This window comes from Pongo pygmaeus, chromosome 5 (genome assembly GCF_028885625.2).
Source record: "Pongo pygmaeus isolate AG05252 chromosome 5, NHGRI_mPonPyg2-v2.0_pri, whole genome shotgun sequence".
In the NCBI taxonomy this organism is placed as follows: domain Eukaryota; kingdom Metazoa; phylum Chordata; class Mammalia; order Primates; family Hominidae; genus Pongo; species Pongo pygmaeus.
The window spans coordinates 53,733,786-53,877,964 of NC_072378.2; the positions used below are offsets into that span (position 1 = coordinate 53,733,786).

The 144,179-nt window shown below is 41.8% G+C and overlaps 2 protein-coding genes and 2 pseudogenes across 4 annotated transcripts; 3 read left to right on the forward strand and 1 right to left on the reverse strand.

Annotated features, from left to right (window-relative positions):
* Positions 1-21,544: 21,544 nt before the first annotated feature.
* Positions 21,545-102,274, reverse strand: ELOVL5 (ELOVL fatty acid elongase 5). 3 transcript variants are annotated; one of them, XM_054493612.2, is made up of 8 exons: positions 101,327-102,274; positions 49,815-49,880; positions 45,929-46,116; positions 30,386-30,463; positions 29,296-29,467; positions 27,418-27,542; positions 24,762-24,896; positions 21,545-23,422 (listed from the first exon to the last, which is right to left on the reverse strand). In XM_054493612.2, exons 2-8 carry the CDS (start codon positions 49,870-49,872, stop codon positions 23,279-23,281), a joined length of 900 nt encoding a protein of 299 aa, XP_054349587.1. In that variant the 5' UTR covers positions 49,873-49,880; positions 101,327-102,274; the 3' UTR covers positions 21,545-23,278. The 3 variants fall into 3 exon arrangements, with proteins under 3 accessions (XP_054349587.1, XP_054349588.1, XP_054349589.1); XM_054493613.2 differs by having other exon boundaries at positions 100,866-102,239; XM_054493614.2 differs by lacking the exon at positions 30,386-30,463 and having other exon boundaries at positions 101,327-101,508.
* A 3,166-nt stretch (positions 102,275-105,440) lies between these two features.
* Positions 105,441-107,564, forward strand: LOC134739779 (large ribosomal subunit protein eL31-like). Its single transcript, XM_063666924.1, has 3 exons — positions 105,441-105,509; positions 106,492-106,571; positions 107,153-107,564. The coding sequence occupies exons 1-3, from the start codon at positions 105,441-105,443 to the stop codon at positions 107,562-107,564; spliced, it is 561 nt and encodes a 186-aa protein (XP_063522994.1).
* Positions 107,565-136,824: 29,260 nt separating this feature from the next.
* LOC129039054 (replication protein A 14 kDa subunit-like) lies at positions 136,825-137,230 on the forward strand (annotated as a pseudogene).
* An 849-nt stretch (positions 137,231-138,079) lies between these two features.
* LOC129039055 (WW domain-binding protein 11-like) lies at positions 138,080-140,466 on the forward strand (annotated as a pseudogene).
* The last annotated feature ends 3,713 nt before the right edge of the window (positions 140,467-144,179 follow it).

A 144,179-nucleotide genomic window follows, 5' to 3' on the forward strand; every position in this document is an offset into this window, starting at 1 on the left:
CCTGACCTCAGGTGATCCGCCTGCCTTGGTCTCCCAAAGTGCTGGGAGCACAGGTGTGAGCCACCGCGCCTGGCCTGTTTCTCCCCTTTTAAGGGCTCATGCATTCTATTGAGCTCACCCAGATAATTTAGGATAATCCCCCCCATCTCATCACATCTGCAAAGTCCCCTTTGCCATATAAGGTAACATATCTACAAGTTCTAGGAATTAGGACATGGACATCTTGGGACTCATGGGTATTCTGCCTACCACGCAGATGAAATCTATTGTTTAAAGAAGTATAGACAGTGTTGGGAAACTAAAGACTATAACAAAAAATTCAAATTAGACTTAATAGTATGTGAGACAAGCAGTACAAAAAGGTAGACAAGGTTTATGTGAGAAAAGAAAAGAAAAAAAAAACCCAAGAAAGGAAATCAATTACAACACAAGCAAAAGTAGGATAACACTAGTTATGAGCTGGAAGCACGTGAATCCTTTAAGAGCCCGAGCAAAGGGCAAAGGTTTAGCATGGGATTGTTGGAGTTTCTTTCTATTATATATTGTACCTTCACCAATAGAACTAAAAGTCTAAAATCACACTATTTAAAAACCAAGAATGTATCAGCATTAACCAGATTGATCCTACAGGTGCTGCTTGACCTTCAGGTGTGGAGGTGGAAGGAAGAGCTGCAGAATGGCCTGAAATAATTGCAGAGCTCCAGTGTTTGAAGAATGTATAGGAACCTGGTGAGGTGAAGGCACCCTTGCCTTTGCTTAGTGGCTTCAGGATGTGGAATAAAAAGGAACATGACATCTACATCCAGGTGAGAATTAGGCTTGGGACAAAGGGTGGTGAAGTATTAGTCCAAGGGTCAATAGAATAGTAAGAATCACATGCAAGTAAAATGATCCAGGCAGAGGGGGTGCAATAAGAATTTCTCAGTCCTGGTCCTAGTGACACTGCGAACCATAAAATTTTTTGTTGTGTGGGTGTCCCTTGCATTGTAGGAGGGTTAGCAGCATCCCTGGACTCCACCCATCTGATGCAGTGGCACCCTTCCCCAAGATGTGACAACAAAAAATGTCTCCAGGCCTTGTCAAATGTCCCCAGGGGGAGGGGACAAAAATCACCCCAGTTGGGAACCACTGGTATAGACTGAAAGAATAGGCAAGGGGACACAACACACCAGAAAGGGGGAGCCTGCAAGCCTGGAGAGAGTCTTTGAGGCTGCAAGGACACAAAAACTGAGGGAACCTTGTAAGGGGCCTGTTGCTGGAGCTGGTGGGCTGGCTGGGAGCCACCAAGAGCATCCAGCTGGTTTGCATACTGGTCTGTAACTTGGCTGGGGCAGGATCCAGGTCAGAAGAGCTCAAGTCTAATTCGTTCAGGGGTTGCACTCTGGTTGTTTTCCATTTGTTATGCAAGCACAGGTTTCAAAAGGCAATTCACCTGGGCAGGGGATATGCTTGCTTGCAATATAAACAGCTTGGAACCTATTATCTTACATGGTTGTTTCACTTCATCTAGGTTCACTGTCTGTCCTCCTGACCCCTGATTTGTAGAGGAGGGAGGAAACAAGGATGGTGGAGAGACTTGGATGCAAGTAGTGCCACCTCCAGCCTTTACAAGTGCCTTTATGAGAATTAGAAAAGGTGCATCTCTGGCTGGATGAATTAGGAAAGAATGTCCCCTCAGGGAGGATCAGGAGTGGGGCTAGGCTAGGAGAGTGGATGGCACCTTATCTCCAACCCTAGCTGGGAGCGCAGAGCTGCGTGTCAGCGCCCCCATAGTGAGTACTTGCAGAGTTCCTATGGGAGCAAGCCTCCGCCATACACACTACATCTTACGTAGCCTGTGAGGCAGAGGCTTACTCATGTAAACCTTGGGGGGCAGAGATGACATATGGGGCCCCCGAGCTCTGAGGGGTACTAAACTTTCTTACCAGCAGGATTAGAATTTTAGTATGATACATGGTGAGAAACAAAGGCAATTGATTCTGTAGGAATGAGTGTAAGGTGGCTTAAGAATATTCTAAAGGAGAAAAAAGCAAAATGGACAGCTAGGAGAGACTGTGCAAGGTCGCTTCTGTGCATCTGGCCTGATGAGCCTATTCATTGATAAATTTAGGACCTAGGTGATCAACAAGAGCACTGCACTTTTGCAAGTGAGGGCAGACCTCTAAAATTCCTTCTAAGGTTCAAACACTAATGGCCCAAGGCTATTAAATGCATCTAGTTCAGGGGATGTGTTCTATAAAGTAAATCATGATCTGCTGCATAAATTCCTATGCACTGGATGTTGTAGAAAAATCTTCCTTTGATGACCTTGGAAGACTAGACATGTTAGCCCTCTTTCTATAAGGGCAAGGAAGGTATCATGCAGCCAAAGGACAGAGAAAGATTCTAAGTCAAGAAAACGCCCATTAAGTGCAGATGTGTCCATGTTATAGATGGAGACCTTGAACCATAGGGTCAGACTAACCCTAACATTGCAGAGTTGCAGAGGGTGAGAGTGTGAATGGAGACCTACACAACAACTGTCTAATTTTGTTTCTTTTGAGACAGGGTCTTGCTCTGTCACCCAGGCTGGAGTGCAGAGGCGCAATCACAGCTCACTGCAGCCTTGCCCTCCTGGGTTCCAACAATCCTCTCATCTTGGCCTCCCAAAATGCTGAGATTACAGGCATTAGCCACCACACCAGCAAATGTCTAATATTTAAATAAACTTTCTTCCATCTTTGTACTTTGTCAAATATACTTTCATAGCAAGAAAATGGGGGAAAAGTGAAATTTATGGTTTTTATATGACTGAAAGTTGGCAAAAACAAGAAGAAATAACTGGACTTCATTATTACATGCCTGTGGGTGTTCTGTTAATGGGCTGACATGTGTGAATGCATACTAAAGACATATACAATTCATGCATTATATATTTATCCATAAAATTAATGTTTCTTGCTTTCATTTCAGGAAAATCACAATTATGTTGTTATAACCAATATTTTCACATAATTTGTGTTCTATTGACAGTAATACCTAATTAGATTACCTTTCTTGAATCTTAGTTTTTCTTTTCATTTTTTCAAGTTTCCATTTAGAGAAACTGCTCTGCAGAGGCAGTAGCAATTGCAATTGTCATTAAAATTCTTAAAGCACCCTTCCATTTGGAAATGAATCATGAATTTTATGTCAATCGTTATAATTGGGTTGCAAACGGTATATTGCCATTACCACAGGGACTATCACAAAATAGTTTAATTTCATCCCATAAATTACTATCACTTATATAATGATTTTCAAGATTTCTTATAATAATGTCTTAAAAATCTATACCTATATAGTTTTGTGAAGGGTTGCTATCATGTTTCATGCTTACATGTGCAGACCTACATATACACACCTTTAAGACTAACATGAAGGCTGGGCACGGTGGCTCACACCTGTAATCCCAGCACTTTGGGAGGTGAATCATGAGGTCAGGAGTTTGAGACCAGCCTGGCCAACATAGTGAAACCCTGTCTCTACTAAAAATACAAAAATTAGCCAGGCATGGTGGCATGCACCTGTGGTCCCAGCTACTCGGGAGGCTGAGGCTGGAGAATCACATGAACCCAGGAGGTGGAGGTTGCAGTGAGCCGAGATCGTGCCATTGTACTCCAGCCTGGGTGACAGAGTGAGACTCTGTCAAAAAAAAAAAAAAAAAAAAAGACTAAAGACTAACATGAACTGTTGTGAATATTGTGCTAATTGATGAGTAACTCCAGAATCTTAAATTGGAACATGAAGGGAAACAAGACTCTTGCATTCAGGCTGAGAGGAAGATTTTGGAGAGCTAATTGTCTTTCTTCTTACCAAGGAGCTCCTGTTACCCCAGCTCTCCTCACTCCCCAAGGCAGTGTCTGTGTCTGATGCCAGCAGAAGTACAACCTACAAACCATCGCAGCTCTGGATGTCGTTACCTTTTGTTTGGAGAACACGGGGCAGAAGATTTAGAGATCCCCTGGGACCTAAATGATGTTAGTCATGAGTGGTGTTCAGTGTTACAAGTTGCACTGAGCTAATGGTGAATGTGAAGTGACCGAGGACCTTCTAAAGTGAGGGCCCAGGACCCCCTACCCTAGTCCTTGAAGGCCGATGCTGCACCCCTTGCTAAATAACCATACAAGTATTACTGTAGTGGATTGAATGGTGTCTCCCATTAGAATGTCCACATTCGAATCCCTGGAACTTATAAATACAACCTTTTTTTGGAAAAAGAGTCTTTGCAGATGTGTTAAATTAGAAATCTTGAGATAAGCTCATGTTGGATTATCTGTGTGGGCCCTAAATTCAATGACAAGTGATTTTATAAGAGACAGAGGGGAGACGAAGAGGAGAAGGCCATATGATTACAGGGGCAGAGACTGGAGTGATGCAGCCACAGGCCGAGAATGAGAGTCAAGTTATAGCCTTCAGAGGGAATAGGCCCTGCCCATAGCTTGATACTGGATTTCTGGCCTCTGGGACTGTGAAATAATAGATGTCTGTTTTTTTAAGCACCAAATTTGTGGCAATTTGTTACTGCAGCCACAGGCAACTAGGGCTGATGATAACAATGACTAATAACAATGAGCATTTACCATGTCATTTAACAGTGACTAATAACCATGTGCCAGGCCCTCTGTGAAGCCCCTTTTACAAGCATTATCTCACTTGAATCTCACAACAGCCTCATAAGATTGGTGTGATTATTTACCCCAATTTACAGATGAGGAAATTGAGGTTCAAACGGGGCAAGCAGCTTGCCTGAGGCCACATGGCTAGCAAGTGGCTGAGCTGGGATCTGAACCTAGATCTGTGTGACGGTAAGACCTACTTGAAGCACACGCTGAAGCCTCGCTGCCTGGTCACATATGGAGCTGTTATAGACAAGCTCTATTCTTGGTGGTTCCGGGTTGATAGTTCTGTGTTCTTTGGCCCCCTACTTAAAGGGTGGTTCAAATATTTTAGCACTTGCCCCCTCAACCTTCAGCTCTGTACCACCCCTCAGAAGTGATACATAAATTATAATCAACCATTTATCTAACTCAGAATACCAAGGGAAATCTTTCCTTGCTATAAAGAAACATTTTAGCCATGCTTAGTCACATACAGTTCTTTGCAGCTATTTCGCCTCTGGGTCATTTGGGTTTATCTGCAGATGTTGCCAAATGAATCAGAAATCTTGGGAAATGGTCTTTGGAGAAGGACAGCAATCAGAATGATTTTTTGTTAGTTTCTTCTCCCAGGAGAAACTTTTAGTCAGAAATAAGTTTGTTTTCTTAAGACTTAAAATATGTTCTCTGAGCTCATTAAACTATCAGAACATGAAGTCTAGACTCTGGTAATAATATGAGTTACACAGAATTTCTTTCCTGGTCTTTGTCCAGTCTATTGGGGACTAGAAGAGATTGTTCTCTATCTGCTGGCCAGCCCAAAGACTGTGTGTGTTTTTGTGTAAGTGTGTGTGTATGGGGGTTGTGGGTGAGGTGGTTACTTTTATTTTGTTATCCTTTATTTCTTTTCTTTCAAACAAAATCTACACCCCATTTTACAGGTGGAAACATTGAGTGTTTTGGTGACTCTAAACGATTTTCTCCATGGCGACTCAACTATGCAGGCTTATTACAAATGCTGTGCTTGTCTTCTCAAGAAATCATTCCATTTAGTGAAAATGAGAGCTGTTATACAATGAGTTTTGAGGCTAATTTTAAAGCAAGTCATGTGTCCCTCCCATTGCTCTGACCCAAATATCAGACAGGGATTCAAAGTTGCACACAAAGAAAACCAAAATCAATCAGGAGGCTCTATATGAACAATTTAGTGGGTTACGGGAATGCAAGCTTCATTTTTCAGCCACTGCAATGCTTTATCACTTGAAATTTATTTAGTGTTCTAGTTTATGCCTGGGAAACTGTTGAGAAGGAACCTTGAGTCCCAAGCTGGAACCTGAGACTGACCTTGGGTCACTTGTTCTCTCTGCACCTGGGTTTCCAGAGCAGTAAAGAGATGCTATTCTAACCTCTCTTGCAAAGATGCCACTGTAGTGTGTTAACCAACCACTGCAAACAGAGGTTTGAAGCCATGATCAGGAGCATTCTCTTGAAGGCCAATGGTGAAGGGAAAGGATAGAGACAGGGTTGCAGATAATCCTTAATGCGGCCAGGGCTGAAGAGAGTTGGTGCAGACTGAAGGTGCCAGCGTAGACAAAATGGAAGTTCACCTCTAATTTCATTTGTCTGAACCCTTTCTTTCTGTCCAAAGTTAACTTTATGCAATCACTGGGCCCTGGGGAGCTTTCCTCCTCTCTTATTTCTCCAAACCAAAACCTGCTCCCAGGAAATAATCTGATAAATTCATTTGCATCATGGAGAATGGACAAACTGTTATCTTCTGCAAGCCCTCACATTGAAAGTCTTAAAGCAAAAGTAGTGTGTCAGTGTGCAATTCCAGGCAACAGAGAAGACGGGGAAGAGAAGTGAAACCTGTGCCAGGGCAGGGAGTGTTGAGGAAAGTGTCAGGAAAGTTAGGGTCCCAGCAGGACAGGCATTGCCAGAAAGGCAGGCGGAAGTCATTAGCAAGGTATCCAGCACCTGATGAAGCAGACCATGAAGCTAAGGAGATGAAGAGCAGAAAACCTTGAACAAAAGCTCATATGGAAAGCTATTTGCTTTTTCCCTCAAGCAAAAGATTCAAGAAAAGCAAATGTGTGTATAAAACTCATTCACTCATTCATTCATTCATTCATTCATTCATTCATTCATAGAAAATCGTATTTACTATGTTCCAGGTATCAAAGAGATAGCCAGGAAAAAGATAAAATCTCTGTTTGCGTGGAACTTTCTCTCAGGCTAGTAGGTGAGGCTAACAACAAACAATTTCAGGAGGTTGTGTTTTGAAAAAAAGTAAAACAGGGAAAGGAGATGAGAGGGTGATGGAGCTGGTTAAGGGGGTCAGGAAAGGTTCTTATGTATTGCTGCCTGAGTTAGCAAATAAAAATACAGGACACCAGGTAACTTTGAGTTTTAGATAGATGACAAATGCTTTTTCTTTCTTTTTCTTTTCTTTATTTCAATAGGTTTTCGGGAACAGGTGGTGGTTGGCTACATGGGTAAGTTCTTTAGTGGTGATTTCTGAGATTTTGGTGCACCCATCACCCAAGCAGTGTACACTGTACCCAATGTGTAGTCTTTTATCTCTCACCCCCTCCCACCCTTCCCCCAGGGTCCCCAGTCCATTGTATCATCCTAATGCCTTTACCTCCTCATAGATTAGTTCCCACTTATAAGTGAGAACGTACGATGTTTGGTTTTCCATTCCTGAGGTACTTCACTTAGACTAATGGTCTCCAATTCCATCCAGGTTGCTGTGAATGACATTACTCCATTCCTTTTTATTGCTGAATAGTATTCCATGGTGTATGTATGCATATATGTATATATACATACATATATATCTCAACGTTTTCTTTTCTTTTTTTTTTGAGATGGAGTCTTGCTCTGTTGCCCAGGCTGGAGTAAGTACAGTGGTGCCATCTCAGCTTACGGCAACCTCTGCCTCCCGGGTTCAAGCCATTCTTCTGCCTCAGCCTCCTGAGTAGCTGGGACTACAGGCGCCTGCCACCAGGCCAGCTAATTTTTGTATTTTTAGTAGAGATGGGGTTTCACCATGTTGGCCAGGCTGGTCTTGAACTCCTGACCTCAAGTGATCCACCTGCCTTGGCCTCCCAAAGTGCTGGGATGATTACAGGGTTGAGCCACTGCACCCGGCCCCCTATATACCACATTTTCTTTATCCACTCATTGATTGACGGGCATTTGGGCTGGTTCCATATTTTTGCAATTGCGAATTTTGCTACTATAAACATGCGTGTACAAGTGTCTTTTTTGTATAATGATTTCTTTTCCACTGGGATACCTACTAGTGGAATTGCTGGATCAAATGGTAGTTCTACTTTTGGTTCTTTAAGGAATCTTCACACTGTTTTCCATAGTGGTTGTACTAGTTTACATTCTCACCAACAGTGTAAAAGTGTTCCCTTTATACCACATCCATGCCAACATCTATTATTTTTTGATTATGGCCATTCTTGTAGGAGTAAGGTAGTATTCCATTGTGGCTTTGATTTGTGTTTCCCTGATAATTAGTGATGTTGAGCATTTTTTCATGTTTGTGGCCACGACATTTTTTTTAGTATCAATATGTCCCATGCAATATTTGGGAAATACATGTGCAAAAATATTACTCATTTATCTGAAATTCAAATTTAACCAGATGTCTTGAATTTTATCATATAACTCTCTCTACTCCCATGAGGCCCCCATGAATGAGGTGAGGTTGTATCCCAGGAGATAAAAGTAAGCACAAAGTTTTCCAGGCAGAAATGATCCTTGTTTGCTCAGGAAGAAACCCTGTGTGGCTGAAATAGAGGGAATGGGGACGGGGAAAGGTGGGGGGTTGGGGATGGTAAAGATGACCCAGTGGGGGTGGGCAGGGGCCAGATCTTGTGGGGCTCCAGGCAAGTGTGAAGAGTTTGCATTTTATTCTGATCTTTGGAGTTTTAAAGAAAGCTCTCAGTACTGCAAAGTATTCATTTCCATGGATATTCCAATATAGTACTGTATTTCCCAAAGCAGTCGCCACTGACATTAGGAACAGACTTTATGATAGGAGAGATTAGGTGCCCCTGCCCTGGGAGAAAAAGAGTGATATCCCCTCTAACTCCACCTGACCTCCCTTCTCTCCCTCCACCCCATTCACATTTTCTTCAGTTTTCCTAACACCATTTCACAAAACCTTAATAAATAAGCTTAAAATGTTACTGGGAGAAAAGACTTAGGGACTCAAATTCTTACTAGAAGGTAAGTGACTACTAGACTGCATATAGTTTAGATTAGGTGAGGATGAGAAAATAATGAAAAAGAGAAATTTGACAGTGCTGGCCAAGTGCTGGCAGCTTGGATAGTTTGCATACCTGTGACCCTGAGAGTGAGAGTGTTTGTTGAGTAGAAAAGAAATCCAATTCTCCCATTCTCTGTGGTGAGATGGCTAAGAAGCTCTCATGGAAGGGGAATTCATTGGGAACCAGGCTGGCTGGGAACTGATACTGCCAGATGGCAGAGTAGTCAAAACAGTTAGCTATAAAGCCCACACTGTTTTGGAAAAGGCTGAACTTGCATCCCTGCCGCAGACCTCAGTGGGCTCCCATCTAATAATGTTTCCTGCCTTCTCTGCCTTTTTTGCCTCAGTTGATCATGGGTGACTCCGTGCTTATCTCTGGCAATTCACTCTTTGCAGGGATTTATCTTTCTGAACCAGCCTCCTCTCTGGCCTTCTATTAAAATATATTCTATGTCAAAAGAAGAGTCTTGACTGTATTTCTATGAGAGAGTTTCTCTATCTTACTTTTCATGCAATGTGGGATTTTTCATACCTAATAATAATCTTTTTTTTTTTTTTGAGACAGGGTCTCACTCTGTAGTCCAGGCTGGAAGTGCAGTGGTGGATCTTCGCTCACTGCAACCTCTGCCTCCCAGGCTCAGGTGATCCTCCCACCCCAGCCTCCCAAGTACTTGGGACCACAGGCACGTGCTATCACACCTGGCTAATTTTTGTGTTTTTTGTAGAGACAGGGTTTCGCCATGTTGCCCAGGCTGGTCTTAAATTCCTGACCTCAAGTAATCCACCTACTTCGGCCTCCCAAAGTGCTGGGATTACAGGCATGAGCCACTGTGCTCAGACCTAATAATAATCTTTTAGCTAAACAGAAGAGTGACCATGCTCTCCATCTTACAGATAGGGGAAGTGACTGAGAGAACTGACTTGCCTCAGGTTTCCAGAGTAGTAAGTGGCAAAGCATAAATCTGGACCTCTTATTTGTCTTTTCTAACACACTAGGGGTTGTCAATTTGTTTGAAAAATATTTAATGACTTCAGCAAGATTGCACGGCTTCATGCCTCCCTCTAAAATCAAAATGTTCTTTTTCTATAGAAACCAAGAGCAGTGTCCACAGTGGAAAGAGCTTTGCTCTCATTTTTTTATTTAAAAAAGTATTTATTTCAAATAGATTGAATCACTAGGTGATGGGCTGATTCTTTCAAAAAAATTTAATGACCTCCCCATTATACAAACAATAAATGTTCATTGCAGTAACTTTAAAAAAGTTAGAAAGCCACAAAGGGAAAAATAAAAATCATCTATAATTCGCCCACCCAGATATAATTGCTGTTGACATTTTGATATGTATTCCTCCTATCTTTTTCATACACATGTAAATGTAGTTTAACAAATTGGAAGAAATGTGCTATAAAATGGTTGATAACTTACTTTTTTATTTAATGATATTTCCATGACCATTTTCTAACATTGTTAAATTTTTTCCAAAATATGTTTGATCAGAGCATAGTGTCTAACCTATGAATGATACATCTACTGCACATAACCTATTGGTACTTTGAGATTATTACCCATTTTTTTATTATTATAAATAACACTACAGGCTGGGTACGGTGGCTCACACCTGTAATCCCAGCACTTTGGGAGGCTTGAGATGGGCAAGATCACTTAAGGTTGGGAGCTTGAGACCGGCCTGGCCAACATGGTGAAACCCCATGTCTACTAAAAATACAAAAATTAGCCAGGCATGGTGGCACACGCCTGTAATTCCAGCTACTCGGGAGGCTGAGGCAGGAGAATCACTAGAACCTGGGAGACGGAGGTTGCAGTGAGCTGAGATTGTACTACTGCACTCCAGCCTGGGCCACAGAGCAAGACTCCATCTCAAAACAAAAAACCAACAAACAAAACAAAGAAAAAAACAACCAAAGAACCACCCTGCAATGACCATCCTTGGTCTTATAAAAACTTAGTGTTGTTTCCACTCAGTGATTTGTCTAGATCTTGCTTGGAGAAAAATAAAAACTGGGTAAAAAACAGACAAAGTTAATAGACATTAGTTTGATTTTTGTCTTTTGGAGAAGGGAAAAGAGCAAGGCCACTGATTTCAAATGTCTCCTCTGTAAAGGTCATTTCCTCCCCCGTACTCTTAGTTCTATTTCCGCTAACTTGGCTCTTGCACTATCATCCCTGTAGCCTCAGCTTTCCATCCTGCCACTGCCTTCAGCTGCAATTCTTTGTTTTTGACCTACTCATCACCTTGGAACCTACCTCCCAGGTCTCACCAGCTGCTGATGGATGTTTTCTGTCTGCTCAGTGCCTGAAAACTTATTTCTCAGGGCAGGCAATGAGGGATCCTTATCACAATATCTGAAGTCATGCCCATAAAGCCCTTTGGCAAATCATTGCACTGTTTTACCTGTGGGCACATCCCCACAACCCAGCTATCGTTGACCTCGTGGGGAGGGTAATAAGCTTAGGGATTATTCCCAGTATTGTGACTTACGGATTTCTTTCATTTCTTCACTGGACTGAGCTACTATCTCTCCATTCCCTTCTTATTAGGAGCTGTTTGTTAGTTCTAATAACAACTCGAAAAATTGTGGTGATCATTAGTCCCAAGCTATAATCTGAGGAACAGTTGAGAGGTCATAAAATCAAATAAGGTTAGACTGAGTGCCTTTAAAAAAACATCTCAGTTGTTGCAGGGTTCTAAAAATAGTTTCCAACGCCATCCTTCACCTTCACAATTATTTTTGTCTTCAGTTCTAAATGTGAAAGGTACAGAGCAGCAAATTTATACATTAACTTCATAGGAGAACAAAAAGCTCATTAATTCTTAACATTGGTGGGATTTGATGGTTCACCATCATATGCTCTGTTCCGAAATACGTCTGGGTCCACTTTTCTGAGATGATTAAGATGTCCTATTGACAACCTCAGGGCTATTAAAAACACAGTGCCCTTCATATGTGAGATAAGGTTACGGCTCCCACAAGGGAGGGTTTGGGCAACATCAGCGTTAATCATCTCATGTTCATTCATTCACAGATTCATTTATCCCAATATTTGAGACTCTCTTATGTGGCAGGCAAAAGAAAAAGCCCTTGATTTCAAGGGAGACAAATAAATATAGATACAACACAATGGAAATATTACAGAGAAAAATAAAGCCAAGTCAAAGAGAGGTGTGTGTGGGGAGGGATGTGAGGGATGATATTTTAGATCTGGTAGTTGGGGAGGCCTCTCTGGGGAGGTGGCATTTAAGTGCAGGGACAAGCCATGCAAATAAATATCTGGAGGTGAGGACAAAGGCCTTGAGATGGAAGTGGCTCCTCTAGAGAACCAGGCAAGAGGTGAGGGCAGCTGAATGTGGTGAGCAAGGAAGAGGATGGGACATGTGAGAGAGGTCAGGGCCAGCTCCAGGAGCCTGTAGGCCATGGAAAGGCATAGGATTTTATTCTCTGTGAAGCAACTGCCTAGAGGTGGCAGGCAAGCTACAGGTCACAGGCAAGCTAGTGACCTCAAGGGGGCCTTGGTCCTGCTCCATCCGAAGAGCTGATTCATTAGACTTTTGCGGTCCCTGATCCCAGCAGCTACAACCTTAGATTCTCAGGGAACTGGAAGCATTTAGTTAGGGATTCTGGGGAGAACCTGTGGGTCCTGTGATAAGGTCCCTGTGGCTGCAAGACCCACCCTCCTGGAGGTTTTATGATTCAGATGAGCTGTTCTGGCACTCCGGGTCCACTAGAAGCTGATGGGATTTTTAACAGAAGCAGATGTTATTCCCACTGTGCCACCAGCAGGCTTTTATGGCCTCATGTGACCATTAACTGTTGCGTGGGGATCATAATTCTTTCTAAGAGACCCCCCTGGAGACCATATGATCTGTATCTATTTTCTTGAATCCTAGAACCATGCTGAGGTTTAGGAGGTTAGGTAACTTAACAAGGGCACATGGTTATTGAGTGATGGCAGGATTTCATCTCTGATCTAATTGGCTGGTGATATGGTTTGGCTCTGTGTTCCCACCAGAATCTCATCTTGAATTGTAATCCCCATAATACCCCATGTGTTGAGGGCGGGACCTGGTGGGAGGTGATTGGATCATGGGGTTGGTTTCCTCCATGCTGTTCTCATGATAGTGAGTAACTTCTCCCGAGATCTGATGGTTTCATAAGAGGCCCTTCCCCTTTCACTTCCTTCACACGCTCTCGTCTGCTGCCATGTAAGACATGCCTACTTCCCCTTCTGCCATGATTGTAAGTTTCCTGAGGCCTCCACAGCCATGCAGAACTGTGAGTCAATTAAACCTCTTTTGTTTATAAATTACCCAGTCTTGAGTAGTATCTTTACAGCAGTGTGAAAACGGACTGATACAGCTGGAAAGCTTGTTTTCCCTGTTATGCACCACACTAATATTTCCCAAATACTTCCATTCATTCATCAAAACATTTATTGAACATCTGCTATGTATTCAGTGCTGGGCACACTCCAGGGATGCAGAGACAAATGAGACAATTCCTGCCCTCGAATGTCTTGGAATCAAGTGGGTTGTTTAGAATATACACTCTATCTTCCAGGATGAAGTGAGATTATAACACACAGCCCCACTTTTAGACTTTCTGAATGGAGATTTGTCTTATCCTCATAAAGGAACTTTGCCAGCTGCCAGGCAGGACATGAGGTATTTGTCCATACCTGTCATTGTGCATCTGCCATTGTCATGCATGAAAATCATCCGCTGATCCATCTGTCCTTAGTTACCGTTGGCATGTACTACCATTCTGTGCATTTCACTTACATTTGGATCCTTGTAACTTTCAAAGAGATCACACTGTGATTCAGGACTAAACTGAAAAGTCATCAGTTGCCCATCACACAGGGACAATGCAGCTGAAGGCAGTGGGAATTGCTAAGTCTCTGAGTACTCACAGAATTGTTAGGGCCAAGTGTAGGCCTGACTCATGCATGATGGACTATCATTTAGGTGGAGAACAGAAGCTTCAGATAATCAGAAGCTTCCAGATGATTTTTTAGAGATGTGAAACTTCCAGGAATATCTTATTCGGTTGAGACAATGGGAACTACCCATTTAACCACATAGGTAAAACTCCAATATCTTTTGACGTGCCTCAAAATTATCTTTACAAGTACCTAAGAGATTATTCTCACATCAGAATTGATTGTTGCCGTCAGCATACTTCCTGTAATTTGTAATTGTGTCTTTGTCTTTCACCCAAAATGAGGTTATCTTTTCATTTGTTGTGTCCCCAGCACTGGCAAGATGACTGGAGCTGCGTAGGCCCTTGGTGAATGCTGCAGGATTGCAAGCAGGGGCTGGGGACAGCAGCACGCTTCTGAGATTCTGTAGGCCTAACCAAGGCCAAAATGATTTCAAACTGTCTTTAATGTCTGGCAGGAGCTTAATCTCAGAAGCTTCACTGTATTATTAAAAAAGTGCTACATAGTTGTATAAACATGATACTATTCAGTTTTTAAATACAGAATTATGAACATGTAATGTGTTATCTCAAAAAAGTTTATTAGATTTATTATTTTTTAGATGACGTCTCACTCTGTCGCCCAGGCAGGAGTGCGGTGGCGCGATCTCGGCTCATTGCAACCTCTGCCTCCCAGGTTCAAGCAATTCTCTTGCCTCAGCCTCCCAAGTAGCTGGGATTACAGGCTCCTGTCACCACACCCAGCTAATTTTTGTATTTTTAGTAGAGGTGGGGTTTCACCATGTTGGTCAGGCTGGTCTCGAACTCCTGACCTCAGGTGATCCACCTGCCCTGGCCTCCCAAAGTGCTGGGATTCCAGGTGTGAGCCACTGTGCCTGGCCGTTTATTAGATTTATAGATATTATTTGGTACTTTTAAGACTTGGCCGTTTCTTTTGCTCAATGGCATCACAGAATTAATGAAATAGTATTTGAAGGATTTTCCCTATGTCTCTTCGCTAACCCGTGAGCGGAACATCCTCACTAGATAATGCGGACTTCATAAATAATTTACAATCACACTGATGTCACCGTAGACAGACTATTGTCCTGGTTAGAAATGTCACATTGTTCTGGTTAGTTGCCAGGACAATGTGAGTCCCTGTAGCTGTAATTGTGTCTAGAGGGGCGGGTCTGAGGGGCCGCTTTCTGTACTGTCTCCTTGCCTAGTGAGCTCCAATGCCTGGCATCAGCTTTGCACCAGGAAAGCCCATTTGAACTCTGGCATCAGGCTTACCTTGGGCAGGTCATTTATCCTCTCTGGATTTCAACTTCCTCATCTGTAAAACGGGGAAGAGAGCTGCCAATACCTAGACACTGGGAGGAAGGCACCTTGGCGTCTCACACTTGAGGGGCTCTGCATCTGACTTCTAAAACACCTTCTGGAAACTGCTTTCTAGAACACCTTCTGAGCCCATAGTGAATCCCTGGTGAGCCTGCTAGTGAGTCTCAGTGATTTGGAAGGCCACTGAGAACACCATGCTATTTAATTCAGACCATGAGAAAAACTGCTATCTCTAGAAAAGTACTCCTTCTCTGGTACAGTTATTTCATCAACCTTTCATTTTTTTCCTTCTATCCAAATTTTATACTTTCATCTACTCTATTCCTACCTCAACTTCTTCAGAAACTTCAAGTCCCACCACAGGTCCTGGGACACAGTCTATTCTCACTTGGATCCTGGGCCAGTGTGGACACTTGGGAGGCTGTTTAATCCCTTGATCTCATTCCATAAAGAAACACATTTAAATCACCTCCCATCATTTTTTTCCCCAATTGAGGTAAATGTAAAATGAGTTGTAAAAAAAAATGTAACATTCTTTCTCAAATGTATTCTCCAAACATTAGGAAATAATGCAAAAGAGGCCAAATGAAAGTGTGATATAGTGAATACGGTTGCAGCGTCTCGCTTAATTTCACATTCACTTATTCACCTGCAGGCAGCTTTCCTGAGCAGCGCTGCGGTCCACACAGGAAGGTCTTACCGGCCGCAGTCCTAGACAGAAGTTCATTGTGTGCAGGCCTCCTTGCATTGACTGTACGCTGTGTGTAACGTTTAACCTTTAAGACGTATTGGAAGCAAGTTCTACTTTATGTCAATGTCCTGAAAAGGAAAGGAACTAGAAGTAAATCAGGGCTATGCTGGAGTGCTACTTTGGAATCACAGAATGTTCAAGATGGAAGGAACCAGGGCACTCCCACAACCCCCTCGTTTGTAGAGGAGACCCAGAGTCATAATGTGCCTCACCAGAATCACATGCCAGTTAGTGCCAGAACAGATAATTTTTGTTGAGTGACAACTTGTGACTAGACAATTCTCATATTAAAATCATTTTGTAAGTCAACTGAAGACATCAAATTCGTCGATTTTTTCTGAGAAATTTGAGTTATCTTATTAAATGCTAGTATTAACTGAGCTTTAACCAAGGATACTTTAGTGAAAATAATATGTTGGGTAATAAAATTTTAAATCTCATGCCAAATTGATTAACACACATCTTCCTTGCTTAGTTACCTACCTGGTAATAAACCACTCTTAATAGTATGTGCCTGTTAGGGTAAAGCCCTGTGCTAAAAGCTTTGTTTCATTTCTGCATTCAATTCCAGCCATATTAGCTAAGCATCCGTATCTCTTTTTTATAGTTGAAGAAACTGAAGTTCAGAAAAGAGATAACTTGCTTGTGGTCCCACAGTAGTAAATAGCAAAGCCTTTCTAACAGGTATGCTATGCCACCTCCAAACATACACAGAATTCTTCTAGCATGGACAGAGGTGTCCCATTTGCGCCCTAGGATATGTATCCTTCTATACTCAGTTCTAAAGTAAAGGTGTAATTTAGGTTCTAGCTTGGGGCCATCACAATTTCCCTCTCCTATTGCCCTTAAGAAAGTAGCTTTGTGTGCTTAGGATTTGGATTCTGACTGTTCCCTTGTTAAGATCATGGGGTGACATTTGGCCTTGTTGTTGTTTTTTTGAGACAGAGTCTTGCTCTGTCGCTCAGGCAGGCTGGAGTGCAGTGGCGTGATCTCAGTTCACTGCAACCTCCTCCTCCTGGGTTCAAGTGATTCTCCTGCTTCAGCCTCCCGAGTAGCTGGGATTACAGGTGTGCACCACCATACCCAGTTAATTTTTGTATTTTTAGTAGAGACGGGGTTTCACCATGTTGGCCAGTCTGGTTTCAAACTCCTGACCTCAAGTGATCCACCCGCCTCGGCCTCCCAAACTGTTTGGATTACAGGCATGAGCCACCACACCCAGCCCTGGCCTTGGTTTTAAGATACACTTAACCCAGTACTCCTACAGGGCTGGAGCTCTGCAGGAATGGCACAGGCAGCAGGCAGGTGGGACTTGGTCAATCCCTAACCTTATAGCCTTCCTGGAGGACTGAGCGCCACAGCAATTAATAAGGAAGCAGGGTGCTGGGAGCAGTGGCTCACATCTGTAATCCCAGCACTTTGGGAGGCTGAGGTGGGCAGATCACGAGGTCAGGAGATTTGAGACCATCCTGGCAAACATGGTGAAACCCTGTCTCTACTAAAAATACAAAAAAAAAAAAAAAAAAATTAGCTGGGCGTGGTGGCGGGTGCCTGTAGTCCCAGCTACTCGGGAGGCTGAGGCAGCAGAATGGCGTGAACCCGGGAGGTGGAGCTTGCAGTGAGCCGAGATTGGGCCACTGCACTCCAACCTGGGCGACAGAGTGAGACTCCATCTAAAAAAAAAAAAAAAAAAAAAAAGGGAGCAGGGAAGAGCACAAGGTTGTTGGAACCTGGTGCTGATGTTTTCCTACAAACAGGCACCTGTTTCACTGGGAACACTGTCAAGGGGAAAGCACACAGTTTGCTGAAAAGTGGTAGCTTGGTTAAAACATTGTCAAATTCATCCAAGGGAAACCTGCATCTATGCCTATTATTTGAACAAAGAACACCAGTAGGAATGTGTGGACATAAGCACTTAAGAAATATTTGTTTATGAGCCAATGTGGGATTTCAATCCCGACTCATCCCATCAGGGGTCCCGTTTTCAGATTTCAAATGCCATCTCTTTGGTGAGAAGCAATTTTCTGGCAAAGGTCTGAGGTCCCCTTTGAACCTGCCCTATCTGACAGAAGACTCCATCAGTTATGACTGAGACTAATGTGAGTCCTGGTTCTTGTTATTATCATGTTCTGGCTCCTCCCTGGCACTGCTAGTGATGGGAGCAGGAGGGCTAGGGCACAGGCCAGTGACAGGAGGCTCTGCTCAGAATGGTTCCTTTACGTATAATCACTACTTCCTCTGGGAGCTCTAAACAACATTCTACACATTTCATCAAGGAGAACACCCAGACAAATTCCACTCTCTTCCCACTTTACCTCATTTTTAAAACAAGCAGTTTCACCCACACATCCACTCAAGTGCAATGTGTCATCTCCCTCTGGGCCTTCTATGCATTTGCTCATACTGGTTCCTGTATGTGGAATGCTGTCTTCCCAGCACCTTCAGGCTCCATCTACTGAAACCCAGATGGTCTTTGAATGCTCAGATTAAAAGCCAACTCCTTTACAGTGCTTTTCTTACCCACCCTTGCTAGAAGGGTTCTCCCTCCCTGGACTCTCATGGTAGCTGGTTTATACCAATCTCACGGCAGTCACCACAAACCATTTTACACCGAAGGCACACGTGTGTATGTTTGATCCCAATTCAGTAGAGGCTCCTGCGAGGGCCGGTTGTTTTCTCACAGATCCCTGTTTGCTCAATACACCTAGCTCAGTCCTCTGTACTGAGCACTCTCCCAGTGAACAAGGTCACATTCTGCAAAGGCCTGGCCAACAGAATAACATAAATGGGGCAACAGACAGGGTGGTAGGTACTGTTCAGGAGAGTCCTGATTATGTGAGAAAGGGAAGCATTACAAGTGGGTCTCTGTCACCACTACATTAGCCATTCACTGGATCCTGCACTGCTTGTTCCTACAATTTCCACCCCAGAAGTCTTCCTTGATCTGATCAAGAGTCGAATCCAGACATCCTCTGCAAACTATGGCAAAAACTGGCCCAGGAACTTTCTTTTCATGAGCCATAAACATACCGAAGAAAGAGAGAAGATAAGGACTACAAAAATGTCAAGGATAACAAAAGCAGGTTTTAAATCTATGCCTGGAGTAAGAACTAATGGCCAATGAAGCAATGCTAAAGAGCAGAGCAAAAAACTGACAGCAACCACTATTTGGCTCCATCTGCTCCACTGAGGACAATAATTTCCAAATTAAAGGGTGCAAAGAAAAACCTGGTTGGGATTTGAAGTCCAAGAGTGATAAGGGGATAGCAGGAGACACCTGTTTTAAATAGTTCTCATGAAAGACATGTCAGTCGCTGAAACAACCTGTGGATATGACTGCAGAATTGTTGTCAGAACTCCAGAGAAATAATGAACAAAGTCCAGATACTGATAATCACTGCCCTATTTTCCAAAGTAGATTCTAAAAACTCCAGAATGGTGAATTTAATGTAAAACTCTGGCAAAATCAGGAATAATATAGATGGTGAACATTTGACTCCTAAGAATTGCTGATTTCTTTTCAACACTGATTTAACAAAGAAAATGTCATATGAAATAACTTTCTTCCCTTTTTTTGATAGGATTACTAGAGCAGCCAACCAGGGAAATAACAGTGAAACAATAGCTTACAGCTGAAAGAGACCAGTGGGGTGAGTTGAGATTACAATCCTGAAGGTAAGTTATCACTTATACTTTACTCTGAGCTAGATGGGGTTCCAAAGGCTTTATATATACAGTATCATTAGTCATTTATTTAATCCTTACAAGGACCCTGTAACATAGAAACTAACATTACTCCTATTTGGCAGATGAGAAAACTAAGGCAAAGTTTTCTTGCCAAAAGGTCATACAGGTAGGATTTCAACCCAGCCAATGTGGTCTCCAAGTTGTACTTCTCATATTAGTCTACAATGCCCTTCACATGATTAGCAAGGCTGCCAAAATTAGAGGGAGAAATGGGAATCCTTCCTTTTCCATACAGGAAAAAGGACAGCAGAACACATCTGCCCTCTCTCTCGCCTCTTATCCACTCACTTCTCTGACAGGAGGAGGGAAGACTTTGATTGCTGCTTGGGAGATGCAGCTAAGCACACTTTCTTGGCATGGTAAGGTCATCAGTGTACAATCTGCCACAAGGGGAGTTTACAATTTAAGGTAGGTAAATTCCAGGACTGATATTTAATATATTTTAATAACCACTTTATCACCAGACCAACCCTCAGAGCAACCACTGGTGTGCTACTGAGCCCTGGTAAGTTAGGTTAATAGTTATTGGCAAGGGTTAATCAGAGAGCCACACTGTGGTCTTAGTTTCACCAATCCAGCCTTCTTAGTAAGACACATGCTATTTTGATTCCTACTGGTCTAATTTCCAGTATTTTTTCAATTTGTTCTGAACTTAGAGGGGAAAGACAGGGATATAATTTATTACCATCAACTTCCCAACCATCCTCTTACACCTTCTGGATAATATCCCAAGTACTAAATGCAGTTTTAGGTGACATTTCTCTGGAGTTCTGACAATTCTGCAGTCACATCCGCAGGTAGTTTCAGCAACTAACATGTCTTTCATGTGCACTCATTTAAAACAGTATAGGCTCAGTCTTGGCTCTTAGGTGCTTTCTAGTTTAGTACCTAAGAGCCTATACTGGGGACCATATGGTATGAAGTAGATGGAAGGAAGATGGACCATCCATGTCATCTCTCCTGTTGTAGACATGAATCTATCTGTAAATTCAAAATAAGTGGGGTATGCTGGGAAGAGCCACAATCTGGGACATAAAATGATGTTTGGTAAATAAAATGATTGAGCTTTAGGTCCAAGGGGAAGGGACCTCATTACTCTAGAGTAGAGGTCAGCAAACTATAGGCACAGGCCTTCTGTTTTGTAAATTTCTTTTTTTTTTTTAAAGAGATGGGGTCTCACTCTGTTGCCCAGGCTGGAGTGCAGTCACATGACCCTAGCTCACCATGACCTCGAACTCATGGGTTCAAGCAATCTTTGGCCTCATCCTCCTGAGTAGCTGGGACTGCTGGTATGTACCACCATGCCCAGGTAATTTTTAAAATTTTTTTGTAGAGATGAGGTCTTGCTATGTTTTCCAAGCCTGTAAATAAAGTTTTATTAGAACACAGCCATGCCCATTCATTTACATATTGTCTATGGCTGTTTTTGTGCTCCACGATGGCACAGTCAAGTGGCTGCAACAGGGACTGTATGTCCTGCAAAGCCTGAAATATTTTCCAACTGGTTCTTTCCAGAAAAAAATTTTGCAGAAGACCTATGGTCTAGACCTAGGAAAGTAATTCTAACATTCTCAGGGTAAGGGGAGAGATTGGCGCCAATGGGAGGAAGGACAAAGGAGCATGTTTAGAGCTGGAACCTTTAGTGGGATTACCTGGAGGAGGCTGAGAGGACAGCATTAGGGTGGAACCACCACTATGCCTTATTATGCAGGGTCCTTCCTCATTGAGAACTAAGCAATAATATGGCCTTCCTAACTGAATTATTTACATCCATTTGTGTAAGTTCCTAGACAGTGAATTAAGTGGATTTTTCTCCAGTTCTTCAGAATTGCCAGCACAAAAAATGTAAAATGCAGGCACAGGTAATCAAAAATGTTTTAATGATTACTGTTTAGACATTTAACAATGTGGGTATATCCAGGTGAGCTAAGCACACTTTGACAGCACACTATTGAATGTTATAGTTTCTGTATTGAAATATGTAAAGACATCTGCAAATTAGTACCTAGCAATGAAGACATACATTTATAAATATACACATTCTAGGTTTGATAAGGTAAATGTAAACAGATGCCATGACTCCTTTTCAAACAGAAAACCCACAAGACTAACAGAGAACCAACAGGCTCCCTATAGTATGAATGTGCAAAATTAAAGCATGGTAAACTGATATTTACATAAATATCAAACCAACAATTAGTTTATACATTGTCAATGACCTTCTAAGATATGTCATGAGTGGTTCCAAGAATATCTTTCCCCCAATGGAGAAGGTACTCAGAGGCTAAATTCCAACACTTTAAAATGACACACATCATAGGCTTTACCTGTTTGACCACTGCCTCAAATGTGTGAGATGTGATTTTATGATAAGCAGTCTATTATTTTTAAACAAGAGGTTCTAAACAAATCTTTAGATTCTAAGCAGAAAGAAATTACAAGTACTATTAGATTTACATTAAACAAGTTACCTCTATCAAATTTCTCGATTCTCTTATGCTGTAGCTATACTTGATTTTACCTTAAAAAGTTTTAAGGTCCTTTCCCCCGCTCTTTGTTAATTTTGGTAAACTAGGCACATTTTACAAGGAAATCTGTGTCAAAACAGATAACAGTGCATAAATCAACCCAAATTTAGACCCTGGCAACCAGTTCCCCGTTGCTCATCTATGGGACTCTGTCAAATGGTAAATAGGCAATCATCTCTCTTCAAAAGTATACATCCTCTCTTGCACTGGTGGAAAGCAAAATTGACTTTTTGTTTGCTGTATAAAAACACTTAGCACTTCAGAAATTAAAAATGGCCTACTCACCCTACACCCTTCCTAAAATCTTGAGGACAAAGAATATATATTTAAGTTTCATCAAGACTGCTGTAGAGCCCCCCCCCCCCCCCACTTTTTACATTAATAGTGGCACTCAAAATAAAAAAATAAGATCTGTTAAAAAGTTAAACTGACTTCCACTAGATTTGAGCCTGCTTGATTCAAAGCCAATAGTAAAAAACTGAAGGTGCCGTGTCTGATTTCACATCAACAAGTCACTGGAAATTATGTCACATTAGTTTCATAAATCATGGTCTTTGATTTTTTCTAAACAGAGCTATTACAAATTAATACAAACTTGAAACATACCCTAATTTAAACTAATAAGCTTTGGGCCCTGCTTTTTAAATTTTAAGGCATGTGTGTTTCTCTACCATAACAACATTGTACAAATTTACATTTACAATCACATGCATGATCTACAGTTTAAAAAAAAAAAGTTTGGATTACAGTGTTTTTAAATTGTGAATCACAATTCAGCACCTATCATGTTATAACTAATAAGGCAACAGCAGTGTTGTATACTACAATAATACTCCCTTTCCACAGTCTAGCGCAGGGGTCAGAGAGCCCAGAAATGTTAGAAATCTTATCCCTACTTATATAATCTGTATACGTTTTCTAGGGGTTTTGAATTGATGAAAGAAGTCCTACATGAATCACACTATTGTAGGCCAGACTAGTTACAGCAGCTGTTAACGAGCATCGGGGCACAATTCATATTGTGCTTACAATCAGATGACGTGGTTTGGAGGGTTTCAATTCTTTGACTTCAATCCTTCCGCAGCTTCCTTGGCTTCACATTGTTTTCCAGGGGTGAAAAGCTGTTGGTGTGTCCATTCACAGCAGCCATGGACCCATTCTGGTGGTCCTTCAGGTGGTCTTTCCTTCGGGAGGCCCCTTTCTTGTTGTAGGTCTAAAATGTGTAAGGGCAGATGAGACCAAATGACCACAGACAGTTTTCTTTATAGGGGACTTTACTGAGAATTGCATCCCTAACACTAGGCCTAGTTTCCTTTTAAGATCAAATCTTATCAAGGAGAAACTCCTGAGGTCAAGTCCTCATGACTAAATCTTTTGTCACTGGTTTCAATCATTCTTCCTTTTTTTTTTTCTGAGGCTTAGCCTGAGGTAAGTTAACTGAATCACAGGCTGCAACAGAAATGCTATTTAAAATGTCACATAGAAAATTCAATTTACACTTTACTCTGCTTTGCCTTTTAGTATCTGGATGGCAGCTGACAGGGGTTATGTGGCCAAATTGGTCTTTCCCACCTGGCAGCAGCTCTCTTGACACCCACATCCCCTGTTCATCTTCAAAAGTTCCTCACTGCCTCAGCGACTATCTCAGCCTTCATGAACAAAGTGCTATGCTGCTATAAGCAGTTAGAATAAATGTGATTTCAGCTTCATCAGGTCCTATCCTTTCACCTTCCCTGTACCTGGTGTATGTCCCACAGTGCAGCCATAAACTACGAAGCCCAGAAGTATATGACTTCAACTCAAACTCAACATGCCACACACAGGTGCCTGTGGGCACAGAAGAGGATAGGACAAATGTCTGAGCCTCAGGACTTGCAGCCTCTGCCCTTGCTCCTGACCTCCGTGTTTTGCCCAGATCAGCAAGGCCTTATGGCTACCAGGCACTGGCAACAAAGGCAGGACAGATGTCATCTGGGGAGTGACGTATGGCAGGAGAATCAGCAGTGGCTGCAACGTGGTCAGGCTCCACTGGAAATGATCTGCCCTAAATGGACCTTTCTGTGAGCAAAGACCTACATCACCATATCATATGCTTAGGAATGAACCGAATCCTCACACCTGAGGACTGAATGTATAAGAAAGCCAGGACAAAAAAGCAGATCTCCGTGTCTGAGAACTGTGATAAAAATCTCTTCTGAAATTTCATTTGGCCATGACGTTCAGGGTAGTGAACTGAGAGATTTCTGATTGAAATCACCTCTCATGTCTCTGCTGCAGGTCAGAGGGAAGCAACACAGGGTCCTGCTGCACAGTTGTCCATTTCCCAGGGGAATCCCAAGACTCCCTCACCAAGGCTCTAGAACAGGGTTCTACAGTGTCTTCCAGTGAGCTGTGAGCCCCCCAGAGGCAGGGGCTGCTCTTGTCATAGTGACTCCATTAGAGGCCAGAGCCTGTCACCCAGCAAGGGCTCCACATGCCCATTAAGTGAATAGATGAGAGCCTTTGTTGGTAAAGGCCCCAGATTCCAAGTCCCAGAGAAGGGTGAGATTTACCTGAATGTAGAAGTTTGTGAAGAGAGCAATCAGGGAAATCATGTATCCAATCTGGAAATACAACCAACCAAGAGGGAATGTGCACGGCCAGACGACCCCGCAGCTGGTCTGGATGATTGTCAGCACAAACTGAAGCTAGGGGAACAGAGGGGACGCAGCTGAACAGGGACAGTGCATGGACGAGGCCCCACACCAGGCAGACTTTTTAACTAGCATCACCTAAATTTCTGAATTAACACTTACTACCCTTGCTGCAGGTACAGCAGTCACTTCATGAACACAACACATACACTATACTTATCCTAAACTCTAGGTGTGTTTGTCTTATATATATTCTTCCTCTGCCCTCCAAGCTATTTAAACTACCTTCTCCAAAATTCAAGGATACACTATAGAGACATCCAAGACTTTTTGTTTTTATTTTTTGAGAAGGAAGAGCAAGCGTGTATGTTGAAAGGGCACTGATAACATCACTGCAGGATGTGCCACCTGGCTGGACATCCTTCCAACTCCTTATCCATGGACGCTTCTGGTTTGGTGAAGGCTGATGAGTAGATTTAAACCTTTACTGGCAAACAACACTAAGTGCATTGATTAATTTTGATGAATAAACCTTGAAACGCATGTGAATTGGTTAGAGAAATGGTGGAAAGATGTTTTAAAAAGGGCTGGGCTCAGGCCGGGTGCGGTGGCTCACGCCTGTAATCCCAGCACTTTGGGAGGCCAAGGCTGGCAGATCACAAAGTCAAGAGATCAACACCATCCTGGCCAAAATGGTGAAACCCTGTCTCTACTAAAAATACAAAAATTAGCTGGGTACGGTGGCACACGCCGGTAGTCCCAGCTACTTGGGAGGCTGAGATAGGAGCATTGCTTGAACCCAGGAGGCAGAGGCTGCAGTGAACCAAGATCGCGCCACTGCACTCCAGCCTGGTGACAGAGCGAGACTCCATCTCAACCGCCCCCCACCCACAAAAAAAAGGGCTAGGCTCTGCACACTGTATTTCTAGCAGCTCCAATGTTTCTATGTAGAGTTTTTTGTTTTTAATTTTTGAGACAGGGTCTTTCTATGTTGCCCAGGGTGGCCTCAAACTCCCAGGTTCAAGAAATCCTTCTACCTCAGCCTCCCGAGTGACTGGGACTCCAAGCCATGACCCACTGTGCCTGGCTGTTTGCCTTCTCTTTTTTAAGGTTAGTACTGCAGACTGAGGAATAACTAGGAGTGGTGCTTAAAATAAATCCTGACAACCTGGGTAGGTTTAATCTTCCACCTCAAAGTACAGAGCCTAACGGGAGACCAACTTTGCCAGTCTGTTCTTTTAAATTCTGCTTCCGCCAGACCCAAAACTGTGTGGTATAAATCAATTTCTGCATCATTTCTCCTCAAGTATAACAAGGAGGTTAATCAACAATTTTCCTTTTTCACAGGTAGGTGAGAAAAAATTAAAAAGGACCGTATAGCAGCTGGCAGAGAGGTGAAAATGAAATATCAAACACTTCAGTCTCTAAGATTTTCTCAGACTTTTTTCAGATTATTATTTTTAAATATTGAAAAATCATAATTGACTTGAAGGGATCTGAATCAGCTTGGTCTGTTTAGAAAAATGTGTTAATAATGCAAGGACAGGGCAAAGGGTTTAATATCCACACCCTCAGTCAGCTAGCTTTGGCCTATTGACTCAGTGTCATCTATAAAATAGGGACAATAATATGTGTTTTTCTTTTTGGTAGAGACAGGGTCTCACTATGTTCCCCAGGCTGGTCTTAAACCCCTGGCCTCAAGTGATCCTCCTGCCTCAACCTCCCAAAATGCTGTGATTACAGGCGTGAGCCACTGTGCCTGGCTTGGGGACAATAATATGAAATCAGGCTACTGGAACAATCTAGGTAAAATCATGTACTTAGTATGAGTACCCAACATGTGCTAAACACTTAGGAAATGTCAGTGTTTAATATAAGCAGTAGTAGTATTAATTAGTTCATAGAAGAATTCATGAGAGGAGAGAAAGAGGTTACCTATAATATACTGATGAATGCAGAAGGCTTAATCAAGGATGGTGAGAAGTATCAGGCGAAGTGGCCTGGCCCTGGCAGTAAACCAGGGGAGGGAGCTGTTAACTGAAGCAAATAGCTGCCATCCTCACCAACAAACAGGTGCTCCTCTGCATGGTGGCTGAGGGGTCACCCATACCTGCCAGACAAATATCCTTGCTGCCTAGTAATGGGCTACACATACCCTGGACTCCATACTACTCTCCAGCTCCTTCTAAAACCCCCGGAAACACAATTTTCATTTTGGATTTTGGACTATAATTAGAAAACACACACACATACATACACACACACACACACATATACACACACATACATGCATATGTGCTTATGTGCAAAAACTCAGAAGAGCTGAACTTGAAGTTGGCAAATTAGATTCTAGCCCTCTTTCTACAATTCAACTAGCTGTATGCCCATGGTCACAGTTCACTATCAGTTCAAAATAAGAAAATTCCCCAATCTACCTACTTCAAGGAATTTAATTATAGCAAATGTAAAAGGGTGGAGAAGGGGCATCTTAGATGCTATTACCTAACACTAAAGCCAGGAAGAGGTCTGTATCCACCAGGAAGTAAGTCCTGGGGAAAGAGGCCAAGTCACTTACCAGCTGCCCCTGAGTGATGTACTTCTTCCACCAGAGGTATGGGCGCATGGAAGGGACCGACGACAAACCATAGTAAGAGTACATGAGGACGTGGATGAAGCTATTGAGTGTGGCACCAAAATAAGCTGCAGGAACAGAGGGATTTGGGAAGGAGAATGTATTAGTGTTTTAAACAGAACAGGTGGTAAAAAAAAAATACAAGATTCTTTTTGAATCAGAAAGAGAGATGATTTCCAACAGGGCTGACAAACACTGCAACAGCAAGCACTGCATGGATGTGTAATGAGAATTCAATTTCCACTTGGGCAGGCAGCCACCAGGAGGCTCCGAGCCCAGGGGTCAGCTGTAGCTGCTAGGGGGGCATCTGACACTGAAGCCATGACGCCATCCCGGCACCTACAGGCTTTGCTGCAGATGCCCCCCAACTCTCAGAGGCAGCTGTTTTTCTTTACATGCACAACTGCCTCAAATATGCTCTCTGAAGACTGTGGAAGACAGCTGATGGGCAACATGCTCAAAAATGGTTGTTTCTATACATTTGCTGGGGTGTGGAGAGGTCTCTGAAGCCACCTTCTAATTATTTCCCAGGACTGCAGTGCTGAGGTCATACATTTTTATTAATAATAGAGTCAAGAGTCTAGCTCCTTAGAGATAAAAGAGCCATCTTATCACATCATTTTCAATGTTCAGTAGGACCACTAGTTCTTTTTCCAGACTCTGTCCTCCTCCCCAACAGTCAGCAAACCAAACCAAGCCATCTGGCTTTTCCCTGTGCAGTTGGAGGTGCACAGCCTGGTGTTAGGGAAGTTTCTACTCCTGGCTATGATAGGAACTGGCTGTTTGACTTTGGACACATCACATCCATTCCCTGGTTCAGTTTCTCATGGGCCAAGTGGAGCTAATTAAATCTGTCCTCCTGAAAGTTCTCTGAAAATTGAAAGCACTCTTCAAATGTAGGGTGGGGCTGTTTCTATTAGAAAGTTAGGTCAGTTAATCCATCATCATGAGCTCTGACAGTGGGAGGAAGAAGGAGCAGAAAGCCCCAACTCTACCCACCTTTCTGTGGTCTTAGTTTCCTCCCAAACCCAAAGGATCTGTATTTGGAAAGGTTTTTTTTTTTTTTCCTAGCTCTGGAATTCCATGACATTGTGAATCTTAGTAGGCTCAGATAATCAAGGGCAGTGCTATCCCAGAGAAAAAATATCCATAAATAGATCCATAGGTTCTCAGTTAAATTCTTCAGTGTTCGGATGACAGGACTTTTGACTGAGACATTTGCTAAAACTCCCAGGCTGAATCTGAAGGTGGCAATCTCTGAAAATGGTAAGAAACTTTGGACTACAAGCTTTCCAAAAACCAAGTACAACCTTAGAAAATTTATATCAAGTTTTGGTGCTTGTTATAGGAAGACACCTCGATCACCATTGCTTCAGGGAATATGAGGGTTGTTAGAACATGTGGAGACTTCCTAATGCATGACAGCTAAAGCTGTATTTCAAAATGAGCCTTGCTCCCTGGTACTCATGCAACAGTGTGATCCTATTTTCCTCACCTGCCCGTCTCAAACCTTCCACACCATACAGAAGGACCAGAAATAACCTGGAAAGTTGCCCTCTAAGTCAGAGAATATTGTACCTATTCCTTAATATGTCCCCAGTGGTATCTCCCTCATCTCACCCAATCAGCACAGAAAGTTCACTTAACTAAAAAAGGGTTTTGTGTGCATAGGTACATAAACTATCATTAAAAGCAACTTGAACCCAAAGCTGAAAGCCTGACCTAGACATTTACAGAAAGAGCACCTTTTCTGAAAGCCCTTAGTTTCAACTCTCCTCCCTGCTCACACCTGTTCCCCAAGTCCCCGTCTCTAATACTTACAGTGGCCGCAGGGGACCCAGTTCATCACAAACCACCAGATGTTCAGCATCGAGGCATGGTGGTAGACGTGCAGGACCGTGATCTGGTGGTTGTTCTTGCGCAGGATGAAGAAGAAAGTGTCCATAAATTCTATGAGTTTGGAGAAGTAGTACCACCAGAGGACACGGATAATCTAAGAGGAAAGGGTCAAAGATTTAAGGCTTATCCTCACGGCTTCTCTGGAATATCACCTCTGACATGTTTCACTAATATCCAAAAATCTGATGTCAACTCAGAGAAGCCCGAGTGCCCCAAGAGCTCTTAATGTCCATCAGTGGCTGGGAGCTATAGTCACTCTCCAAGTACCTTTAACCAAAGAATGTGATTGGGTTGGGACAGCTGGAGGGGTTTGAAATGACTACAGGGAATATTTTTGAAAGGGTCCCTGACACTCTTTGAGACTAACAAAAACATGAGGCTCAAGGTTCAAAACCTTGAAGTCTGCCTATTCCCTCTGGAAGCAGCCTGCACAGCCAATTAGCAAAGGAAAACCATCTGAAAAACGCTACTGATTTCAGGGACTAGCATGGAGCAGCCGACCTGATAAGAGACACAGAAGAAAAGGAATCATAACCTGCAGTGTCAGGTCTCTGCCCAATTAAACATGTCAAACAAGTGCTCTAAGGAGATGACTGCCCATGCTGAGCCGTGACTGTTGGCCTGTGATTTAAAAGAAACCTCATGAGTGGAAGTCAGATTTTATTTTTAACACCACTACTCAGAAAAAAGTACTTGGATGAATGATTTTAAAAATTTAAGACATTGCTCTTATGATCCTGATTGTGTAAATATAACATACTGACTGCATGCGATTTTTCCTGCCAATTGTTAACCGGAGTTATTTTTACAGAGGGGGATGCTTTAGGTTTTATTTTATACCTTTCATGTTCAAATTTTAATATGATGTGTATATATTGCCTTTTTTATTCTTTTAAAAATATCAACAGGGATTGCCTGGGCAGTGAGGTTATGGGCCATTTTGTATTTTATACAATTTATTTTAAAAAACTCAACACTTATAATAATAAAGTTTCTGAAAAAGAGACAGTACCTTCATATCTGATTCTCCTGCGGTGCGTGTGCCCTGACAGAAGAAGTTGTATTTGCCTTCCCATACTCCTGTTACTAACTAAAAAAGAAGAAAAAGCCAGTCACCAACAGCATCTGGGCCATGTAAAGTCCTGATTGAACTTTATTAGTTGCAGAATCTGTGATAATTTACCTTGGGCTGTGCTGAGCCAAGTTTGCTCTGAGAAAAAACAATTGTAGGGAAGTGTAAACAAAAGGAAAGCTTTAACGACTTGAGCCTCAATTTCCTAAGGGGTGGGCTTAAAAGTCACTCCCAGGCTGCTGCCCTCAGAGACCTTCCTTTACCACGCTGCTTCTTTGCAGAACGCTCAGCCCGTCACCCCCTTGGTCCTAGCACAAGTGCCCAGACCAAGCCAATCACAGGCTCCCTGCTTTGCCCCACAGAAGCCTCTGGCTGCTTTCCCTAAGCCAGTGCTCCTCAAACTTGAGTGTGCAGCACCAGAATTACCTGAGGGGCGAGTTAGTAAAACATGGGTCCCTGGGGGTGTTTCTGTTCCAGTAGGTCTGGGGGCCTAGAATTTGTATGTCTAACAAGGTCCAGGTGATACTGATGCTGCTGATGTGGAAACCATACTTTGAGAACCATTGCTGTAGGCTCAGGGATAATTTAGTCCAACTTTATCTTCATTATTTCCTGTTGTTGTATGTACAATCCTCTGGATCCATGAATTAGGCTTCACAGACTGAAATTGTGCCCATGCCTCAGAATCACTTGCAGCACAGTAGGCACCTACGCTGTCACAGAGAGGACCCCAGAATTGGGGTACAGGCTCTACATCACAGCCCAGCAGTTATCACGGGCCCCTCCCCTCAACGGGCCCGTGATAACTGCAGGGCTGTGATGTAGAGCCTGCACCCCAATTCTTGTGTTCCCTGTCCTTGAACACAAGAGTTTAGCTTGGTGAGCAACACAGATTCCCCCCAGGGAACAAGAGGTGATTACAAGGATCTGAAGACACCTTGTGATAGTTCCACCTGGTCTGACCTCAGAAATAAATGGCAAAAATGGGTGCAGCCGCTGCACTCACGCTGGGTATCCTGCCTTCTATCTGATTTTTCTTTGGTTATCTTTCTTCTTGCCATTTTCCTTCTGCTTTGTCACCTTCTACACATAAAAAAGCACTGAGAGTTAACAGGCTTTTCATGGCCAAAGAAGAGCACAAGGATTTAGCATGGGAGCAGCATCAGCTCATGATGAAGAGCCATGGAATCAGGAGGAAGGCTTGAGTGCCAGGCCCAGCACCCGGGGCAAGCCAGCTAATTCCTGTGGGCTTTTGTTGTTTTTACTGTAAAACGATGAGGTTGGACTAAATTATCTCTAAAGGGTCTGTTCCAATTTTCTGTAGCTTCATGTTAACAGACTTTAAAAACAGACCACACAACAAACTATTCTATACTATCTTTGAAAGACCAGTACCCACATGGTAATTCATTAGATGGTGTATTAACTTTTCGGTCTTATACTACTCTCTAAAGTCATGGCTAGTCAAGCAGGATCCATGCAGGCTGATCAGAAGTCCTAAGAAGCAAGACACAAAGCCTGAATCCAAAGTGCGGTGGAGGTCGGGGGAGGAAGCTGGCATGCACTCTTGAGACCTGGGATGGAGAGGGAAGCGCCAGCTTAGCACAGTGCTCTCTTTGCTGCCCTTCTTTCTACCCCAGGAGGGAACCAAGGAACTACCTCCTGCGGCTTGAGGGTACAGAAAGGAAACTGGTGCTTCTTGATGAAATGTTCGTGGGACAACCGTGAATAAGAAAAATAAGGACAACGCAGTAAGGTTTTCATGAAGATAAATTCGTGCAATGTAAAAGATCCTCTTTTTTAAAACAGCAGCCTCTCTTGGCAAAATTAAAAACGTACTAACATATGACTGTCTTCATCAGAGATATTTTTGGAAATGTTATCATTTTATGAATCTTAAATCTGGAACCTACCATCACTGTTTTTTCCAGCGACTATTTTGGTTTATGGTGTCCTGAGACATCCTAGGTTGGTTTTGCTTTTGTCTGTTTTAAAATAGGATGGCTGGTGTGTGTGCATTTGTGGAGGTGTGGATGACTACATTCATGAATGTCTACCTTGGCAGGGGTGGGGAAAATCAAGGGAGCTCTCTGGAGAAGAGGAGGACAAATCCTCTCTTGTAATTCTGCAGGCGCCTCAATCCCAAAGATGAGAATGGGTTGAAGGGGTCTTGTTAACTCAGCAGAAGGGACTCTTGGACACACGCTTCCTTTTTAAGAAGGGATCCAGGTGGGATTGCCTTGACTCTTTAAACTAGTTAACCTAAAATTCCATTTGCCCTCTCCCCACCCATAAAGGGGGCAGGGGAATCCATGTATAAAACACCCGCTGTCTTTGGAGTTTAGTTAAAGAACTCAAACCTCGGTGTTGGGTGGTGAACTTTTCACTCCTGAAGCATAAACCAGGTATACACACAAGCAGCTACTCACTCGGTGCCACTCCACTTGACCTAGGCCCACCATTCCTCTTCCACCTGTTGAGGTTCCCTGTAGGAGCTCTGTCATGCTTCAATGCAACACTCCCTCCACTGCTACTCACACCTACCACACTTCTACTGGGGCCGCTGTGCCCCTCAAACCACTGAATTCCACATTTCCGTTATTTAAAACCCTCCAGTGAGTCATCGTTGCCTTCAGAATGAAACCGTGAATCCTAGGTGCAGTGTCCAGGTATTTAGTCTTCCACAACGTGGTCCCAAGCTTATCTTTCACTTCTCCCCTACCTGCACACAAATTAGACCTCTTCCCACTCTCCAAACATGCCCTTCCTTAACTGCTACACAGTGGCCAAGGGGAAAGAGCATGGGTTTGGGCATTAGCCCATTAAACCCTACCTTTTTCACGTTTTGCTACGTGAGCTTAGCTAAGGTATTCCAACATTTTAAACTTCAGTTTTCTCAGTCCTCAAATGGGATAAACATAAGGCTCCCGCCACGAAGTACATAATGCCTGTCTCACCCAATGTGGTTCACTGGATTAAACATAAGTCTTGGCAGTGACCACTGTTTTATTCTTTTCAACTAGAATACCCTCTGCACCCATGTACCCCATCTCCAGCTCTCAAAATCCTATCTATCCTTCAAAGTTCAGTTAAAATTCTATTTTCTTCATGATTACTCCCTTGAGCACTAGAGCCTGAGGTCTATTCTCCTTCCTCTACCCTCACCTTGCTGTTTGCTCACATGCTCCCTTTGTTAATGGGCCTGTTGTGTGCTCTTCTGTAAGATTTCGAAGGGTGGTGACTGTGGCTCCTGCATCCGCATCGACATATTCCAGCACAGGGATTAGTGTACCAGAGATGTCAAACAAATATTTGCTAAACAAATGACAAAGAGTTCAAGACTGCCAATTCTTTCCCCTAAATCTAGGCCTAATGTTTCATGTGCAGCAACAAAGAGAGCTTCATAGTATTTTAAACGAGGCTTGACTTTGTGATCATATTCATCTGAACTCTGTTCACAAGATGAAAACTCTTCATCATCAATTTCATAATGGAGTTATGGAAATTCTCAAATCTCCCTGGCTTCAGAAAGGACAGAATAATTTAACAAACCAAGACCAAGGACCTGAGTTGAAGCTTATTCACCTAAGACCCTCATCAAACCTCCATAAAATGGGCTAGCAGTAGAGGGCTCTGCTCCCTCCATCCCCCTCAGAGAATAGCAATGTGTCCATGGGTAGTGGACTACAGAGGTGCTCAAAGCAAAGGACTGACCACTGTAGCCCCACTAGGAGCACATCACAGGAGACAATCCTCAAGTCAAAGTCATATTAGCCACCCTTCCCTTTGGGACTGAGGCCTAGCTTCTTTCCAAAGAGCTGTTTTGGTCAATTTCCTGGAAATTCTTCAAGTTGCGTGTAAGTAGACACCACAGGGTGAGAGGACCCAGTAGGCTGGAGAAGGCGAAGTACTGAAAATAAGGGCAGGTGTCTGTCTACCTTGGGCTTCTGAGAATCAGATCAAAAGAGGACAGGACTATACTATAATGAAAAAGCAGGCCATCACAAACAGCTAACCATTACCTGATGAAATTTTCCATACCACTGCCAACTCCAAGAACCACCCAGGGGCATTATTTGCAGGCTTTTTTCTGAGGAACTGAGATACAAACAGTACCACTGCAAAGCTTTATACACTTCCTCCTTCCTTGGAGTAAAGCAAACTTTAATTAGGCCAAGAGGATGTGCAGAGCTATAATTAAAACCTAGCTACAAGCTCTTTTCTCCATATGAGATAAAGTCAATAACCCTAATGGTTTCATGCACCTTTTCAATGAAAGAAAAAAATTTAGATGAGTTTCACACCTGGTTCTGGATGACATAATTCATGGAGTGAATCTTTTTTCTTTGAGACAGGGCCTGGCTGTGTTGCTCAGGCTGGTGTGCAGTGGCACAATCTCAGCTTACTTCCTGGGCTCAAGCCATCCTCCTACCTCAGCCTCCCAAGTAGCTGAAACTACAGTTACACGCTGTCATGCCTGGCTAATTTTTATATTTTTGTTGTAGAGATGGGGTTTCACCATGTTGCGCAGGCTGGTCTCAAACTCCTGAGCTCCAGCAATCTGCTTGCCTTGGCCACCCAAAGTGCTGGGATTCCAGGTGTCAGCCCCCGCACCCAGCCAGGAGTGAATCACTTTTAATGGTGAGTTGACTTTTCCCATCTAATAACACATTTAACCACAAACAACTTGTAACCTTTAGCATAATAACCATTTCCATGGCACTTTCTGGAATGCTACTGTAACATCTCAGGAAACAAGGTCACTTGAAACACTTAAAGAAAAAGTAGGAAAACATCATCTTGGGTGGCCCTTATCAGCCATTAACATCAGCATCCCAAGATGTCAGAGCAACAAGATAACCCCTTTCCAAAGAAGGCTGGCTGCTTCTGGTGATAAGAGCTTGATGAAGTTGTATGTTTACTACCTCCTACACAGAAATGGGGTAAAAAGTAACGAAAAACAGACTATCCGTACTCAAGTTCAACTACATCACAGGACCTAAGGTGCTTTTCTAAGCAAAATCTCCAATACGTAGGGCTGACCCTTTTCATAGCTTTGTTTCTGTGTGAGTCCTCAAGTGTGTATTTTTTAGATCTGGTACAAGCTCGTATTTTTAATGAGAAAACGGAATGAGAAGTGATAAGGATGGCCCAGGTCTTGGTACCACTGGGATTAGCACAAAGGAATCCTGACTCTCAGTCCAAATGTACCTCAAACAGCAGTTCCAAGCATCTTTGCCCTTCTTCATCTGTTTTTGAATTCTTAGTAAGAACATGGTAGGGATACTCTGTCCATGAAGAATTCTGTGGAAAAGCAGACCTTTAGCTGCATCTTTTTCTTTCGCAGATGTTTGGTTTAAAATTAACCATGAACTACTCAAAACTGAAAGTACCTATTTCCTCTAGGGTTTAGTTGGCCAATTTTGGCAGTGCTATTAGGGAGTGCCAGGTCAAAGCATGTGGTTTTTAAATTTCAAATCTTTCATGTCCAGAGCATAAGGATGCCCATTAAGATAATTTCACACCCATGACCTCCACAGGTGTTTTTTTTTTCCTTCTCCTTGTGAACAGGAACACCCCTGGGTTACAGCTGAACGTAATACTCTTGGCTAAGTTAAAAAAGACAGGTTCTGTACACTTGAGAAGTCTTTAAAACAAAGCACAAAGAAACAGCCTGTCCTCAATCCAAGCTGAAACAGGTATGTCTGGCATTTTCCCTGAATCCTCAAGCCCTGCCCTCTTATGCTAGCAGTTCTCCCTGTTCAGGCCTCCCAGAACTTTCCCTCTGTAGAAAGCAGATGGTAAGAGTGCAATAAGCATTAGATGAGTTAGCCCAATACCTGACATAAGGTAGGCACTATCTGTCTTTGCTATGATCTTAGGCAAATGTTAAGTACTTTTGCTTCCAACTAGGGCTAAGGTGGTGCTGGATGTCCCAGCCAAAGTATAATTTGTGTCATTTAAAGGAAGGTCTCCAGCCCACCCACTGACTCCTGCTTTGCAGGGTTAAGTCCACTTTAGTTGAGGATCTGAAGAGTGATGTGCTCCTAGCTACACCAGCTGCAGAGCCAAGCTCTCCAGGTGTTGCAGGGGCAAATTTAGAGGAGTGAGGCCTGGCTCTGGACAAGCCAGAAGGCTTCCTCTCTGTAGAAAGTATTCCCTTCCCCTCCCCTGGGTGCGGGTGAGGAATGAAGGATGTCTGAGCTGCATCCTTCTCTCCATTCTCCCTACCGTGAGGCATTCTCTCAGGGCAGTGTCAGATACACTAGGGACAACTAACTGTTTCCTTTCAGGCCCTGAGAGAAGTTTCTTTCTCAGCAAGGAATTTTAGTTGTAAGGAAACTAAGAGTGAAAAGTATTTTAGGCAATGAGATCTTCTAAGTACTGATCTCACCAGATGTTTCAACTGCTCTATACCTCTGCTAAATGGGAAAAAGAACAGCAAATAGCCTTTTCAAAGTATTTTGGTAAACAAAGTAATTTTTCAAATAAAATTCAATCATCAATTGCCAGGTTGCTTAAGTGTTTTTCCAAATCCTATTTTCCCACAATAACATATCTATTTTAGGAAAGCCTGAAGGGAAAGAAAAACAACGAGACAGTTTAGAATATTATGTTTCCAAAGCAACTGCTCTGTGGTTCCATCAGATGGCCTTCAAAGCCAGAGCCTGGGGAGATGCTTTCACAGCCCACAATTACAGAGGTTAGAAAGCACAAACAAAGCATTCAGTCACCAAATGCTCAACTTCTTTCATCTTTCCAATAAAAAAGCATCACAAATTTTCAAAAGAAATTCAAAGGAAAAAAAACTGACTTCTGGTTCTAGCAACATGGCAAACTGAACAAAAGCAGAACCAACTCTCTCACTATAAACACAGGTAGAAATGTGGTATAAAACACAGCAAAAACTCCAACACAATCAATTCTTACCTATAATGTGAGGTCCCCACAACAAATTATTCTTTAGAAAAAGAGAAGTCAGCTTAAATTCAACTCCTTCCAAAATCTTTATGTGGGAAAGGCATGTTTACCTGAGACGACCCCCAACAATACGAGTTTGGGATGCTAACACAGAACACTAGGCAAACCTTTATTTCTGTTTTAGGAGGTAAAGAAATTTAACACAGACAATAATTATTCCAGAGGCATTATCTCACAGATATATCTGTAAGCAAACTTTTAATAGAATACTTAAAAAGGCAACACAGCAAATGGTTAAATTTGGAGATCACTGTCATCTAATCTATATCACTGGGGGGGACAATACTTCCATGTTATGGAATAAAAAAAGAGCAAGCAGTGAACATTCAGAAGTAAAAGATACATAGCCATTTAAACTAAAAACACAATAGATGGATGAAACAGATTAAAAACAAATGAAGGAAGTAGGAGTGAATGGAAGAACGCAAAATTTTCAAAGTGCCTAGAAAGAAAACAGATTACCCTACAAATGAGCAAAAGTGGGACCACAGCAGACTTCTCTGGAATAAATCTTCAAAGTGCTGAGGAAAAATAACTATTAATCTAGAATTCTATGCTTTGATAAAATATTATTCAAGTGTAAAGGCAAATAACATGACACTCAGACTAAGATATTGCCCTTCATAGAAAGAACTACTTAGGAAAAAAATTGAATGAAAAAGGAAAGAATAAATTTCACAGAGCAAAGAAAATCAGTAAACACTGATGGCAATAATGGTGATTATATAGGACCTTAAAAAAAGAAAAAAGTGAGGCCAGATGTGGTGGCTCACACCTGTAATCCTAGTGCTTTGGGAGGCCAGGGTGGGAGGACTGCCAGACCCCAGGAATTTGAGACCAGCTTGGGCAACAAAGTGAGACTCCATCTCTACAAAAAATAAAAATATTAGCTGGGCACAGTGGCATGCTCCTGTAGTCCCAGCTGCCTGGGAGGCTGAGGCAGGAAGATCACTTGTGCCCAGGAGTTTGAGGTTACAATGAGCTATGACCATGTCACTGCACTTCAGCCTGGGCAACAGAGCAAGACCATCTTTTTTTTTTTTTTTTTAAAAAAAGGTAGAAATAACTCCTGACAACAGTAACATGAAAGATGAGGGGTCAGAGCTAGAATCCTCTAAGGTCCCTGGTATTGTTTAGGAGAATAGAAATACTGACTCAACTGAAACTGTCGTAAGTTAAAAATGCATGGTAAACACCTATGGGTAACCACTCAACAGAATGAATAACTTTTGAATAAGTACAATAAAAAATAATGATTACAAAAATTCTACAAAGCAGTAAAGGAGAAAAGAAGGCCAAAGAAAACATATATACACAAAAAAGGTGACAGAAAGTACAGGCATACCTCATCTTTGCTTTACTGCACTTTGTATATATTACAGGTTTTCTTAACTGAGGTCTGTGGCAACTCTGCATAAAGCAACTCTATTGGTACCATTTTTACAACAGCACATGTTCACTATGTGTTACTGTGTCACATTTTTGTAATTCTCACAATTATAAAATATTTCTCAAAATATTTCAAATTTTTTCACTATTATTGTATCTGTTGTGGTGATCTGCGTGTGGTTACTGAACTTTGATGTTACCATTGTAATTGTTTTGAGGTGCCATGAACCACACCTATATAAGACAGCAAACTCAATAAATATTGTCTGTATTGTAGCTGCTCCACAGACTTGCTGTTCCCCCTAACCATCTCCTTCTTCTCTGGCCTCCTTATTTCCTGAGATACAACAATATTGAAATTGGGTTAATAATCCTACAATGGCCTCTAAGTGCTAAAGTGAAAGGAAGAGTAGCATGTCTCTCACTTTACATCAACAGCTAGAAATGATTAAGCTTAGTGAGGAAGGCAGGTGGAAAGCTGAGATAGGATGGAAGCTGGGCCTCTCTCGTACCAGGTTAGCCACGTTGTGAATGCAATGGAAAAGTTATTGAAGGAAATTAAAAGTGCCACTCGTATGAACACAAAAATGATAAGAAAGCATTAATAGCCTTATTGCTGAAAGTTTGAGTGGTCTAGGTAGAAGATAAAACCAGCCATAACATTCCCTTAAGCCAAAATCTAATCCAGAGCAAGCCACTAACTCACTTCAATTCTGTGAAGCCTGGGAGAGGTGACGAAGTTGCAGAAGAAAAGCTTGAAAATAGCAGAGGATAGCTCATAAGGTTTAAGGGAAATAGTCATCTCCATAACACAAAAGGGCAAGGTGTAGCAGCAAGTGCTGCTGTAGAAGCTGCAGCCAGTTATCTGGAAGATTTAACTAAGATCACTGATGAACATGGCTACACTAAACTGTAGCACATACCGTAGCGCCTGGGAGCATTTTTATTTTGAATTTATCTTTTTTTTCTTACAAATAGGGTTTTACTCTGTCACCTAGGCTGGAGTGCAGTGGTGTAGTCATAGCTCACTGGAACCTTGAGCTGCTGGGCACAAGCCATCCTCCCAAGTAGCTAGGACAACAAGCTCAAGCCATGCCAGGCTAGTTGTAAAATTTTTTGTAGAGATAGGATCTTGCTATGTTGCCCAGGCTGGTCTCAAACTCCTGGCCTCAAGCAATTCTCCCACCTTGGCCTCTCAAAGTGCTAGGATTACAGGTGTACAACACCACTGTGCCTGGCCAGCATTTTTAAATTTAGGTATGTCTACTGTTTTTTAAAGATTTAATGCGATTGCACACTTAATAGACTATAATGTAAACATAACTTTTATATGCACTGGGAAAGCAAAAATATTATGACTTACTTTATTGCAATACTCATTTTATTGCAATGATCTGCAACTAATGCTACAATATCTGAGGTATAAAATAACTATTAACATGCTAAATGAAAATGAATTAAATTTCCCCATTAAAAGACAAGAGACTGTCGGATTCAGTCATTAAACCCCTATGCATTTATCTGGTCAAAAAACTTACCATATTTGCATAAGGAGATATGTCTAAGAAGATTCTTGGCACACTGTTAATTGAACAACTTGCATAAACCCACATAGCTGGGCACATTGGCTCACACCTGTAATCCTAGCACTTTGGGAGGCTGATGTGGGAGGATCACTTTGAGTCCAGGAGTTTGAGATCAGTCCAGGCAACACCGTGAGACAATGTTTCTACCAAAAATAAAAAAATTAGCCGGCCATGGTGGCACATGCCTGTAGTCCCAGCTACTCAGGAGGCTGAGGTGGGAGGATTGCTTAAGGCCAGGAGTTCTAGGCTGCAGTGGGTGAGGTATGATTGTGCCACTGAACTCCAGCCCAGGTAACAGAGCTAGACTCTGTTTCAAAAAACAACAAAAAACAATCTAACAACACACATATCCATCCAAAGAAACACTTATAAAATGGTGTAATAAATTCCAACACTGAAATAATACAAAGCAACTAAAATGAATTTCTAATTAACTATAATTAACATAATTATAATTAATGAATTACATCTATACGACTCAAGATGAATTGGTCAAAAATATACTGACTGAAAAAAATCTATTTGAAAAAGAGTTTAATTAGTATACCATTCACGTATGGTTTTTAAAAACTATCTTAGAACGTACTATGTATTGTCATGTATACATATATATGTAGTAAAAATACATCCGGAGAAAAACTGTACAAACTTCCGAAGAAGTCTGGAAAGGGACTGCACTTCAGATGCATTTTTATAATGTTTTCTTATTTAAACAAACAAACAAAAATCAAGCATTTGTTAGGTGCACAGATATCATCTATATAATTTTATTTTAAATATTTTCAAATAGTTCCAAAATTACAATTTAAAATAAAAATTGAAAAGGGGAAGAAAGATAAGTTTGGATTTATGCCAAGCCAGATGCATCCATCCAGCTTTTTGAAAATTACAAAATTTTTTTTTCAAAATTACATTTTAAATGCTCTGAATATTTTAAAGCGCATTCTCTCACACTATTCACAACATGTAGTTCTAACTGCAAGGGAGGAAACATACACAGATACTCAAAAAATAATCTTGTCTGTATAACCCATGATTTATCTTTGACTACTAAATAACTTGAAAATGTGGTTCTGACATTCGCTTATTTTTGTATTCTAATACTCAGGATCCATTTGGTGGAGTAATCAGCTATAGTAACAGTGGGATGAAAAAGGTGGGGAAAACAACTTTTCATTCTAGCCTAAGCCAGTGAGTGTCAGTGGGGCAAGGATGGGATGCTAAGGGGCATATCATGAGAGTACTTTGAAAGGAATGCATCATAGTCCCTGGGAACAATGGGATAGCCAAAGAGGTTGGGGGAAAAAAAAAAATCACTCTCTAGAGTTGAGTCCTCTTCCTTAGTACGCTCATGGCTTCACAGAGGAATTGGATCCTTCCACACAGTCCTCAAAAGTGAGAGGGAGACTGCCAGGCAGAAGTGGGAGTTTTAAGGGGTAGAGCCCAGAAGAATGAAAGAGCCTGGTGTTGCTGGGGTTTGAGTAGAGCTGAGCATAACAGATGGGCTAAGAAAGGCCAGAGTGCCTCCTTCTGAGGAAAGGAGCCAGCCATCCTTTCAACACAGTGTTCCTGGGGGATTCAAAGCCATGTGCACTGCACAACACTGATCCTATTTTCTGGCAGCTGCTGCTGAGTCGAAGGATCAGTGCGTGAGGCACAAGAAGATCGACGGGGATGCTCCCTTTTGGACTGTAACAAACGCAATTAGATCCTCTCTGCTTAGGGTCTAAGAGGTCAGAGGCACAGCAGGAGAAGAGTAGACACATTAAATGGTTTCACATGAGGACAGAGCAGCTGCCTAAGAGGGAAACCACCTGTAACACTCTAACAAAGGAGTTAAAAGTGGCTTTGATAGCTCACTGGGTGGGTCAGGGGAAACCTGATCCAGTCAGGTAGATAAGGCAGAGTGAGGGAAAGCCACTGTTTGGCACCATGTATGTAGAGGTTCTCAATTTTGGGACTAGAGACAAGAGAAAAGACACATGGATAATGCGAAAAATCAGGCTTCTCTTCAGAGGACAAATGCCCTGAATCTCAGGTGGCTGAAAGGCACAAAAGATTTTTAAGTTTGCTGTAAGGGCATCATTTCACAAAGCTAAGTAACTAATGCAAACTAAGTTGTTTCTCTTCTATAACCTGGGATTTCATTTCCAAGCCTTCACCATGGACTGTGATATTAGACAACCCCTAATAAGCAAAAGCAAAAAGGATTGCTATAAAGTCCAATACTTTCAAATTAAAACATACCACTAATTCAAATATGCTCCAAATCAGGGATCTATGACCTTTTTCCTGGAAATAAACACTAAAGTTAATGAGATATAGAAGTAATACCTCTTCTCTCCTTTTAATTTTGTTTCTACCAAGTGCACAAACTATGAGCAAGTCTATATTCCTTCTACATTTTAAACTCGGTTTCACAGTTTTAAAACTGGGATTTAGTTATTTTCCTTCTAGTAAATTTAAAGTTTCAGTGACTTCCTTTCATTTCCTTCTGATCATCTCCCTTCTTTCAAGACTTCTTCCTATTGGCCAGATGTAGTGGCTCATGTCTGTAATTCCAGCACTTTGGGAGGCAGAGGCGGGTGGATTGCTTGAGCCTAAGAGTTCAAGACCAGCCTGGACAACATGATGAAACCTTGTCTTTACGAAAAATACAAAAATTAGCTAGACGTGGTGGCATGCTCCTGTAGTCCCAGCCACTTGGGAGGTTGAGGCGGGAGATCACTTGAGCCCAGGAGGCGAGAAGCAGTGAGCACCACTGCACTCCAGCCTGGGCAACAGAGTGAGACCCTGTCTCAAACAAACAAAAAAACCCTGCTTCTTCCTGTCTCCTTTAAGTGACAGTTAATTTTATTTGTATTAATCTAGAACTTGCTAAAGCAGCCGTGAATTTATGCCAAAGAATTAAATAAACAAAAATACCAAAGACTACTTATTTAAAAAATTCTTTACAGCCCCAAATATGCAGATAAGCAGGAAGGTAAATAAAAACTAAAATAATGACCATTACAGGTGTGTGACCACAGAAGAATGGCTCTAACTCCTGGGACATTTCTCTAAAATGAGGGGCCCCATGGGGCTTCATGATCTCCCCAGTTTGTTCCATTGTAAAACTCCATGACTGCTCTTCTGTGTCTTAGCATTCAATGGAGTAGAAATGCTAAGTATAAAAAGAAAAATGGCCAGGTGCAGTGGCTTACGCCTGTAATCCCCGCACTTTGGGAGGCCGAGGCGGGTGGATCACCTGAGGTCAGGAGTTCAAGACCAGCCTGGCCAACATGGTGAAACCCTGTCTCTACTAAAAATACAAAAAATTAGACAGGAGTGGTGGCCCATGCCTGTAGTTCCAGCTACTAGGGAGGGTGAGGCAAGAGAATCGCTTGAACCTGGGAAGCGGAGGTTGCAGTGAGCCGAGATGGTGCCACTGCACTCCAGCCTGGGCGACAAGAGTGAAACTCTGTCTCAAAACAAACAAACAGAAAAACGTGTAGCTAAAATGATATTCAAAGTTTGAAAAAGGACACATGATAACGGAATTATTGATGGGTTTTATATATGTACAGGAGAAAACTCGGACAAAAACCAAATGTGAATACCATCAACTTGGAGCACTAGAGCTTATTTTCACCTTGGGCATATCTGACCTGGATGGCTTTTTGTAAACTTGATTTAATTTAAGGAAACATTGCCTCTTTGTCTATTACCTCTCTATGTACTCTAAACTGTGAGTTAAAAATGTAGTTTCCCTATTCTGTGTATTTCTTAAATTTCTGTATTCAGTGCTTAGTCACTGCTCAAAGTCTTCCCTTCTCACCAAGCTATCAGAGGAAAATCTGTACCTTCTATTACAATGTGTTCAGAACCCCCCACATCCACTCAGATGCACACAGCTGTACTTTATACAGCGTTTTTCTTCTCCTCTTTACCAGGGAATCATCTGTTTAAGAGAGGATAAATAATGAAATTATAGCTATATTTCTAGGGCTTAAGAAACATTTAAGGCAAATGCTTAAGTTCTCTAAGAATCATATGAAATATTTTTCTCTATAATATTGCCATGTATAATAATAAACTCTGTAAGAGTTCTCTTAAAGACATGGCTGTATTATCTATCAATTATGGAAAAGTAAGCAGTTCACTCAGAAACCTGACAGCTTGCTGTGGTTTTGTCCCTTGAACACAGAAATGTGCATAGTGCTGGGGCCAGGAATCACTCCTGTGCATTTCCCCTGGCTCCAGTCCTGAACTCTCCATCTTGGAGGCTAATTAAACTGACTTCATTCTAGAATAGGACAGAAAAAAAAAGCAAAAAAAGGAGTTGTAAGCATTTCTTGGCATGTCAAGCATAAAAGTAATGCTAGGAGCATCTACCATTCTAGTCAGAATATCTGTACCTTGGCTTATGAAACATACATGGGAGAACAAGACACAGATATCCCACAGCTGCAACACCTCTGATAATCAAATATGCCTGCACATGCCCACACTCCTGCACACCACCACACGTGGACAGGGAGACACCATCATGGCCTGAGGCTGATGGAGAATTCATTTTGTCCCCTGAACACTAACTTTAAGATTCATGTTTCTATCTCTCCTTTTCCTCCCACCTCTACCTTCTTCTTTACTACTCCTTGAAGAACTAAAACCAAAATGAAACACTGAAAACCTATACAGGAGTGCCTGAACACTTGTTTTATCCAGGGCTTAATTCTCCAGAAGAGTTAGAAATAGGTTTGTGTTGCAAGAATGAAAAGTGGGTAGGCTTTCCCGGAAAAATGTACCCAAACTGCCTACCACCGGAGGGAAGCTTTCCTCCCCCTTTTAGCTTTAAAGGCTATAGTGTTACCCCTTCAAAATAGGGAGAAGGGTTGATTCTGATTTTTCTTTCATTTTTAAGCTATAACATTTGCCTTTGAGATCATCAAATGTGATTTTCAACATTGCAGTGATATAAAAGAAATAACTGGGCCTGAACTCAGACAGACAATTCAAAACCTAAATGCAGATCTCACCAGTCACACTCCTCTTAGCTTTTAGAAAACAACTGAGTTTTGCCAGGTTATCCAATCAGAGAGGGTGATGTGCCACAAAACATACCAAACACAAGTACCACCCACTTCCTTCCTCCCCTACCTTCAAACAAGAAGCAGGCACTTATTAGATGCTTAATAATAAAATGCTTTCACATGTGTTTTTCACATTTTGTTCATTTTCTACTCTGTATTTTGCTTCCATGAGAGTATTTCTGAAAGTATTTTAATTTTGAGTATCATATGAAACATAATAGAAGAATCAATAACAAAGGCTTCTATTTTAAATATTCTAGAAGGCATACTTGTACAAACAACTCTGACATTTTGAAAAATCGATTTTAAAACACACTCAAAATGCATTAAGATACTTCCTTGCCCAGTTGTCTCTACACCCCAAGCGGCCACCTTTCCTCATTTAGGAATACAATTTAGGACAGCAATATGAGTGCATTTACGTGAAAGGAAGACTGTGTTAACCTTTGACTTACCTCACAGAACATATACAGAGACAGCAGTGTGAGTCCAAGGTTATACACCACTAAAATCCCCCGGCAAGAGAATGGCTGTTTATTCCTCATGTATTTTGGTCCCAGCCATACAATTAGTAAATATATGACAGAGCAGATAAATGTGGGTATATAATTGTCCAGAAGAAACCATCCTTTTACTCTAGTATCTGAAAAATTAAACAAAATTAATGATATATAAAAACATTCAAAACTTTTCAAACGTCGAAAAAATTTCTCTAACCATGATGATATAAAAGTCACCTGGTATTCACGTTCCTAATTCCAATAAAGCAATCAGGAGAGGAGGCATAGATTTTCAATACATATCAAACAAGGTGAAGCTCCTTGTTACATGCTCTGAATAACAATGTATTATTCATGATTTTTGCTAAGTAAAATCATAATAAAAATATTCTTTCCAAAGAATTTAAGAAGAAAACAAGGAGAAGGCTACATTTCCCATTAATTGGATTTATTAACCAGGTTTACCAGATTACACATAGGGTGATAAAACCCAAGAAATGGCAGTCATTGAACTCTGAAGTCCTCCATCTCAGCTGTGTGTCAGTCGGCAAGTGTGGCCAGCACACGCAGACTCAGAAAACGTGCTGCTTAGCCAGGTTAGTGAAACTGGCACTCATTAGACAGGCAGCCTTTGCTATGAGTGTAATGGTCAACAGCAGAGAGGACAATGATTTAAAAACAAAATAAGGGCTGGGTGTGGTGGCTCATGCCTGTAAAACCAGCACTTTGGGATGCCGAGGCGGGTGGATCACCTGAAGTCAGGAGTTCAAGACCAGCCTGGCCAACATGGCAAAATACTATCTCTACTAAAAATATAAAAATTGGCCCGGCATGGTGGTACACACCTGTAATCCCAGCTACTTGGGAGGCTGAGGTGGGAGAATCGCTGGAAATTGGGAGGCAGAGGCTACAGTGAGCTGAGATCGTATCACTGCACCCCAGCCTGGGCAACAGAGTGAGACTCCGTCTCAAAAATGAAAATAAAAACAAAACAAAACCTGAAGGTAAAGCAGCAATGATCAGATAAGTGCCTATTTAAAGTGCAGTATTTAACAAACTGAGGAGTAGTAGCGTGAGAGCAAAGACCTAGGCAGATCCAGAGGAGATACTGGTATAGGAAGGGCCTCTCATGCCCCCATTCCTTTTCTTAGGCAGGGAGGAGGGAGAGGGAAACAGGTCAGCTGCCAGCAGCAAACTGACAACCTCTTCTTGGAATGCAGGAAACTCCTTGGCAGCCAGAGCCCCTAAGTGTTATGTGTCCCCTGAAAGATTCAGCTACATACTCTGGCTGACCCCAGGAAGCTACCTCTGAAAAGCATGCTCCCCTTTGAACCCTGCTATGATGATCCCCGAAAACCTGTGGCTCCTCAATCTTAACTACCCACCAAGGCTCACAACTCCAGAACATGAGGCACATGCAGCATTCACCTACCGCGTCTTCAGAGAAGTAGCAGTTGGGAGGACAGCCTCTGCCATTTCTTTAATTTTTTTTATTATTCATTTATTTACTTATTCTGAGACGGAGTCTAACTCTGTCGCCCAGGCTGAAGTGCAGTGGCGTGATCTCGGCTCACTGCAACGTCTGCCTCTAGGGTTCAAGCGATTCTCCTGCCTTAGCCTCCAGAGTAGCTGGGACTATAGGCACACACCACCACGCCCCGCTGATTTTTGTAATTTTAGTAGAGACCAGGTTTCACCATATTGGTCAGGCTGGTCTCGAACTCCTGACCTCAGGGGACCCACCTGCCTTGGCCTCCCAAAGTACTGGGATTACAGGAGTGAGCCACCACACCCGGCTCTGCCCTTTCTTTGACCCCTCCCAGGCTGGACCATCTTGCTACTCTCTCCAGTCATTTTCACCTTGATTTCATAGAACAAGAACAGGCTTAATAAAGCATATGTCCACGTGGGGAACTGACTGTCAGTCTTCCTTTCTTGCACTGTACACATTAAACTTTCCCAGCACTTCTCTCTTTGCTTTGGCTTGCTTTGGCTTTAGAGGGACATGCCCTCCACACCCTCCCCACTGGTTATGCTATGGTCAGCGAGGTTGTTACTGTCAGTATGGTCACGGAGGGTGTTACTGTCAGTCCGGCAGAACTGGTTGTGCTTAGAAGTCATTCAGGGAAATGGCTGGCCTCAGGGACTTTAAGGGGATGCTTAACACCTTTTGTTCTCAGCTTTGGGCCTTGGCTGTCAATTTTAAGAAAACCAGTTCCCACTTAGCAACTAACATCAGACTGTTATTTTGTATGAACATATATATCACAAACAATAAATACACACAAATCTCCCTCTTTTTTTTAACTTAAACCTCTGATTTACCCTTTGCTTTATTCATTTTCCCACAAATATTCATCTTTCCAAATTGGCACGTATTCATCCTCCCACACCGCAGAGTGCTTCCCGGGCACCTGACCCAAACTGCAGCCCCAGGTAGAGAATCCTTAGGATCTAGTCAATCTGTGGTGGTCTTAACCCCCTCTCTGGTGGCTGGCTCAGGCAGGGGCATGTGAAGCAATTGTGGCCAGTGAGTTTTGAGGGATGACAGCTGGCAAAGAGCTCTGGGAAATGGCTTCCTTATGCTTAAAACCACACAAATGAAACATTTTTTCTTCTTCCTCTGAATGTGCTGCTTGGAGCTGCTGTAGCCATCCTACAACTGTGTGAAGTGGGGGACCCATTCTGAGGACAGAGCTGCTAATACCTGGGAGTGGCAAAGTAGAAAATGACAAGAACAAGGATCCTTGGTTACATCATACAGTCCCTGAAATAACTATGGAATTGCCCCACCTGGTAATGCAAGCTAATAATAATTATTATTATTTTAGCCATTTAGAGTTGGATTTTTTGTCCCTTACAGCTAAAGTAAGGCACTATCCCAACCCAAGCACATACAGATGGATCTAACTTATTCTTTTTTGTTCTTTTTACAGAACCTGTCCCCTACTGACAGGCATCCAGATGATTCCTTGAAAAACAATGCTGTAATGAGCATCCTGGTATGTATCATTGCATAACTGATCAAGGCTAGCCACAGGATAAAGTATTAGGAGTAGAATGGCTAGGTAAAAGGGCATGTGCATTTTAATTCCAACAGAAGGCAAAACAGCCTTTCAGAGAGGTTGTACTCTTTCTCCATGCCTTCACTATTATCACTATTATCGCAGGTGACATGAAACCTATTATTTCATCTCTGCCATGCTAATAAACTAAGTCCTTTTGTTATTTCTTTTGTATTTTAAAAATCACGAGAAACTGAGATTCTTTCTGTCTGTTTAAAAGCCATTTCTAGTTTTTCTGTGAGCCTAAGAAGTTCTTTCTTTATAGAAAAGACTTTAAAAGACTTTTACAGATAACATCAAAAGAAGGCAATATGGAGCTGATTTACTTTCTAAAAGATACAACAAGTAAGGTTCAGGTGCATATTTACCAGTGAGTTAACATGATACAAAATGAGAAGACCTTAAAAAGCCCTTAAAACTGTAAAAGGGGAAGAGTTTTAAACTCCTATTGCAACCCTGCATTTTGGAAACTAGTTTTTCTTAGAGACTGCCAAGAATTGAGAAAAACACGCCACTGATAACGGTGAAATCTATAGTATTCTCAGGCTACAAGCTTTACGGCATATTTTTAAACTCCAGTTAACGTCAACAGAGGACCACCCACAGCAGGTGTCTCTGTCAGAGACTTCTCCAAATCTCTTGTTATCCAGGATAATGTTTTAGACTTATCATAGAAAATGCTAACATTTTCTACTATCTCCTCATGCAATATTTACAAGTGACTATAGGCAGGGAGTGATGCTGCAGAAGGCAAGCAAAACCAAAAACCACCTTACCTCGGGGGCCTAGCCATGCCTTGAAATAGGTACTAAGTGATGCATCAAAATGTTCCATTTGAAAACCTATTAAGAAAAAAAAAGATACTGATTAATCTCTACTCAAAATGTTTTTTATACAGTATTTTTTCATAAAAATAAATTCTTTTCAAAGAATATGCTACAGACAAGGTTAAGTTCAGTTCCTTACGTTAAAAGAATTTTTTTAATTCACAAAAGTGACTTCTGTGCTAGATCTAACTTGAAGATCAAAAGGAAAGACACAATTCTGTGAGTTCACTTTATAAATGAAGTGCCAGTTTTCTGAACTTTTCTCAGTTCCATAAAAACTCTTTCCGTGAAGCTGAAATCTCAGTGGGGAAAAAAGTGGAACTAACTGGAATGAGAGGTGGCAGACAGGAAGAGATCCTGTCTGGGCAACAACTGAGGACTTGAGGTAAGACAAGGAAGAGCCATATCAGGGAACAGAATGCCACAGTGACAAGACAGTTTTTTCCACTTGTTACTTTTATCAATTATTATTTTACAGTACTTCATGTCTACAGTAAAAAAAATTCAAGTATTAAAAATTTTTAAAAAGGGGCAAAAATCTCATTACTTCCCTCAACCACAATCCCCAAGGCACGCATCACAAGGAACCTAATGGTAACATTTCTTCAGTATACTTCCAGAGATTTCTCCTCTTTTGAGCACAAAGAGGTCATGCTAAATGGATGTTTTCACAATTGTGGGTGAAATCTACCATTAGTAGATGATCATGTCAACTTAGCATTAAAAATAATAATTGATCATAATAGAGAATCAGAATGCTTTGCTCTCAGTGAGAATGAATATAGTTTCATAAAACTTTAGTTTTATTATATCATATTTATAAGTATAATGTACTTAGCTATGATGTAAAATATATTCTTACTGTAGGGATCACAGTTAAACTAAAAAAACACTATTATATATAGAAGTGTGTATGTATTACTTGCTTATTTTCACTTAATAAAACATCTAGAGATACCAGTTAAAGATTTACCTCCATCTTCTAAGATTCTATAGCTCCCTACCTTCTCCAATTTAAGATTTACATTTAGAGGGTAGCTAATCAACTTTTCATATGCATACTGACTAGATTTTCTATTAAAGACATACATTTCCAACTTTCCTGGCCATTCTTCTTACAGGAATAATCATCAATATTATAACGTCCAAGGGCAAAGGCAGAACTGATTTTATTAACTAAGCTGTTAATCATTTAGCAATACTTCTCTTCCTTGGCTTGCCACACTGAAGTGTTATGTATTCTCTAGCTAATTTTAAGATAAACTACTTTATCCACGAAATTATCTAATGGTTGTAGTAGTTACAATTAAGTCAATCCAGATGAGATGGGACGTAGAGATAGGAGGAGCCATCAATGACACTTTCAAAGTAGTTAACAGGGTTCTGTCCTGACAGCTTTCCTGCCCAAGGGGGACTGGGGAGGGTGCTGACACCAATTCATAGCTGGAAATGAAGGCACCAGCTCCCCGTACCCATCTGCCAATAACCAGGTCAGCCACCTTTGCCCCTCAATAGTTATACAACCTTAGCACAAGGTCACTTCTGCAATCCAACAATTAAGATTTTAACATACAGTAGTACCCTCTTAATCCACAGTTTTGCTTTCTGAGATTTCAATTACCTGAAATCAACCACAGTCTGAAAATACGAGGTGGGAAATTCCAGAAATAAACAATTCAGAAGTTGTAGATTGCACACCGTTCTGAGTAGCGTGATGAAATCTCCCGCAGTCCCACTCCATCCTGCCTGTGATGGGAATCATCTCTTTGTCCAGCATATCCTCACTGTAGACACTTCTTCACCCTTGAGTCACTTTGTAATCTTCTGGGTTATCAGATCAACTGCCTCAGGATCGCAGTGCTCATGTTCAGATAACTTTTATTTTACTTAATTGTTTTATTTAATTATTAGTTATTGTTGTTAATCTCTTACTTTGCCTAATTTATAAAGTACACTTTATTATAGGTATGTACGCATAGGAAAAAAACCCACTATATATAATATAGTGTTTGGTACTATCTGCAGATTTAGGCTTCCATTCTAGGGGCCTTAGAATGTACTCCTTGACGATGAGGGGGTATTAATGTACTATATTCCTAAGAAAGGCCATTTTGGTCCTAAGCCACTTTCCTGCCCTAGATTGAACCACTTCAGGAGAGACAAGAAATTATAGAAAATCCTGGTGCTGAAGAGAATAGGTTTAGCCTTATGTTTTGTAAAGAGAATTCCTCTTTAAAACACAGTTAAATAAGAAATGTTTTATCTATTAAAGGCTATTAAAAGTTCTGCCCGAGGTGGGTTCAGGAAGGGCACTGGCTAAAAGACAATTTGGCTGTGTCTATTTTTTCAACATCTACTGAAAATCATCTAGAAAATCCAAGTTTTGAAAGACAACCATCATGATTTTGTGACATGGAAATCATACTAACACAATTTAATTTCATCTATGATGTATGGTGGGCCATGTATATGGAGGTCACAGGGTTCCCTGCTCCCCACTAGGCTGCATCCCAAACAGCCAAATGAAAGGAAATAAGGAGGAACAAGGTCATAAAGGCTATGACTAATGGACTGAATAACTGATGGACAAGCTGCTCACTGGGGACAGACACCTTCCTCCAAGGCATTTTAAAACCTAGATTCTATTACCTAATGGGTAATATTAACTTACTTACTTATGGGTCACATTAAATGTACAATAATCAGGTATTAAGCATGAAGGGACTTTTGCTAGACTATAAGAAACTAGGGTTTGAAACCCCCATTTTTTTTCACTTATTAGCAATGTGACCTTGGACAAGTTATTTAATCTTTCTGAAAAATGGGGAAAAGACCAAAGTAACTGCCTTTAAAAAGATTAAATAAGGTAATATAAATAAGGCCCTTAGAGCAGTGTCTGGCATGTAGGAAGCCCCCAATAGATGTTTCTGAATGTATGTCTGCCACAGGATTGGCTCCATGATGAATACTGTCAACCACCCACGGCTGTCTGTGCTTCTCAGCAGGGGCACTGCTGGCATTCCAGTGGAAACAATGTCCTGTGCATTGTGGATCATTAATTGTCCTTGGTCCCTGTCCACTAAATGCCATCAGTGAGCTCCAATCATTCTGACAACCCACAATGTCCACTTGTAAGCCCTAACACACCCCTAGAGAGACAGCAAGAGAAGGTGGGGGCAAGGCGGGGGGGAGTTGATAATATATCAGGAGAGGAACTTGTCAGAAACAGATATTACCCAAACATGAAAGACAAAACTAAAAGGAATGTACTAATTAAATACACAAATATCTAGCACCTACTGTATATTCATACAAAGGATTGCCAAAATACAGATGAACATAAAGGAGCATACCTGGTGACCTAGAAAAAATGAGACATTCATAATGGGGAAAAGAAGCCAGATATAGTAAAGCAAAAACAAAATCCAGTTTGCAAATTAGCAGACAGTAGAATGATGATACGAATATAAGCTGAATATATGTTCAAAACTACGCTGTAACAAAATTCAAACAACAGTATTCTGAGATCAAACAGGAGGAATATGTCTAACAAAAATAAGGGAATCAATCATTTCACTTTTTAATTAAGAGATCTTTCAGAGGGCTGTAGTCAGGGTCAGTTTCTATGTAAGGAGGAAATAGAGAAGCTGGAAACAAGAGTGAAGAAATATTTCAAAGTGAAAATACAGATTGGTGGGGCAGGAGTGGAGAGGGACAACAGTTGTGGCCCCAGAAAAATATGAAGCCCAGGAATTGTGATAAATGACCTATTACTATAAGGACAAATGCCTAGGACATAGTCCAATTTGAGAATCTAGGCTAACATCACGGCAACAGAAAAGCAGCTTGATTAAACATAAGGTAAAATTTCAGTCCAAGAGTACTGAACCAGCAGCAAGCTACCAAAAGAGACTGTGGAATTTAGTATTTGGAGATATTGAAGAATCCTGTTGCAAGCCATCTGTCCCAAATAATCTGAGTCTAAACCATCTTGAACAGAGGCCCTGCAGAAGCTGGCAGGCACAGGAGCACTCTTTCATCTTTATAAAATGAAATGTGTTCTCTACAAAAGCACACACAAGAAACGATTTTTGTCAAAAACGGTACATCTGTTCTTAGACTGCATTTCTTCTCGGCTTGAGAATTTTTCTCCTAGGTTTGCAGAACTTTTCACAATCAAACAGGAATATACTGAAAGAGCCAGCAAAACATTCTCTAAAAGAACAGATACATGGGGGGAAATAATAATAATTTTCAAATTATTATTCCTGCTTATTGTTTCTGAAATGACTACAGTGAAAAGGGAGACGGGGTAGGTAGAGGTAGGCCCTGGACAACAGGCCCTAATCAGGAGAGTCCTGATCCGTGGATCCCAAGCTTGATTCTGGGCTGGACTCTGGCATGTTCAATATTTCCCCCAAACTCTCCCCTACCACACCCACAATTGGATATATACTGTAATCTTCTCAGGCAAGACTGTTTCTGCACAGGTTACTAAGAGACACCTTCACCAAAAGCTTCATCATTTATTCAATACAACGTCATGTTTGTCAAGGCAGCCCCATAACTAGTGTCCCTCAATACCATGTACTCATTTTTCATTCATACCACACACCAAGTGCCTACCACGTGCTAGGCACGGAGACCTGAAGGCCCTGGGATTGCAGGCTGGTGAGAAAGACCATAAACATATATTAATTACAGACAGAAACACACGTACAATATGATATGCAAAATAACTGTTAGCAAAAAAAAAAAAAGCAGAATAAAGGGGCTGGAATCATGGAGTGGGAATTTATTTTTGAAAACATAGAGAAGGCAGCCTGAGAAGGCGGCAACAGAGCAGAGCCTGAATGGTGACAGCAAGCCACACATCTACCAAGGGAAAGGGTGTTCCATTTAGAGGCACAAATGAGCACAATGGCCCTGGGGTCAGGGCTAGGCTGGCATGCACAAGGACCAGAAGCCACGACAGTAGTGGGCAGCACAATGGGAGGCCTTCTGTCCTCCACTCCCTGTCTGGTGCCCAGGCCTTGCTCAGCAGTAGACAGAGGTCAGTCACGAGATACACCGTGCAGAGAGCATGTGGCCAATGGGCTAGGAACAGAAGAGGGTGCCAATCCTTATCTGCTCACACTGCTACCATCTCCTAACCCTCCTTCCTGCAGCCCTCCTGCTAGCAACGTGCCCTTTTCATTCCCATCTTCCTTGCTGAGCCTCATCTGCTATGCCACATGAACAGTACAAAGGTCTCAGCAAATGAATTCTTCATCACCAGGCTAGGCTGGCCTGCCCTGTTAAGTAAATTGGGCACTTGCTGAGTGGTCTGTGGGCTGAGCTATACTCTTTTGTACCAAAGGAATGGGAGGCACAGGGCTATGCGAAAGTCTTGACACTTTGCCTAGTAATCTGGATTTATGGGAACGGCATGACCTACTTTGCACAAGATGCCCAATCACACTGCCAGGTCTGTGGTTGGCCTCACTGGTGCGGTTTCCCATTTTCTGAGCTACGGTGGGCCAATGACATAACTTCTCAATAACCCGAATCACACTACAGGCAGCCTGGGTGAGCTGGGTCAAGTGGGAACACAGCTGCTCTGTACAATTGTACTAGCAGGGACCAAGCCCAGGCACTAGGCTCCATGGAAAAGGAGCTTTAGTCCTACATGCATCAAAAGAATAAGCTATTCTTTGATCTGGCTGGTTCCCCACACACTGACAGGAAAATGGACAGGGCCGGGAGTGGCCAGCACGTCCCAGGAAAAAGACCACGCTGACACCAAGCCAAAGCATCAATTCCCATCCTCTTTAACCAGGAGTCTCTGACCTGCACTCAACCTAGGGGGCTTCCCAGAATTACAGGTTACAACAGGGAGTAGTAACAGGGCTGAGTGAAAAAAAGTCCCAATGAAAACAGTCTCCCAAAGCTATTCACTAGTTCAAGAGCCACACACAGAAAATAATGACAGTAAAAATGGATTACGGGCAGGTAAATTAGAACCAATTTTAAAGAATTCCTTTTTAACGCACATTTTCCAAAAGACACTCCTAATTTAAAAAGCTGCTTCCATTATAAAATTCTGGAATATTTTTGGTAACCATGCAACTATATTATAATTGTGTCTCATTTTAAGTATCTCACTACAAAAAACTGACTGGAGCTGATCATTCTCTTTATAAACTACCCTATATTTAAAGATACAGCTGAAAGGAGCATGAGAGTGTGAGGGAGTTCAGCACACCTTCGTCTGTCTCACCCCCACCACCATGGATCAGTTCTGCGCTCCTGGCTAGTTCCTTCCCCATGCACTATACTAAGTGTTGTAGAATTTTAGGATCCTTGGGCCTGAATTCGAGAGAAAGACTGGAACTACCACAGCCTGGAATACAAAAACCTGGAAATACTAACACGAGCAGAACAAAGAACAAAACCCAAAGCCCTAAAGAGAGTCCTGCTCATGTGGAAAATCCATCTGTCCACTGTTCAACTCCCTCCAGGGGCAAGTATATGTCCAGGTGAATCATGTGTGGGAGGTTAAGTCAACATCAGTGCTCACTTTGAACTAATAATCAAACTAGTTGCTAGAAGCATGTTTGAAAAAAGACACTACAATAAGCTTTACAGCAAATCAGTCTCCCTCCTCCTCCTTTCCACTTGGCTCCCAAGGACAACAGAATATGAGGGAATGGGGGTAGGTGGCAACAACGGAAGGAGGTGGTTGGGGTTAATGAGGAAAAGGCACAGTCACAATTCTCAAGATGAAGTACGTCTCAAGGAGAATGCAAATATTAAGCATCTTGGCCATTTCTATCTGGAGTAGGAGAGAGTGACAAAGCTGCCCAGAAAAGGAAAAGTACTGGGATCTTAAGGCAAATCTGTTTTAAAAGGTATCAAGATTTTTAAAAATATATATTAAAGAGTTGGTATAAGAATTATATTAAAGAAAAGTTTATTTCCTAAACCCACAACCAGGCTGTTTGCTGACTCTAAAACAGTAAAGATCTTTGTAGGGCCAAGTCTTGGTTTGTCTGGCTTCTAAGGCAGCAGTCAGCTTGCTTTGAAAGCTCCCTTTCCTGTGGTATCAGTCAAGTCACATTCCTTTTGATTTAAAAACGTTCAGCTATTGTCTAGCTTAACTTCATCATATCCTGCTTTACTTTTTTTTAACGGTTATTGTTCACCTAAAAATGAGTCAGCTGAGTTTACAAACCCATGTGCTGCAAGGGATCAGACTGAGATTTCCTTGCATTTTCTCTTCTCTCATTCCCATCCATCACTTTTATCAGTCAACTCGTGTTAGGCAGGCATGGGAACATTCTTCAAGTTGGCTGCCAGTTACACAAAATGAAAAATTAAATGGTGCTTTAATTTGGTAGTCACAACCCTGATTCTAGAATTTAAAAAGATTTTTCTAGGTTGGGAAAATCAGTTCCCAAATAAAACCACACCTTGCTGAGGAATGTTAAAATACAAAATGTCGTGAAGACCATAAAGGAAAGAAGATCCAAGTACTAACAAGCTTTAGAAATGAAAGTAACTTGACAACAGAATTCATGTTAAAGTGTTGGCATTTAAATAAATGATAACTCTGGATTAAATCTTGGCTCAAAAATATCTACCGCACCAACAGTGGTACATCTGATTGTGTACTGTCATCCTAACACTCTGAATCTATGCTTATTCTCTTTCTTCCCCCTGCAGAATTCCTATACTTTCTAACCTCCATTCTAAGGAAGTGACAAACTCTTGTAATTCTCTGATAAAGTTATTTTTCCTGCCATATATCATACATGAAGGCAAAAAACACAGTTCTATTTGGGGTTTTAGATGAGTAACTGCAAAACTGGGGCACTGATAGGTTCTACAAAGCACTGCCACAGGTTAGCTCCACGGCTGAAGAAGGCAGAACAACCTCATTCTGGTATAATGGATAATTGGAGGGGAAATTTTTAAATGTTGCAACAATCAAATTGTTGTACAAAAATAAGTTTAGGGTCAAAACAGAAGCCTCTACTTCCTGCTCCTTGGCTGCTACTAGTTAATTAAAAAGCACTTTTTAACCATCGCTGGAGAAGGACATCCTTCTAACACCTTCTAACATCCTTCTAACAAGTGGAGAGTCACACCAGTGGCTGTTATCTGTGGTCCTTCCTCCCTGTCCTCTTGCCTTCATTTCCAACCCTTTCTCCAAGGCCCAGATTAGGTGTTACAAAGCCTACCTCCACTCCACTGCCCCTCTTGTTGCTGTCTAGACAACTTATTTAGTATACAGCAACTTCAACTTTTATATGAGCTAGATACTTCTGTGTTCAGGTATTATGGGAACAAACTCTGCAACTCCTTAGAGTCCAGATCTGTCCTATGAGTATAATAATTACCTATTGGTGATACTATAAATGAGGAGATACACCTGTTACTACAAAATAAAAAGAAAAGAAAATGGCACACCTGACTCCACAATGGCAGCATCCTAAAACATGGACTAAATCCTAGTTACAGATGGCATTTCCTCGGGGAAAACTTTCTCAGTGCTAGTTATCTGGAACTCTAACAGACATGCTCTCTTCTCATCTACTACATGATCAGTAAAGACAATTTGTAAAGTGTGAGCCCATAAAAAACAAAAACAAAAAATGCATGTACACACACACACACACACACACACACACACACACACACCTCTTAAACATTCAAGGGAATTTCTTCCCCACTGGGAGACAAAGATGTATTCTAGTCTTGAAAGGCAATACACAAATACACTTGATCTTAAAAAACTCAGATATAGAACATTTTTTCAGCAGTTGGTGAGGGGAGGGCAACATGAGTTTAGAACTTTATTCTAGGGGAATTCTTATTCACAGCTAAAGACGGAATGTACAGTCAAGTTCAAAGTTCTTCCCCCAGTTCTCAGCAGAGTCAAGACAAGGACCACTTACAACAATCCACACAACAAACGAGCATTCAGAAAAGGGTTCACCACTGTAGAAAATTACTCTTGTAGAGTTTTATCATCTTAAAGCTGCCAACTTAATTTTCTTTTGAAACTAGAAGACGAAGTGGTGATAACTTTTAATTGAGTGAAGCACACTGTTACTTGGAAAAAGACAACGGTAATTCACACACAGAATGCTCCTTGCTGGTGGGTGAAGGCCAGATTGCTGCATTTGGACTTAGAACTCCACTTTCACATAGAACTTTGCTGACAGTAACTAATTAATGCCCACAAGGCTGCAATGAAGCAAGGTAAAAAATCCATCAGGTGCAGGAGTCAGTCATCCTCCTGACTGGTTTTATTTCTGTGTGTTCAGTGATTCTCAGAATGACTGCTTTTCAGGCTACCAGCCATTTGAAAGGCAGTTGACTCACTGAGTTAAAAACTACTTAATGAGTGTCTACTTTGTGTCAAGCAGTATTGCCTGTGAGGAACAGGAAAGTGACAGAGACAGACATGACCTCTGCCACAGTACAAATTAGTAAGCAGTGTGCAAAGACATCTGTGGCTCAACCACTTTTGGGTGGTAGTGGTTAGGAACACACACTCTGGAGCCAGAGAGCCTGGGTTCAAATCCCTGCTTCACCACTTACTAGCTGTGTAACCTTGGGCAAGTTACTTAACATTCTGTGCCTTAGTTTATCAGACTGTAAAATGAGGGTAATTACATTAACTTCCTCATGTGATTAAATGAGTTAAGATATGTGAAATGCTTAGAATAGTGTGTGGCACAGAAAGTACCATAAAAATGTTTCTATTATTATCATCATTACACAGACCTTTGACAATGATCAATTTCATATTCAATGTTTATGGAAGAGTTTTGCTAAGGCATAAACTGGAGTTCCCTGCAAGGTCCATGGCAGTGAAACGTGCTCACATCCATGCCTCACAGCTCTGTTATTCTCTATTTGGCATGGACTCACAAATGATACTTGTGAATCTGGGGATTTGTAAAAGACTCTAGACAAATTCCTCTGAAATGTCAAGGAGATGCTGGTCACTGACTTCTCTGTGAGTAGAAGAGCAGGCCAGTGTCTATCCCAACCTTAGTACAGAGCAGAAATAAATCTGCATCTGATAAGCCTTTTTTTTGTACTCCTGGCAACTAGCATATAATAGATGGCCAATAAACTTATTCATTTACCATAACTGAAAAGGGGGCTGAGTTGCCAAAGGTCACAGAGGTTGGGTGGAGCCAGAATTTGAACCACATCTCCAACTCTATTGCCTACCATTCTTAAAATACCCCATGCAGTCTCTCAAGAGGACATCTTCATGTATTTACATAAAAGATGGTGACAACATGTGTTAGTATGCCTGAATTCATATCGTTTTACGAGAAAAAGATACAGAACTATGTAGTTTTAAAATAACATTATCAAGTTAAAAAAAAAAGTTGTTTGGAAGATGTTTGGTAACAGAGCTCTTTAAGATCTCTGTATTTACGACCTAGATGGGAAGTAAAGGGGCAGCAATCCTCCCTGACCTCATTTTCATACTCTTCATCATCATTTCTACTGTATCTCAATCAGTGACAAAATTACAGGCTTATTTTTTAAGTGCTGTGATTATCAGTTATACTGTAATTATCCGTTTATCTGTCCACATCCTATTAGGCTCTAAGCTCTTCAACGGCAGAACCTCTGGTGTTCACATTTTATCGCTAGAATGTCTGGATCTGTGCCTGACCAATTATTGATTGCTCATTGAAACTATGAGTGAATGAATGAATAATCAGTGGATCAATGAATGAATGACTTTCTAGAGTTTCATATCAATGGACTCTCAAATCTGGCTGCATCTTAAAATCACCTAACAGCTTTAAAATCAGGTTTTTGGGATCCACTCCTAGAAATTCTAATTCAATAGATGCTAGGAAATATCTTTTTGAAAAGATTCTTAGGTAATTCTGGGAAACAGCCTGCTTTGGGAACCACTGCTATATATATATAAATTAAGCTTTTAGACTCTTACTAAAATCCCCTGCCATCCTTTAATTTTTATCACCCAGATGGTATCCATACACTGTATTACAGAGACAGAGCCTAGACTAGGATGACGGTCTCGAGGACAAGTTATTTTTTATTCCAACAAATTCTACAGCAATTCCCTGTTTCCTCTAATTCCACCAGCTGGGGGGAGGGGATGCGCAGGTGGGGCGGTGGAGGGGGGGGGTAATCATATTTTTTCAAACCATCTCTCAAGCTGAAATAAAACCTCGTATCAAGATAGAGATCAGTTCTCATATTTTTCAAACACTGTGTGACATGGTACACATCACACATAACAAGCATGCATTAATCCATCCTCCACCTCATGGATTTTTTATCGGTAAGCTCTTTTTTGGGGGATGCTGTTGCAGAAATATTACTATCAGTAGAGGAGATCCATAACACCATTACTACCAGGAGTCAACAGTGGCCAAGTCTATAAAGATCTGTGAGAACAAGGAACATATCTGTCTTGCCCCTTGTAATCCCTAGTAGCTGTTCTTGGGACACAGAAAGGAATTTAGTAACTCCCTGTTTCATCATACTGAACTGGGGCAGTATGGAACACTGCTGACAGGCTGCTGCTGCTGCTGCCAAATCAAATGTTTGGCCAAGGACAATTCCATACATTCCTTGGAAGGAGGCAAGATGGGTGATAGGAAGAACCTGAACACTGGTTGGGAAATGTGGGCTCTGGCTCTATTATCATCAATCCTAAACTGAGCTGCTTCCTATTATATGCGTTTCATTACCTAGACTACAGGACCTCAAGCTTTCTTCAAGTAAATACGGTATCTATGGGAGGCAGAGTCTAAGACGCCCCCAAAGATCCTGGTACACCTGATACACCCTTATGTAGTGCCCTTCCCCGATGAACCAGGGTTGTGTGTGTGACCAACAGAATAAAGCAAAAGGGATGGTATGTCGCTTCTAGGATTAGGTGATAACAGATGTTGTGGCTTCTATCTTGGTCAGCTGGCATGTTTCCGTCTGTGTTTCTAGGACCACTAGCTCTGGGGGAAGCCAGCTGCTATGCTGTGAACAGTCCTAGGGAGAGGACAATGTGGCAGGAAATAGGCCGCCTGCCAACAGCTACCTGAATGAGCTCAGAAGCAGATCCTCTGGCCTGGTCAGCTTCAGATGAATGCAGCCTCATGAAAGACACTGACACAAAACCACCCAGCTAGGCCTTGCTGGGACTTCTGACCCTCAGAAAACGTATGTGACAGTAAATGTTTCTGCATTTTAAGGTGGCAAATTTGGGGGTAATTTGTTAACAATAGATAAAAACCTTAGAAATTAACAAGGTCAGTGGGGTTGGAAGAAGAGGTTCTTACAAGACAACTCTACTTCCCCTTGCTAGCCTTCCTTTTGGTTACCACACATAATTAAGACACCAATTACAAGCACGGCCTAATAAAATATAAACCCTCCCCCTTGATTTAACTGGAACTGGGAAGAGACATGAAAAGGCTTATTATCTAAAGTATAGAATTTGGTTATGAAAACAATACACTTTTTTTACTAGCCTGAGACAAGGGATCTAACATTTACTAAGAGCCTACTATGTAGCCGGCTTTTCAAAGACTCACTAAGGAAATATCCCTATTTTCTAGACGAGGAAACTAAAGTTCAGAGATCTTAAGTAGTTAACTCTAGGTTTATATGGCTTAGGGTAGGCAACTGTCCTGTTTTTCTTGGGGGATTTCCCGGGATGTAAGGCTTTCAGGGCTAAAATCAAAAAATTTTGGGGCACACCGGAAGAGTTAATCACATTACTTACTGTTAAGTAGCTCACAAAGTTAAGTTACTTAAATTTGTAGTTGGTCCAAAACTTGTGCTCTTTACAATGATCACAAGTTGATTTTTTTGTTGATGTTGTTAATTTGGAGACAGGGTCTCGCTCTGTTCCCAGGCTGGTCTGGTTTTCAACTCCAGGGCTCAAGCAATCTGCCTGCCTTGGCCTCCCAAAGCGCTAGGATTACAGGAGTGAGCCACTGCACCCAGCCAATCACACAGTTGATTTTTAAAAGTACATCTTAAAGCTATTATTTGGCAGCTTATGATCTGCAACAAATTTCGAACTGTTACCTATTAAAAAGAAAACCACAAACCCCTCCAGACTTTATCTCACAATACACACAGAAAAGACTGTTGGGTTTTTTTCTGTGAAAGGGTAAATAATTGCTATTCATATGATACATACTAGCATGGAAATTTTTCAGCTTAAAGGATTCTGCAAATTTCTGTTCCAAAATAGCAACTGAGTCCACAAACGACACTGGTGACTCCTCTCTGTACCTCAACAGACTCTCCAGTGTGGCTAAATGAGCTGACAGGTGACTGGGTGGGCTCTTCACAGAACTTCACATCAAGTCTGGTGCTCTGGCAGGAGAGGTAGGCAGTTACACAATTTTCTCTTCCACAAAAGCCTAGAGACAGCCAACTGACACCACTGGAAACTTCAACATAAACAGCGCTCCTGTGGCTGTCATACCTGGTAGGTAAAGCAAGGCAGTGTTGCCAAAACAGCTCTTTTTAAAAAAAGACCCATGTAATAACCACTGGGGTAGCTATAATCATAAAAACGGAAAATAACAAATACTGGCGAGTATATGGAGAAAGCGAAATACTCAGGTGCTTGCTGTTGGCGGGACTGTCAAATGGTACATCTGCTGTGGAAAATAGTTTGGCAAGTCTTCAAAAAGTGAAACACAGAATTACCATATGACCCAGCAATTCCACTCCTAGGTATATACCCAAAGAAATGAAAACATACATTCACTCTAAAACCTGTACACAAATATTCATAGTAACATTATAATAGTCAAGAAGTAAAAACAACCCAAAAGTCGATCAACTGATTAATTAATAAACAAAATGTAGTACATTCATACAATGGAATGTTATTCGGCCATTAAAAGGAATACAGTACTGACATTTGGTATATCATGAATGAATCTGGAAAACATTATGCAAAGTGGAAGATGCCAGACACAAAAGACCACATATGATTCAATTTATATGAAATGTCCAGAATAGGCAGATCCATCAGTGGTTGCCAGGGGCTGGGGAAACAAAGGAATGGGAAGTGACTGATACTGTTTATGATGTTTCTTTCTAAGGTAATGACATTGCTCTGCAATTAGATATACTTAAAAATTAAAAATAACTTTAAGGAGAGGTACTTTAAAAAAAGGTTTAATATTTTACACACTCAAGCCCACTTCTAGCAATCTACACTAAGGAAATAAAAGCAGATGTGCACTAAGATTGACTTATGATTGTCGTCAGTGACATTTGTAACAAAAACTGAAAGGTGGTTAGCCTTCAAGTATCCATCTAGAAGTAACCTTCTAGATGAAACCTTCGGTAACCTAGAAGTAGCCTTCTACTACAGAAATTATAGTATAGGAATATAATTAAATATCGTGCCACAATTCAAATGAAGCTATTGGGCATTTATTTATTTTAGAGAAATGAAAACTTTATGTTCACATAAAAACCTGTACGAATATTCACAGCAGCTTTATTCATAATAGCTGAAAACTAGAAACAAAGAAGATACTCTCCAACAGGTGAACTGTTAAAACAAACCATGGTATATCCACACCACGGAACATTACTCAGCAATAAAGAACAAACCTGATACATTCAACAACCTGAATGAATCTCTAAAGAATTAAGCTAAGTGAAAAGGGCCATCCATTTATAAAACACTTTTGAAATGACAGAACTATAAAGATGGAAAAGAGATTAACAAATTGCCTGGGGTTACAGAAGGTGTGAAGGCAGGATGGAAGAGGATGTGGTTATGAAGGCCACATGTGCTGATAGAAATGTTGTGTATCTGGACTATACTAATGTCAGCATGCTGGTTGTGATACTGTGCTGCAGTCCTGTACAACGTTACCACTGGGGGAAACAGGGTAAAGAGTACTTGGGATCTCTGTATTATTTCTTACAACTGCATATGAATCTACAATTCTCTCAAAAAGTTCAATTTTTTAAAAAAACTACGACCATGAGAAAAACCAACAAGGCTGAGCATTTGATTTTTTAAAAATTCAATCAACTTCCCCAACCCAATCAAATGTGGTGGTGACTTTTTTGGCACCTGTAACTGTAAAGGAAGGTTTATGTTGGAAAGGAATAGTCTGAACTATGACTCCATTCACAAAAGTTTAAGACTTTACCTAAATACGGGTGTTTCAACTACTCATTTTCACAGTGGTCTGATGAAGCTTCCCAGTAAACATTTTCTTATCCAGACTACTCAGGTGATGGGGATACTGTTTTGATCAACCCAATGATCTAATTAACTTCGAGGAATCATACATCTCACAAAGAGGCCCACTGTCAAACAGTAAGAAAATCATGAAAGATACCAAATAAAATCCTCCTGATTAAAATGTAATCTTTGATTATTCAGAGGCATTTTGTGATCTTGAGGTATCTCAGAGTCAGAATTATAAATGCCAAATCTCACTTTACAGTACTGTAGATGAGCAGGCACAGATAATTGGGAGAAAAGTTTATAAATTTATTATGACTCTACTGCTTTATATAAGTTCCTGCAATTAGTTTCCTTGCCATTTTCCTTTCTAATACATGGTACATAGAAAACTTAGTTTTATTCCATTTCTAAGATATGACATCACTCTGTCTCCCAGGCTAGAGTGCAGTGGCACAATGATGGCTCACTGCAGCCTCGACCTCCCGGGCTCTTGCAATCCTCCCACCTCAGCCTCCTGAGTAGCTTGGGACTACAGGCATGTGCCATCACTCCCAGCTAATTAAAAAAAAAAAATGTAGAGAAGGAGTCTTGCTATGTTGCCCAGGCTGGTCTTGAACTCCTGGGCTCAAGCAATCCTCTCGCCTCAGCCTCCCAAAGCGCTGGGATTACAGGCATGAGCCACCATGCCTGGCTAAAAACTTAGTTTTAGACTGTCAGATTCCAGATGTTTTTGAAAGTGAAAAATAATAAAAGTTTACCATATTATAAAAACAAAAAAACTGTGCTTTCTTCCATCTTTTGGATCATTTTCTTGTCAATGCACTGAGAAGCAAAAAAGGGTTAAGCAGCACTTTTACAATGTGCAGTCACTATGTGACTATAGCTTACTGAAGAGTGATGCCACCACGTTTGTGCTCTGCTCTGGGCTTTTTGCTGCCTGCCATCAGCAAAGAGCTGTTCAACCCCCACAGCTCTTCAGAGCACAGTGGATGTTTCCCAGAAAAGGCTGAGGTGACGTCTTCTGTAACCCTCCTTGGAAATTATCCAGCAAGATTAGATCTCTTCTTGGCAATGCTTTTCTTCTTTTCACCAAGTGCTACATTCAACAAATGAGCCACTGTGTTTAAAACCTCCTTGATAATCACTAAAGGTGAAATATTGAGAATTGGGTCCTAAGGTGATTACATTTTAGTGGAACTGCAAGGATTTTAGCAAGTCACGTTAATGTAACTGAATATTCCGACTGGCTAATATGATTTTTCCTTCATTTCAATTCTCTGCAAGTACCAAAATTCAACTCTAGGCTGTCATAGAGCCAGTTAGCTGTAACAAAACGAAGGAAAGCCAGTGATCAAATTAACATGAAGTCAGTTCCCACCTACAGCCAGAACACCAAGGGAGAGACACCAACAGGTTCCAAAATGAAAATTAAGGACAGAGTGAAGGAGAAACAAATACCTATTCCTGTATGGAAATTATAGAAATGCATTCCTGGAGAAGTCAATCATGTGAAAATTTTAGGAAAAGAACTGAGATTGTAAAATGGCATATATAATCGTTTAACAATATGCCTTTACTGAGCACCAAATGTGTAAGGCACTGTGGCAAGTGGTAGGGACAGAGAACCTGGTCCCTTCCCTTCAGCTCAGAAATCTAGCTATTCCTCCAGTCATGACCCATATTTTCAGTTCATTTCAAAACACAGAAATTGATGTCTTATGTCATAATTTGAGTGAAAAAAATAAAATTAAAAAAAAAAATCACAAATTAACAACAGCTTAACACACACCCACCCTTGAAAGGCAAGAACATTTTACTGGTCAGGAGCTAGGGGATAGATATAAAATAGTACATAATATCCTACTTTGATTTGGAAAAGCTATCACATATTTCCTATGCAAAATCCAATGAAAACAATTATTTGAAGAAAATTAATGTAACTACAGAAGCAGTGACATGTTTAAAATGTATTATGTTTTTCTCCAATGATTTTTTTCATATACCTGAACAATTTAACAAATTGCAACTGGGTTGGAGAAGAAAAGGAGAGGGTCTTGGCCAGCTTGTGCTGCTATAAAGAAAATACCACATGCTGCTAGATTAAACAACATTTACTTCCCAGGGTTCTGGAGGCTAGGAAGTCCATGATCAAGGTGCCAGCAAATTAGGCTCCCGGTAAGGGTCCTCTTCCTGGCTTCAGATGGCTGTATCCTCCTGGGGACTTGGGGACATGGCGACGGGTAGAGAGAGTACTGGTCCCTCTTCCTCCTATAAAAATACTAATCCCGTCATAGGGACTCCACCCTCATGACCTCATTTAAACTTAATTACCTCCCAAAGGCCCCACCCTTCTAATAGCATCACTTTGGGGGTTAGGGTTTCAAAATATGAATTGAGAGTGGGGGGACACAAACCTTCGGTCCGTAACAGAGAAGCAGTTTTCCATTTAAGAGATAAACGAATGACTGTTTACAGAGTCTAAAGAAAATTGACACTTTTAAAAAACCTAGTCTCTAAGGTGAATCATTTTCATTTATATAGTCAAGTTATCAAAACACATAATCTCCACTTTATGAAAGGGTTGTACTATTGCAAATTAGTCATCTGGCCTTTGGAAAATAATTTTTTGGAGAAATGTTATATTAGTTGTTCTTAAACTTCCGGGGGTTCCATATCAATTGTGAAAATCTGATTAAAGCAAAAGGGAAATTCTCTCCATCTCAAAATGACAGAGAGTTTGGATTAAACTGACTGACATTTACAGGGTCCCCCAAATCCCAGTAGTCCCCAAGTTAAAAACCCTAGCTGTCAGTGGACAGATCTCCAGACCAGCCCTAAACTACTTAACTCATAATGAAGTGGCAGCAATAGGACTAGATTTTCACCATTTCTATGAGAAAAATGTAATCTGTAATATGCATAATTTCAGTTAGAGTTCTCTAGGCTCTGAAACTATACTGTAATAGCATACGCTGTAATATTACCTTGGGCAAGCAGCTAAAACTATATAGACCTCAGTTTCCCAACTCATAAACATGGGGACAATAATGCTTATACCTCATGGAGTTGCTGTGAGGATTAAATGAGATAATAAAATTGTATGAAGTACTTGGCATAATGCACAAACACCTCAATTCGTGGCTGCTATTTTTATCATCATCAGAAGCACACATTCATCAAACATACATTTAACACACTGTCACAGGCACTGGAGACACAGAAATCCACAAGACCACAAATCTGCCAGAGAGGTCAAAAGTCTCTAGCAAGGGAAGGAGAAACAGTAAATAACTGTAATAAAGTGATCTATGTGCCATGACAAAGTATGTACAGGAGAAAAGGATGGGTAGGGGTGGGGGGATTAATACAGAGCAGTCAATTCTGTATGGGGACCACTGGGTCAGGTGAAGCTCTGCGAAGACAGTACTATTTAAGGCTTGCTAGTGGGGATCAGACAGAAGGCAGAGGTGAAAAAGTGAAAAACGATGTTGGAGAAGGAGGTAAGAGCTCCAGAGTTTGTTTTTAAACTGGGGGGGTTGGTAAAGAAGGGGTGACAGTGGGGGCGAGAGGCTGAAAAGAGGGTGACATCAGCATCAAGTTGGTTAAAAAAGGACTGCAAGAGTCCAGATGAGAGATGGGGGCCCTCCAAAGGCACGGCAGGAGAGGGAATGCAGGGGTCACATGGGAGAGATGTCCAGGGTGGGCAAGGTGAGGGAGAGGGGGGAGTCCAAGCTCTTGGCTTCTCACGCTGGAGGGGGATGCCATGTAGTGAGTGAGGAAGCATGGGGGCTGCGGGTGTGTGGAGGGGTGGCAAGCAGACTGCAAGAAGAGAATATGGAAAGTTCTGTTCACCTAGAACTTCACCACTTTACTAATTTTATTAATAAATTGATTATAGTCTCATGTGTATGTTTCATAACCTGTTCGATTAGGAGGCGTGTCATATAGTTTGAATTAGTGGAGTGCAAGTTAGTGGAAATTCACTGTACTGACATGTTCTCTTACAGGGAAAAATAAGAAAGATAAATTGTACATTAAGTTCATAGTGTTAAATGTAAGAAGTTCATCCTTAAGCTAGGACCTAACCCACACATTTGTTTAGGGACTCATGTATTCCTGCTGTCCTAAGAAAACATTAAGCCAGCTATGCTCAAACATGAATTACACACTTCAGGAGGTTGAATTATTTAGCAAATTGCTATTTCCTTCACTAAATGGTCTGCTAATGACTGAATGCTTATAAGGAAGCTTTCCAAAGTGATTTCTCTCATCCCATTAACGTCTCTCCAAGAGAACCAGATAACCATTTAAAAACCTAATCCAGTTATAAATCATGCTGCTATAAAGACACATGCACACGTATGTTTATTGCGGCACTATTCACGATAGCAAAGACTTGGAACCAACCCAAATGTCCAACAACAATAGACTGGATTAAGAAAATGTGGCACATATACACCATGGAATACTATGCAGCCATAAAAAATGATGAGTTCATGTCCTTTGTAGGGACATGGATGAAACTGGAAACCATCATTCTCAGCAAACTATCACAAGGACAAAAAACGAAACACTGCATGTTCTCACTCATGGGTGGGAATTGAAGAACGAGAACACATGGACACAGGAAGGGGAGTGTCACACTCCGGGGACTGTTGTGGGGTCGGGGGAGGGGGGAGGAATAGCATTAGGAGATATGCCTGATGCTAGATGATGGGTTAATGGGTGCAGCATACCAGCATGGCACGTGTATATATATGTAACAAGCCTGCACATTGTGCACATGTACCCTAAAACTTAAAGTATAATAATAACAAAATTTTTAAAAAAAGGATGAGAACAACAACAACAAAAATAAAATAAATAAAATAAAATAAAAACCTAATCCAGCCCACTATTTCAAATGATGGGCTTTTTTCCCCCTTATTTTCAAGTCCTTTTCTTTTCAGAACATAATGATAATAGCAACTAACACTCACTCCATCCTTACCATGTGCCAGTCTTTCTGCTGTATATTTACAAGGATAATCTCAGTCTTCATGCTAGTCCTCTCACAGATGAGTACACCCAGGCAGACAGCCACTGTCACTTGTCCAAGGTTACACTGAGAGGAGGCCAACTGACTCCAGAGCCTACTCTTTGAACCACTACATTCTACTGCCTCCCCACGTTACAATAAATTTTTTTCTATAGTAAAATGATGTTTACTATAGAAAATATGGAAAGTAGAGAAAAAATATTTGTTTCATTTTGAAGTAAAAACAAAAAGCTACCAAGAGTGTAGCTGAATCCACATTAACCCTTCTACCATCTATGATTAAGTGGAGTAATCTTGGGCGAGTACATGTCTGAAAACCTCAATCTCCTCACCTGGAATATTCTCTTCAAATGGGAATAACATGAATACCTAATCAGATGAGACGGTTCATGTACAGCATTTAGTATGGAGCTTTGCTATTAGCATATATAAATTTACATAAATATATTTACATAAGTAAACATAATTTTATTTCTTCTACCTTTTTCTACACTTTAAAAAAGCACATACTTCCAGCCTGGGCAAAATGGTGAGACCCCGCCCCATCTCTACAAAAACTACAAAAAATTAGCTGGGAGTGGTGGTGCACAGCTGTGGCTGCAGCTACTCAGGAGGCTGAGGTGAGAGGATGGCTTGAGCCCAGGCAGTGTTGGCTGCAGTGAGCTGTGACTGCACCACTGCACTCCAGCCTGGGCAAAAAATCGAGACCCTGTCTCAAAAAGATAAAAATAAAATAAAACAAAAAAGCACATACTCGTAAGCTTAAATTTCAACACTAAAGCAGTCATTTTCCTTTTTTTCAACTTTAATAGTATATTTGATTTAACCCAATACATCTAAAATACTATCATTTCAACATGTAAGCAACATAAAAATACTTTATATTCCTTTTGTACTATGTCTTTAAAATCTAATATTTTACATTTATAGTCCACTCATGTGGACACTCAATTTTCATTGGAAATATCTGATCTGCAGGCCAGGCGCAGTGGCTCACGCCTGTAATCCCAGCACTCTGGGAGGCAGAGGCGGGCGGATCACGAGGTCAGGAGATCGAGACCACGGTGAAACCCCGTCTCTACTAAAAATACAAAAAATTAGCTGGGCGCAGTGGCGGGCGCCTGTAGTCCCAGCTACTTGGGAGGCTGAGGCAGGAGAATGGCATGAACCCGGAAGGCGGAGCTTGCAGTGAGCCGAGATCCCGCCACTGCACTCCAGCCTGGGCGACAGAGCGAGACTCCATCTCAAAAAAAAAAAAAAAAAAAGAAAGAAAAAGGAAATATCTGATCTGCATTTAGAGCTCATATGATTTGCACCTGTGAAAGTGGATTCACATACTCAAGTTGTTTCAAATACTTAAAAGTTTTCTAATAGTTGAAAATCAATAAAAAATTAGAAACTTTCCCAGTCATTCTAGCCACATTTCAAGTGCTCAGGAGCAACATGTGGCTACTAGGTACCATAACTGAGAATGCAGCTCTAAAATGCTCTTCTCCTTAGGGTTACTCTAGACATTCAGTTTTAAAAAATGTATATGGATGTTGGCTTTATTTCTCATTTAGAATATAATTAATATTCCCTATTTCCTTCTTGATTGGTCCCAAATTCCTTTCTTCCATCCAACTTCCTTTTCTTTCCACAACATGCCTGTTCATTTGGTTCATCTGGAGTTCTCATTTAGTTCACTGCACTGTGCTGGTTAGGTATAATGAGATCAGTTCAGGGCTAGGGCCCTCTCTTGAACTTCTATTTCAATATATTACTCAAACCCTGCTCTCCTCTATTTTAGTTGTGTGCAGCCCTTTGTCATCTTTGTAAACACTTTTTATTTTCAGAGTACTCTCATATTATCTGGTTTGATCCTTGGAAATGTGTAAGTAAGACGAAGGTTTGGTTTGAATCCTATGTATCTACCAGGTTTATATATTTGCCCAAGTCACATAGAGATGAAGCTGGATTGATTACAACTCATATTTCTGGCCAGATGCAGTGGCTCATGCCTGTAATCCCACCACTTTGGGAGGCTGAGGCAGTCTGAATCCCTTGAGCCCAGAAGTTTGAGACCAGCCTGACCAACGTGGCAAAACCCTGTCTCTACTAAAAATAAAAAAAATTAGCTGGGTGTGGTGGTGCACACCTGTAATTCCTGCTACTCGGGAGCCTGAGGCACAAGAATCACCTGAACCCAGGAGGCAGAGGTTGCAGTGAGCCAAGATCGCACCACTGCACTCCAGCCTAGGTGACAGAATGAGTCTCTGTCTCAAAAACAAAACAAAACAAAACAACCCCACATTTTTTTTTTTTTTGAGACATAGTTGTGCTCTGTTGCCAGGCTGGAGTGCAGTGGCGCGATCCTGGCTCACTGCAAGCTCCTCCTCCCGGGTTCACGCCATTCTCCTGCCTCAGCCTCCAAGTAGCTGGGACTACAAGCGCCCACCACCGCGCCCGGCTAATTTTTTGTATTTTTAGTAGAGACGGGGTTTCACCATGGTCTCGATCTCCTGACCTCATGATCCACCCACCTTGGCCTCCCAAAGTGCTGGGATTACAGGCGTGAGCCACCACGCCCGGCCAAAACCCCACATTTCTTAACTTTTGTTCTAGTGTCTTTTCTACTATGCTAGGACATAGCAGAGTAGAAAAGGCTTCCTTCCACAGAATATCAGGCCCCACCTCTTACTAGTCCCACCCAATCGTATATTGAATTGCAGGCAGCCTTAAAAAGTTCTTAGGACTGAAAAAACAAACCATCTCTAGTATTCGCTGTAATTACCAGAAATTAACTCCTTAGAAACCGGCTTATTATCCCAATGTTTATTTTTTTTAAATGACTGAAAATATTCACTTTAAAAAACAGGATTCTTGAATTCATTTAAACTACTGTCTTGCAGTAAGGTGGCCAGAAGGATCACCTCTCCTTATTTATGTATATGGAGACCCATGAGAAAAATAGGGAAGAGCAAATTACAATGGCAATAGCCAACTGAATCCTTCCACCAACTGGATTCTTTGATGAACTGCTGCAGAAGCTCATCCATGCTTGTGATAATCACCAGACAAGAGACCCCTGCCTTCTTCCTTATGTAAGATGTTCTGTTGGGTATGAAGCAAGAGGTCATACTCGGAATTGACAGTCCATGCCATACCAAAGAGTATGTGTACTGCAGAGACATTTCCAAATAACGTTACCTGTGACAAGAGGGTTAAATCACACAAGCAGGGTCAGTCCTGCAGAAATCATGCGCATCACCATCCACGGTTCTGCATTTGGATCATTTACCTGCACGAAGGCTGCCAGCAATCATTTTCATGAACCTAATTTGACTTCTGAAGCAACATTTATATAAATACTTTTATTTATTCCTCCAATATTAGACATTTAATGTTTCCAAGGTTTCACTATTTTCAAATAATATTGCAATAAACATCTTTACACATAAAACTTTAGCTGTATATTAAAGTATTTCCATGGGTGAGACTCCCAGAAATTGGCCAATTAGGTCGAAGAGTCTTAGAACGCATTGCAAAATTCCTTTTCAAACATTTTTATGTATTAATGTTCCTACTTGCAAGGTCTATGTAAACAGCCTTTATAACTGCAACCATTGCCATAACTGGACAATCTCATGAAGAAAAAAATTCTTCATTAATTTAGTCTAATGTAAAACACTATACTAGTATGTCAGAAATATAAATCATACAGAAATTCCAACAGCTGAATAAATAAACACTAAATATATACATTGAAAATTTGTGTAAAGAGCCATTTCGGCTAACACTGGTAAGAGAAAAGTGAAATGGCAAATTCTGTATGTGCTCTGCTTGCCTAAGGATTAATTTGTGAACATAAGCTGGTATTTGTTAACAGGTCACCTATGTTAGGAGCCTTTCTCTCAGGTTATTAGTACATAGTAAATAGAACTGTCTGCATTCCACAAAAACTCCCCCTCAAACCAAGGAGCTAAATCTAGTTACCAATTTTTAAAACCTCTAATAAGTATTATGCTTCACATAAACAACAGCAATCCTTCAGAAGAAGTATGGATTTTAAAAAGCACAGTTCAAGCATTTGTTAAATATCTATTCTGTCTGGGGACATGGACTGTCATTTAAAAAACTGAATCTACAAACCCATCCACAGCTTTACAGGAACCCTGTAAACAACAGAAAATTCACTTCTGGTGAGAGAGGCACAAAACCACCTTTAAAAAAGCCAAATTTTTAAAGTATTTAAGAACTTGAAGTAAGAAGACTCTTCCAGTTTTTTTTTAATTATATATACAACATTTCACAGAAGACAGGCTATTTTTGCTAATCAGTAGCTGAGTCAGCCAAATTTGGTTTATGTTATTAGTATTATTGTCAATAAAGCAGCATAAAACCGCTTGATTTTTCCAATCCCATGTGGAGACACTAAGTGAGCAGTTGGAAAAATATTTTTACTTGCTCACAGAGAGATTTCATACTCATGTCACAGGACACAAATGAGAAACCCCAGAGTCCTCTTGCCTGCACTTTTCGGCTCAATCACCACACCTAGAATAAACAAACAGCATAAAACACAACAGCTTCCATTTAGAATCAACCAATTCCTACCTGGGCATTAAAATCCTCACGAGGACAACCAGCCCACTATCTGGGAATTATGTCACACTGAAAAAGAAGACTCCACCAGCAAAACATCAGTCAAGTACTAAGATAAGCTATCCAAGGTTTAACAGGAAATGGCATTAACTCTGGCCTAATTTGTTACAGCATCAAACAAAGCTTGCATCATTACAGATTGTAATGCTTCACTAATGAGTTAAGAGCATTTCATTATGAAACCATAATGTTCTTCCTTTATTGAGTCCCTTGCTTCAGGACCATAACACCATTAAAAACAGAAAACACACCAAGGATAATAATCATAGTAGCTAACACTGAACACTTAATGTGTGCTAAGCATCGTACCACGCACTTCACATGCGCTATTTAATATAATCTTCTCAGTAAGCTCAGTTACCGAGCCTGCACTTGCTCAGTTGGAAAATGGGATTCAAACCCTGGATGTTGGCTCCACAACCTGCACTTTTAACTGTCAATCATATTGAGATTAAATTTAACTGTTAGGAAAATACAAAAATGCATCAAACTAGCAACCTACAGATACCTGTAACACACTACTGGGTCCCAAGTAGTAGTCTAAGATTTAGGTGAGGAACAGTTTATGTCCAAGACAATCTAACACCGAGACAATGGTGTAAAATATAGAATGTCAGTGAGTCAATGGTTACATTAATTACAATGTTTATGTGACACTTAATTTGGTTTTTATTCCCCATTCAAATGAATCATCAGATTTTGGCATCCTAGAAACAGGATAAACGAGGTCATGTTAATTCTCAGGTAAGTAGGCCTGCCTAGACATGACATAAAAACAAATACAGTGATAACATGATCTCAGTGAAGCTATGACTAAAAAAGCCTCAAATAGAAACTTCATAGAATGAGAAATGGCTCTACCATGTTCAATACTACCCAGCTTTTTTTTTTTTTTTGAGACGGAGTTTTGCTCTTGTTGCCCAGGCTGAAATGCAGTGGCGTGATCTTCGCTCACCGCAACCTCCGCCTCCCGAGTTCAAGCGATTCTCCTGCCTCAGCCTCCCCAGTAGCTGGGATTACAGGTGCCCGCCACCACACCTGGTTAATTTTTGTATTTTTAGTACAGACAGGGTTTCTCCATGTTGGTCAGGCTGGTCTCGAACTCCCGACCTCAGGTGATCCACCCGCCTCAGCCTCCCAAAGTACTGGGATTACAGGCATGGGCCACCGCGCCCGGCCCAGTATTAGTCAGTTTCTAAAGCCAGGATAAGTAACAAGCTCTTCCCATATCCCTTTTAAAATATGGATATGCAGAATTTAAGAAAATCAGTTATGGGTCGTGTGCAGTGGCTCATGCCTGTTAATCCTAGCACTTTGGGAGACTGAGGCAGGCTGATCACTTGAGGTCAGGAGTTCAAGACCAGCCTGGTCAACATAGTGAAACCTTGTCTCTATTAAAAACACAAAAACTAGCCTGGCATGGTGGCACACGCTTGTAATCCCAGCTACTCAGGAGGCTGAAGCAGGAGAATTGCTTTAACTTGGAAGGAAGGCAGAGGTTGCAGTAAGCTGAGACTGTGCTACTGCACTCCAGCCTGGGAGACAGAACGAGACTCTGCCTCAGAAAAAAAAAAAAAGAAAAAAAAAAGAAAAACAGTTACAGATCTCTATGGATATTGACTGAGTAAGTTTATATAACTAAAAATAACATTTAAAAACATGGATTAAGTAGAGTTAAAAGAATTGGGGACCGGGCACAGTGGCTCACAGCTATAATCCCAACACTTTGGGAGGCCGAGGCAGGCAGATCGTTTGAGCCCAGGAGTTTGAGACCAGCCTGGGCAACATGGAGAAACCCCACCTCTACAAAAAATAGGCAAATTAGCTGGGTGTGGTGGTGTGTGCCTGTGGTCCCAGCTACTCTGGAGGCTGAGGCAGGAGGATGGCTTGAGCCTATGAGGTGAGGATGCAGTGAGCCAAGATGGCACCACTGCATTCCAGCCTGGTGACAAGAGGGAGATCCTGTCTCAAAAAAAAAAAGGAAAAGAAATAGAATCAGGAAGGAGGACAGAACACTGGTCTATAGCAACGACTCTAGGATAACTACTTAGTCTTAGTTTGGAGAGAAAGTAGAGGAATGGGCTATCATACCAAAAAAAATCAGAATTTCTTCACCTCCGAAGTGTATCAAAAAGGAAAAGAATTAGCTTGAGGTTTGACAGAAGAATTAGCTTGAGGTTTGACAGAAGAAACTTGTAGAGAGATGATATGCAAACACTAGAAAAGGCCTAGGGTGATATTGCATAAATAAGTACCCCACTCTCTTCAATGGCTGGGGCGTACAAATTAACCCGAAGCCAAAGACTTTTTTCCTGGACACTGATAACCCTGTTCCATCTAGACAGAAACAAGGTAGAAAAAGCACTGTGCTAAAAGTCACCTGGTCTCCCTGACTCTGCCCAACATCCTAGGTCCACTCGCTAACATGAATGTCCTATCCTACTGGTAAGTTTTCAGGGAGGTTGCTTCACAATTTATTCTCCAAAATGCCACGTTTCACACTCAATTTACTAATGACCACTTCACATGTGTCTAGATATCCTATCCAAGGACAGGACAATTTATGGATAAATAACAGCCAAAGAGAATCATGTATGATTCTTCAATCTAAAACACAACTTCTAGGCTTAAGATACCCATTACTGTGTCGTAAGCCAAATATCTGATACTTATGTCCAAATGTTGTTTATTTAAAAAGTGCCCGTATCTTACCTATCATTTATGGAACACCATGAAGGTGATGTGATACCGCACCCTGTAGATATTTATGCCTGTCAAGTATTCATAAGCACTCTTCTGGATGGAGTGAGCCTGAGAGAGTTTCTGAACGACTGAAAGAACCAGACTCACATGAAAAGTTAATTTCCCACTAGCACCCAGTCAGAGATAGAGAGTCACAGGGCTGAGGGCTTTGCTCAGGAGGGAGATCCAGGCTTGGGACAAAGGGAGAGGCTTCACCAGAGGAAGGGGACTTCCACTGTCACTTAAGAGACTGGTAGGTTTGGGTAGGCCAAGGAGCAGGGGAAAGAAATAAGGAAATTGCTACTCAAGAAGTGGAGGCAGGAGTGGGCTGCCACAATCTGGGAAAAATTGTGATACTTGGTAGGCCTGAAAAGTGTCTCAAATTTTACCTCAACTTTATTAAGCAGACATGTTAATTGGCTGGCATGTGTTAAACATTCCACTCGACCAGAAAACCAAGTCAGCAATGATTTAAGGCACATTAAAACGTGGATGCTCCATAAATATTTGTTAAATGAATTAACTCTGGACAAAGCATCAGGGAAGACTTCATGCAAGTGGCATTTGGCCAGGTTATTAAGGACTTTGCAGGGTGGAACGCCTAGGAGGCAGAATGCTTGGTGGATATTTCAAGCAGAAGGCACAGCATGAAGAGATACAGAGGTGTGAAAGGACACAGTAGACAGAAAGGGTAGGATATCAGAATAACTCAGTCATCTCTTAGCCTGTTGAAGCCATCGTCTTGAGCATCTTATAAATATCCACGTCTTCCTAGCTGCACCATCAAGGCCCATTTTCTTTCCTGTGGACTCCCAGCTGGCTTTCAGGCACTCATTCTTGCCTCCTTCTATCCACCTCCACGTTGCACCTGAGTTCTTTTTAACCACCAAAATCAGTGGGGCCACTCTTGCCTGAAGCTTTTTGTCACCTTGCTCTTTGGAAACAGCCTACAATCCCTCACTTGGCTTAGAGGCCCTTTCACACCCAGGCCCATACCTGCTTTCCCTAGCCCAACTTCTGCCCTCCCCTCTTGCTCACTGCCCCCAACCCCACCCGTTTCCTTTTCAAGTTCTGCAGTGTGTCCTTGACTCCAGCAGCTCCCAAGCAGGGAAAGCTCCCTTACCCACCTGTCCTACTTCCCCTCTATCTGTGCACACCAGAGTAATCTTCCCTGATTCCTCCCGCAGAGCTCCAGACTAGGTTAGGTCCCTCTGTGTACATTCTAATCATACCCCAAATACAAATTATTTAACCTGTGGTTAACATCTAAGTCCTTGAGGCGTTATGTATCTGTGGGATGACTGTGAGGCTGGAAAGCAGCCTGGAAAGCAGTTTTGCCCTAGGCACCAGCAAGTACGGTGACTCAGCCATACTGGCCTTCACGAGAAAGCAGAAAAAACCCAAGGTCTGCTTTCCCTCACCTTGCTTCCAGCAGAGCAGGAGGCACTCATAACAAGCGCTTGGCACCATTACCCAATCAGGGCAAGATTACAGAACTTTTCATCTTGCTTGCAACTTTAGAAACTGTGTGTCCACCACTACTGCAGCAGACAGTTATGGGTGACGCTGACCTACAAACAGATAAGATGACCCTACTTTAGATGAGCTCATGTTTCCACATGCATTCTCTAACTTAGGACTCCAAATGGACCCAAATCCTTTGAAACAGGATATTCTGCTCCCTCTTCTGACAAGTTTCTATCCACTCACTCCTCCTGTCTGCCTTCCCTAGCAGGCAATCTGCCATCACCAAAGCAGATCTTTGTCCCCACCCTCCTTACTCAGGCTGGAAGCTACAGTCACAAATACTCCTGATGCCCAACCTACCCCTGTGGCGCCTCACTGCTAGGTAAATCCAGCAAGCAGAATTGACGGTTTTGCTGAGATCTGGACAGTCCCTATGAATCCCTTAAAAGTCCCCCTCCTTCAATGGTCACTCTTCACACGCTACAACAGGGGTGGATGAAACTTTAAAATATTATGCTAAGTGAGAGAGGCCAGATACAAGAGGTCACATATTGTATGATTCCATTTATAGGAAATATTCAGAATAGGCAAATCTACAGAGACAGAAAGCAGATGGGTGGCTGTCAGGGGCTCAGGAGAGGGGAGAATGGCAAGTGGCTGCTGCTAACTGGCAGTGGTCTCCTTTGGGGATGTGAAAATGTTTTGGAATTAGAGGTGACTGTGGCAAACAACACTGTGGATGTATTAAATGCCACTGAGTTGAACATTTAAAAATGGCTTATATTATGTAAATTACACTTCAATTGAAAAGTTTCAAATAACTTTTTTAAAAGTCCCTCTTCACCCTCCCAATTCATAGAGTATCTTTCCATCGCTCCGCTTATACTCTGGATCTTTTCCCATTTCTTTCAAGAATTTATTCATCTCCCATTTGCCTTTTACCTTCCATCTCCTCTCTCGATTGGATCCTTTTCTTCTGCTGACAAATCAGCTCCAGTGTTCAACCTAAAAGTCCTTCCCTGAACTTTATTTTCCCCTCAAATCTCATCTACAATGATCCCAAGACCCCATAAAAGTCAGCCAATTATCAATAGCCTCCACTTTTCCACCTCCTGTATCCCTCTAGTTCCGTTTCCAGCAATAAGACAACCACAGATAGTAAAAAACCTACTGGCTACCACACATATAAAAAAACACTCGTTAAAATGAATGAATGAACCCACAAATTTAAAAAGAAACTGCCAGATACCTTTGGCACTGCACTGCCCAATGAGACAGACAAGGGCACAAATAGCTATTTAAGTAAACTGAAATGAAAAACTAAAAATTCTGTTTCTCAATTGTATTAACCACATTTCAAATGCTCAAAAACTAGTAGTAGTTAGTGACTACTATATTGGATAGTGCAAAATATATCCCATTAAAAAAAATCTGAGCATCTGGAAATACAGTAGCTCAATTGTACTGGTACCTGATTCAGGTATCAAAGAATCTGAGGTTATAAAAATCTTAAAAGAATTCCTTAGAGTAAAATCAAGAGGAAGCTAATGCTCTATTTACAGTCCCCAAAGCAGATCTCTAGTTGATCTGACATTATACAAAAAAGGCCAGAGGAAATCTTTTTGTAACACATAGAATTAAAGGTTAAATGGTTACATAAAACAAGATGGAGATGTGGGACATGATGCAGCAATTTTTTATTAAAACAAAGGCATATCCAAAATCAACAGTTAAAAAAAGGTCAAGCAGTATCTATCCAAGAGACGGGAACAAAAAAGAAATCAGCTATTTTAAAACTATTCCAAAAGGTTGCTAGTCTGGAAGCCTAAATACTGTAATGTATAGATAACAAAGAGAAAAGGATGAATTAAAAAAATAAAATGAACATCTAAAAAGCTATTAATGCTACACTGAGACCTTAATCTCTTCGTTTACTCCTTGCTGTTTTGGGTTTTTATTTTAAAAACTGACCACTACAGCCTTCCCATAGAACACTAAAGCAAGCAACCAGTGTTGTTAAGAGAACATAAGCTTGCTTTTAAATACTGTCCTATCTACAAAAAGTACCTTACAGATATGTTCATTTGATAAAAAGACCAAAACCAGCCCACCTGCTGAAGTTCACATGTGAAGGTGACACACATAGAGCCTGTGGCATAAAACACGAAATTTATTTAGGCAGAAGGAAACAGGAGGCAATGGCTGCTGAAGCAAGAAGGAAAAATGTTTTTATAACTAAGCAGAAGGGTGGTCCTTTAAAAATGCAATAAATGGCCAGGCGCAGTGGCTTATGCCTGTAATCTCAGCGCTTTGGGAGGCCAAGGCGGGCAGATCATGAGGTCAGGAGATCCATCCTGGCTAACATGGTGAAACCCCATCTCTACTAAAACAATACAAAAAAATTAGCCGGGCATGGTGGCGGGCACCTGTAGTCCCAGCTACTCCGGAGGCTGAGGCCGGAGAATGGCGTGAACCTGGGAGACGGAGCTTGCAGGGAGCCAAGATCACGCCACTGCACACCAGCCTGGGTGACAGAGTGAGACTCTATCTCAAAAAAAAAAAGGCAATAAACAGGACCTATTACATGGATTCCCAAAGAGTAGTCCAAACATCTCTGAAAGTCCCCAGGCCATTTTCAGGAGTTCTGTAAGATGGAAACTATTTTCATACTACTATTACTCCTCCTCCCCCTCCCCCTCCCCCTCCTCCTCCTACTAGATTACTTCCTCCTACTAGATTACTTTTTCACTGTCACCAAAAGTTTTGAAAAATACATTTTTATATTTTGAAATATATTTTGAAAAATATATACTTTATTATCATACAATAGGTTATTTTTACATGTTTTCATAATTGTTTTAAACCTGTATTTTAAAACAATTTAAAATGGATTTCTAATAAGGTAAACACTAATAGATATAATCCACACAAACAAAAGCTCTTTGAGTTTCTCAGTAACATTTAATAGCACAAATCTTATCTTTTTTTCCTTTTGCTTTTTAAAATGTTTTTCTCTCAGGCCACTTTGTCTAAGAATAGTATGTTGGCCAGGTGCAGTGGCTCATGCCTGTAATCCCGGGACTTTGGGAGGCTGAGGCAGGTGGATCACCTGAGGTCAGGAGTTCGAGACCAGCCTGGCCAACACAGTGAAACCCTGTCTCTACTAAAAATAGAAAAATTAGCCAGGCGTGGTAGTAGGCACCTGTAATCCCAGCTACTGGGGAGGCTGAGGCAGGAGAATTGCTGGAACCCAGAAGGCAGAGGTTGCAGTGAGTCGAAATCATGCCATCGCACTCAGCCTGGGGGACAAGAGCAAGACTTTGTCTCAGAAAAAAATAAAAAATAAAAAAGAGAGAATAGTGTGTCTTCAGACCAAAAAGTTTGAGAGCTGTTGTATTAAAAACTGCACGTAGAATTTTCCTCTTCTGTAAGATTTTATTTCTAAAAAGACATTATATATTTAGCTTCTTATCTTAATGGCAAATAACCCAAATACACTTTAAAAATAAAGAGCTTCTACAGACGCGTCACTTAACAATGGCAATACATTGTTAGAAATGTATCACTGGGCGATTTCATCGTGAGAACATCATAGAGTGTATTTACACAAACCTAGATGTACGGCCTACTACACATGCAGGCTATATGGTAAAACCTACTGCTCCTAGGCTACAATTAACCTGTTCGGCATGTTACTATACTGAATACTGCAGGCAACCATAACACAGTGGCAAGTATTTGTATAGCTCAACAAAGAAAAGGCATAATAAAAATAGAATATAAAAAATAAAAACCGATACACCTGTACAGGGCACTTACCATGAACAGACATTGCTCTGGATGAGTCAGTGAGTGGTGAATGACTGTGAAGGCCTAGGACATTACTGCACACTGTAGACATTATAAATACTACACTGAGGCTAAACACTACGCTGAGGCTACACTAAATTTATTTTAACATTTTTTCTTCCTCAATAATAAATTAACCTTAGCTTATGGTAACATTTTTTTCTTTATAAACTTTTTTTTTTTTAGGGACAGAGTCTATGTTGCCCAGTGGGGCTATCCACAGGTGTAATCATAGCTCACTGCAGCCTCGAACTCCTGACCTCAAGTGATCCCGCCTCTTCAGCCTCCGAGTAGCTGGGACTACAGGTGCATGCCACTGTTCATGAGTTTTACAGACTTTTACATTTTAACTTTTGACTCTTTTGTAATAACACAACACAAATACATAGTCCAGCTGCACAAAAATTATTTTCTTTATACTCATTCTGTAAGCTTTTTTCTACTAATTTTTCTTTTAAAACTTTTTTTTTTTCCTTAAAAACTAAGACAGAAACACATACATTAGCCTAGGCCTACTCAGGATCTTCAATATCACTGTCTTCCCTTCTACATCTTGTCCCACTGGAAAGCCTTCAGGGGGAATAACGTGATAACAATGTTTTCTTCAGGAATACCACCTGAAAGACCTGCCGGAAGCTGTTTCACCATTAACTTTATTTTTTGGTAAGTAGAAGAAGTACTCTTTAAAATAATGACAGGCAGTGGCTCATGCCTGTAATACCAACATTTTGGGAGACCGAGGTGGAAGGACTGCTGGAGCCCAGGAGTTGAAGATCTGCCTGGGCAACACAGTGGGACCCCATCTCAACAAAAAATTTAAAAAGCCAGGTATGGTGGTACATACCTGTGGTCCCAGCTACTTGGAAGCTGAGGTGGGAGGACTGCATGAGCCCAGGAAATCAAGCCTGCAGCGAGCTGTGATTACACCACTGCACTCCAGCATGAATGACAAGAGCGAGACCCCATTTCCAAAATAAATAAATAAAAATTTTTAAAATGATAAAAAGTACAGTAAATACGTAAACCAGTAACATAGTTGTTTATTATCCCTATCAAGCACTGTATATGGTACGTAATTGTATGTGTGATACTTTTATAGAATTAGCAGTGCAGTAGGTTTACACCAACATCTCCACAAACACATGAGTAATACACTGCCCTAGGACATTAAGATAACCCCTACTTCACCAGGCAAGAGGAATTTTTCAGTTCCATTATAATCTTATGGGACCACCATTATATAGGCAGTTCATCACTGACCAAAATATGGTTATACAGTGTATGACTAAACTTGTCCTTTAGCAGTTAAATGAAACTTGGAGTACACCAAGTTTAAAAATCTAACACTCAAATATTTGAAGTTTGTTAAAATGGTCATTTTGGAAATAAGCTAATTATAATGAATAAATCTTACACTAAATATATTGTAACTGTATTAGTCCGTTTGGTGTTGCTATAAAGGAATATCTGAGACAGGGTAATTTATAAAGAGGTTTATTTTAGCTCACAGTTCTGCAGACTGCACAGGCAGCAGAGTGCCAGCATCTGCTTCTGGTGGGGCCTCAGGAAGCTTTTACTCACTGTGAAAGGTGAAGGGGGACCAAGAGTGTCACATGGTGAGAGAGGAAGCAAGACAAAGAAGAGCAAGAGAGAGATGCCAGGCTCTTTTACACAAACAGATCTCACATGAACTCTTTACCATGAGAGGGCACCAAGTCACTCATGAGGGATTCATCTCCACGACCCAAACACCTCCAAGTAGGCCCCACCTCAAACATTGGGGATGAAATTTTAACATGAGATTTGGAGGGAACAAACACCCAAACTACATCAATAACTAGAAATACTCTGTGAAATAAGTTGTTAACAGTTCCCTACTAACTCGTCAAGTTACATTCAGTATGGTATTAACAGAAATTCAACCCAATCGGCCAAACAGGAGTGAGGTGATTTTCACATTATTGGTAGGCATAAAAACTGAGTTTCTTTAGCCACAGCATGATACTAACTCTCCTTCCAAATGAGGATGCTCCTCATGGAGACTTAATCACCAAAAACTAAAATTTAAAATCATAAATAATGAGAGAAGCAAGTTTCCTGTGGTTAAATCACATTAGGTAGTACTGCAAATAGAATGTATTCAATTATCAACCACTACATAAATGCTGAAGTGTTGTTATACATACAAACACACACACAGAAAGGAAGAGGAGGAGGAGGGAAAAGAGGTGGAGAGAGAATGGAGAGGGAGTGAAATGGAGAGGGCAAGGAGAGAAAGAGAAAGGGGAGTGTGTAGAGGAGTGATCACTCAGAATCAAAGTCAAAAATTCATTTTTCTGACTTCAACTTGCCACAACACACACTTTTTGGAAACCAAACTTTCCATTTGCCTACCATGTCAGTCAGTTTTCATCAGGTACTAGTTTCTTTGGCTCTGTTTGCTAATCAGTTCAAACTGTATCATGTAAGAGGTTCTTCAAAACTTTACAAAAACACGAAAGCCCTTTACAAAAACCCTCCCCAAAAGGGTACAGCTACAGGGTGGCTTGGGCCACTATGTGCCCCCAGCATCAGTGGCTGAAGCTCAGCTGACTCCTTAAAGCGAAGACCTGGCTGAAGGAAGAAAAGCAGGTCAGCAAGGGGGAGAGGGGAGAGAATGAATAAATAAGGTAGGGAGAAAATTACATGACACTCCCTTCTCTAAAATAAGAATCTGGGAGTGACATTCCACCTCTCCAAGCATGCCTTTCAGGGTTGGGAAGAGTATCCCTTTGCAAGAGAATGGTGTTAAAGAGAGTGTTAATCCTGTGTGAACCTCAACACTTACCTGCTATAAAGGTGTATTACATATTCTCATGGGTCATGAAGAAACTCAGTGCTTTTAAACTAGACCTCTGAAAGATCATTAGTTCACAGCCACAGAAGGGACACTTGCAGGTTTCTCCCAACAAAATGCTTGCTGTTTGCTTTATTCATTTGGAAAACATTACAGAGAAATGCCTTCTCATTAGAGGAAACCGACTTGATCTGAAGAATGGGGAAAAAAATCATGACTGTTTATAGTGGACAGTACAACTGAGACATTAGTAATGGGCAGAGCACCAAGAACAGGACCAAGACTGTCTCCTCCCTCTCTGTTTTAAATCGTGCTGCACTCAGTTTATGTTTGCAGGGGTTCTGTCTTATAGGGATACTGATTAATGTAAATGAATACTCACAATTTAGCATACAAAAATCTTATTTTTATCAAATCAAAGGACAAAGGGAAGGGAGAACAAGAAATTTAACTGGTCAACTTAGAATGAATAGGCTCTCTTGTTTTAACTGTATTTCCCTTTCTGGGGAATAAAAGTAATGATAATTATAATTAAAGCAGTTTTCATGTGTGGTTTATGGAAGTCATTACTCTATTAGTCATGCCCCATATCTATATAGGATTTAAAATGTTTAAATTATACTTGGTGCAGTATTCATTGAAAGTCTTTTTCACCTGTAAGCTCAAATTCCATGGTGAAACAACATTAGGTAGAAGGACAGTGACCAGGGAGAGATAAAACAACTATGATACCACGTTGCCTGTCTATTGACCTCCCTGTCTATGGTATCCTAGAAAACAATCTCTAATGTCAATATGGTCTACAGTGGCTCTGAAATTGTTTCTCTCCCATTTCCCAGGAAATAGGCTATACTTTAATCACTGCAACCAAGTTAATTGTGAAGGACAAAAAACTTCTGAAACCAAAAACTCTTAGGATGTAAACATGTCCAAAAAAGTGTTTGATGCCAAACTGACATTTTAAAAACAGAATTTAACACGTTATAGCAAGCAGAACCCATTTCCCCTTTTTCAGCACAAGCCATCAAGTTCTGTTTGGGGCTTCAGCCTCCCAAACTCAGTTGGAGAAATCTTACAGTATGAAATCCCAGGAGACAGAGGCCACAGCCTGGACCAAGAGACCAACCAGAGCCAGAGAGGCTCCTGAGAAGACCTGCAGCACAGGGTAAAATATGCAAGGGAGGGCCATATAACTTTTATCTTTACTTAATTTATTTTAATTTACTAATTTTTAAGTATTAACCTATTTTATTTTTATTAAATTTTTGTGGTTACACAGAATTCAAATTGCAGCAAAAATTATTCAGGGCTAAACACTGGAAAAATCTCTAAGGTACATGGACTCAAAAATGGACTCAAAAACAGTTGCTGCATCCCTTTCACTGGAGAGATTTAAAGAAAGGGTATAGAAAAGTTTTGACCAATTCCACCCAATCCTGCATCCCCAATTCCAATCTCAAGGACCAGTTTCCATCTGATCTCTCTCCACCTACAGATGGTGGTCCTGAATCTCAAAATCAACAAACCAAAAACTGAATCCATCATCTTCTCACACCTGGTTTTTCCTTCCAACTCCCTCATTTCTGTGACCTGCCCCATAACCTTACCAGGAATCCAGCCCCGAAAGCAGGGTGGACTCCTCCCTCTGCAATGGACACCAGGATTCAGGTCCTGTTGCTGGCTCCAAAATGCCCACAATGCCCTGTTCTCCCAAATCAGCACATTCAACAGTGACATAAAGGAAAGAGATAGATAGAGAAATTATATCCGGTGATGCTCCACAGCTAGCTGTGTGATTCTGGGCAGCCATTTAAATTCTCATTCTTGGTTTCATCACCTATTATGTGAAAAGGCCAAATTATTTCTAAATTCCAAGCTCTATGGGATTTACAGGATTTGCATCCACTTCTCTTGATCCCCAAAGCCACTACGTAGTTGAAGCCACCATCATTTCCCAACCAGATTAGTACACTCTCTCCTAGTGGATATTTCCTGCCTGTAGTCTTGTGCTGCTCCTCACCCCCTGAAAGCACCTGTCTAGGTTACTCACCTCCAGAAACCAGTTAAAGGCTCCAGGGAAAATGACCAAACCCATCCCTGTGGCCCCAGGGTCCATGTGATCAGAACCCTGTCTCCCTCTGGCTTCCCTGGTCTACTTTCTGTTCCTCATATGCTCCTCCATCACCCAACTACCTGCCCCCTTTGCCTCCCAGCCTTTGCTTCAATACTCTGCCCATTTCCTCAGTCCAGAGAGATTCTTGCTTAGTCTCCAGGCAACGTTTCCTGATCCCCTCCCCCACCCCACCAGTCTGATTTAGGTGTCCTTCCTGTTTACTCGCAGGGCACGCCTTCGCAGACCTCTCAGAGGCCTTGTCACTGTAAGTATCTGTTTATTTTGTCACTATCCTTCCCCCGGACTCTCAGTTCCAAGTGAGTGGGGACTGCTGGTCTCGTCTACCACTCATGGCACAGACAGCCGGTTCTTGCCCAAACTCTACAAACACTAGCAGTACTTTTAGCTGCACATGGCCACCCAGAATAAAGATGAGATTTTCCAGTCACCTGCAGCCATGGGGTGATGTTCTAGCCAATGAGACGTAAGCAAAGTTATCAGGAGGCTGTTTCTGGGAACTTCCCGTAAAAGAAAGCACCATCCGCGCTTCTACTTTCCGTTTCTTCTTCCATCCTGCTGCTTGGAAGACTGAGGCCACACTAAGCCTGACAGACGTATGATGAGCAAGGAATTTACGCAGGGTCATACTAGCCCTGAACAATCCACCCTGCCTTTCATGAGAGATATACACTTCTACTTTGTTTTGGGATACCATTATTCAAACCACTACTATTTTGGCATGTCCATCACTGCAGATGAACCTAACTGCAACATACACAGCCATACCCGTAGTATAATAATAAACTACCTGTTGATTCGAGTATATACCTCATAATTCCTACTGAGTCTTTTTACTGGTAACTGTATTGTCACGTGTAGGGTCCACATTCCTTAGCAGAGGCTAACACAGACAAATGACCAACACTGAGTGGGTTTAAGTGATCAACAAATACTGACCAAGTGGCTACTGAGGCAGATAAGCTCTGTCCGACATGTATGATGTACTTTAGCCTGGGCTCAATGTTGCTGCCAACCAAAACAAGGTTAAATAAGAGGGCCAGGCCAGGCACAATGGCTCACACCTGTAATCTCAGGATTTTGGGAGGCTGAAGCAGGCAGATTGCTTGAGCCTAGGAATTCAAGACCAGCCTGGGCAACACGGTGAAACCCTGTCTCTACCAAAAATATAAAAAATCAGCTGGGCATGGTGGTGCTTGCCTGTAGTCCCAGCTATTCAGGAGGCTGAGGTAGGAGGGATACCTGGGCCTGGGAAATTTGAGGCTGCAATGAGCTGAGATGGTGCCACTGCACTCCATCCTGGGCAATGGGAGTAAGAGTGCCAGTTTCCACGATCATTTTATTATGGAGCATTTGAGTGCCTAGGCATCAAAGTTCACCCTATTCTGTTCTTGGGAACAGTGCCACCAGACTGGTCTATCATTGATATATTCTACCTGAAAGCCCTAACGGGTAATATGCAGGTAAGCAAGGCCCTTTAAAATAACAGCACATGTCATCTCTGCTTCTAGGGCAGCTGGGATGTCTAGCAATTTTTTTAACCTTAAAGACCTTCAACCATTGTTTACTATAAAGGTAAACCTTGATCTTTGTGATGGGCTTACTTGTATGATTTCTGGTAGTGAGCACAGGCACCAGGGCCTGCAAATTTCTTGGATTCATAGCAACAGGGGTGAACCACCAGCAAGGCCTGGTGAGGGTGTCTTTGATCTCCTCGGAAGCCTCATCTACACATTTTGGGTAACAGGGCACCAGGGCTTTGGAGATGTACTGAAGGACAGCATAAATCTGAACCATATGACCACTACCCTTCGCACGAACATGGATGTCCATTCCAGCAAGCTGTTCCTTGTCCAGAAGCAGACCTAATTCCAGTAGCAGCTTGTATTGCAGTGTGAGCAGCTTGATCATCTCCAGGGGCCCCTTGTTCATCTTGATGAAGCCACTGCCACATCTGCAGAGCACCACAGCTATGGCCATCTCCTTGTATCTGAAGATCTGCACAGACTGCAGCCAACAAGTCCTTAGATGGCATGTCTCCAGACATAGGTAAGAGCTCCTCATTGCACCATGCCACAACAGGAAAAGGTGTCTAGCAATTTGTATGGTCTGAGAGCTGTTGGTGTTCTACTCCTTCAGCTGGAAGCAAGGCAACTGGCCTTCTAAAGTCTCCTGCCCAGGTAAGCTCTTCGTTTGTGAAACATTATGTATTCTCAGGCTATCAAGGCATACTCAGCTTCACACAGCCATTAGCACATATCATAGGACTGATTATATTTGAAAGGTACATATGCATTTAGAGAAACATTCAGGCAAATAATTGCTAGATACCTACACTACGTGCCAGATAAACATGCCAGACACTATGCAAAGCACTATACAGGTACAACCTCATCTAATTTTTAGGAATCAAGAAAACAGAGGCAAGGAGCCAAGGAGAAATTGTAGTTGTCCAGGAAGGATCTGACGTGCTATGGAAGGCTGGGGCAATGTGGGGAAAGGGAATAAGCTTAAAAGGACAGAGAGTATGAATGAGTAATACTTGGTGACCGACAGTTGAGCAAAGTTTGGTAAGAGCATGGTTGATGACAGAGGAGAACACAAGCATTGCTTCCAGCTTAATGGCTTGGGCAAATTGGTGGAGGATGGTGCTCCTGACTACGCTGGCCAACAGGGGAGGTATGTGGGGCACCCAATGATGAAAAGTTATGAGTCTGGAGCTCAAAAGAAATAGATGGGCTAGAAATAAATATCTAAGGGTGGATGGTGGGTGGGTGGATGGATATTTGAATCCATGGGACAAGTAGATCATGCAATGAGATTTAGTCTTCTGACAGTACTTTGCAACTGTTTGCCTACATTTTAAATTTAATACGCCAGTCCCATTTCTTAAAAAGAAGGTAAGTTCAAGCCTGAACTCTGTACCAGGGGGTCAACGAAAAGTACTTACCTTACTGTCATTAGTCACATCCAACTTCCCGTGGGTCACACTGAGCCTATTCTAAGCCCTTGCAAAGGGAACAAAGGAAACAAAAAGGAGCTGCTTTTTGTTCCTACTCCTTGCAAAAGGAGGAAAAGGGAGCTGCTCTGAAAATGAAACCATCACAATATTTATCACATTCTCCTAGAAACATGAGGTCCCGGGATAATGTCTTTATGGGTCTCTCTGGAGAAGCTCAAAGGGCACCTGTTTCAAAGGGCAACTTCCTTCTTGGATGAAGCATCTTGTAGAGAAGACAATCAATGGCCAAGGCAGGTAACAGACACCAAGATACTACACACGCCTCTAATGGTTCCCTTAAAGCCTGAGCTTAAGCAGTCTGGGCTCTACTTCAATCATATTCTAAACATCTAAACCAAAAGACTGCAATTGCAAATAACAGGGAGACAAATATTCAAAAGGCTTTTAAGCAACATTTTCTGCTATGGGCAACTGCTGATGATTCTTATCTGAGTGCAGTCTCTTAACTGATGTGATTACTTGAATATTCAAAATAAATTATCATTTGAGGAAATTATCGAGTTCTCCAACCTAATTTGTGCAAAGTATACAAAGGCAGTGATACCTTAAGCTGAAATTAAAAGACGGTGGAGAAACATAATAAAGATTAGTTATGCAACCCCCCAAACGAAAATGTCTTAAAAGATTTTAATTCAAGCCTATGTAACATAAATAAGGCATATAACACAAAAACACATTTCTTTTTTAAAACTTAATCTACACGCCCACATTTTATAACTGTTGTTTGGGTGTGAGGGTGAATGAGGAGAGGGAGAAGCAAAGTTAAATGTGTAAAAAATGGGGGAAAATCCTGCTACAATACAGCATTTTTTAAAGGGACACACAGTCTAGCAATTGTGTATTCATCTCCTCTATAGCATGTCTCTGAAACCAACAGTTGTTTTATCACCTGTTCAGATTCCATGTGAATATATAAGCCACCCCATGAATTTTGTGATTCTCTTATTTTAGGAATGCTGATACTTATAGACATTACAATGTCGCCAAACCTAGTGTCCCACACCCAGAAAGAAAACTCAGTTCTGAAAGAGTCTAAGGATCCTAAGAGAACTGAAGGTGGTGGCAGACTTGTCTATAGCCTGAACACCATGGCCCAGCACAGTGGCCCTTAATGGGGCCTTGTATCAAAATTACTTAATATCATTCTCTATCAGAATGTTTTCAAAATATAGTCACACATCGCATAATGACCTTTAAATCAACAATGGACCACATATACAAAGATACTCCCATAAGATTATAATGGAGCTGAAAAATTCCTATTGCCTAGTGACATCATAGCACAATAACACATTTGTGGTGATGCTGGTGTAAATAAACCTACTGCATAGCTAGACCTGTAACAGTATCACACATAAAATTATGGACAGTACATAACGCTTGATGCTGATGATAAACAACTATGTCATTGGTTTATGTATTTAGTATACTATACTTTTTTATCATTAATTTAGAGTGTACGCCTTCTAATTACGTATTTTAAAAAGTTAACTATGAAACAGCTTCAGATAGGTCCTTCAGGAGGTATTCCAGAAGAAGGCATTGTTGTCATAGGAAATGACAGCTCCATGCGTGTTACTGCCCCTACAGACCTTTCAGTGGGACAAGATGTGGAGATGGAAGACGGTGACATTGATGATCCTGCCCCTGTACAGGCCTAGGCTAATGTGTATGTTTTAGTTTTTAACAAAAAAGTTTTAAAAACTTTAAAAGGAGAAAAAAAGCTCGAAGAATAAGGATACGAAGAAAGAAAATATTTTTTATACAGCCATACAGCCTGTGTTTTAAGCTAAGTATTATTACAAAACAGTCAAAAAGTTTAAAAAATGTAAGTTTGTAAAATAGAAATGTAAAATAGAAATGTAAAACAATAAGCTACAGTTTATGTATTAAGGAAGAAAAATATATATTAAAATAATACATATTTTTAAAAAAACTTTTATTATAAATAAGTAGAGATGGGGTCTTGTGATATTGCCCAGGCTGGTCTTAAATGCCTGGTCCCACCTCAGCCTCACGAAGTGCTGCGATTACAGACATGAGCCACCACACCTAATCGAAAAATATTTTTTATAAACCTAATGTAGCCTAAGTATACAGTGTTTATAAAGTCTAGAGTGTACAGTAAAGTCCTAGGCCTTCACATTCACTCCCCACTCACTGACTTACCCAGAGCAACTTTCAGTCCTGCAAGCTCCATTCACGGCAAGTGCCCTACATAGTTGTACCATTTTTTATCTTTTATATTTTTACTATATCTTTTCTTCATTTAGATATACAGATACTTGCCACTGTGTTACAGCTGGCTACAGTATTCAGTACAGTAACTTGCTGTACAGGTTTGTAGCCTAGGAGCAATGTGGTATATCATATGCCCTATGTATGTGGTAACCATCTAGGTTTGTGTAAGAACACTCTATGATGACCACACAACAACAAAATTGCCTAAGAATACATTTCTCAAAAAGTATTCCCATTGTCAAGCTATACACAACTTGTACGACTTGTACACCTGACTTACATTTTCACCCAACGGAGATCAGGCGATCTGGAGATAGAGGCTCCCTAGAGAATTTGGGTGTCTTTCCCTCCCGTCTGCATTTCTCTGAGCATATATACCTTGTAAATTAAACCAGATGGGGCTAGGACCCGGTAAGGAAACCAATGCTGGATGCCCTTGACCAGTCATACTAATCCAGCCACACTAGACCAGTCAGGCTAGTGAACACTGACTGATTCAACTGGGCTTTTGAACACTGATTTCTTACACTAACAATTATAACCTATTCAGTGTGTACACTTCTGATTTTCCCCAAAAAAGAAGTTTAAGTTCAAAATATCTAAAATAAGGAATAATGGAAGAAACAAACGGTCACTCTTTCAAGTATTGATCATAAATGTTATTCCCTATTAGCTTTCTTTATCTAAACCTTTATTTAGTTACTGTCAACAGAAGCTGTATGTTGATTATACCGTCAGCCTCCCAGAATGTAACGGTGAATAAGAAATTCAACCTTGTTTCCTCTCATGTATCTAAAGCTGCAAATACAAAGATCACTACTTAGGTCTGACAGGTGTACAGCATAGCAGGGTGGCCAAGATTAGAGTCTTTAAGCCAGTCTGCCTGGGTTTGAACCCTGCCTCTGCCACCCACTAGCTGTGGATATTTGGACAAGTGACTTAACCTTTATCTTAGTTTCCTCATCTGTAAAACTGGGGTCCCTACCTCGTAGGCTTTTGTGAAGCCACAGTGAATTAATATATGTTGAACACTTCAGAAAAGCGCCTACTATGTGGTACCAAGCAGCTATATTCAGTACCCATAGAACAGCTTTGTTCTCTTTAAAATTTGCAGAATATTCCGTTGCCCAGCTGTAGCATGATTTATTCTTTTCAAGGACATTTAGTCTACTAACTCTTCCAATCTTTTGCTATTAGAAACAACGCTTCAATAAACATCCTGTATAACAGAGAGATGTTTTTACTGTGCTAATCAAATTAAGTCAGTGCCCCACCTAACTTTCATGTACAATACTGATAGTTTTAACACCCTCCAAAGTAGGCACAGGATTATCACCTTCCAAGTTCTAGACAGATTCTAGGGTCTCAAGGAGGTAGAGTGACTTACCTGCTGAAGCCCACACAGCTGTTAAGTGGCAGAGGTGGAACCCCGCATAGGTGCATGGCTGCCATCCCAATCTGCTTCCTACAGCTGTCCTTACTTAAAAGAAGTACAGGAGGTATTCTTTTAAATGCACCTCAGATCCATAACAGAGATTAATATGCAGAAGTGCGGACAGAAGCAAACTCAAATTTTCACACAGATGCTTCTAACAAATACAGCTGATGGAGGCGTCAACAACTTCTGTAAATATTGAAGTATTATTTCTTCTGCCAAAGACTGAAGCAGAAGTACCCTGAATACTACCCCTAGGGAGATACACCACATTTTCAAACTCCCCTGGAAGCAAATGAATAATTACTGAATTTGGTATCATGAATACCATTCTTCGGGGAAGGAGAAATTCACAACACTCACTTTGTTGTAGCATTTGCTGTGCCAAGACCAAAGAGGAACAAGTACTACTTTGGGGTTCAGAAACTCATAAAACACAGACCTGAGTGGCCAATTCGCCAGCATGGCTTCAATTACGTCTGTTCAGCATGGGCTTATAAGAGATTAATTCTGACAGGATGAAATTGTTGACATGAGGAAAAGGATGGGGTAAATATGGAACTTAACAGAGATGGAACCTGTGCTCGCAAGAGGGTGCCTACCTAATATAACCATAAAGATTACAGTTTAAAATCACAGGTATATTTCAATAAAATTGTTATTCTCCCAATTAGAGAAAGCATGCCACTATCAGCACTAAAAATCTTAAAATAAATCAGAAATTTTTCCCTAAATCCCAGTCAGCCAGCAGACATCAAATAAAAGGTACAAAAGTCCAATCTAATAATAAAGAATACTAAGACATACTCATGCCTGAATGCAATTACAACTGTACTTCACACAGAACTGGCAGAAGAGGATGGAGGGGCAAGAGTGGGAATTTAGTCTTTCTAGAAGGTCACCAAGTATGAATATTTTAAATCCAGAGACTACACAATTCTAAAAATGAATGCCTACAAGTCAACTAAAAATGTTACCATGGAGCAAACATGCCAGTGGGAACCAAAAAGGCTGGTAATAACATTTATGGGTTGAAATTGGGGTTGGCGGTGAGGGTTCCTATTGCAGAAACTGAAAATCAGGTCAGGATAGGCCAGAACATCTCCAGCAGTGATGTTTTAATCTCATAAAGAGAAAGCCAGCAGCTGGCTGCTGCTGCAATCTCCATCACCTGTTCTGACATTTTCCCTCCCTCCCTCCTTTCCTTCTTTCTTTATTTATTTTGGGACAGAGTCTGGCTCTGTCACCCAGGCTGGAGTGCAGTGGTGTAATCATGGCTCACTGTAACCTCCGCCTCCTGGACTCAAGTCATCCTCCCACCTCAGCCTCCCAAGGCGCTGGGACTACAGGCATGTACCACCACATCCAGCTAATTTTTGTATTTTTTGTACAGATGGGGTCTTGCCATATTTGCCCAGGCTGGTTGCAAACTCCTGAGCTCAAATGATCTGCCCACCATGGCTTCCCAAAGTGCTGGGATTACAGGTGCGAGCAACCGTGCCCAGCCAACATCTACCTTTCTAAGATCTAAATGATCTCACTTTCATTCTCTATCCCTGGCCAAACAGAAACAAAGCAAAAATAAAAAATAAAATTTGCTCTAGGCAAAAATGAAAATAAAATTTAATCTTTCACTTTAAAGGAAAAGAGACCAATGCTCAGAGTTGATTTTCTTCAAGTTAGGACAAGAAACCAAGGCAGCCAGATTCTATACAAGAATGAGGCACCCTACTTAAACAATCATGCCTTCCAATCTTCTTAAATTACTTCAGTTTTAATAAACACACAAACATGTATGTACCTTACTATAAACCTACAACGTGAAGCTACATGTGTTTTAATAACTATCATGGGAGCGGAGGTAACCCAGCTGGTGGAAGAAGCCCAGAAGCCTGGCTCTGCCAGCATCTGGCTGCACCACCTTTGGTAACATTGAGGCTTTCCTTTTCTCACCAGGGACAAGTGTAGGAGGCATCTCAATTCTGTAATATTAAAATGAGGAAAGTTACCTGCAGTGATTTGAAGATGCCACCGATTATAAGCTCCATCTCTACCCAGATGTGAAATGTGAAAAGCTGACAATAGATGAAATGTGGTAGAAACATGTTCTTGCAGAAAGGCAACCAAAAAAATAGCTAAGACAAAGGCTGGCCGTGAAGAGGAGGAATTGGAAGAAATGGCTAGTCTGAATATCTATCTAGGCTGTGGGGCTATTTTCATCTGATCACAAAGCTCCCTCTTCTCTTTGGAAAAGTACCCCTCCTCTTGCTGGCCCTCAAATCCAACTGATCTTCAAGTCTTATCCTGGACACAGTCTCCCACAATTACCTCTCTCAAGTCTGTGCTCATGGCTGTGGCTTCAGGTCAGGCCTTTTCACTGCCCTGGCCATCTCTAACAAACCCACAACAATCCACCCTACACTCTAACAAGACTGTCTTTCTGGAGCACAGCACTCATAATGTCCTCATTCTTATTCAAAAGCTTATCGGTGGTATTCTACCAAACACCTTAGGAGAGGGAGCAGGCCAGGGTGTCAAGGTGATCTGAGCTGGAATGCTTTGTGACCTCAAATCAAGTGTCTAAACTCTGGGCCTTTTTCCACCTGTAAAATGGGAATGCTGTAGCATCCATTAATAATAGAAATAAGTCCTTGTGAGGGGCTCAGTGCAAGGTCTGACATACAATAGCTCAATAAAAGTTAGCCATTATTATTACATCAATAACTTGCCTTTCTCACCTTTTCTTCCACTCCTGCCTTCTAAACCAGCTTCTGCCAATTGTGCTATTTGCTTTTTGCCCAATGATTCCACACTCGCTTACTCTCCAAACTCCCTCTTGCCTAGAACGCATGTCCTCCTATTCCTGTCTATCAACTAAGAGTCCTTTACGAAATGTAAGGCTAAATTCTAATTCAAGTCAATTTAGTTTAATCCAATCATCCATTCGGTCCTTACAATAGACACTGTAGCTGACTTCCTGTGTTCTGCAGGTCCTTCTTAAAGGTGAAGCAGCTAGCTGAGGAGATTTAACTCCACTTCCCTGGTTCTGGGATGGGCCCCCAGCTTATCAAATGTCCATTGTTCCCGTTATTGCTTCAAGTAACCAAGGCCTAAGTCAATCACCTTAAGGCAAAGGACTCTTTGGAGGGTGGCAGGAAGTCAGGGAATCCCCATGTGAGATTATGGTGGCAGTTGCTGTCAGTCATCTTGGAAAATCAGCCTAGGACATAACAGACATCTGAGGGGACTTCAGAGAAATGGAGCAAAAGTCCTGCCCTCAGGACTTTTCAGGTCAGATGCACAGGTAAGTCTCAGTTGGGTTTTCTGTTTCTTGCACCAAAAGCATCCTGACCAATTCAGGAGTGCTAGGCCCTGATACTTAGGTCTAACATGGATAGCTCTGCCATAAAGCTTTCTCAGATATAAAGATACAAGTGTCCCAGAAATTTGCTTCTGACTCTCTTTTGGTCCAAGGTGTAGATTAAGTATGTGTATAGAGGCTTAAAATATATACTAAATCAGGAAACCCTCTGGAATCAGGAACTGTTGTAATTCATCTTTGTATCCAGCCCCTAACACCCAAAATCAGTAACTGAGAAGTCAATGAATTAATTTAAAAAATGAGAATCAAGTGTGGGCTACAAGGAAGGGAACAGATTTTAGATAGATTTAAGAGACAATAAATTGTCAGTCTTGGATGGATTAACAAGAACCTTTAAACACAAGGTTAGATTTTTAAGTTACGGAGTAATAGTGTTATACAATGGCACAGAGCCCACTGGACAAATAATCCTGGCAGCACAGGGATATATGAAGGAGCAGAGATGTTGCAGGAGACAGAGCTATAGGAATTTGGACAGGTCACTTGTCATCTCTAGGCCTTAATCCTAGAGAATTTTTTTTTCTTCCACTTTAAGTTCTGCGATACATGTGCTGAACGTGCACGTTTGTTACATAGGTATACGTGTGCCATGGTGGTTTTCTGCACCTATCAACCCATCATCTAGGTTTTAAGCCCTGCGTGCATTAGGTATTTGTCCTAATGCTCTCCCTCCCCTTGCCCCCCACCCCCCGATAGGCCCAGGTGTGTGATGTTCCCCTCCCTGTGTCCATGTGTTCTCACTGTCCACCTCCCACTTATGAGTGAAAACATGCAGTGTTTGGTTTTCTGGTCCTGTGTTAGTCCGCTGAGGATGATGGTTTCCAGCTTCATCCATGTCCCTGCAAAAGACATGAACTCATCTTTTTTATGGCTGCATAGTATTCCATGGTGTATATGTGCCACATTTTCTTTATCCAGTCTATCATTGATGGGCATTTGAGTTGGTTCCAAGTCTTTGCTATTGCAAATGGTGCTGCAATAAACACACGTGTGCACGTGTCTTCATAGTGCTCTTCAATTCTTAAAAAACAACTGGGGAATAAAACCTCACAGAGGTGTTATAAGAATTATGTGTGGAAAGCAACCGTTTATGTATATGTGCGTATTAATAAGTACCTGACACAGAAAGCATTCAAGGAAAGACTTATTTACAGGTAACTAATGAGAGGATTATCCTTTTGATAACAGAAGAGCTGGTAGGCAAAGAGGAGGAATTAAAAAAAAAATTACAAAATGTTTTAGGAGAGAAGAATCTAGCCAGGAAAGAAAGAGGTAAAACTCTCTCTTCACACTCTCTAACTACCCACATAGGCACCAAAGTTACCCTCAAGAAAAGTAAACAGTTTTGCTTTGATTTGTGTAATTCAAGCTGGAAATAAGACACCAAGGATGGATGCTCACCTCTAGAAGCAGGAAGACAAGCAACAATTATGCAGGGAGCAAAAGAGGAGGTAGTGGAAAAAAAGATTCTTGCAAACAGAACATCCAAAAATTAAGGTCTGTAACCAAGAAGCAGCTCTGTTGATTTCAGGGAATGAAAAGGAAACATTTTCAAACCACCATTTGGCAGATCTAATGCTGGGCTCTCATTTGCATTATCTCTTGAAATCCACAATGATCCTGCCACATAAAATCCCCATTTATAGACAAGGAAATTGAGTCAAGGAGGTGAGGTCAATATCTGAAGTTACAAGATATTTTTCTTGAGAAACATCAAATTTTAGTAAACCTTCTACTGTCACTTTTCAGCAAAGTTCTGCACTACATTCTGTAACATTACCTATCTATAACTATCAATAAAAATTTCCCCTTTGTCTTCAATTAGAAATAGAAACGAAAATGCAAAAAGAGAAACAGTACAGAAAAAGTTCCCGGCAATAAGAAGTTAGAATCTAGGGTAAAAATCTAAAAGGAAAATGAGTAACATTTCCCTTTCAAGTGCAGAGCTTTCCTGGAGAATCCCAGGCAGTGTCTGAGCTACTAGAAAAGTAACCCACTTGTCCCCAAACACAGATGGAAGGCTAAAATGTTTGTCCACGGCCATCTAATGCAAAACCGCCTGTTTCTATCTGTAGATTCTGCACGAAATGCTTTTGGCTGAGACATGCAAGCAAAACAAGTGCAGACCAACAGGTTATCTGCCAAGCGGTTAGGAGAATGAGTTACAAAACCTGACAAGCAACATTAGCTCTTCCGTACAATTCTATGAAGCACTTCCTGCCACGGGTCCCGCTATTTAAAACAAATTAGGCTGCTCGCTCCCCACAAATCCCGTCTAGCACCTCTCGGTTCCTCAGTCTAGCTAATAAACCATGCACTGGATTCTTCCGAAAGAGACCTCCCCCCTCCACCCCCCTCCCCCCCGCCACCCCGCCACCTCCGCCACTTTGCATAACTTGGCCAAATGCATTCTCCAAATTTGCAATCAAGGAGCTTAATTCACAATTGTGGATGGGGCGGGGGGAACTGCCAAGTGCAAGAACACGGAACGGTTGCGAGACACAGTTCAGCAAGAACAACTCTTGCTCTAGGCATTGCTCCGTCGACCCGAGGTGGTGGAGTGGGAGAGTCTTACCGGCGTGGAAACAGTAAAAAGGCACTTTTCCTTACAACTCGCAAGACAACACACCCTCCAGCTCCCCCGGCGCAGAGCACAACCGCCCCTGCGCCGCGCGCCTCCCTCGCAGCCAACCGCTCCCGCCTCTCCAGGGATCAGGCTCCCAGAAAGGGCCGCCCCGGTCGCCCCCGAGTCCCCGCCCTCTCGCTTTCCCACCAGCCTCATCCCTCCCTGAGTACCGAGGACTGCCGTTGTCTGGTTTCAATAAAAACTGAAGTGGTCCCGAGCTAGCAGGCTTCCCTCCGAGGGGCGGAGGAAAGGTCCGCAGGGTTAACGGAGGCGGAGAGAACAGGAGAAAAAGAAAAGGCCGGAGGGTCCCCCCAGCGGCGCCCGGTGCCCGCGGACCCTCGCACAGGCTCTTCGAACTCACCCGGGTTTCGCCGCCTCCAAAGAAAGCGCGCTCCCTCCGAGAGCGTTCCCTCGGCTCTTCCGCCGCGCGCTCCGGCCGGCAGGGCGGGAGGACCCAGGCGGACAGACCCATCCCTCCGCGTCTGGTCTGGCCACGGTGTCGTGCCCCGCGGCGCCTGTCAGCGCGCACAGGTGCGACCGCAGCACAGAGAACGCTCCCGAGCGCCCTGCCTCAGCCTCGGCGTGGGGCGAGCCGCCAGCGCCCGCACACCTTTCCCCGCGCCCGAGGAGCCGGGCTGTACCCCGGAGCCGGCGGAGCTGGAGGCCGCGGGCGGAGCGCGGGCTGCCCCGGCAGCTCTTTCTCGGCACCAGGTCGGAGACCTAACGGCAGTTCTCTCTGACCGCTTCCTGGCCGCGCGCTCGCGCGGGTGTCATGGCCGAGCGGCGGCCCCCGGCGAAGTTTCCCGGAGCTGATGGCTTTACCTTTTAGCCCAGGGGGCGGCAGCAGCTTTGAGCAGCAGCAAGGCAGCGGCGGCGGGAGCGCGGGTGGCAGCCGGAGCAGAGGAGGATGTAGAAGGAGACGCCGGTGGCCAGGACCCGCCGCGATGGGAAGAGGAAGGCGCCGGCTATCTACAATCAGAACGTGGGCTGACCGTGACGTCACAATGGCGCGGCCAGCCAATCGGGACCCGAGGGATGAATCAAGCGCTATGATGTCATGCGGCCCGGGAGCCAATCGCGGGACAATAGAACTTTCGTGATTGTAAATTCCAGAATCCGATGCTGTGGAGAGCCTAGGCCGGGGTTGGCCCCCTCCGTTTCACGTGTCTCTGGGAAATTTTTTTCCCGTTTCTTCCTAATAAGCCTGCGTGGAACGCAGAGCCTGCGCAATAGCCCCGGTGAAGTTCTCGATGCCCCAAACTCTGGTTTTTTTTTACTGCCAGGCGTGGCAGGAGTCTGTGGCCGCATTTGGGTGGCAGAAGCCCACCCTCGTTACGGTCTCCTCTATGAGTTATGTCATTCTGAAGGGGATCCACTTCATCGTTAAAGCTGAAAGGATTAAATGCCCACGGAGACCGCCGGAGCTTGAAGGTCTGCAGTTGAACAAGATAAAACAACAAGAACAAAACGACTCAAAATTGTTGTAACCATAACTCCTTTGCAAAGGATTTACCGTGTATTTTTCTTAGGGATTCTGATTTTTCTTTGGAAGCCACTATCAACTCCATTTCTGCTCTAGAAATTATTCTAAAGGATTGTTAAATGAGGAAAGATGGAATAAGTGTCTTTTCAGCTAAGCATATTTAAGCACTTAAGACAAAGGGGGTTCAGGGCATAAACGGAAGATCCTTGCTGTTTTTCACTGATATTTGGATAATTAAAGACCTTCATTAGCCTTGTATCCTACTGTTTCCCCATTCAAACCCCAGAGATTTAGCCTTTCTTCGTGTGCCCCTCTTGCTGTATTCTTACTCCTCTATGTCCATCCACCTAACAGTCGGCTATTTAATGTAGGCAAATTTATTCTTTTTTTTTCTTTTTTTTTTCTTTTTTGAGACGGAGTCTCGCTCTGTTGCCCAGGCTGGAGTGCAGTGGCGTGATCTCAGCTCACTGCAACCTCCACCTTCTGGGTTCAAGCGATTCTCCTGCCTCAGCCTCCCAAGTAGCTGGAATTACAGGCACGCGTCACCAAACCCGGCTAATTTTTGTATTTTTAGTAGAGATGAGGTTTCGCCATGTTGGCCAGGCTGGTCTCGAACTCCTGACCTCAGGTAATCTGCTCGCCTCGGCTTCCCAAAGTGCTGGGATTACAGACGTGAGCCACCGAGCCTGGCCGGCAAATTTATTCTTTTACATATTTACAATGTAATGTTTATCACGTGCCAGCTGTGTTCCAGGCAGTGGGCCATTGCAATAGGAATGCAAGTATACAAACCATGTACAAATTAAGTAAATTAAACATATACAAATAATCGAGATTGTCAGTTGCCATTGAGCTCCACAAACACTGCATGACTTCAATTTGCTAGATACTATGTTAGGTATTCAAAATTTAAAACCTTCAAGGACTTCTTGGGCCTGGAAAATGATACAGTCAGGAAGCAACTACAATGCAGAGTGGTAAATGCTGCTATGGACATCAAGGGACATGTGAAAAGCATATGCTGGTGGCATAGACTATTTTTTGAGATATCTCCTTCATTCTTCACTTTTCTGCCAGTAGTCCAAGGCCAGGGTTCATCTCTGTCATTCCATCTAAGTTTTGCCTTTCCAGGTTTTAAAAGTTTCTAATTTAATTTGAGATTCCAAAAATCTTAAGTTTTACGCCGCACTTGTTTGTATTGTGCTTACCCACCAATAAAATGTTTTAAGCCCATTTGACCAAAATATCTTTAAGTTCAAGCTTATATAACTGTCAAGCTATGCATTAAATATCAAGTGATTTTTCTTATTGTATGATTAAGTATGACGTTTTGCTATTTTTTCCCATCCCCCAAAGGCTGCCTTTTTACACAGTTCTTTACTGATGTGTGTATCTTGGTTTCCATTATAGCATCACCACCCTGTACTGTAGTTGCTTTCTGATGGCATTATCTCACTCAATCCTTGGGTTATATGTACCCCACTTTAAAGACCACTGCTTTAGTGGTCTTTAGGTAGTAAACTCCGTTGAAGGGGAAAACATGTTGAATTTTGCTCCTTATTGATCTGTGGATCTTAGTACAATCCCTGGCATATAAGGGCTCAATAAATATGTGTTAGATGAGTGAATCTGTGAACTGTTATTCCCCCTCACCATCACCATCACTTTTCAGCTCCAGAGTTCCAATCCTCTGTCAGATAGTCACATCCCAGGATTATTAGATTATTAACTCCTCTCAAACATGTTGGTAAGGTCATGTTCTCATTAGTTCTCCAGCCAGAGACTTAGAGTTCTCAGAACATATATATATGCAAATGTATTATTTTATATATTACAATGTAATGTTTATCATGTGTCATATATCTCTGGGGGAAACTTCCTCCCACCCTAACAATTACTTCGTATTTCTGCATCATTGCACTCATGAGTAAAGCTGTAAGAAAAACAGTGGAGCCGAAACGACTCCCCAACTTAACTGTGGGATTTTTTCCAAATAAATCAAAAGAATACCTAGGATCCAATGCCAGGCTTACTAAATAACAGGGCTCAAGGAACCTGTTTTAGGTAGCATCAGAATCAGATTCCTGGCCAGCTGGGTTCTGGAAACTGTGCTGAAGCCATCCTTGCCCTTCTAACCCACCTATCCAACAATGTGAGCCCAGATAAGGTACAGTTAACAAAACTCTGTAATTATTACCTGTTTGTTCATAGCATCCACATGGTAGTCCCGCAAGAAATGATTGTTAAATTATCTTCATTCAATAGCTAACTATTAGTATTTTCTTCTTTCTCCTTCATTTATTTATTTATTTATTTATTTTTGAGATGGAGTTTCGCTCTTGTTGCCCAGGCTGGGGTGCAATGGCGCGATCTTGGCTCATTGCAACCTCTGCCTCTCAGGTTCAAGTGATTCTCCTGCCTCAGCCTCCCAAGCAGCTGGGAGCGCCCGCCACCACACCTGGCTAATTTTTTTGTATTTTTAGTAGAGATGGAGTTTTGCCATGTTGGCCAGGCTGGTCTTGAACTCCCGACCTCAGGAGATCCACCCACCTCGGCCTCCCAAAGTGCTGGGATTACAGGCGTGAGCCACTGTGCCTGGCCTTCTATTTGTTTTTATATTCTGGTAGTATTTTTCCTTTTGCTCCTAGTTTTCATCATTGAGCTCAAATCTCAAACCACACACTTCTAAGTGCATTAGAAGGTTGCTTCAGTATTGCTTTTGAAAAGGAAAGTATTTAACATCCTAGGCAATTTGTTTTATTGTTATAGCAGCTGCAGTTGAATTAAAAAATACAATTGGAACTTTCATTAGAATACAATTCTGATTAGTGAAACTTGTTTCATTAGGAAGTATTTGCATGACTTAATGAAACACATCCTTCCAGAAAAGATATAAGCCAATGTTTGCCTCTGGACATATCAAAGTTGACTAAAATATAGGCCAAGTCGCAGCTATTTTATGCTAAAGATGACACTGCAGTCTCTGTTGGTTCCTACGTTCTCTGCCTCCCCCTACAATCCTTTTTTCTTCTGTTCTAATTTGTGTTTTCTATTATCTTGCTGCCCAGAATTCCCACAGGCCTGGCTTGTCTTTGTTGGAGGCAGAGGTAGAATAAAGGCAGTTTCTTGTCCTCCTCAGACCTTGGAGTCAGTTCCATACTTCCATTGTTTGCTATTCCTTCTCTTCATTGCTGTTTAACAATATGTACTGCAGTTTATCTCTATCCTTGTCCTTGAATGTTCATCTTGATGAACATGAACTACTTGAAGACACTGCCCATGCCTGGTCTGCTATATTGTTTTCTTAATGACTGGCAGAATTTCTGGCAAATCACAAATGTTCATAAATATTTGATTAATGAATGAACAATTTGTACAATTTCTGGATTCTCTAGATTTTCTTCTCCACTTCCTTGTACACTCTTTAGTACTCTCTCCAGAAGTGACTGGGCAATGAAAGAGATCTACATCCCAGTCTTCTGTATCCACATTTGCTTTGCAGGTGATATCATCCCCTTTCATGTATTTGGATTTCATCTATAGTCTGCTGACTTCCAAATGTATTTCTCCAGCCCACACATTTTCCCTGATTTCCAGACTTACGTACTTAATTACCTATTAATGACTTCTCTAAATGAGATATATTCATAAATGAGATATCCAAAAGACATCTCAAATTAAGCATAACAAAAAATGAACTCTTAACTGGCCCTCAAACCTGATCTTCCACAGTAGTCCCCAGTTTGTAAATGACAATTCTATGGACCCAGTTTCTCAGATCGGACACCTTAGAGTTACCTTTAGCTCCTCTTTTTTTCTCACCTACTACATCCAGTGCATCAGCAACACTCTACTACTTGACCTTTGAAACATATCCAGAATGTGTTTGCTTTTTACCATCTCTAACATGACCACCTGGTTTAAGTCACTATCAACCATTGCCTAGAATGTTGTAATGGTCTCCTAACCAGACCTCTACTTCTGTCTTTGCTGCCTACAGTCTATTCCCAAACCAGGTGCCAGAGTGATCCTTTTAAAACCAAAGCCAAATCACGTCACATGTCTGCTCAATGTCATCTAGCAACTTCTCATCTCCCTGAGAGTAAAAGTCAAAATCTTTACAATGGCCTATAAGATCCTTCATGATTTTGCAACTTGCCATTTCTCTGACTTTAAACAGCTACTCTGTCTTCCACCCACAATGGCCTCAAGAAATATCTTGAGCACACCAAGCACTAGACTGCCTAAGGGCCTTTGCATTTACTCTTTACCTCATGCCTAGAATGACCTAACCCAGAAATCTCCAAGACTTACATCCCTGCTTCATGCTGGTTGCTACATCACTGTCATTTTCTTAGGGAGTTCCCCTGGATCACTCCCTTTAAATTTGCAACACCTCCCTCCCTGCCTTTCACACTCTGGAACACTTTATGTTTCTCCTTAGCATTTAACATTCTGGCATAGTATAGATTTACTTTTTAATATTTGTGTATTATCCCCACAGCCCCATAAGCTCATTGAGGACACAGACTTTGTTCTCTTCACCACTGTTTCCCCAGCACTTCGAACACTGCCTGGCACTTGGTAGGAGCTCAATAAATATTTATTGATTTGGTAAAGGAACAAATGAATTGATGTAAAATTGAAATGCAAGTCAATAATATATGTTTTTACTAGGTATCATTTGACCAAAAATTTAGTCAAAGAGAAAGAAAACACTACAATAGTTTTAAAAATATTATCTGAGTATAATTTTTCTGTTCCCTGTTACAGTAGATACAACAAATTTCTCCTTTTGCCTTTCTGAAATTTTAAAATCTGAAAAGTTAACATGCTCCAAAGGAATATTTAACATTTTTAAAGTGCTATTAAAAAGACTGTAACTATACTTTTAATGAAAACAAAACATTATTTAGTCTTAAATTGCTATGAATTTGGGATATCTTACCCTTTCCATGCATGCATCAGTTACCTTGAATATCAAGCACTTTCTCTTGACATAAAAACTGTTATATTTATTTCAGTGATGAATCCAGGTTGGTAACAATTCTTTCCCTTATGCTTTCAACATTATAATGAGACAAGCAAATTGAGCCACAGAAGAGTTAAGTGACATGACCAGGGCTGCACAGCCAGTTACTGCAGAATTAGAATTTAAATTCAAGTATCAGTTCTCCCTTTCCAACTTGGACGCGGCAGAACGGCTCCCGCAAAGAAGGGTGGCGAGAAGAAAAGGGCCGTTCTGCCATCAACGAGGTGGTGATCCAAGAATACACCATCAACATTCACAAGTGCATCCATGGAGTGCGCTTCAAGAAGCGTATCCCTCGGGCACTCAAAGAGATTCCGAAATTTGCCGTGAAGGAGGTGGAAACTCTAGATGTGCGCATTGATAGCAGGCTCAACAAAGCTGTCTGCGCCAAAGGAATAAGGAATGTCCCATACCGAATCCGTGTGCGGTTGTCCAGAAAACGTAATGAGGATGAAGATTCACCAAATAAGCTCTATACTTTGGTTACCTATGTACCTGTTAGCACTTTCAAAATTGTACAGACAGTCCATGTGGATGAGAACTAATCGCTGAACCTCAAATACATCAAATAAAGTTATAAAACTGCAAAAAAAAGTCTCATTTCTCAACTTCATATGCTAAGATATGCTGAAGATAAGGTAAGATTTTAATCTAAGATAGATGGTCAATGTGTCTTTACTTTGCTGGTTATTAAAAGATATATTTCATAATTGATTTATTTTATTCTGTAACATATTAAATAGCTAAAGATTTCCAGGATGTAAACAAAAGCAGAAGATAAATAAACTTTTAGCCAAAAACCTACCTGTGAACAACTGACCAAGAACAGCGATGTGGTTTCTATTGTTAAGGAGTATGTTCTTGTTAAGCAGTATGTTCTGAAAGTGCTCTATGAGATTTTTTGGAGCCGGTGATACAGTACGGAATACGCTTTGTGCTAATTCTGTCTTTTGTAGAACAAAAGTTTTTTAAAACTTAGCCATAAGTGAATTAGTCATTCTAAGTTGTGCGATGTTTTAGTTCTCAGTATAATGTGTCATAAAAGGCCGTGCTTTTGTCCACCTGCAATATTAGACATGATTTTGCGTGTCAAAAACTGGTAGTATAATTTATTTTCACAGTCTCAAATTCACTTTTTGCCAAGAGTGAATGTGGGATGTTAAGACTCAAGTGAAATTCTACAAGTTTGTGTTGCAGTTTAATTATTTTTGAAAACTATTTCTTGGCCTTTGATTGTAAAGCACTTTTTTCTTCCCAAATTCATATATCCCTTTGTGTCAAGTTCACTTAGTCAATTCTCTTTTGAGTTAAATAGCATTGCAGTGTTGCCTTCTAATCTGAATGGTTAAATGACATGCTTTGACTGTTACAGTCTTCTCTATAAGATGTATTTCAATAGAATGAATTAGGGTATAAAATGTAAAAGTTTTCAAATACCCTATGAGCATAAAATTGGGACAATTTTAGATGGTTTAAAGTCTAGAAAATACAGAATACAATATGTTAATACTTTTGCATCTTGTTGATGCATAAGATTAACTCCTTTTTTTTTTTTTTTCTGAGACAGGATGTCATTCTGTCATCCAGACTGTGGTGCAGTGGCACCATTTTGGCTCACTATAGCCTTCACCCTCCAGGCTCAAGTGATTCTCCCACCTCAGCCTCTTGTAGAGCTGGCACCACAGGTGTATTCCACTGTGCCCAACTTTTTTTTTTTTTTTTTTTGGTATTTTTAGTAGAAAACGTTGGCAAGGCTGGTCTCAAACTCCTGAGGTCAAGGGATCCACCTGCCTTACCCTCCCAAACTGCTGGGATTACAGGCCTGAGCTACGATGCCTGGCCAACTTCTACTGAGTTTTTTTTTTGTTGTTGTTGTTGTTGTTTGTTTGTTAGTTTGGAGACTGAGTCTCGCTCTGTTGCCCAGGCTGGAGTGCAATGGTGTGATCTCAGCTCACTGCAACACACACCTCCCGGGTTCAAGTGATTCTTGTGCCTCAGCCTCCCAAGTAGCTGGGACTACAGGTGTGAGCTACCACGCCTGGCTAATTTTTGTATTTCTGGTAGTGATGGGGTTTCACCACGTTGGCCAGGCTGGTCTTGAACTCCTGACCTCAAGTAATCTGCCCGCCTCAGCCTCCAAAAGTGCTGGGATTACAGACATAAGCCACCATGCCTGGCCTTTACTGAGTCTTAATCTAAACACAATCTTTTTATTTTTCTCTTCACCTCCCCTGACCTCTTTTACTTCCTTGAATGTGACTTAGAACAATATGTTCCTTCCTTCTTTCCCCATGACCAAAGCATTCTGTGCAGGCTTTTTATCATTTATAATATTAATATTGTAATTGTTTGCTTATTACCTCTCCTCCCCAAGTCAAGTGAAGAATATGTGTCATTCGTCTTTGCACCTCTAGCATGCTGTGACAGGTACATAGTAGGCATTCAATAAATGTTTATTGAGCTAGACTCTCAGAAGACCATTTACTTTCCTCATGATAAAGATAGCAAATAAGACACAGGCTGTTTCAGGATGTGCAAGAAAAAAATGTTGGAGCCCCCAATTCATATCACAGTTTATTGTACTTTAATGACAAGATAGGCAGATTCTGACGTGGCTCCCAATAATCTTTGCCCCCTGATATTCATGCTGGTGGGTTGGACCTAGTAACTTGTTCCTAACAGATAGAACATGGCAAAAATGATGGAATGTCACCTCCTAGATTGTTAGAAAAGAAGGTGTGACCTCTATCTTATTGGCAATCCCTCTGTAACTTCTTGGCTTTGCGTACTTTGATGAAGGAAGGTGCTATGGAACTGTCTACATGTCAAGGAACTAAGGTTGGTCTCCTGTCCACAGGGAGCTGGGAACTGAGTTTCTGAATCTAACAGCCCTTGAGGAACTAATCCTGCCAATCACCACATGAGTGAACTTGGAAGTGGATCCTTCCCCAGAAAAGTCTTGCAATTACTCTGGGCCCAGTGGATATCTTGACTGCAGTCTGTGAGAAATCCTGAGGTAGAGAACCCTGCTGAGGCAAACAATGCCCCAATTCCTCATCTGCAGAATCTTTGAGGCAAAAAAATGTTGTTCCAAACCACTAGATTTTGGGATAATCTGTAATGTAGGAATAGTTAATACTTTTTAAAACAGAATCAGACACAGATGAATTGAAATAAAGTTTATTTACTTTACTTATCAAAACAATCAAGGTATGCCTAGTGTTTGATAACTATGTCAATATACCGGTCACAAGAATTTACCTTTCCCAAAATGGTTTTCTCATATCATGAAAAATATATACACATATGGGTATAGGTTGCCCAGTTTCAAAAAGAAGAGGTCAAGGCAAGCGACTTTGAAAACAAATTAAGCTGCTTCTTCATTGATTAGGGAACTTACTGGTAAGGAACCCTCATTCCTCAACCCATGTCCCCCAAATATCAGCAAACATTTTCTCAACTCGGGGGTAGTCAGGTACCTCAATTTTTCACTTCATTTATTATTTTGAATTAAGGTATTGCAGCTTACTATAACACAAACCAAAACACAGACATTATATAGGGAGGATAACATATTGAACTTTCGTTCACTAATGAGTAGACCCAATTAGTTTCTTAGATCAGCCAAGCAAGGAGTAACTAGACTGTGAAAGTCTGAAAGCCTGGAAAATTGTGTTGTGGTTAAGAAAAATTCCCACGGAGTAGGGATAAAGGGGGGCACAGTGGATGCATAGAACAGGCATAAAAAGACAGAATTACTTTTCAGAAAACATTCATTCATGAATGAATTCACTTGTTAAATTATCCTCCGCACATAGCAAGAAATCTGGAAGTCAGTGGATGCTAAGTACGTATTTACTGACTCTTCTTTGGAAACTTGGTATGTGCTAGGAATTGAGGTGATAAAACTTTTTACCGATATATATGGTAAAAAGCGATGTGCCTTAGAAAGTGCGAAAAAAGTGCTATGGGAATCCACATGTCAAAGAGGATGAGGAAAGGGCATTGTAGCAGTAGGGCCTTTGCAAAGGCTGTATACCCTCTCCTTAAAACTGCTCACCTCTCCCCTTCCCAGGTCTCAATTGAGAAGTCATCGTTTTAAAACGACAGGTCTTTCCCATACCTGGCTAAAATCAGTTTCTCCTCTACTTCCTCTCCCTCAGCCACTACTTTACTTTGTCCACAGTACTTAGCACAATCTGTAATTGTTTTGTTTACTCATTTTTACCTCCTACCTTCCCTATTACACTTCAGGATGGCAGAAACAAGTCTACCTTTTTACTGGGGTGTGCCGGGCATAAAGTGTGCGCACATTTTTTTTTCTTCCTGTTTTTCGAGATGGGGTCTCGCTCTGTCGCCCAGGCTGGAGCGCAGTGGCGCGATCGCCACTCACTGCAGCCTCGAAGTCTTGGGCTCAAGCGATTCTCTTCCTTGGCCTCCTAAAGCGCTGGAATCAGGGGTGTGAGCCACCTGGCCTGAGTGACTGAATCTAAAATATGGAGTCAAAAAGGGGTATTGGTGTAGGGACAGAAAAAAACTGGGTGTCCAGACATGAATTCCAATCAAAGGAGCCGGGCCTTCCTGGCACGTCGCGCTCCGAGCACCCGGGAGGGATCCACAGAGGCGGGGACGCCCTTTGTCGCCGGCCTGAGGGGCGGGCGTGGCTTCCCTTTGCAATCCCTTCCCCCAGTCTTGACCGCAGGCCCTTGAGGGCCACCATCACTTCTGGGTTCTCGGAACGCGGTGGGCACACTCGCGCCAGGCGCGGGTACGAGGGCCTGCCCGGGGCCCCCTCCTCCACTCGCGCGGCGTGGAGACCGTTAACTGCCCGTGGCTCAGGGCGGTGCCGCCGCCACCCCCGCTGCACTCTGCTCCTCTCGCCCGCCCCGCGCCCTCGGCGGCCCCGCCCCGCTCCCCCGCGGCGGTCACCCCATTCATCCCGCGGCCGCACCCACCAATCACCGCGCACCAACAGCGCCGCATCTGGCGATGGGGCGGGGCCTTGCGAGGCGCGCGCTCGCACCCTCCCCGCCTTGAGCTCGCGCCCGGGCCGGGTAATTCCCGGGCAATGACCAGACCTCGTCCCCGCGCTGACCCTTCCTGGGGACATCGGGTGGGGGCGGAGGAGGCGCTGAGCTAGGGAGAGGAGGGTTGTGCGGCCCGGACCACGCAACCTTGGGATCGGAAGGTGGTCGAGGCCTTGAGGGAAGAATGGAAGGCGGCCTTGACTCCTGGTGCTTCCACGCCCTTCAGATCCAGAGCCCAGAGCGTCCAGGCTGGAGTCTAGGACGTTCAGAGTCCCGAGACGCGCGAGTGGGTGGAACCGCGTGGGGCGGGAGAAGAGGGGGAGATTAGGCAGCAAGAAAACGTTCCCCGTGGGCAGTTCAGCCTAAACCTGGAGCTGGGGAAGGGCCTCTGGAGAGAAGCCTTAAATCGTTACGCATCTTTCACAGTCTTTTATAATCGTGAATAAGCCCTCCGTTGTAGACTGTTAATGCGTGTCCAGGATGCCCGAGAGTGGCGGTAAAACAATAAAAGACTCCTCCTGTTGTGATTAAAATTATACTTGCTTTTTGTATCCTCCTAAGTTTCATGATATTGAAAATGTGTCTTGTTATATTTCATAAATGAGCTTTTAAAAAAATTCTGAGATATCTTCCAAAAAGTATCACTCACCAGGGAAGAAGAGGAAATCTAGTGGCTTTTCTGTTGACGCCAAAGGTTACTCCCTCTGCCTCACCGTAAAAAAAAAACAAAAAACTAGAAAAACCCTTAAAGGCACAGAAAGAAGTTTGGCTTGCTTGTAAAGTCTTGGTAGATATTTTTGCTTAACATTTAATCCTTTTAACAAGTCTGTAGGAATAGATGGGTATTACCACCAGTTGTAGATGTTGAAACAGACTGAGATTCATCTGGCCAAGGTCATACATAGTTTGTAAGTGACAAAGTGTGGGCCTGTCACCGGTACAAGGTCGTGACCTCAATTGTCCAGGTTCTTGACATTTTGAACAAAGAATTGAACAAAACGCCCAGCAAAGCAAAGAGAGAATGAAGCAACTAGAGAACGAAAGCAGGGATTTATTGAAAACGAAAGTACACTCCACAGTGTGGGAGCTACCGGGGCAGCGGCTCAAAGACCCGGATACAGAATCTTCCTGGGTTCAAATACCCTCTAGAGGTTTGTTTCCCTTTGGCCACTTCATGCTCACCTCATGTAAACGAAGTGGTAGCCCGCAATCAGTCTGATTGGTTGTGGACAACCATTCACAGGCTGGGGTGAAATTACAAAGTTGCAAAGGAAGACTGGACCCGCAATCGGTCTGATTTGTTGCTAACTCCCAATTTTCCATCTGCCTGGCAGAAAATGTCAAGGGGAGTAGCCTCTGATCCTTTCGTTACTTCGGGGTGGAAAGTTAGGGTTTTCTTTTCTTATCTTTTTTTGACGAAAGTCTTGCTCTGTCACCCAAGCTGGAGTGCAGTGGTACAATCTCGGCTCACTGCAACCTCCGCCTCCCAGGTTCCAGTGATTCTCCTGCCTCAGCCTCCCGAGTAGCTGGGACTGCAGGCGCGCACCACCACGCCATGCTAATTTTTGTATTTTCAGTAGAGACGGGGTTTCATTATGTTGGCCAGGATGGTCTTGAACTTCTGACCTTGTGATGCGCCCGCCTTGGCCTCCCAAAGTGCTGGGATTACAGGCGCGATCCACCGCGCCCTGCCTCCTTTCAATTTAGTTCTAGGAAGTTGGTGTGAAACAGCTTTAGGTTCCCTGCCTCCAGATCCTATTCTCCTGCCTCAGGCCCTTTCCATACTTCTCTCCCTTACATCATGAAATTTCAATCCACAATAAATGGAAGGTGAAAAGGAATCTGATGATTTTGGAGTCCTTAGCTAAAAACTGCATCTAGCCAAGTACTAGCACCTCTTGGAGATGGGTTGTGTTTTTTGAGAACTCTGTTAAGTACATAGTTTTCATGCCAGTATTATGAAAGGTAGAAGGAGAGTTCCTTGAGATTCTGAAGTGCCAGGTCACGTGAGTTGATGACTTTTGTAACCCTGGGCTGACCTGAAACAAAACAAGACCTCTTTCGGTTCCTAGGTATTGCCTGCTAGGATGCTGGAGGGCTGCCCAGGTCTTCTTCAGGGACTTCAGTCTTTGTGGCAAGCAGAGTATAGAGCAGTTGGATTAAAGACCGAGTTAATTAGGTCACAGAATGCTTTTTGATGGGGGGAAAGCAGCAAACTATGATGGGACCTTTATCTCAATCTGGTTTAACAGATTAGCCAAGTGTATCTGCTCCATGCTGTAGGCACACAACAATGACTGAGAAATCTTTTCTGCCCACAGGAAAAGGTTACAGTTGGGGTAGGGTGCATCAGTGAGTCAAGTCCGTGAATAACTAGTAAAGGAAGGCAGCACATAAAGTAACAATGCAAGTAAATACAAAGCAAGAATTATGGTGTATGCAATGAGTTTTGACAGAGCAATTGAGGTCAAAATTAAAAGCAAAGAAAGGAGATCCCTTTAGGCTGCAAGTTGAGAATTTAGAACTTTTCTGCAACAAGCTGCCAGAGTAGTCTTTAAAAAGACATGCCAATCCCAAATCCTTAAACAACCTTTAATAGCTTTCCCATTGCACTTGGTACAAAATCCCAAATCATTGCTATGGCCTAAAGACCTGCCTGAGGTGGGTCCTTGCTTACCAGCCCAGCCTCATTGGCACCACTCTCTACACTTGCACCATATTGTTCCTCTCTGTGAGTTTCTCTCATCTAGGCCTTTTATGCATGCTGTTCCCTCTGCCCACTTTACCAACCTACCCCACTTTTGTACCCCTTTATCCAGCTCATCTGTCCCTCCCATCTTGCCTTCAAATTACTTCCTCTTGTGTCCGCAGTTGGTGGGTTCTTGGTCTCCCTGACTTCAAGAATGAAGCCGCGGACCCTCAAGGTGAGTGTTAGAGTTCTTAAAGATGCTGTGTCTGGAGTTTGTGCCTTCAGATGTTCAGATGCATCTGGAGTTTCTTCCTTCTGGTGGGTTCGTGGTCTCGCTGACTTCAGGAGTGAAGCTGCAGACCTTCCCAGTGAGTGTTACAGCTCTTAAAGGCGTCAGGTCCGGAGGTGTTCTTCCCATCTGGTGGGTTCGTGGTCTCGCTGGCTTCAGGAGTGAAGCTGCAGACCTTCGCAGTGAGTGTTACCACTCATAAAGGCTGCTCACACCCAAAGACTGAGCAGCTCCGAGATTTATCCCGAAGAGCGAAAGAACAAAGCTTCCACAGCCTGGAAGGGGACCTATCTGACCCCACCCGCATCTTGCTGATTGGTCCATTTTACAGAGAGCTGATTGGCCCATTTTGACAGGGTGCTGATTGGTGCATTTAGGAACCTTGAGCTAGACACAGAAGTTCTCCAAGTCCCCAATAGATTAGCTAGACACAGAGCACTGATTAGTGCATTTACAAATCTTTAGCTAGACACAGAGTGCTGATTGGTGTGTTTATAATCCCTGAGCTAGACACAGAGTGCTGATTGGTGCATTTGCAATTCTCTAGTTACACATAAAAGTTCTCCAAGTCCCCACCAGATTAGCTAGATACAGAGTGCTGATTGGTGCATCCCCAAACCCCGGAGCTAGACACAGAGTGCTGATTGGCACATATAGAATCCTCCAACTAGACATAAAAGTTCTCCAAGTCTCCATCCGACTCAGGAATCCAGCTGGCCTCCCCTAGTGGATCCCACACCAGGGCCACCAGCAGAGCTGCCTGCCAGTCCTTTGCGGGGCGCCTGCACTCCTCAGCCCTTAGGCGGTCGATGGGACCGGGCACCACGGAGTAGGGGACGGCGCCCATCAGGCAGGCTCAGGCCCCGCGGCAGCCCACCACCGGGGAAGCAGGGCGTGGCTTGGCCATGGCAGGCTGCAGGTCCCCAACCCTGCCCCATGGGGAGGCGGCTGAGGCCTGGTGAGAATTCGAGCGTGGTGCTGGCGGGCTGGCGGTGCTGGGGGACCTGGTGACCCCTCCGCAGTTGCTCGCCTGGGTGCTAAGCCCCTCACTGCCCGGGCCAGCGGTGGCTGGCCGCTCCCAGTGTGGGGCCCACCGAGATGGCGCCCACCGGGAACTCGCGCTGGCCTGCGAGTGCTGTGCACAGCCCCGGATCCCCCCTGTGCCTCTCCCTCCACACCTCCTGGCAAGCAGAGGCAGTCGGCTCCGGCCTTGGCTGGCCCAGAGAGGGGCTCCCACAGTGCAGCGGCAGGCTGAAGGTCTCCTCAAGCATGGCCAGAGCCTACGCCAAGGCCAAGGAGGTGCTGAGAGCAAGCAAGGGCTGCTAGCACGTTGTCACCTCTCACTCTGAGAAGCTTCCCTTGGAAATAAAGTCCACTATCATCAGATCCTTTACTTTGTTCCCCATGTACTTATGGAAATTTGTAAGGTACTGTTATTTGCGTGATTATTGATTACCTCTTTAAATCCACCTGTTCCATAATGACACTCTTTCCCCATAGGGCATATAACAATTTGTAATACATATGTATTTATGCAGTTATCTGTGTTTATGTCTGCTGGTCCCATCTGTTTTTAGGCTCTATGCAGACATCATTTCATTTCCCATTATATCCAATGTTTAGCACAATGCTTGGCATATGGTCAGTGCTTGATAAGTACTTGTCAAATTAATGTTCCAGATCAGTCGGTCTAAGACACATGCTGAGGAATAGTGGGAAACAGGCTGGGTAAAGTAGGATGGAGCCAGATTATGAGGGGCCAGAGGCTTTTCTCTTTTTCATTCTTTTGTTTTGTTTGTTTGTTTGTTTTTGTAGGTATGGGGTCTCACCATGTTGTGTAGGCTAATCTCAAACTTCTTTCGGGCTCAAAATGTCCTCCTGCCTCTGCATCTCAAAGGGCTGGGTTTACAGGTGTAAACCACTGCACCCGGCTCAGAGGATTTTCTACCCAATTGGTTAGACCTGTGCTGTTCATACAGAAGCCACCGGCCCCACATGCAGCTATTGAGCACTTGAAATGTAGCTAAGGACTGAGGAATGGAATTTTACATTTTATTTAATTTTAATTAATTTACATGTTCTAACTTGGGTATGTGAATCTACTTTTTCAACTATAATTTTATGAAATCTAAATACAGATCAAGTGTTTCTGGTGAAAATTTAGTGTCTGAATTGAGAAGTACTATAAATACACTGGAATTTGAGACCTTAGGAAAAAAATGTAAAACATCTTGTAATTGTTTCCTTTAATTATATGTTGACATGGTAATAGTTTTGATATATTGGGTTAAGTACAATATATTTTTAGATTAATTTTACTTATTCTAGGTGTATACCCAAAAGAACTGAAAGCAGAGATTCAAACAAATACTGGTACAGTAATGTTCATAGTAGCATTTTTCATAATAGCCCAAAGGTGGTAATACTCAAATGTCCATTAGTAGCTGAACAGATGTATTAGTCCATTTTCACACTGCCATGAAGAACTGCCTGAGACAGGGTAATCTGTAAAGGAAACAGGTTTAATTAACTAACAGTTCTGCATGGCTGGGGAGGCCTCAGGATACTTACAATCATGGCAGAAGGCAAAGGAGAAGCAAGGCACGTCTCACATGGCAGCAAGAGAGAGAGAGAGAGAGAAAAGGAGGGGAAGTGCCACACTTTAAAATCATCAGATCTCATGAGAACTCACTATCGTGAGAACAGCATGGGAGAAACTGCCCCCATGATACAATCACCTTCCATCAGGTCCCTCCCTTGATATATGGGGACTACAATTTGAGATGAGATTTGAGTGGAGACACAGAGCCAAACCATGTTATTCCATCCCTGGCACCTCCCAAATCTCATGTACTTTTCACATTTCAAAACCAATTATACCTTCCCAACAGCCCCTCAAAGTCTTAACTCATTCCAGCATTAACTCAAAAGTCCAAGTCCAAAGTCTCATCTGAGACAAGACAAGTGCCTTCTGCTTATGAGCCTGTGAAATTAAAAGCAAGTTAGTTACTTCCAAGATACAATAGGGGGTACAGGCATTGGGTAAATGTTCCCATTCCAAATGGGAAAAAATTGGCAAAAACAAAGGGGCCACAGGCCCCATACAAGTCTGAAAACCAGCAGGACATTCATTAAATCTTAAAGTTCCAAAATAATCTCTTTTGACTCCATGACTTAGATCCAGGGCATGCTGATGCAAGGGGTGGGCACCCAAGGCCTTGGGCAACTCCACTCCTGTGGCTCTGCAGGGTACAGCCCTCCTTCTGACTGCTCTTATGGGCTGGCATTGAGTGCCTGTGGCTTTTCCAAGCACACAGTGCAGGCTACTGGTGGATCTACCATTCTGGGTTCTGGAAGGCGGTGGCCCTTTTCTCACAGCTCCACTAGGCAGTGCCTCAGTGGGAACTGTGTGTGGGGTCTCCAACTCCACATTTCCTTTCTGCATTACCCTAGTAGAGGTTCTCCATGAGGGCTCTGTCCCTGCAACAGACTTCCGCCTAGACATCCAGGCATTTCCATACATCCCCTGAAATCTAGGTGGAGGCCTCTAAAGCTCAGTTCTTATCTTCTGCATGCCAGCAGTCCCACCCAACTTCATGTGGAAGCTGCCAAGTCTTGGGACTCACATCCTCTGAAGCAATGGCCCAAGCTGTACCTTGGCCCCTTGTAGCGATGGCTAGAGCTGGAGTAGCTGGGGTGCAGAGCACCAAGTCCTGAGGCTGTACAGAGCAGCGGAGTCCTGGGCTTGGCCCATGAAACCCTTTTTCCCTCCTAGGCCTCTGGGCCTGTGATGGGAGGGGCTGCTGCAAAGATCTCTGACATGCCCTGGACACATTTTCCCCATTGTCTTGGCTATTCACATTTGGCTCCTTGTTACTTATGCAAATTCTGCAGCTTGTTTGAATTTCTCCCCAGAAAATGGGTTTTTGTTTTCCACTGCATGGTAAGGCTGCAAATTTCCAAACTTTCATGTTCTGCTTCCCTCTTTTTTTTTTTTTTTGAGATGGAGTTTTGATCTTGTTGCCCAAGCTGGAGTGCAGTGGTGCAATCTTGGCTCACTGCAACCTCCACCTACTGGGTTCAAGTGATTCTCCTGCCTCAGCCTCCCAAGTAGGTGGGATTACAGGTGTGCACCACCACGTCTGGCTAATTTTTTGTATTTTTAGTAGAAACGGGGTTTCACCATGTTAGCCAGGCAGGTCTCAAACTCCTGACCTCAGGTGATCTGCCCACCTTAGCCTCCCAAAGTGCTGGGATTACAGGCGTGAGCCACTGTGCCTGGCCCCTGCTTCCCTTCTAAACAGAAGTTTCGGTTTCAGACAATCTCTTTGTGAATGTGTATGACTGAATGCTTTCAGAATTAGCCAGGTCACCTCTTGAATGCTTTGCTGCTTAAAAATTTCTCCTGCCACATACCCTAAATCATCTCTTTCAAGTTTAAAGTTCCACAGATCTCTAGGGCAGGAGCAAAATGCTACCAGTCTCTTTACTAAAGCATAGCAAGAGTGATCTTTACTGTAATTCCCAATCAGTTCCTAATCTCCATCTGAGACCACCTCAGCCTGGACTTCATTGTCCATATCACCATCAGCATTTTGGTCAAAACCATTCAACAAGTCTCCAGAAAGTTTCAAGCTTTCCTTCATATTCCTGTCTTCTTTTGAGCCCTCCAAACTCTCCCAACCTCTGACCATTACCCAGTTCCAAAGTCACTTCCACATTTTGAGATATCTTTACAGCAGTACTCCACTCCTGATACAAATTTTCTGTATTAGTCTATTTTCTTTTCTTTTTTTTCTTTTTTCTTTCTTTTTGAGACAGAATCTTGCTCTGTTGCCCAGGCTGGAGTGCAGTGGCATGATCTTGGCTAACTGCATCTCCACCTCCCGGGTTCATGCCATTCTCCTGCCTCAGCCTCCCGAGTAGCTGGGACTACAGGCACCTGCCACCACACCTGGCTAATTTTTTGTATTTTTAGTAGAGACAGGGTTTCACCACATTAGTCAGGATGGTCTTGATATCCGGACCTCGTGATCCACCCACCTTGACCTCCCAAAGTGCTGGGATTACAGGTGTGAGCCACCGCGCCTGGCCTGTATTAGTCTATTTTCATACTGCTATAAAGAACTGCCTGAGACTGGGTAATTTATAAATGAAAGAGGCTTAATTGACTCATAGTTCTGCAGGGCTGGGGAGCCCTCAGGAAACTTAAAATCATGGCAAAAGGTGAATAGGATGCAAGGCACATCTTACATGGCAGCAGGAGTGAGCGAGAGAGAGAGAGAGTAAAGGGGGGACGTGCCACACTTTTAAACCATCAGACCTCATGAGAACTTACTCACTATCATAAGAAAGGCATGGGGGGAACCACCCCCATGATCCAATCACCTCCTACTAGGTCCCTCCCTTGACACGTGGGGATTCGAGATGAGATTTGGGTAGAGACACAGAACAAAACCATATCAGTGGATAAACAAAATGGGTAAATATACAATGGAATATTATTCAGCCTTAAAAAGGAATGCAATTCTGACACATGCTGCAAGATGATGAACCTTGAAAACATTGTTAAGTGAAATAAGCCAGATGCAAAAGATCACGTATTGTGATTCATCTTACATGAAGAACCTAGATAAGTAAATTCATAGAACCAGAAAATATAGTGGTTACCAGGGGCTGGAGGGAGGAGGGAATGGGTAGTTATTGTTTAATGAGTATAGAATTTCTGTTAGGATGATGATAAAGTTCTGGAAATGAACAGTGGTGACAGTTGCATAACATTGTGAATGTAGTTAGTCCACTGAATTATACATTTTAAAATGGTTAAAATGGTAAATTTTATGTTACATACATTTTACCACAATAAACAAATTTTTTAATTAGTTTATTTCTTTTTATTTTTAGAAACTATAGCCACTGCCAAGGTACAGCTTGGGCCATTGCTTCAGAGGGTGCAAAATTTAAATTACATATGCGGCTTTCTACCTTGGGCCTGACAGGTAGCAAGAAGAAAAAGGTCCGTTCTACCATCAACGAGGTGGTGACCCAAGAACACATCATCAACATTCACAAGGGCACCTGTGGAGTGAACTTCAAAAAGCATGCACCTCCAGAACCCAGAGAAATCTGGAAATTTGCCATGAAGGAGGTGAGAACTCCAGATGTGCATATTAGTATCAGGCTCCACAAAGCTGTCTGGCCCAAAAGATTAAGGAATGTCCCATACCATATCCATGTGCAGTTGTCCACAAAAAAGTAATGAGGATGAAGAATCACCAAATAAGCTCTGTATTTTGGTAGCTATGTACCTGTCACAACTTTTAAAAAATCTACAGTCAATATGGATGAGAACTAACTGCTGATTGTCAAATAAAGTAGCACTGCAAAAATGAATAAACGAGTAATATGGCTCTCGCATTGTATTCTTTCTCTCTCTCTCTTTCTTTTCTCTTTCTTTCCTTCTTTTTTTTTCCTTCCTTCCTTCCTCTCTTTTCTTTTCTTTCTTTCTCCCTCTTTCTTTTTTTTTCTTTCTTTCCTTCTTTTTTTCTCTCTCTCTTCCTCCCTCCCTCTCTCCTTCTCTCTCTTTCTCTCTTTCTTTCTTTTCTTTCTTTCTTGACAGAGTCTCGCTGTGTCACCCAGGCTGGAGTGCAATGGCGCCATCTCAGCTCACTGCAACCTCTGCCTCCCAGGTTCAAGTGATTTACGTGTCTCAGCCTCCCAAGTAGTTGGGACTACATGGGTGCACCACCACGCTCTGCTAATTTTTGTATTTTTTTGGTAGAGATGGGATTTTGCCATGTTGTCCAGGCTGGTCTTGAACTCCTGAGCTTAAGTGATTGGCCTGCCTCAGCCTCCCAAAATGCTGGAATTATAGGTGTGAGCCACTGCACCCCGCCTTCTCATTGTATTTCTATTGGCAGCACTGGGTTAGACAATGGGGAACTCTGTGAGAGGATGAGTAAATTTCTCTGATGAAGTTTTTCACTAATGTCTGTGGCACCAGGAGGGCAAGAAGGCAGAAGATAATTCTTGTAAGAAGGGCAAGAAGGCAGAAGATAATGATAAACCCAAGAATTTAGGATTTGGTAAAATATGTCATGTATAAAAACGAACATGTGGAAAAACCTGGTGGGAAGGGGAAACACAGTAGGATTTCATCTGGAAAAGACTTTCCTTGTAGCTGCAATTAAAACCTTCTAGAGATAATGTTTTCTCTGCTGTAATGGGATAACTTGGCAATAAGCCCAGTGCGATGTCCCTTATTTGTTGTGGGATCAAATGCGTTAATATGTGTGAAAGGGCTCTTTAATCTGAGCTGAGAGGTAGAGATAAGGTGTCAGGTAAGGTTAATCACAGGTACAAGATTTCTTCAGTGTTTTCATAGTGATTGATCATGTCTGCTCTGGATTTTGCAGAGAAACCTTAGCTTTTGGGGGATTTTCTGCCAGTGACATATTTTCTATTTTATGTAAAACTCTTTGAAGGATTATCCATTATGACTGCATGTTACCTCAACTCCTCCAAAACTGCACCATCAACTATGTTAAGAATGTTGCCCTTGGAGAATGATTATCTTTGCGTGTTCAACATTGTCCTGCTATTTGTGAGATTTTCAACCACCCAGAAGCCAGGCAAGTACTGACCCAAACTCACAAATGTGCTTTGGGTCCAGGGACCGGCTGTGGGAGAAGGTGGATGGACAATGACTGGACACAAATTTGATTGTTCAACTTAGTCTGATGCTCAGGGAAGCCAGTGTGATACATGACCCAAGACTGTTACAGGGCTGATCTTGAGGGTTCTCAGAGGTTTGAACCACATTGGACCCTTGGCCCTGGCCCCTAAACATCCTTACAATCCTCCACACAGTTGAGGAAACAGTCCAGCTCTTCAGGCCTGCCCAGATTAAGGATGTCTTATGGTCAGAATGACTTATGCCTCTTCAGAATTAAAATTTCACTTGAGTGGGCTGAAACTGGCTCTTATTCAGGGAGTATCAGGGAAAAAAGTTTGCTGGAGAAAAATGATAATATAAGTTTAATACTCTACAAAATAATGCTGGGGTGTTCTCTGCCTAAATGAAATCAGGAGCATAGGAAGTGCTGAAAAGTTTGCACCAAATAAGTTTTTATTTATCTTGATTGTTCTATCATTTATCTATTTAGATATTTACATTTATTACTGGTTTTGATTAATTTAGTGTAGCTTAGTTCTTTTTAAAGATCCCGAGTTGTATCTGGGGAGGAGCCAAGATGGCCGAATAGGAACAGCTCCGGTCTACAGCTCCCAGCGTGAGCGACGCAGAAGATGGGTGATTTCTACATTTCCACCTGAGGTACCGTGTTCATCTCACTAGGGAGTGCCAGACAGTGGGCGCAGGTCAGTGGGTGAGTGCACCATGCACCAGTCGAAGCAGGGGCGAGGCATTGCCTCACTCGGGAAGCACAAGGGGTCAGGGAGTTCCCTTTCCAGGGGTGACAGACGGCACCTGGAAAATCGGGCCACTCCCACCCGATTACTGTGCTTTTCCGACGGGCTTAGGAAACGGTGCCCCAGGAGATTATAGCCCACACCTGGCTCAGAGGGTCCTATGCCCACGGAGTCTCGCTGATTGCTAGCACAGCAGTCTGAGATCAAACTGCAAGGCGGCAGCAAGGCTGGGTGAGGGGCGCCCGCCATTGCCCAGGCTCGCTTAGGTAAACAAAGCAGCCGGGAAGCTTGAACTGGGTGGAGCCCACCACAGCTCAAGGAGGCCTGCCTGCCTCTGTAGGCTCCACCTCTGGGGGCAGGGCACAGACAAACAAAAAGACAGCAGTAACCTCTGCAGACTTAAATGTCCCTGTCTGACAGCTTTGAAGAGAGCAGTGGTTCTCCCAGCACGCAGCTGGAGATCTGAGAACGGGCAGACTGCCTCCTCAAGTGGGTCCCTGACCCCTGACCCCCGAGCAGCCTAACTGGGAGGCACCCCCCAGCAGGGGCAGACTGACACCTCACACGGCTGGCCAGGTACTCCAGCAGACCTGCAGCTGAGGGTCCTGTCTGTTAGAAGGAAAACTAACAGAAAGGACATCCACACCAAAAACCCATCTGTGCATCACCATCATCAAAGACCAAAAGTAGATAAAACCACAAAGATGGGGAAAAAACAGAGCAGAAAAACTGGAAACTCTAAAAAGCAGAGTACCTCTCCTCCTCCAAAGGAACGCAGTTCCTCACCAGCAACGGAACAAAGCTGGACGGAGAATGACTTTGACGAGCTGAGAGAAGAAGGCTTCAGATGATCAAATTACTCCGAGCTACGGGAGGATATTCAAACCAAAGGCAAAGAAGTTGAAAACTTTGAAAAAAATTTAGAAGAATGTATAACTAGAATAACCAATACAGAGAAGTGCTTAAAGGAGCTGATGGAGCTGAAAACCAAGGCTCGAGAACTACGTGAAGAATGCAGAAGCCTCAGGAGCCGATGCAATCAAATGGAAGAAAGGGTATCAGCCCTGGAAGATGAAATGAATGAAATGAAGCGAGAAGGGAAGTTTAGAGAAAAAAGAATAAAAAGAAATGAGCAAAGCCTCCAAGAAATGTGGGACTATGTGAAAAGACCAAATCTACGTCTGATTGGTGTACCTGAAAGTGACGGGGAGAATGGAACCAAGTTGGAAAACACTCTGCAGGATATTATCCAGGAGAACTTCCCCAATCTAGCAAGGCAGGCCAACATTCACATTCAGGAAATACAGAGAACGCCACAAAGATACTCCTCGAGAAGAGCAACTCCAAGACACATAATTGTCAGATTCACCAAAGTTGAAATGAAGGAAAAAATGTTAAGGGCAGCCAGAGAGAAAGGTCGGGTTACCATCAAAGGGAAGCCCATCAGACTAACAGCGGATCTCTCAGCAGAAACCCTACAAGCCAGAAGAGAGTGGGGGCCAATATTCAACATTCTTAAAGAAAAGAATTTTCAACCCAGAATTTCATATCCTGCCAAACTAAGCTTCATAAGTGAAGGAGAAATAAAATACTTTACAGACAAGCAAATGCTGAGAGATTTTGTCACTACCAGGCAGACCTGCGCTAAAAGAGCTCCGGAAGGAAGCGCTAAACATGGAAAGGCACAACTGGTACCAGCCACTGCAAAATCATGCCAAAATGTAAAGACTATCGAGACTAGGAAGAGACTGCATCAACTAACGAGCAAAATAACCAGCTAACATCATAATGACAGGATCAAATTCACACATAACAATATTAACTTTAAATGTAAATGGACTAAATGCTCCAATTAAAAGACACAGACTGGCAAATTGGATAAAGACTCAAGACCCATCAGTGTGCTGTATTCAGGAAACCCATCTCAGGTGCAGAGACACACATAGGCTCAAAATGAAAGGATGGAGGAAGATCTACCAACCAAATGGAAAACAAAAAAAGGCAGGGGTTGCAATCCTAGTCTCTGATAAAACAGACTTTAAACCAACAAAGATCAAAAGAGACAAAGAAGGCCATTACATAATGGTAAAGGGATTAATTCAACAAGAAGAGCTAACTATCCTAAATATATATGTACCTAATACAGGAGCACCCAGATTCATAAAGCAAGTCCTGAGTGACCTACAAAGAGACTTAGACTCCCACACATTAATAATGGGAGACTTTAACACCCCACTGTCAACATTAGACAGATCAACGAGACAGAAAGTCAACAAGGATACCCAGGAATTGAACTCAGCTCTGCACCAAGCGGACCTAATAGACATCTACAGAACTCTCCACCCCAAATCAACAGAATATACATTTTTTTCAGCACCACACCAAACCTATTCCAAAATTGACCACATACTTGGAAGTAAAGCTCTCCTCAATAAACGTAAAAGAACAGAAATTATAACAAACTATCAATCAGATCACAGTGCAATCAAGCTAGAACTCAGGATTAAGAATCTTACTCAAAACTGCTCAACTACATGGAAACTGAACAACCTGCTCCTGAATGACTACTGGGTACATAACGAAATGAAGGCAGACATAAAGATGTTCTTTGAAACCAACGAGAACCAAGACACAACATACCAGAATCTCTGGGATGCATTCAAAGCAGTGTGTAGAGGGAAATTTATAGCACTAAATGCCCACACGAGAAAGCAGGAAAGATCCAAAATTGACACCCTAACATCACAATTAAAAGAACTAGAAAAGCAAGAGCAAACACATTCAAAAGCTAGCAGAAGGCAAGAAATAGCTAAAATCAGAGCAGAACTGAAGGAAATAGAGACACAAAAAACCCTTCAAAAAATTAATGAATCTAGGAGCTGGTTTTTTGAAAGGATCAACAAAATTGATAGACCGCTAGCAAGATTAATAAAGAAAAAAACAGAGAAGAATCAAATAAATGCAATAAAAAATGATAAAGGGGATATCACCACCGATCCCACAGAAATACAAACTACCATCAGAGAATACTATAAACACCTCTACGCAAATAAACTAGAAAATCTAGAAGAAATGGATAAATTCCTCAACACATACACCCTCCCAAGACTAAACCAGGAAGAAGTTGAATCTCTGAATAGACCAATAACAGGAGCTGAAATTGTGGCAAGAATCAATAGCTTACCAACCACAAAAAGTCCAGGACCAGACGGGTTCACAGCCGAATTCTACCAGAGGTACAAGGAGGAACTGGTACCATTCCTTCTGAAACTATTCCAATCAATAGAAAAAGAGGGAATCCTCCCTAACTCATTTTATGAGGCCAGCATCATCCTGATACCAAAGCCTGGCAGAGACACAACCAAAAAAGAGAATTTTAGACCAATATCCTTGATGAACATTGATGCAAAAATCCTCAATAAAATACTGGCAAACAGTATCCAGCAGCACATCAAAAAGCTTATCCACCATGATCAAGTGGGCTTCATCCCTGGGATGCAAGGCTGGTTCAATATATGCAAATCAATAAATGTAATCCAGCATATAAACAGAACCAAAGACAAAAACCACATGATTATCTCAATAGATGCAGAAAAGGCCTTTGACAAAATTCAACAACCCTTCATGCTAAAAACTCTCAATAAATTAGGTATTGATGGGACGTATCTCAAAATAATAAGAGCTATCTATGACAAACCCACAGCCAATACCATACTGAATGGGCAAAAACTGGAAGCATTCCCTTTGAAAACTGGCACAAGACAGGGATGCCCTCTCTCACCACTTCTATGCAACATAGTGTTGGAAGTTCTGGCCAGGGCAATTAGGCAGGAGAAGGAAATAAAGGGTATTCAATTAGGAAAAGAGGAAGTCAAATTGTCCCTGTTTGCAGACGACATGATTGTATATCTAGAAAACCCCATCGTCTCAGCCCAAAATCTCCTTAAGCTGATAAGCAACTTCAGCAAAGTCTCAGGATACAAAATCAAAGTACAAAAATCACACGCATTCTTATACATCAATAACAGACAAACAGAGAGCCAAATCATGAGTGAACTCCCATTCACAATTGCTTCAAAGAGAATAAAATACCTAGGAATCCAACTTACAAGGGATGTGAAGGACCTCTTCAAGGAGAACTACAAACCACTGCTCAAGGAAATAAAAGAGGATACAAACAAATGGGAGAACATTCCATGCTTATGGGTAGGAAGAATCAATATCGTGAAAATGGCCATCCTTCCCAAGGTAATTTACAGATTCAATGCCATCCCCATCAAGCTACCAATGACTTTCTTCACAGAATTGGAAAAAACTACTTTAAAGTTCATATGGAACCAAAAAAGAGCCCGCATCGCCAAGTCAATCCTAAGCCAAAAGAACAAAGCTGGAGGCATCACACTACCTGACTTCAAACTATACTACAAGGCTACAGTAACCAAAACAGCATGGTACTGGTACCAAAACAGAGATATAGATCAATGGAACAGAACAGAGCCGTCAGAAATAATGCCACATATCTACAACTATCTGATCTTTGACAAACCTGAGAAAAACAAGCAATGGGGAAAGGATTCCCTATTTAATAAATGGTGCTGGGAAAACTGGCTAGCCATATGTAGAAAGCTGAGACTGGATCCCTTCCTTACACCTTATACAAAAATCAATTCAAGATGGATTAAAGAGTTAAATGTTAGACCTAAAACCATAAAAACCCTAGAAGAAAACCTAGGCATTACCATTCAGGACATAGGCATGGGCAAGGACTTCACGTCTAAAACACCAAAAGCAATGGCAACAAAAGCCAAAATTGACAAATGGGATCTAATTAAACTCAAGAGCTTCTGCACAGCAAAAGAAACTACCATCAGAGTGAACAGGCAACCTACAAAATGGGAGAAAATTTTTGCAACCTACTCATCTGACAAAGGGCTAATATCCAGAATCTACAATGAACTCCAACAAATTTACAAGAAAAAAACAAACAACCCCATCAAAAAGTGGGCAAACGACATGAACAGACACTTCTCAAAAGAAGACATTTATGCAGCCAAAAAACACATGAAAAAATGCTCACCATCACCGGCCATCAGAGAAATGCAAATCAAAACCACAATGAGATACCATCTCACACCAGTTAGAATGGCAGTCATTAAAAAGTCAGGAAACAGCAGGTGCTGGAGAGGATGTGGAGAAATAGGAACACTTTTACACTGTTGGTGGGACTGTAAACTAGTTCAACCATTGTGGAAGTCAGTGTGGCGATTCCTCAGGGATCTAGAACTAGAAATTCCATTTGACCCAGCCATCCCATTACTGGGTATATACCCAAAGGACTATAAATCATGCTGCTATAAAAACACATGCACACGTATGTTTATTGCGGCATTATTCACAATAGCAAAGACTTGGAACCAACCCAAATGTCCAACAATGATAGACTGGATTAAGAAAATATGGCACATATACACCATGGAATACTATGCCGCCATAAAAAATGATGAGTTCATGTCCTTTGTAGGGACATGGATGAAATTGGAAATCATCATTCTCAGTAAACTATCGCAAGAACAAAAAACCAAACACCGCATATTCTCATTCATAGGTGGGAATTGAACAATGAGAACACATGGACACAGGAAGGGGAACATCACACTTCGGGGACTGTTGTGGGGTGGGGGGAGGGGGGAGGGATAGCATTGGGAGATATACCTAATGCTAGATGATGAGTTAGTGGGTGCAGCGCACCAGCATGGCACATGTATACATATGTAACTTACCTGCACAGTGCACACATGTACCATAAAACCTAAAGTATAATAATAATAATTAAAAAATAAAAATAAAAAAAAATAAAGATCCCAGGCCAGGCGCGGTGGCTCACGCCTGTAATTCCAGCACTTTGGGAGGCCGAGGTGGGTGGATTACTTGATGTCAGGAGTTCAAGACCAGCCTGACCAACATGGTGAAACCCCGTTTCTACTAAAAATACAAAATTAGCCAAGCGTGGTGTTGTACACCTGTAATCCCAGCTACTCAGGAGGCTTAGGCAGGAGAATAGCTTGAACCCAGGAGGCAGAGGTTGCAGTGAGCCAAGATCATGCTATTGCACTCCAGCCTGGGGGACAAGAGCAAAACTCCATCTCAAAAAAAAAAAAAAAAAAAAAATCCCTGTAAGGCCCAAGATTGTGTCCTAGCCTTACCACTCTAGTAATTATAAAAAGTTCTTTCCTGCACTCACGTCTTTATAGCATTGCTGCTATTCTAGGATGAGGGATGTATATTTTTAAAACCATCTAAATTCCTACATCCTATCCCTGGATAGTTCAATAGTGTCTTTGATGAGACTTTCTCTGTAGCTTCCACTGTGATGGCCCGATCATGGCGAGGACTTTGCATTATGTTCCTAGATATCACAGGTAATGGAGTTACTAGAGTAAATTATTCCTTTTTATTAGACTGAGAAGAAAGCGATTTCTGTGCTCCACTATATCTAAGGCATTCTGTGGCTATGTTTTTTCTTGACAAAGTAGGAATTAGAGATCGTTATCTACAAAAAAGGAGAAGGTCCATTTTGGCCTGAGTCTCTTAGGTAACAATTGGTTTAACTTAACCTGGTAATGATTCTAGCATCTGCCATCCTCTTCAATGAGAAATATGAGCATTACACAGTTTCCCAGGGAAATGAATGAGGCGTGGGGAAGAGGTGCTCACCCCTTAAATGCTTTAATTGTCTGAGAATAACTATTACGATTTGGCTTCTGCCAGCCACGGTGGCGTTCACCTGTAATCCCAGCTACTTGAGAGGCTGAGGCTGGAGGATCCCTTGAACCCAGGACTTTGAGGCCAGCCTGGGCAATGTAGTGAGATCCTGTCTCAAAAAAAAAAAAAAAAAAAGATTTGCCTGGGCACAGTGGCTCACGCCTGTAATCCCAGCACTTTGGGAGGCCGAGGCGGGCGGATCATGAGGTCAGCAGTTCGAGACCAGCCTGGCCAACATGGTGAAATCCAGTCTCTACTGAAAATACAAAAATTAGCCTGGTGTGGTGGCAGGCACCTGTAATCCCAGCTACTCGGGAGGCTGAGGCAGGAGAATCGCTTGAACCCGGGAGGTGGAGGTTGTGGTGAGCTGAGACTGTGCCATTGCACTCCAGCCTGGGTGACAGAGCAAGACTCTGTCTCAAAAAAAAAAAAAAAAAAAAAAAATGCCTGCCAGCAGACTATTACTAGTCACTATTTTATAGGTTAGCAAGCTTGTTGATTCATTTTTTTCCTATGTGATGCCAGAGAATGCATTTCAGCTAAAGGTGTTAAGGGATTAAAAGGTACCTATACCTTTAATCTAGGAATATCTATTTTTCAATAGGTGTCAAAGCTCTTTAATCTTTTGGATTGTTCTAGGGGAGCCACAGCGGTATTTTCTGTATGTGGCTGTAATGTCTGCACCTTAAATTGTCATGGTGTAAACATTTCTGGGTTCTAAATTTGTGGTAGCAGTTGCTATAGTTATTGGTTTGTTTTTTTCTGACAGAGTTAAATTGTGATTCTGAATTGTGTCCCACCTCCTTGTCTATTGGACAATATAAGGTATTTTCGTAAAGCCAAGTATTAATATTTACTCACTAACATTAAATGAATTATAGGAGGGGCAGAAACCACACTATTGGCTGTTTCTTTTTTCTAAATTGTGCATAAAATCCCAAATCCACCTATTGCTTGGTCTGAATCAATGCAGATTTCAAAATCATCTAAGCAACATTATAGCATTTAGCTCTCAAAATAAAAGGAAGGCAATTGACTCTAAGTATTCTAGATTAATAATTCAAACTGTTTTAAAAAATATATCCTGTACATTTCTTGCCTACTTGAATATACATTTTTTCCATGGTTGTGTAATTTTGTTTCTGCTTTTTTAACTTAAGAGTTAATTATAATATTTTTCCATGTTGCTATATTATCTTTTAAAAATGTCCATTAAATAATTATACTACAGCTGTTGCTTTAACCATTGGTGTTCAATTCAAATTTCTAGACCTTGAATCAAACCTATTGAATCAAAAATACTGAGAGTAGACTCAAGAACCTCCATTAAATAAATTCTTCTGTTTTATCAGAGGTAAAGCCTGAGATTCAGGGATAGGAGTGGCCTTAGGAGTGCCTGTACTGCTGAATAGGAAAGTCATCATTTCCACCATTGTAAATAATATTGCAATGAATATTGTTGTGAACATATCTTCTTCCTTCTTTGAATAATGTCCTTCTTTGGGCTATGCCATATTTCTTCCTAAATAGGAAGAACCATAAGTATGCAGAATTTTAATCTACTTTCCTGAGTTTCTTATATTCTTTTCCCTGATTAATTTACCAACAAATATCTCCAACAATGGTAAATCTGATTTTAGCTACATTTTAAACTGTAAATATGAGACAGTCATTAGTTTAAATTTGACAAAGTTAACAGAAAAGATCAAATTCTTCCATACTCTACCTAGCAGACTAACCAGAACAGGGAAGAAGGCAGCGAAGGTGCAGTGGATCTGCAGCCACTGGTGAGGAACTGATAAGTGGTCGTACTGTAGCATTAGCTAATGTTCGTGAATGTTCTTTATACTTAGAGAGCCATTTCACATTCATTACCTGATGAGGTTCTCCCCACTCTGTGAGTAGGTATGATTATTCCCTTTGTATTTATGAGGAAACTAAGGCTCAAGATTGCTCAATAATTTGCCCTGAACAACTGGAAATTATTTGAATGTGGAAGATTTTCTGCCTCGCATCATACTCAAGTAGCTGTTTATTGGGGATGCCTTTTTCTTAATATAATATCCAGAGAGCTTTTCTTTTTTATATCTAATTTTACTGTTGTTTTAAAAATTAGGCAATTACAGTTCCATCAGCTCAATTCAAAACCCAGATAATAAGCAACATTTAGTTGCAAGGTACTCTAGGGAATACAAAAATGAGAGAGCACAGCCCTGGGCTTTTGGGAACTTTGATCTGGGAGATGTAAACAGCATGTTTAAAACAAGACAGAACCAAGGACTGTAGAGGATTTTCTAATTTCTTCCTTTACAGTTGAGGAAACAGGTCTGGCATCAAGGATTCCCCACTTGAGTTACTGCAAATAATCCTTTGGTGCTGGTCTCCTGCTCCGGGCTGCAAGCTCCTCTAGGACAGGGCATGGCTTCCTTATGCCCATTGCTACACCCCGGTGTTTGTGCATGGGCAGGTGCAGAGTGGGCGCACATTTGATGCATCTTCACCTCAATTTCTTCCAAATGGAATATGCCTCATGATATTTTTCTTTATGCAACAGGTATTTACTTAGTTTCCATTATGTGGCATGCACTTTTTAGGCACTTGGGAGACCAGGGAACAAAACAGAAAATACTCCCTGCTCTTCTGGAGTCAAAAGGTATAATCAATCTTTTGCCTTGCAGGAGTTTGATACCAATAGGATACACTATATCATAGGAGTAATGGTCAGAGTGTCTCTGCTTCTAGCTTTAGTTCTATACACTTAGTGCTAAAGAGGCACACGACTTCTAACAGCTGAAGAAGTTTCAGGAATATATCCTTTACCTCCTTCTCTTAATCTCAACTCTACATAAATCTGAGCTTCACGTAAAATTTTTGAAATTTTAGGGAGCTATCAAGGCAAAGACATAGAGTGGTGAAAGTGTGTAAAATGTTCGGAGCCGGTAAATGAACCACGTGGCCAGAGTGTAGGGCTCATAGAGCCTTTAGTTGGAGATGAGGTTGGAGAGTTAGCTTGACACCACAGTAGAGGGCCTTGGAAGAAGCCATTTAGATTTTGGGTAACTGAGAGTGTTTTGAGGTTTTTGATAAAGCAAACAAATACGAACTTACCTGTAAACGTTTAGGAAGGTTACTGTGGCAGGAGTGAGAAGGATGCACCAGGTGGGGCAAGGCAAATTAGAAGGGTTTTACACAAGCGTGTTATGAGATAATGGAGTTATAGCAAGACAATAGGAAGGAGAGGAGAGATGAGAGACTGCAGAAGTAGAAACAACATGAGTTCATGATGGCTGATGGGCTACAGGAGAGAATTCTTGAAGGTGATAGAGAAGTTGTTGGTGATAGAGAGGTTGCTGATGACATCAATCATTAAAAATGTAAGGCAATGAGGAAGTTTTTGATTGATGGATGTGAGTGATACTATAAATGCAATTTGGATATCTTGTACCAACTATCCAGGACAGTATAATTTATATCATTTATATCAAGTAATTCAATTCAACTCAACACATATTTCTGGTGTCCTTACCACCTGCTAAGTGGTAGAAATGATTTAAGTACGAGAAGAGAAATCCTGCTGTAAATGGCCTTCAGTATAATGAAGGAAGTAAATATAAGCATGAACAATAACAAAAGGTGAAATACTGTGTGATATATTATGAGGGGTATAAGAGCCATCGAGACCGGAAGAAGGAAAAGAATATAGTTATTTAGGGGCAAGCTGTAATGTTTAGAACAGGATAGGATAGAAAATACATTTTTTAAAATTGAAAAGCAATATTTTCAATTAACATATAATAAATATTTTTCAAAAAATATCTATTAAAATATCAAATTCAGAGAAATCAAATAAAAGTGGACTCAGTGTGCAACCAAATATAATGGATATACTGTGATAATCTTAGTGAATTCCTTCTAAGGGGCTAGTACAAGATGTGCTGTTTATATGCCTATAAACAGCTAAGAAAAAGAGATTAGCAAAGATGATTTGGGATATTTTAACTTACTGTAGATTATCATTATAGACTTGAGCTCTACACACTTTGACAATCTGTTGATTCTATGCCTGAACACTTTGAAATACCACAGCCTAGGATTTCGATGGGCTGGTCAGTTCCCAGGCAACTTGGCTAATGAGAGCAGCTTCTGTGGCACTGCAGTAGACCTTGTAAGCATAAGCAGCTGGACAAACCTCTTTGTGAGATTGTGAAACTCTTGATTTTTTCAGCACTACTTTCCTGAGTTGATTTGATAAAAACTGTTCTTCCAAACCATCAGTAGTAAGTTCTTTTAGTTAAGTGATAAATCATAGCCAGATTGTACTGCAAACTGGCTGATGTCTAACTTCTTCAGCATTCATAGATGTCTCTGAAAATTCATGTTTGGTTAGGTCCAGCATAGCATAATTTATTTTTCCTTAAAATTTCCAACCATTGCCTCAAAAGAGACAAACACTTTGGCCTGAGCATCAAGTATCATATTCGCCCCTGTTTTTTCTGATCAGGAGAATGTTTCAATCTACGTGTCTTCACTTCTCATTCATTTTTGTAAGTTTCCCCTTTTCTTTGCATAAGTAGTTGCTTCCTGTCTTCCAGCTGGGCAAAAATTTCTAGTATCAGAAGTTAGGAGTATTGTGCATGATTATATTGGCTCTTTTGCTTTGTTGTAAACAATACACTCAGTTTTATCATACTATTTGTGAGGTTTTATTGAGTAATTGTGAGGTTGGTTTCCAAAGGCACATTGATGATTGACTGCAGATTGAGATAGATCAGGAGGTTCAGTTCTGTGTCCTCTTAATAGAGTTGACAAATCATCATTTTCAATTTGAATGATATCTGACCACCAAACAGGGACACCTTGTACTCTCTTGCCTTTTTTCTCAGGATTAGGAGGGCAATTGAAACCACCAGCCAAAGCAGACGTCTCAGCATCTCTTAGCCTTTGCCCCATTCCAGACAGGATGCTAGAGGTAGACTCAGCTAAGAACTATTATCTGGTCTCCTTAGCAGATAGTGTTGATTTTAAGTATCTTGGGTTTTTTTTGGAAACAGAGTTTTGCTCTGACGCCCAGGCAGGAGTGAAGTGGCGTGATCTTGGCTGACTGCAACCTCTGCCTCCTGGGTTCAAGAGGTTCTTATTCCACAGCCTCCTGAGTAGCTGGGACTACAGGCATGTGTCACCACACCTAGCAATTTTAAGTACACCTTAAAGTATGCTCTGATTCCAGATGTTTGCACTGAGAGTCTGTTAGTTTTTTAAAAAACCTATTTTTTTTGTGTTTCTGTTTTATGAAAGTAATATAGTTTGTAGAAAATTTGAAAATACCAAAGTTTGAAGAAAATAACCCATCATATCACAACTCACTGTTTATGTTTTATTGCAATCTTGTCTTTGTAAAACACAATTTATAGTTATATCTTGGTTATTATGCATATATAAACATTATATATGAATATTCCTAGTTTTTTACTTTAATTTTGCTAGCAAATTTTGTGTGTTTTATGTTTGAACAACAAATCACTTTGCACTCTAGTAACCTCTGGACTTGTCTTGTTTCTCTCTGTTACACATTTACTTGACAACAAGAACCTTTGTGTCAGGTCAGCATGGGACCTTTGGCTACATTTCATTTATACTGCGAATGCCCAGGAAGGGGGATTATACCATGTTTCCAATATGTACTAGGCTAGAATATCCTAGGGGATATGTTTTCATTTTAATAGCCTAATGTATAATCTGATTACTATTATTCAAGATAGGATAGAAAGTAGCAATTCTAGTTTGTGCCAGAGGCTGTGAGTTTCTTAAAAGACCTGAACCTGATCTGGGGTCGTTCCATTAAAGATACTGATAGAATGGTCTATATGCAGTCCTTAAACATGATTTTCAGAGAATTTATGATCATTTGGTCAAATGCTCAGAATCCCCCATTGATGTGGCCATATTTATATAAATCGATGACCTGATGGTCTTTAGGGCTCATGGTTGTCTGCAGTTATGGGTGGAGACTAGTTCATTCAGGGAGCTGGCAGTTAGGAGAGAGAATCAGCCACCATCTCCTCCACATTCTTTCCTTTTTGGGAACTTTGCTCATGTCTGCGTCAGTGGAGCCTAGACCTGGAATCTCAATTGTGTGATTTTGTTTCCAGAAACCGTAAGTAAGTGGGCACTAGAGTAAGTTCTTATCAGGCTAAGCTGGAAAGAGATAAATAACATTTCTGAGCCTCACAGATTTAAATGGAGTTCACTAGAATTCCAAGGTCTGTCAGTAATTAAAGACAACTCTGAAAATTCAAAGAAGATTCCATTTTTGTCTCAGTCCCTTAAAGAACAGTCAGGTTAGCAGAAACTGACTGTGATGTCAGCTACCACTATTGCCAAATTCATACCTCATGTCAATTAAATTGCCAGTTACAGGCATTATGTACTTTCACAGTTTGTAAGACATTTCATGTTTCAATGATTTTTGTCTGACTGTATAGTCTTGGATTAAAGACTTCTGACAGAGGAAGACACTGTAATAGAGCACAGTAGATACAGACACCCACGTGACGCATACTTTCAGTCATCAGTCAGTTTCTCCACAGCGGCAGTCTTGGACTGTAGTCATGCTAGATGTAATGGAGTTGCCCAGGTAGCGCATCAATACCAGCATGCTACTTGGTTCATCCACCAGCCCATCTGCTTCATAGGGAGGCTGGAAAAGACTCCTCCCACTGGAAAAATGTTTATTCTTTCAGATGAAGAAGGAAAAAATGGAATCATTGAGTTAATGGAGCCACTTCATGAAGAAATCTCTGGAATCTTGAAAGTGTTGGAAGAGTAACCGCCAAGGCAACCATCATGTGTGCATCTTATGTCCAGTTTAAAGAAGATAACCATCCTTTTGATCTTGGACATTACAATGAAGCTGTGAAAATTATCCATGAGTTCCCTCAGTTTTATCCTTTAGGGATTGTGCAATATGATTTGATCTTGATGAATTTTCATATGATTGCAAATGAGCTACATTAAATACTATTAGATGAGACCCTTCTTGTTTGAGGGAGATATTTCTGTGCTTTCTCACATTTAATTTTTTTTTTTTTTTTTTGAGACAGTGTCTCACTCTATTGCCCAGGCTGGAGTGCGGTGGCGAAATCTTGGCTCACTACAACCTCCATCTCCTGGGTTCAAGCGATTCTCATGCCTCAGCCTCCCAAGTAGCTGGAATTACAGGCACCTGCCACCATGTCTGGCTAATTTTTGTATTTTTAGTAGAGACAGCGTTTCGCCATGTTGGCCAGGCTGGTTTCAAACTCCTGGCCTCAAGCGATCCACCCACCTCAGCCTCCCAAAGGGCTGGGATTACAGGCATGAGCCACTGCACCTGACCAATTTTCTCTTTTTAAAATTTTATTTGTCTGGCTTTAGATATTCCAATCTAGAGTTTTTGGCCAAACTGATATATTGACAGTTCTCACCTAAGTCCTGTTATAAAGAATTGCTTCTACAATATATGGTCAGATTAGATGCAAGAATAAAGCAGTTGTCTGAGTTTAGGTTTCTATTTTATTAGTAAAAACTAAAATAGTACACAGTAAAAAATACAGCATAGTAAATATCAACATTCTCTAAATTTATAAACTTGAAAAGTCAGAACCTTTTACTGAAGTTGTGATGCACTGCTCAAGATATTGTTAACCAAGGTGGGTCAGAGGATGAGGGCATTTTCAGTTTAGGAGCAGCTACAGCATAGGGACTTCAGAGCCCTTTACCTTAACTTTAGAAGGTCTAAGAGAAGAGTGGCAATAATAAACAGTAATCATAGCTAAATTGATTAAACATGGCCAACATACTGGATGCTGTGTTGACCACTTTAACATGTTGTCGTCTTTCATCTTCATCACAACCTTACAAGGTAGTTAGAGTGATAATTCTCATTTGTAGAACACAGAGAGGTTAGAGGCTTTTCCGAGGTTATGGAGTTACTAATGCCTGAACCAAAACTTGAACTCAGGTCCGCTCAAATACAAACACATGCTCTTCAAACACATGCTCTTAAACTGTAAGCTTTGTGCATTTCTTGTTGGTGATTAGCCCTTACATCTTGGCAAATCAAAGGCAAGGCCATTTTACCATGCTCAGATTCATTGACGTTCTCATAAAGCAACATAAGTCAAAATTTAAAGTAGAGGGTGTGAGTCTTCTCCTGCTATTATTCTTGTTTTCTTTTCAATTCAGGATTCTGTAGGCACAAAAACACAAAATGATATACCTTTTAGTCACAGGGTGTGCATGCTTTTCTGATCATTTAAATAATTTTAAAACACTACAGACAAGTCTCACTTATGCTTAAATCCTGAATAAAATATTAGCAAATAAAATAAAGGAATACATTAAAATGGGATTTGAAATATTGGTAAATGGAATCCAGCAGCACATTTCAACAAAGCGAGTTTTTTTTGTAGAAATGCAAAAATAGCTTTAAAATGGGATTAGTAATATATGGTCAGCCAAACAAATAGATTTAAAAACCCATTTTCATCCTAATGAATGGTAAAAAGATATTTGACAAAATTCAACATTAACTTTTAAAAAAGTTCTCATAGTAAAAGAGGCCTGGATTAGCATTCTTCACTTGATAAAAAAATTTATGTTTCAAAGCAAATACTAGTATCCCTTTTTTTAAAATTTATTTTTATTTTTTGAGACAGAGTCTCACTCTTTTGCCCAGGCTGGAGTGCAATGCTGCAATCTTAGCTAAACATAACCTCCTCCTCTCGGGTTCAAACAATTCTCTTGCTTCAGCCTCTTGAGTAGCTGGGACTACAGACATGCACCACCAGGCCTTCCTAATTTTTGTATTTTTGGTAGAGACAGGGTTTCACCATGTTGGCCAGGCTGGTCTCAAACTCCCGCCTCAGACTCCTAAAGTGTTGGGATTACAGGTGTGAGCCATTGTGCCATGCCTTAGTATCACATTTAATAATGAAACACTGCCGGGTGAACGCCTGTAATCCCATCACTTCAGGAGGCCACAGCGGGCAGATCACCTGAGGTTGGGAGTTTGAGACCAGCCTGACCAACATGGAGAAACCCCGTCTCTACTAAAAATACAAAATTAGCCAGGCATGGTGGGGCATGCCTGTAATCCCAGCTCCTCAGGAGGCTGAGGCAGGAGAATTGCTTGAACCTGGGAGGTGGAGGTTGCAGTGAGCTGAGATCGAATCATTGCACTCCAGCATGGGCAACAAGAGCAGAACTCCATCTCAAAATAATAATAATAATAATGAAACACAATAACACTAGTTTTTCTATAAAAATTAAGCAAGAAAGACAAAGATGTGTATTATTGCACTGTACAGAGAACACAGTTCTCAATATAGTGTTCAAATTTCTTAGATTTAGGGCTTAGCAAAGTGCCTGGCACACAATAGAAACTCGATTATTTGTTAAATGAATTAGTGACATTGAAACAAGAGGAGTAAATTCTGGAATAGTGGAGGCATAATTATTATTTGCAGATAATATAGTTTTGTTTCAATAGAATTAACTAAAAAATGACTAGAAATAATAGGAACATTCAGAATAGTGGCTAGGTTCAAAATTAATATACCACCACCTGCTCCACCTTTGTGGCCTCCTGGGCCACCTATGGGTCTTCTTCCTGGACCAGGAGTTCCTCCAGGCATTCCTGAGGCCACCTGGAATGCCAGGCCTCTGAAGGCTTTTACCCCAACATTTACTTCCAGGACCACCACTAGGCTGACTCCTGGGCCCTCTCCCAGGCCCACCTCCAGGTCTTCCTCCTGGGAACAACCACCAAAGCGACCTCCCCCTCGCCTTCAGGTATCCCTCTTTCTCATCCTGGCATGATGATCCACCTTTGGTGCCTCCACATAGACTTGCCCCTGTCCACCCCTGGTTTTTTCCACCAGATCCCTTGCTAAACCCTGCGATTTTCAGTGTACCACCCAACTTGATTCGGCAACCCAAGGTGGATGATATGAGTGCAGCCACCATTGAGAAGAAAACCACAACAACCACTAGTGCCAAGCCACAGATCACTGCTAATTCCAAGGCAGAGGTTACTTGATTTGTGCCCACAGCACTGAGAGTAGGTCAGGAAAATGAAGGGGCTACTGCCACTCCTCCAAGAAAAGTCAGTGGATGATTCTGCTGTGCCTCTTGCCAAAGCAGCTCCCAAATCTAGTTCTTCCATTCCTGTCTCAGTACAGACCAAGGATGATGTTTTGGGGCTTTCATGAAAGTTGAAAGTGTTACTGTGACACCTTATTTCAGTTCAAGGGCTATCCTAAAGTTTAGCCTTGTTCAGAATTTCCTACATATAAGAGAGGGTATCTCATTCAGAATAGATAGGCTATTAAAACAGTGCTGCCACATCTATTCCTTTTCATACCACCATTTTCATCCTGTTTCTTCCCCTTTTCCAGTTCTTTGGAGATTTGTGATTGAGGATCTCAGTCACTTATTTGTTTTGACTCTCTTCTTGTGCTGTGGGCACTGGAGCAGAGATTTCTGAAAAACCAGTTTATTTTACCTTGCCTTTTGTTTTTGAGTTATTTTTGATATTTTCCTATAAATATTTTGTAATATTCTACTTGTAGTGAAATGAATCACAATGTCATTTCCTGATACAGAGCAGGATCTGTGGGAAGAAAACATACAGTTCTCTGATTAAAATTATTTCCCAAGCAGAGCCTGAGGCAAGAACAAAGTGCTGATACTTTCTTTGGGCTAAACTTTGAGTGTTTTATGGGAAAAATAAGTAAATATTCTAAATCAAGAAAAAAAAGAAGATGGCCAAATAGGAGCAGCTCCCGTCTGCAGCTCCCAGTGTGATCGACGCAGAAGACAGGTGATTTCTGCATTTCCAACTGAGGTACCTGGTTTATCTCACTGGGACTGGTTGGACAGTGGGTGCAGCCCATGGAGGGCGAGCCGAAGCAGGGTTGGGCATCGCCTCACCTGGGAAGCACAAGGGGTCAGGGGATTTCCCTTTCCTAGCCAAGGGAAGCCGTGACAGACTGTACCGGAAAAATCAGGACACTGCCACCTACATACTGGGCTATTCCAATGGTATCAGCAAATGGCACACCAGGAGATTATATCCTGTGCCTGGCTCAGGGGGTCCCACACCCTTGGGGCCTTGCTCACTGCTAGTGCAGCAGTCTGAGATCGAACTGCAAGGGAGCAAGCCTGGCTGGGGGAGGGCCATCTGCCATTGCTGAGGGTTGAGTAGGTAAACAAAGCGGCCGGGGAAGCTCCAACCGGGTGGAGCCCACCGCAGCTCAACAAGGCCTTTCTGCCTCTGTAGACTCCACCTCTGGGGGCAGGGCATAGCTGAACAAAAGGCAGCACAAATTTCTGCAGACTTAAACATCCCTGTCTGACAGCTCTGAAGAGAGCGATGGTTCCCCCAGCATGGTGTTTGGGCTCTGAGAACAGACAGACTGCCTCCTCAAGTGGGTCCCTGACCCCCATGTAGCCTAACTTGGAGACATCTCCCAGTGGGGGCCGACTGACACTTCATACAGCTGGGTGCCCCTCTGAGATGAAGCTTCCAGAGGAAGGATAAGGCAGCAATATTTGCTGTTCTGCAGTATTTGGTGTTCTGCAGCCTCCGCTGGTGATACCCAGGCAAACAGGGTCTGTAGTGGATCTCCAGCAAACTCCAACAGACCTGCAGCTGAGGTATCTGACTGTTAGAAGGAAAACTAACAAACAGAAAGGAATAGCATCAACATCAACAAAAAGGACATCCACACCAAAACCCCATCTGTAGGTCACCATCATCAAAGACCAAAGGTAGATAAAACCACAAAGATGGGGAGAAACAAGAGCAGAAAAGCTGAAAATTCTAAATACCAGAGTGCCCCTTCTCCTCCAAGGATCACAGCTCCTTGCCAGCAATGGAACAAAGCTGGACGGAGAATGACTTTGACGAGTTGACAGAAGTAGGCTTCAGAACGTCAGTAATAACAAACTTCTCCGTGCTAAAGGAACATGTTTGAACCCACTGCAAGGAAGCTAAAAACCTTGAAAAGAGATTAGACAAATGGCTAACTAGAATAAACAGTGTAGAGAAGACCTTAAATGACCTGATGGAGCCGAAAACCATGGTGAGAACTATGTGACACATGCACAAGCTTCAGTAGCCAATTCAATCAAGTGGAAGAAAGGGTATCAGTGATTGAAGATCAAATTAATGAAATAAAGTGAGAAGAGAACTTTAGAGATAAAAGAGTAAAATGAAATGAACAAAGCCTCCAAGAAATATGGGAGTATGTGAAAAGACAAATCTACGTTTGATTGGTATACCTGAAAGTGACGGGGAGAATGGAACCAAGTTGGAAAACACTCTGCAGGATATTATCCAGGAGAACTTCCCCAATCTAGCAGGGCAGGCCAACATTCAAATTCAGGAAATACAGAGAACACCACAGAGATACTCCTCGAGAAGAGCAACTCCAAGACATAATTGTCAGATTCACCAAGGTTGAAATGAAGGAAAGAATGTTAAGGGCAGCCAGAGAGAAAGGTTGGGTTACCCACAAAGGGAAGCCCATCAGACTAACAGTGGATCTCTTGGCAGAAACTCTACAAGCTAGAGAGAGTGGGGCCAATATTCAACATTGTTAAAGAAAAGAATTTTCAACCCAGAATTTCATATCCAGCCAAACTAAGCTTCATAACTGAAGGAGAAATAAAATACTTTACAGACAAGCAAATGCTGAGAGATTTTGTCACCACCAGGGCTGCCTTACAAGAGCTCCTGAAGGAAGCACTAAACATGGAAAGGAACAACTGGTACCAGCCACTGCAAAAACATGCCAAATTGTAAAGACCATCGATGCTAGGAAAAAACTGCATCAACTAATGGGCAAAATAACCATCTAATATCATAATGACAGGATCAAATTCACACATAACAATATTAACCTTAAATGTAAATGGACTAAATGCCCCAATTAAAAGACACAGACTGGCAAATTGGATAAAGACTCAAGACCCATCAGTGTGCTGTATTTAGGAGACCCATCTCACGTGCAGACATACACATAGGCTCAAAATAAAGGGATGGAGGAAGATCTACCAAGCAAACGGAAAGCAAAAAAAGCAAAGGTTGCAATCCTAGTCTCTGATAAAACAGACTTTAAACCAACAAAGATCAAAAGAGACAAAGAAGGCCATTACATAATGGTAAAGGGATCAATTCAACAAGAAGAGCTAACTATTCTAAATATATATGCACCCAATACAGGATCACCCAGATTCATAAAGCAAGTCCTTAGAGACCTACAAAGAGACTTAGACACCCACAAAATAATAATGGGAGACTTTAACAGCCCACTGTCAACATTAGACAGATCGACGAGACAGAAGGTTAACAAGGATATCCAGGACTTGAACTCAGCTCTGCACCAAGCAGACCTAATAGACATCTACAGAACTCTCCACCTCAAATAAACAGAATATACATTCTTCTCAGCAGCACATCCCACTTATTCCAAAATTGGCCACATAGTTGGAAGTAAAGCGCCCCTCAGCAAATGTAAAAGAACAGAAATCACAACAAACTATGTCTCAGACCACAGTGCAATCAAATTAGAACTCAGGATTAAGAAACTCAAAACCGCAAAACTACATGGAAACTGAACAACCTGCTCCTGAAAGACTACTGGGTAAATAATGAAATGAAGGCGGAAATAAAGATGTTCTTTGAAACCAATGAAAACAAAGACACAATATACTGGGATCTCTGGGACACATTTTTTTTTTTTTTTTTTTTTTTTGACGGAGTCTTGCTCTGACGCCCAAGCTGGAGTGCAGTGGCATGATCTCAGCTCACTGCAACCTCTGCCTCCCAGGTTCACACCATTCTCCTGCCTCAGCCTCCCAAGTAGCTGGGACTACAGGCACCTGCCACCACGCCTGGCTAATTTTTTGTATTTTTAGT

Bases quoted from the DNA above. Each gene is read 5' to 3' on its own strand.
- ELOVL5 (XM_054493612.2), bottom strand. From the start codon at position 49,872: ATGGAACATTTTGATGCATCACTTAGTACCTATTTCAAGGCATGGCTA. The intron at 46,117-49,814 runs GTAAGGTGGTTT...TTAATTTTTCAG, and splicing joins GGCATGGCTAGGCCCCCGAG to ATACTAGAGTAAAAGGATGG. The intron at 23,423-24,761 runs GTAAATCTCACC...TACACATTTTAG, and splicing joins TCACAAACTTCTACATTCAG to ACCTACAACAAGAAAGGGGC.
- LOC134739779 (XM_063666924.1), top strand. From the start codon at position 105,441: ATGAAAGAGATCTACATCCCAGTCTTCTGTATCCACATTTGCTTTGCA. The intron at 105,510-106,491 runs GTATTTGGATTT...TTATCCCCACAG, and splicing joins GTGATATCATCCCCTTTCAT to CCCCATAAGCTCATTGAGGA. The intron at 106,572-107,152 runs GTAGGAGCTCAA...TTTAAATTCAAG, and splicing joins CGAACACTGCCTGGCACTTG to TATCAGTTCTCCCTTTCCAA.